This window comes from Dromiciops gliroides, chromosome 3 (assembly GCF_019393635.1).
Source record: "Dromiciops gliroides isolate mDroGli1 chromosome 3, mDroGli1.pri, whole genome shotgun sequence".
Classification (NCBI taxonomy): Eukaryota; Metazoa; Chordata; class Mammalia; order Microbiotheria; family Microbiotheriidae; genus Dromiciops; species Dromiciops gliroides.
The window spans coordinates 63,000,641-63,120,572 of record NC_057863.1 but is presented as its reverse complement, the minus strand read 5'-3'; the positions used below and the strand labels follow the sequence as shown (position 1 = coordinate 63,120,572).

The window sequence follows — 119,932 nt, the reverse complement described above, 5'->3', positions numbered from 1 at the left end:
CCTGTAATAGAGACTCAAGGAGAAAGGAGGCCAAAGCATTGATTTTATTTCTTTCAAAAGAAAGGTGCACCACACTCACTGGGACAACCAAGAGGTGTGACACACCGGGATTAGGAAATCAAGCAGTTTTTATACTTTTTACAGACATCTAATTTGAGCAAAATGCAGTAATTGGGTTCAGCAATAAATCATTCTCCTGGAATGTTCAGCGATAAATTATTTTGCAACATTTTCTGTTTCTGCAACAAATTTATCATGTCCACGTAATGTCTTGGTGCAGACTTTTTGAAACAATTTTTAAGTTGATATGCCTATATTTAGAAAGGGGGATAGTAGCTTCCCATTATTGCCTCTCTCTAGAGAAAAAATAGAGGGAGAGAAATAGGGGGCTCTAAAGGGCTTTAAGACTTTGAGATCAGATCACTAGGCCGAAGGGGGGACACTTTCCATCTCAGTGGAGGGTCATATCCATATGTCCCTCTCAAGAGGAAGAAATCCAAACTATCAATAACCATGAAAAATGCTTTAAAGTGTTAATAATTAGAGACATGCAAATTCAAACAACTCTGAGGTAGCACTTTATTTTTTTAAATAATGAAAGTATTTTATTATTTTCCAGTTACATGCAGAGATAGTTTTCAACATTTGTTTTTGTAAGATTTCTAGTTTCAAATTTTTTTCCCTCTCCCCCTCCCCACCTCCCCAAGACAGCAAGTAATCTGATATAGGTTATATATGTACAATAACATTAAACATAATTCTGCCTTAGTCATGTTATAAGAGAAGAATAAGAGCAAAAAGGAAAAACCTCAAAAAAGAAAAACAACAGAAGCAAAAACAAAAGAAATAGTGTGGTTCAATCTGTATCCATATTCCACAGTTCCTTTTTTTCTTCTCTTTTTTTTTTTTTCTGGATTTGGAGAGCCTTTTTCATCATGAGTCCTTTGGAACTATCTTGTACCGTTGTATTGATGAGAAGAATCAAGTCTATCACAGTTGATCAACACATAATGTTGATAATACTGTGTACAATGTTCTCCTGATTCTGCTCATCTCACTCATCATCAGTTCATGAAAGTCCTTCCAGTTTTCTCTGAAATCTGCCTGCTCATCGTTTCTTACAGCACAATAGAATTCCATTACATTCATATACCACAACTTGTTCAGCCATTCCCCAATTGATGGGCAGCCCCTCAATTTCCAATTCCTTGCCACCACAAAAAGAGCAGCTATAAATATTTTTGTACATATGAATCCTTTTCCCTTTTTTATGATCTCTTTGGGAAAAAGACCCAAAAGTGGTATATTGCTGGGTCAAAGGGTATGCACAGCTTTATAGCCCTTTGGGCATAATTCCAAATTGTTCTCCAGAATGGTTGGATCAGTTCACAGCTCCACCAACAATGCATTAATGTTCCAATTTTTCCACAGCTTCTCCAGCATTTATTATTTTCCTTTTTTGTCATATTAGCCAATCTGAGAGGTGTCAGGTGGTGAGGTACCACTTTATACACAGCAGATTGATGAAGAAGACACAAAAGAAAATGGCATATGCTGGAGGGGATATGGGAAAACACGTACACTAATGCATTGTTGGTAGAGTTGTGAACTAATTCAGCTATTCTGGAAAGCAACTGGGATCTATGCCCCAAAAGCTACTAAATTGTGTATACCCTTGACTCAATAATACTGCTACTATACCCAAAGAGATCAAAGGAAGAAGAAAAGGATCTATCTATATTTACAAAAAAAAATTTATAACAACTTATTTTGTGGTGGCAAAAATTAGAAACCAATGGGATACTGATCAATTGGGAAATGCTGGAGCAAGTTATGGTATAGGTTTTGTATTGGATTCCTATTATGCTATAAGAAATAATAAAGGTGATGATTTCAGAAAAACCTGGAAAGCCTTATATGAACTTATGCAACCTGCAGTGAACAGAGCCAGATTTATACAATAACAGCAATATAATAAAGAAAATAAATTTTTCAAGACTTAGGAACTGATCAACACAATGACCAACCATAATTCCAAAGGATTCATGATGAAACATGCTTTTCACTTCTAGATAAAAAACTGATGGACTCAGAATACAGATTGAAGCACCTTTTCTGTTCTTTCTTTTTCTTTATATTTTTGGACAAAGCTAATGTAGAAATTTGTTTTGCATAGTTGTACATATTCCTGAGGGGTTTTATTTTTCTTGCCTTCTCAATGGGTAGAGGAAGGGGAATGAGCAGAAAATCAGGAATTGGAAATAATTAGAATTGAATTATTGTAAAAAAAGAGAAACAAACAAAAATAAAGGTTTGTGTTTATTGATTATTATGAAGTTTATAACTGAACAAAATTAAAACATTCATGGTTTTTTTGTATTTGGCATTTCATATTTGTAACTAGGAAGGCTTTGCATTAGGGTTAATGACAATTAACACCCAGATATCCCTTTACATTGTTTTATGCAAGGAAATCTTGGTGTTTGTTTCTTTTCCTGTTTGGTTACTTAACCTATCGTGAAGTGATCTTCTTTTGGAAAGAGACCTTGAGTTCATTCTCCATTTGTAACATCTGGCTAACCACTAAATTCACTGTAAATATACTTGAGTTCTCAGGACAACTGAGTATTTATCTTCAGGGTAGGAAAATGGATTTTGGAGGTAGGAGATGGATGAGACTTTGGATTTTTTTTTTAACCAAGTGTCTGTGTCGAATTTTTGTTTCTTCTGTAATTGGCTTTGTTTCCCTATTTGGCTCCTCCTTAAAATCTAAATTATGGGGTCTACAGAGAAGAGAAAAATGATTTGGGGTCAATTCATTCTTTGGTGGCATTTCAGAACTATAGATAGCAAGAATTGCAAAAAATTCTTTTAGAGCTCAATCTTAATCATCAATAGTATATCATTTGCCTATTCTGGCTAGGCACTAAGGATGCAAAGACAAAAATGGAAATAACCCTTGCCCTCAAAGACCTTAGATGGGAGGAGCTCATATTTTATCAGAGATCAAGTCTAACTCTCTCACTTTTTACAATTACAAAACTGAAACAGAAACTCAAACTTTTAGATGTCAAACTGGAAAGGATTTAAATTTATTGATTTATTGATTTTTTTGGTGAGGCTATTGGGGTTAAGTGACTTGCCCAGGGTCACACAGCTACTAAGTGTGAAGTGTCTGAGGCTGCATTTGAACTCAGGTCTTCTGGATCCAGGGCCAGTGCTTTATCTACTGCACCATCTAGCTGTCCCAAACTGAAAAGAATTTAAAAGTTATCTAATATAATCCCCTCATTTTACAGAGAAAAAGAGTGACCCAAAAGGTTGTCACTTTTTCACTGAGATAAAGTAATGAAAGCTAATTTGAACCCAAGTCCTCTTAACTAAGAGCCCAGGTCATCTGACTCCAAATTCAGCCCCTTGTATTACACCAAGCAGTTTCAAATATGAAATTACAGAACTTGTTAGGCGTCCTTCCCACGAATAGGAGGTATTATAAATACTTTCCATCTAGATAAAATAAATGATCAATATGAAAGCTATACAAGACATTCTTGTATGTGTCTGTGTGGTTTGATTGGGAGTTTGGGGTTTTTTTTACTAAGAGTTTGGTGTTTTATTTTTACTTATGGATCACAACTTATACTGATGAATAAGAACCTGAAATTTCCTTTCTAATCTAGTGGTTATTTCCCTCCTTCAGATCTCTCATACTATTAAAAATAAAGTTCCTGATATTTGCATCATACGGTTGTATTATGTAATCAGATTGATTGTAAAATGCTTTGAAAAAAATTAAACACCACATATGATTATTTTATGTAGAAATTAATTTCTTTTACTAAGAGAATAATTTTGAAAACTATACACAAGCAGTACTTCTGATAGGGTGTGATGTCTAGTCTTTTAACTGGGAATTTTTGAAGGATATAATGTGGATCTCCCCAAATGCTAGAAAATAATTCTGCAAGAGTTCGTAAGTTTCTTCCAGTAGGGACTATCAACAACCCTTCAACATTGTTTATTTGCATAACCAGAAGCATGTTAAAATCGGTGGACCAGGCAGAAAACTGAATTTAAAGTGATTTCCTTTTTTGGAAAAGCTCTCTCTCATCAGAACTTGCCAGATTCTGGAGAGACATTAAATCACAACATGGAAGAAGGAAGACATCAGTCTCTTCTAAACAATAGTTCAGCCTAGAGCTTTTTTGTTTCTTTAAAGTTTCCTGTATGTACTCAGGTCAAATACTGGACTCCTGAATAGTAATTTCTCCTTGTATGATTCCTCAAAATGGAGTTAATCGATTTTTGTTCAATACATTTTCCCTCCAAATAATTATTTCAGAAGCAATCTTCTTAGAACTTTAGAAAACACCAGGTGTGTAGGGTTTCAAAATCCTATTATCTGAAATCTCTACCTGCTCTATTTTCAGGTTTTGTTTCTGTTTGTTTGTTTGTTGTTTACAGTGTTCCCTAATGTGCTTAGGGTCAACTCCTTCCTTTTCTTTTCTTTTTTTTTTTTGGGGGGGGGGTGAGGCAGTTGGGGTTAAATGACTTGCCCAGAGTCACACAGCTAGTAAGTGTTAAGTGTCTGAAGTCAGATTTGGACTCAGGACCTCCTGACTCCAGGGCCAGTGCTCTATCCACTGTGCCACCTAGCTGCCCCAACTCCTGCCTTTTCTATTGACCTCTCCCACCCAACCTGATAAAATCCTTTTTTTCCTCCAAGACCCAGCTTGGGTGCACCCTGTGCCTCAGTGGCCCCTTCTTGTGATACTTCCATTTAAGGAGGAAGCCCAACCCAACCAGCTCCTTATTTTCCACCAGGCTGCACTAGGACATCATCTCTTGTGGACACTGAGTACCTCTTCCAATCTGCGGGGGGGGGGGGGGGGGGGGGGGTCATAGCCTGGGGGCAGGAGGGCAGGGGCAGGAATCATCTTTTATTTTCACCAAAAAATGCCCTCCTAGACCTTCCCCTTTTTAATTACCCTATCCTCCCAAATCCTTTTAATCCCATTTTCCAGCTACCCCATCTATAAAGAGAGTAGAGGGCTAATGAACCAAGAGAGCAGGGAGTGCAGGGAACATCTTTTGTTTTGTTTTGTTTTGTTTTGTTTTTTGAGGGGCAATTGGGGTTAAGTGACTTCCCCAGGGTCACACAGCTAGTAAGTGTTAAGTGTCTGAGGCTGGATTTGAACTCAGGTACTCCTGAATCCAGAACCAGTGCTCTATCCACTGCGCCATCTAGCTGCCCCAGGGAACATCTTTTTAATCTACCACTTCAGTAGTGAAAGTAGTGAAGCAGCACAGGGTCCACCCCTAATCTAATCTTTTTTGTTTGTTTGTTTGTTTTTTGTTTTTAGTGAGGCAATTGGGGTTAAGTGACTTGCCCAGGGTCACACAGCTAGTAAGTGTGTTAAGTGTCTGAGGCCAGATTTGAACTCAGGTACTCCTGACTCCAGGGCCGGTGCTTTATCCACTGCGCCACCTAGCCGCCCCTACCCCTAATCTAATCTTGTCCCCTCTGTAACCAAAGTGAGAATGAGGACAAGGTCAGCTGTTCCTTCTCTGATTTCCTCTCCTGGCATTGTACCACTTGAATACAGTGAGAGAAACTGGTGGAAAGGAACTCTGGGATATTCTGAAATCCACCACCCCAAAACCCAGAGCATTAAATAATGTTTAGAAACTCAGTACAGGGTCATCTTGCTCTGACCTAGTGTTACAGTGTTCAAGCTCGTTTCAAATGATTTTTCTCTCAAAGTGATCTAGGAAGTGAAAAAAGGGTTAATAGAAAAACCTAAGATCCAAGCTCTAATTCAGATATTAACTCCAAAAGGGAGTCAGACCCAGTTAATGGATAATTTACAAGTCAGGATGCTAGGTTATCGTATTCACAGTGATCAGTACCCATAAAGGGACCATAAAGCATCAGGTCATATAACAATAAGACCTTAAATAAAATGACAGGCTATAGAAATTCTAATGAAAAATGTGAAACTAGCCATGGGAACCAGAAAGAGACATGCGCAGAAAAGGCCAAATTTGTCCCCAGATTCACCTTATGACATGTAAATCCCCAAAACACACCTCCACAGAAAAAGGTATCCACCTCAGGGGTTGGTTTAGGACCCCAGGAACTCCAAATTAGAATAAGCCCTCCCCTGTACCTCCCAAAGGTGGAGAATATTATAATGAGGACAGGCCCTCCCCTGTACCTCCCTAAGGTGGAGATTATTATAATAAGACTGATAAATCAATTTATCTATACTATAAATATAACCGTCTTTTCTTTCACTATTTGAGAGATACCTTTCCATTATTCTGGTTCTCTCCCTGTGGTTACAGTATTGCAATAAAATTTGGGAAACTGAATCACTGAGTGTTGTAATTCTTTCAGGACGACTCACAATTTGACCCCTAATTTCAGTCCACATCAAAAGCAGCTCCCAATTTTCCTGTTCCTGTTGATGGTACCATCATCCATCTTCCTAGTCACCCAGAGTCAGAGTTTTGGAATCAGCCTTGTCTCTTCCCTCTTATTCACCCCGCATGTCAAAGTTTGAATTTCTACCTCCACAACACCACTTGGATTTCTCCTCTTGTCCTTTCATACTACCATCATTTTAATTCTGGGCCTTATCACTTTTCGTAGTGATTACTGGAAGATTCTCCTAATTAATATCCTTCTCTTTTTTTCTTTTTCTTTTTCTTTCTTTCTTTTTTTTTTGGGGGGGGGGAGGCAACTGGAGTTAAGTGACTTGCCCAGGGTCACACAGCTAGTGTCAAGTATCTGATGCCACATTTGAACTCAGGTCCTCCTGACTCCAGGGCCAGTGCTCTATCTACTCCACCACCTAGCTGCCCCAATTAATCTCCTTCTGGACTTTGGACTCTCAGGATGAGCTGGTCAATACTTAACAACCTAACAACCATCTTACCAGGGGAAAAAATGTATAAAGGACACTCTTTTAAGTTTAAGCTGGCTCCAGAATACACGTGGCTCTCCTTTCCAATTGTTAAGCAGGTGACCAAATCAAGATTCTATTGTTTGGCTGAATAGCTCCCTATTATCTACAAGATAAAATATAATCTCCTTACTCTTGTGTTCAAGGAGGATGAAGGTCTGACAACAGGTCATCCACCTTTGCTGTCTACCTGGCACCTGACTCTCACCTCATCTGAAACAGGCTAAACCAGGTTAAGGGTAACCGACAGGCCTCAAACCTGTTGGTGAGTTAAAGGGATGTCTACCCTAACCACGTGAAGACTTTCTCCCAGGGATATGGGCTGAGGAGAACAATTTATTCCAATACATGAAGGCAGGCACTGTGGAGTGCTTAGAGCTTGGTCAAGCTTTCACTGCATCCTGTGCCATCATTTGTCATCTTGACTGTTGTCCTGCCATTGGAATTTGATGACTCAGGAAGAGAGAGTAAGGCTAATGACTTTGTACAACTCTGCCTCACTTGAATCCAATTCACACTTGAGTCAAGATATCACCTATGATGTTATGGGTCCTCTTCAACAATGAAGGATTAACAACCTAATTCTAATCAACTGGTATTTACAGTCATGGTTAGCACATTTCCACTCCTTCTTCTCTAAACTTTATAGTTCAGACTTGCCTTCTGCAAGTCAAAAAACCCCTTTCCCAGTTACCTTGTAGGATGTCTAATAAGGAAACCACATTCTCCAGAAGGTATTTTATGACTGGTCCCCTTTTCCAGGACTGGCCACTACTACCCTTGTGTCCTGTAACATATTGGGCCTGTATACTCCTTGCTCCCCACTACCAATTTCAGGCCTGTTGGTCACTGACACCCAGAACGCTCTTTGAGTTCCATTCCCTTCGTTTCTATTGCCCTGTCTAGGTTTTTGATTCATCTCCCAGTTTTCAGGTCATGGTCCACTGTTTTCCTCATCACCCCCAATCCCTTCCTTCATCCTCGATGATACTAACACTCACACCGATGTTCCTTTGGACACTGTGGCCTCTCAATTGACCAATGTCTGTTATTCCCATGACCTCCATCATCTCCAGCCTACTTCAGCTGTACATAAGAATGATGTTTCTTTAGAGCTCACCATCCAAGAAAATGACCGTAACACCATCTCAACCCCAGCAGATAATATCGCCTCCTCCTTTACTGAGAAAACTGAGGCCAGTTTTCTGAACTGAACTCCTACACAAGCATGGTGCAGTGGAAAGAGTATGTCACAGGTTGTGACAAAAGACTAATATTGCCACACACCAGCAGACAGGTGGTAGATGACATATCTAGAATGAAGTATATACATTTTCTGACCTAACCAGTGTGAAAAGGAAGTAGGAAATGACTGTGATGGAATAAAAAACCATCACAGTCAACAAGACATTTTTAAAAAGAAATAAACCAGAGGGCAGAAGGATCTAGAAGAGGGAAAATGAAACTAGGTCCCTTTCCAATGCAGAGATGATATGTCAGAGTTTGCCAGAAATTGTTACAAATACCAAACAAAACAGAAATACATGATTTTATTAGAATGACAACGATTTCAGAAATAAATAAATGAAAACCACCAAGGATCACTGGCAGTGGCTCAACAGTAATAGCTACCCACTCTTGCACCCCCAGGGATGTGTTTAATATGGGGTTGATGATTGGAATTAATCAAGGGTAATTGCATATTCTCTTCCGTTTCCTGAGTTGTCTTGATTATCAACTCCCTATCATGCATTTTTGTTCAAACCTTCCTAGGCCAAACATCATTCTCCTTGGCAGAGAAAACAGTCAAAGTAAGAGTTGAACAGATCTGGTTTCCTTCCATTGCTGGAAACCATTTTTCAATTTACTCCCTTCCTCCCCCAAAGTGGTCCTAGCTCTTTGATCTTCTAATTTCCCCCAATATAACATAACAAACCCATTTTTTTTGTTGCCTCTCACTTGAGTTCTGACACAAGTTTCTTCCTTTCATTGTCCTGACCCTAAATTTATCCTGTCTAATCATGCACACTGCCTTCTACCTTTGAGTTCCTAGAACAATTGTCAACATTCGACCCTGAGTCATCTTTCCCATTGGACTTCTTTGCTCCTCCTTGTGAGCTGTGGGGCACTCGTAGAGGAAGTCACCAGACCATGCTGATAGGGTCCACTACAAATTCAGGTTATTCAATAAACTGAACCTTTATTGATTGGTTAAAATGAAACCATATGGTTATTCAGGAATCATTTTTCTTCTTCCCTGATTGATTTTATCATACTCCCCATGACTGCTGTTTTGAATGTTTTTCTCTCTACTCACACCAATATCAGCCTAAATCCAGCAGAGGACATCTCCTCATTTACTGAGAAAATTAAGGCCATCAGAACTGGATTACTTCATGTGCATGACACAGTGGAAAGAGCACAAAACTTGGAGTCATGGGATGTGAGTTCAAATTTTGACTCTGTTTCTTTTTACCGGTGTAACTTTGGGCAAATCACAAACTCTTTGCCCCTCATTTCTCTCATTTGTAAATGTGACTTAAGGTCCCCTTCTAGATCTATTATCTTTTTTATTCTGTCTCAAAACCCATCTTCATCATCACTCACCCTCTCTTCCTTTGCTCTAGTTCCTAAGAGATGACCTTCCTCCTTAGCCAAGGTTAACTCCTCTACATTTGCCCTCAATTTCCTCCTGTGGGAGCCTGCTCAATTTATCCCTCTTTCTATAATCTTCAGTCTCTACTGAGTCTTTCTTAATGCCTATAATAGGCTCAGATCACACCAATCTGCAGGATCAAAGGATCTTAGCTCTAGAGCTAGAAGGGGCCCAAGTGCTAAGTTCCACTTGCTTCTGAAACCCTTCTAATGTGGCTTCTGATTCCACAATTTCACTGGAACTCCTCCCTTGGAGGTGGCCACCAGTTTCTTAACTATTAAGTCTTAAGACTGTTTTATTCCTGTTTTTACTTTACCTCTCTGAAGCTATTCCTGTATTTCCTCCTCCCTGTCTGACTAGTCAGTCTACTTTGCTGAATCATCATCCATATCCCACCCCCTAAATACAGGCATCCCCCAAGACTCTGCCCTAGATCTCCTATCCTTCTTTTTCTCCCTGAAAACATCCACTCCCCAGGATTCAGTTATTATCTGAAGATGGTTGCCAAATCATGTATTCCAGCTCTCATCTCTCTCCTGAATATTAGTCCTTCACCTCTAATTGTTTCAGAGAAATCTTCACCCACATATCCCATTAACTTGTCAAAGTCAGAATGTCCAAAATTAAAATCCTTTTTCCCCCTAAATTTTCCTCTCTCGAAGAAACTTCCCTATTTCCATGGAAAGCACTGTCATCTGCCTAGTGACTTAGATTCATACACTTTCAGTCACCCTTGACTCTTTCCTCTCACTCCCTCACCAATTCCTCTCCAATCATTTGCCACGTCTTGTTAATTCTACCTACTTCTACAACTACCTTCTCAATCCCTCATCATCTCTCTCTCTTTTTTTTTTTTGCAGGGCAAATGAGGGTTAAATGACTTGCCCAGGGTCACACAGCTAGTAAGTGTCAAGTTTTTGAGGCTGCATTTGAACTCAGATTCTCCTGAATCCAGGGCTGGTGCTTTATCCACTGCGCCACCAAGCTGCCCTACCCCCATCATCTTTTACCTGGATTTGTAAAAACCACTTTATTAGCCTCCCTAATTCTAATCTCTCCCTTCTCCAATCTATTTTCTGCACAGCAACCCAAGTGCTTTCCCTAGTGCTCCTTACTTTGGATTAGTTAGTGGAACAGTGAAATGGATTCTGTGTCTGAAGTCTGAGAGCAGTTTGAATCCTAGCTTATCTACTTCTTCGTGCTTATCCTGGCCAAGCCATTTAAGCTGAATTCATGTGTCTATAAAATGAAAGGATTGGATCTGATCACTTCCGACCCTTGATTCTTCACATTCTCTATTTTCCAGCCAAACTAGAGCTAACTTTTTTTTTTTTTAGTGAGGCAATTGGGGTTAAGTGACTTGCCCAGGGTCACACAGCTAGTAAGTGTTAAGTTTCTGAGGCCACATTTGAACTCAGGTATTCCTGACTCCAGGGCTGGTGCTCTATCCACTGTGCCACCTAGCTGCCCCTAACTTTTTTTAAAAATAAAAGTATTTTATTATTTTCCTATTACATGTAGAAATAGTTTTCAACATTTATTTATATAAGATTTCCAATTTCAAATTTTTCTCCCTCCCTCCCTCTCCTCCCTTCCCCCCCTCCCCTAGACAGCAGGCAATCTGACATAGGTTATATATACATAACATTAAACACATTTCTGCATTAGTCATGTTATACGAGAAGAATCAGAGCACAAAGGAAAAACCTCAAATCAGAAAACCAACAGCACCAAAACCAAAAGAAATAGTATGGTCTGATCAGCATCCATATTCCACAGTTCCTTTTTTTTTCTGGATTTGGAGAGCCTTTTCCATCATGAGTCCTTTGGAACTTTCTTGTTCCGTTGTATTGGTGAGAAGAATCTAGTCTATCACAGTTGATCAACACATAATGTTGATAATACTATGTATAATGTTCTCCTGGTTCTGCTCATCTCACTCATCATCAGTTCATGAAAGTCCTTCCAGGTTTCTCTGAACTCCGCCTGCTCATCATTTCTTACAGCACAATAGAATTCCATTATATTCATATACCACAACTTGTTCAGCCATCCCCCAATTGATAGGCAGCCCCTCAATTTCCAATTCCTTGCCACCACAAAAAGAGCAGCTATAAATATTTTTGTACATGTAGGGCCTTTTTCCTTTTGTATGATCTCTTTGGGGAAAAGACCCAAAAGTGCTATATTGTGTAACGACTGGAATGACGCCACCTGCTGGATACTTACTGTGGAGGAGTTAAGGGCTAAAATTCTAGCTAATCTGTCTAAAATATCTAATGAGTGGTCGCCAATAAATTATAAGCTTTAGCAAGAGTTAGACTTTTAAGCATTTATTAAGGAGAATAAGAATTTGGTAAAGAGAGAGAAAGGCCTAGATTCCTATCTATTAAAGGGAGAGCACATTTCTAGCTCCATTCTCCACCAGAGTCCAGAGGAAAGAGCCCCAGAGTCAGCGCCAGTCTCTTCCTTCCTCCTCCCACTAGTCTGTGTCACTTCCTCCCCGCCAAAGAAAGACTCCTGGTCTTGCCCTCAAAGACCTTCGCTTCATGGGCAGAACTCCTCCACAGTAAGTATCCAGCAGGTGGCGTCATTCCAATCGTTACAATTGCTGGGTCAAAGGGTATGCACAGCTTTATAGCCCTTTGGGCATAATTCTAAATTGCTCTCCAGAATGGTTGGATCAGTTCACAGCTCCACTAACAATGCGTTAGTGTTCCACTTTTTCCACAGCTTCTCCAACATTTATTATTTTCCTTTTTTTGTCATATTAGCCAATCTGATAGGTGTCAGGTGGTACCTCAGAGTTGTTTTAATTTGCATCTCTCTAATCAATAGTGATTTAGAGCATTTTTTCATATGGGAATAGATAGCTTTGATTTCTTCATCAGAAAACTGCCTGTTCATATCCTTTGACCATAGAGCTAACTTTTCAGGGGCCAAACAGGAGGTAGCTGTTCCCTGGACACAACAATTCATCTCTTGCCTCACTAGCTTCTCACCAGCCCGTCCTTCATGCTTGGAACACTCTCCCTGTCACAACCCTTATCTCCTTCAGCCAAGCTTTGGACTGTAGTAGGCACCTGAATGGATGTTAAACCAAGTTAAAGGGTCAAGTCAGGTGCTGCCTCATCTGTGAGGTTTTCCTTTTCCCTCAGGAACTAGTGCTCTGGCTCTTACAAATTGCCTTGTATCCTTGGAAATTGTGAACGTGACCTTTTTTAGGTTTACATGTCCCTTGCTTAATGGAATCATTAGGCATAGCAGACCCTTCATAAATGTTTGAATTGAATGACAACCTCAAAAAAGAAAATTTGCTTATAGATGCATTTTGTGTTCCTAGGTGGCATAGTGAATAGAAAAGTAGCCCTGGAGTCAAGAAGGCTCCAGTTCTAATCCTGCCCCAGATACTTAGGGGGTGTATAACTCTGGGCAAGTCATTTTAATCTCTCTCAGCCTCAATGTCCTCTTCTGTAAATTGGGGATAATAACAGCACCCAAATCACAGGGTTGTTATGAGGATCAGTTGAAGTGGAATATTAAACCCTTTGCAAAGCTTTAAGAGCTACTAATGCTAGCTATTATGATTATGTCAGTTTCTTTAGGACAGGATTGGTTTTGTTTTTTGTCTTTGTATCTCCAGAACCTTGCACAAAAAAGATGCTTTATAAATGTTCAGACAAATGAAGTTTCTACTCAGATCTCTGTGGATTTTCAAAAGGGCACAGGCAATAAAAATTACTAATATTTAATATGCTTTCAAGGCAAAACATTATTTGTTGGCTCAAATACTCTACTTATCCTGTGTGTATTTCCTTAGAAAGATTTTTAAAGGTTGTTTTTGATAGAATGAAATCCTCCTCTTAGTAAATTTCAGGAGTCACTGTGATGTTGGTTGGCCTTAAGGATAGGACCAATGTTGTCAAGGGAGGTTCCCAGGAGTCTTCTTTCCAACACAAAGCACTGGCTGTAGAAGTGGTTGATCTTATAAGTTACTATGCTGTCACCAAGGGTGACTTCAGCTATTCAAAAGGAGAAACAGAACTTGCTGGCAGTTTGTCTGCTGAAGTGATGGCTGAAGAAAAAGATGTTTGCATGTCCTGAAGTCAGGACAGGATTCAAACACTGGCAATCAAACATTTTCTTCTTCATTTACCTCCAAGTATGCCCCCAATAATGAAATTAATAACAATGACAATTAAAGAAGAGTAACTAATTCAAACAAGTGGAAGAGGGGCAGCTAGGTGGTACAGTGGATAAAGCACCAGCCCTGGATTCAGGAGTACCTGAGTTCAAATCCGGCCTCGGACACTTGACACTTACTAGCTGTGTGACCCTGGGCAAGTCACTTAACCCCCATTGCCCCTGCAAAAACAAAACAAACAAGTGGAAGACTTGAAAGGCAGCATGGTACAGTGGACTGGGTAATGGAATTGGAAGCAGGAAGACCTGTGTTCAAATCCTGCTTCAGAGTCTCCAATTAAACATATGGAAATATTTTTTCTAAAATCTACCCTGCCTCCTGGCACACATATTAGGTACTAAATAAATGCTTGTTGTTTGTTTCCTAACTTCCCTATTTTTGTTGAAGGCTCTGTCTAGGATCATAGACTTAGTAGCAGAAAAGATATTAAAGGCCAGATAGCTGCCCCCCCCCTTTTTTTTTTACAGATGTGTAAACTAAGGCACAGAGCAGTTAAATAATGACTGTCTTAGTTTCCTCATCTGTTAAAAAAAAAAAAGGTGATAACAATAGCCTCTACTTCACCTACTACCCAGGGTTGTTCTGAGGATAAATGAGCTATCTGTAAAGTGCTTTGCACACCTTATAGCACTCTATCAAAGCTAGTTATTATTTCTGATCTGTATTTTAGGGTCAGGTTTAAAACATTTGTAACCAGCTGAACAAAGGCTGCTTGGCAATGGATATGTTTAAGTGGTCCTGAGAGGGCTGACAACTGCTCTCTCCAGAAACTATGTAAGAACTTTAACTGGGGACACAGTGATTTACCAGAGGGCAGTGGGCAGCTCCTGACCCCGCACCGGTCATTGGCGCTTCTCTATCCCTGGGACAGGAGCTCTGGGAATCACGCAAAACAACCAGCAGAGGGAGGAAAAAAGGGAGAGCCCGTGAAAGGCTGGCCCCGCCTCCTTCGCACCCCCAAGGAGCGAGGTTTGCAGATTTAGCCCCGCCCCTGGATCTTTCCCCGCCCTCCCTTCCCGAGCTTGGCCCCACCTCCAAGGTCCTGCTCCCCACCCCCAGGGGCTTCTGCCCCGCCTCGCATCCTTACCATCGCAGCTCCGCCCCCAGGATCTTGGCCCCACCTCCCGTAGCTCCCTTTGCAGAGGCTCCTCCCCCAGCTGAGGAAGCCGGGAGTGGTGTCAACGTAACACCCGCCCGACCCGCTTCCTTCCTTCCCTCCTTCCTATCTTCCGCCCGCGCTGGTACACCATGGCGTCCGGACTGGTGCGGCTGCTTGTCCGGGGGCCTCGCGGCCTCCTGCGGGTCTCAGCCACCCCGGAGCCCGTCCAGCCGAGCCGGGGCATCAAGGGCGGGATCCGCGCCGCGCTCCGCTTCCAGAAGGAGTTGGAGCGGCGGCGGCTGCTCAAGTGCCCCCCGCCTCCCGTGCGCCGGTAGGTTTGAGGTGCGGGCGGTGTGTCCGAGCGTGTATCTGTGCGCATGTGCGGGGTGTGAAGAGGGAAGCGGGAAGACCGACTGCCGGCTCTCCCCACCTCCACCCCACATCAGCTCCGCCGAGTCAGTCCCGGACCTGTCACTTCCCCATGCCCAGTGGGAGAAGGGGTGTTTGGAGGTCATCCGGGCCGGGCCTTAACTTTGACAGATGAGGAAACCGAGGCTTAGAGAGAAGGGACTTGATTAAAGTGGGGAGAGGAGGAAGGACAGGTAGAAGGGAACACGCATTTATTAAGAGCCTCCCACGATCCGGACGTTGTGCTGAGCGCTTCACGATATTCATTCATTCGATCCTCAAAACAAGCCAGGGAGGTGGGTGCTATGGCGATCCCCATTTATAGTTGAGGAAACTGAGGCAGGCAGAGGTTGAGTGACTTTCCCAGGGTCCTATAACCAGTAAGGCTCTGATACTGGATTTGAACTCAGGTCTTCCTCACTCCAGTCCCAGGGAGTCAGGTCATGCAATTAGGGTCACGCAGGTAACTTAATGTCTAGCGTCCATTAGATCGGAAGCTCTTTGAGGTCAGGGGACTGACCTTCTTTTGTATCCCGTCGATTAGTACAATACCTGGCGCATAATTGGTGTTTAGTAAAATGTTTATTGTTTGGTTGAGCTGGTATTGGAGTCCAGGTCCTCTGACTCTAAATTTTGTGCTTATTCCAGTATATCTTATTATAATTTGGTAAAACTAGAATAAGTAAAATGTCTACTTAAAAGCGTATTCTTCCTCACATAAAGCTAAAAAGCAGTTTCTTTTTTTTTTTTTGCCAAATAGTAATAAAAATTCTCTGTAATCACTGAAGTCAGTCAATAAGCATTTATTAAGCACTTTTTATTAAGTCGGATTTATTTATGTTTTGAGTCTGATTTGTGTTTTGAAAATCACTACCTAGAAATTGGGATGGCCATTTTTCCATTTGCTTCTTGTAGTTGGAGAAGGAATGATATTTCATAAAAAGAAAATTATACTTTAGAGGTAAAATTTCTATTTTTGCATTTTCGTTATTTAATCTCTGTTCTTTTTTTTTTTTTCATTTTCAGTTCAGAGAAGCCCAACTGGGATTATCATGCAGAAATCCAGGCTTTTTGTCACCGACTAAATGAAGACTTTTCATTAGAGCTTCTCAAAACTGCTTTTATTAACAGATGTTACATTGAGAGTGAGGAAGCCAGACGACAGAAACTGGGAGTAGACAAAGAAGCTGTGGCTCTCAACCTTAGAGATAATCGAGAACTCTCAGAACAAGGGAGAGCCTTTTCACAAAAGTGTCTCACACAGCTCCTTGGAGATGCATACCCAAGTCTGCCCTCAGAAGGCGTCCAAGCAATTGTGGATTTTCTTAGCAGTGAGGACATTGTGTGTCATGTAGCCAGACATTTGGCTGTGGAGCAGTTAACACTAAGTGCAGAATTTCCAGTTCCCCAGACAGTACTCCAGCAGACTTTCTTTGCAGTAATAGGAGCATTGCTGCAAAGCAGTGGGCCACTGAAGACGTCAGTCCTTCATCAGGTATGTAATTAACTAATAGTCATGCTTTTGAGGTTGAGTTTATTTAAACAGGTACACTTTGAAATTCAACACCTACTTTATTCCTCATAACTTGTTGTTTGTGAAGATAGTTGATAATTTAAAAAGACTGTTCCCAAGACCAGGTACAAGCAGCAAGGAAAATCAAGAGTAATGAATTAGTTTGTAGTTTTCTGTTTCTGTTTTGTTTGTTTTTGGGGCAGTGAGGGTTTAAGTGACTTGCTCAGGGTCACACAGCTATAATGGTCAAGTGTCTGAGGCCAGATTTGAACTCAGGTCCTCCTGAATCCAGGGGCCGGAGCTCCATCATTGTGCCACCTAGCTGCCTCCTGTTTATTTAAAATTTAAATAAGATACTAAAAGAATGGACATTGGCATTTTTTCTTGGATTATTCATCCTTGTTCTCAATCTTTGTGAAGCTTAAAAATATAATTTACTTATCATAGGCCTGTGGTAAGGTAATTTTTAGTTAAGTTAGCTGCTTTGACCCCTAAAAGATAAATAACAGCTTGTGAAATTCCCTTTTGTAAATAGGTATTTCGTATATAAAGAAACTAGATACCTAAGAATCTGGGATTGTCTAAAACGTATTTGCTACATATCAGTATAGGTATTAATTTGTAACTCAGGAAACTTTAGCATCTTTCTGTAGCATAGGTCAGATCTGAACAGCAAACAGCGCAGGTCAGACTTGATGTCTGTAAATCTGGGTTTGAAGCTGGCCTCTGGTCCTTCTTGTGTGACACAGGGGAGTCACTCACCCTATTTGGACCTCAGCTTTATCATTTGTAAAGTAGGGACACCTACCTCACAGGGTGGTTGTAATAAACAGATATAATGAATCTAAAGAATTTTAGTTTTCAAAGTGCTATGTAAATGCTATTATTAAATTGGAGCTCAGAATATTCACATTTTTCAAGGTACTGAAGTTTTATAAGGAGTATGGCTTGAAACAGGCAATCACTTGGGAATTGGAATTCTTTTTATTCTATGGAATTTTTCTTTTTAAAGACATGATCAAAGAACTGCATGCTAATACCATTAGAATTGTAGATGGATTTTATTCTCCTCTACCTAATATTTGTATGTTATTTTTATCTGCAGGACTTCCTAATTACACAGATGACTGGAAAAGAACTTTTTGAGATGTGGAAGGTTGTAAATCCCATGGGACTACTAGTGGATGAGTTGACAAAAAGGAATATTTCTGCTCCTGAACCCAGAATTACTAGACAGTCTGGAAGCAGCACAGTGTTGCCACTGTATTTTGTTGGTTTATACTGGTTAGTAAAGTTTGCATCTTTTATAGTATTGTTGGCAAATTGTAACAAAATTACATTTAAAGATAGTTATTACGAGTATTCCAGAGAAAGATGGCTTCTCAGATCCTACTTTCCTGTAGATATCACTTTGTAATCTGCATGATGCCTGTCTTCAGAAATATGACCTGTGTTATTTTACTCATAGCTTTTGTTAGTTTTACTACTGAATGCTGAGTTTTGTAAGGTATATGATGACCCAAGAGGTTCTCCATAAAATTGCAGGGTCTGAGATAAATTTGCTGTATTAATTGACCTCACCCTGCTCTTGGCACTTAGCTGTTGTAACCAACATCTACTTCCAACATCCTCTGTTCAGCTAGAGAAGGGAAGACTGCTGTCAGCATTCAAATTGAGGACGTTTTGGGTTTTTTGGGGTATTTTTGTTTTTAAATTAACTTGTACACTGATAAATCTGTTATCAAACTTTATGAGAATGTTCACATTGTTTTTATTCTAAAGGCATAATATGTCTTTTTTTAAATCAAAAAAGTATTTTATTATTTTCCAGTTAACATGTAAAGATAATTTCAGCATTTGTTTTTTATAACATTTTGAGTTCCAATTTTTCTCCCTTCTCCGCCCTTCTCCAAGGCAGAAAGCATTCTGATATAGGTTACATATGTACAATCACATTAAACATTATTTCTTCATTAGTCATGTTGTGAAAGAAGAAACAGAACAAAAGGGGAAAACCTCAAATAAGAAAAAAGAAAAAAAGTAGAAACAGTACAGTTCAATTTGAATTTAGATTCCACAGTTGGTTTTTTTCTGGATGTGGAGAGCATTTTCCAAATATATCTTTTTTCAAAACCTTAAGTACATTGTTAATCTACCAAGGTCTCACTCTGATTCTCAGTTATGAAATGAATACTTCCTTGCAGGTTCTTAAAGACTATGTTGGCAAACAGCAAGCTCTTTTGGGTCCTCCCAAGTCATAAAGCCTTCAGTTACGGCCTGGCAGTGAACTGCTTGCTCAAGAATTAGCTTAGCTAAAATTGTTAGAAGCTCACCATGCTTTTCAGCTACAGCAATTCTAGAAAACCCTTTACTAAATCATAGAGGAGATAGTATCTGCCTCCATAAATGAAATTACAGATTCTTGAAATTTATAAGTTTAACACATTCTTACCATGTTCTAGTTCCCCTGCTCCTTCATATGCCTTTGTTTTAGTTTGGTTTAAATGTGAATGTCCCTTAATCTTAGTTAAGGGAGTGTTGTTAAATCAGCACAATCATTTAAGACCTAAAAGGCAAGTTTTGTAGCAAACGAGAACCAACCTGAAAGCCTAGTCCAGTTAATGATTTGTTAATGATGTTGAAATCTTTAAAAAGGTCTTTTTATAACAAAGATGATGCAGAATCCATTAAAATCCAAATGTATTATTGTTGTCAAATTGTTTCAGTCATGACTATTGTGACCCCATTTGGCGTTTTCTTGGCAAAGATACAGGACTGCTTTGTCATTTCCTATTCCAGTTCATTTCATGGATGAGGAAACTGAGGCATACAAGGTTAGGTGACTTGCCAGAGTCACTCATCTATAAGTGTCTAAGGCCAGATTTGAACTCAGAAAGATGAGTCTTCCTGACTCCAGGCCTGGCACTCTATCCATTGCAACACCTAGCTGCCTAAAATCTAAAAGTATCTATATGAAAAAATTAATGTCACCTTAAGTGCAGGTTTTCTTTACCTTTTTTCTGGTCATGGACCCCATTGACAGTTTGGTAAAGCCTATGGGCTCCTTCTCAGAATAAGGTTTTTGAATACATAAAATACAGAGATTACAGAGAAAACCAGTCAATTGTATTGAAAAAATTACCAAATATGTTATTGTACATATATAACCTATATCAGATTATTTGCTGTCTTGGGGAGGGGAGGGGAGGGAAAAAATTTGAAACTGGTAATCTTATAAAGACAAATGTTGAAAACTATCTCTACATGTAACTAGAAAATAATAAAATGCTTTCATAATTAAAAAAGAAAAATGTTACCAAAATAGTAAAACAAGCTCATGGACCCTAGTTAAGATCCCTTGTTCGAGTGAATGTTCCAGATGGCATTCGGGAGGCCTGTCCAATGCCTGCATACAGTTAAGGCTGTAGACTGACATTAAATGGTTGTTTTTACTTTCTTTCTAGTGAAAAGAAACTCATTTCAGAAGGACCTGGTGAAACAGTACTGGTTGCAGAAGAAGAAGCTGCTCGGGTGGCCCTAAGGAAACTTTATGGACTGACTGAGAATAGGCGACCTTGGGACTATTCCAAACCCAGTGAAAAATTATCGGAAAAAGTTATTGCCTCGAGTTAATTGGCCAAAAGCACATTGGCACTTGAATTCACCAAAGGAACAGAAAAATGAGACACAAACTTTAAAGTGACTTAGAAAATACGATGGCACTTCCCAAATTGCTCAGAGACATCTTCCTCCCTTAGGGGCTTGTCAGATTACAAGAGAGTCATTTACTGTTCAAAAATGGTTACTGTGAAATCCTTTCAAGTTCGTTAAATCTTATTTGTCGACCTCTTTAGAGAAATTGCTCTTAAAGTTTTGGATTTATCACTGTGTGATTTATAGAGTGGTATGTTTTTTTTTCATTTAATTATTTCCTTCTGGCTTTGAAGTATTGTGGCCTAAAGAAATGTTTTTTTAGTTCAAGTCCCAACAATACTAATTAAAAAAAAATTTGAATACAACAAATCTTTATTTACCAAAGCATTACTTGACAGTTTAATTTGAAGTGTATTGTTAACAGGTTGGGTAACTTGGCCTTCTTAATACAACTAAACAGTATGGTAAAACTTTTGACATCACTGGAAAGGCAAAATCCAAATGGTGACAATTATACTATAAGGGTGAATGTCTTAAAATTTTGTGAGCTAATAAGTCAATAAACTATGTAGAATTCTAAAATACTAGTAAATAAAGGACAGTGTTCAAGGTTATTTTTTAATTACTCTAAAAACATAAATTTTAATACCAATTTGAAGATTGTAAATAAATGTTAATTAAATTAATTTAGACGAGAGGATAATTTATTACTACAAATACAAACATTTTTGTTTCTGTAATTTTTGCAGGAAAAAGCTTTCCTTTCAGTATTATCCTTTTAGGGCACTTTTATCAGAAACATCTCTCTTGCTTTTTGGGAAAAGGCCAGTTCCATACATGTCCTTCCTTTGAAATAAAGTGGTTTATAAACTTTTTAATTCAAGTTCTCAAAAGTCCTTTGGAAAGGGATTTGAAATCCCCACCCCCCTCCATTATATGTAAAGACAATTTTTAGCATTCATTTTTACAAGATTTTGAGTTACAAATTTTTTCCTCCCCCTTTCCTCTTCCTAAAATGGTAAACAATTTGATGGAGGTTATTTATGTGCATTCTTGTACAAGATTTCCATATTAGTCACAGTTGTGAAAGAAGAAACAGACCAAAAGGAAAAAACCACGAAAAAAAGTGAAAAAAGTGCTTTGATCTGCCTTCAGAGTCCATCAGTTCTTTTTTGTTGTTTGTCCTTTGTTCTTGATATGTGGATGTGGATAGCATGAAATGGTTTTTTAAAGAAGCATTTTAATAAAATGCAAGACCTGAAAAGGAAGTAGTCTAATAACTTCTTTGTATATTTTTTTAAATAGTGTAAAAAATCTTGAGATTTACAACCACTTCCTTGACCATCCTGCTGTTAAATTTTCCCAGATTAAATCCTACTATTATTTTTGAAGTGCAAACAGAGAAAAACCAATTGATGTATTCAGTAGAAATAATAGATACCAATGAGAGAGATCATACAGGTCCCCTGCTGAGGAGAAAAAAAAAATGTTTACTGGGTTAATCTCAGAACTGTCAAGAAGAAAATTAGGTGCCATCAAGGACTTGTTACATAATTTGTAAAAAAATATAAAGCCAGCACTTGAGTTCTAGTCAGAATTAGAACAAAAGGATATAAGACACTTTTCTTTGAGACTATAACTGATTACTATTAACTTCACCATTTTACTAAATACATAATATTTGGCTAAACAAAACAGAACTTTAGCCCCAAGTTAAACTTCTTATCTAAAAATTAAAATGTAAAAAGTTCATGTAAAGCTGCTACTTTACTGTTCCTAATACTATTTCATATGTGAATATCTGAGCATAGCAAGCTATCCTGAGAATTAAGCTTAAATTTATTCCACAAAGAGTGAACTAAGAAGTATGCCTATTTTCCAAATGAGAGTGGATCACCTGAACTGGCAATCATTCTGATCTTGACCACCAGATGGTGCTATTTGAATCTTGTGGAAAAAAAGGCTAATCTTCCAAAGCAACAATTAATTGAGTTATAGTAAAGATAAACTCACAGTAGTTGAGAAGATGTAGTCAGGCTTTATAACCAGATTTCAACTTCATTTTTAAGCTCCCATTTATTTTACCTCCAATTCCAGCCAAACAGCTAACCCTATTTTTTAGTCTCTCCTTCTGGATGCTTAGTGACAGCTGTGAGCCTGTCATTGCTAGAACAGAGTCTTCACTTATTCTAGTTTAGATATAATCCTGAATTTTGCCTACATTGCTTCCAACAGCTTAGACTCTGAAGTTACTACACTTTCCTTGTTAGCATGTTCAATAAGGAAGTTATTGTAAAAGTATATGCAGGCAGGTTAACGGATTCTGGAGGAGATTTGAATAACATTTCAAATTCTATTTTACCCTATGCCATATTTTTGTCCAAGTAAATTCTGAACATGGTAAAAACAACAAAACAAAACAAAAAAAACCCTGATGAATCATTTGTCAGAATAATGGAAGGTAGAATTTTGTGCCTCTTAAAAAAAATAACTTAGTTTGGATGGTTTGGCAAATGGAATCAACTGCCAGTTTATGTGGGTAGTGATGCTAGAAATAGATCTCTGATATTTCTTACAACTCTAAATTCTATATGATCCTTAGATGAGTGAAATCCATGGTTATGGCCGACCTAATGTTGGCACTAATTACCAGAAGAAAGTTGCAAAATGAGCTAATTGTTGTTTCTAGCACATCTAGAATTTTTTAAACATTTGATTAAAATGATCAAATATTTGACAAAAATGGTGGTAAACATCGTGTGTGTGTGTGTGTGTGTGTGTGTGTGTGTGTGTGTGTGTGTGTGTGTGTGTGAAGGAAACCAGACCCAGAGCTGTTACCCATGTATGTACAGTATGTACATACCAGATATGGCATAACCACTTCCTTGTGACACTTTCTGCTTTGCTAAATGAACAGTGACAGGACTGGCATGGACCTTTTCTGAAACTACCACCCCAGCCCTGAGTCCTCTCCAGCTTCCATTCAAAACAATTCCACCATATCTTAATTGTATCTCTGGTCAAATGACTGGCAATAGCCATGGCGTTGGGCATCCTGCAGCCAGGGCCATTTGAGGGGTGCTCCTATACCTTGTGAGGAGATAAGTGTATTGACATAGACATTGAGATTTAAATGATGTTAGTATCCAATCATCAGCATGACTTGTTTTTGAAGAAGGTAAAACCTTCATCTTTAAAAAGGAAATAGTGTAACCTAAATGATTAATTAACCATTCAGCTGGCGGAGAAAGTCTAGCAGATATCTTAGATAATCCAAAAACCTTGTTAGTCCTTAATGAGAAGAATTCAATGTAGATTCCCTTGCTCATATACACATACACACATATATACATCCACATCCACATATACATATATATTTACATACATATACACACACATATATATGTATAGAGTCTTCTAATGACCTAAAAATAGAAAATATTTGGTTCACTTGTTCATTTCTCTGTGTGTATATATATACATATTTTCTCTATATATATATCATATATATACCTATCTCCCATATATATATATATCCTATATCTATCTGATAAATATCTATCTATAGATATGTCATATACAGATAGATATTAACTATATATACCTAGATAGATCTATGTAAATAGATATAGATATAGGTCTATATAGATTGATCTATATCTATCTATCTATCTATCTATCTATCTATCTATCTATCTATCTATCTATCTATCTATCTATCTATCTATCTATCTATCTATCTATCTATCTATCTATCTATCCGGGGTAGCTAGGTGGCACAATAGATAGAGTGCTGGGCCTGGAGTCAGAAAGACTCCTTTCTGAGTTAAAATCTGACTTCAGACACTTACTAGCTATGTGACCCTGGGCAAGTCATTTAACCCTGTTTGCCTCAGTTTCCTCTTCTGTCAAGTGAGCTGGAGAAGGAAATGGTAAAGCACTCCAGTATTTTTGCCAAGAAAACCCCAAGTGGGTCACAAAGAGTTGAACAGAACTAAAACAACTGAACAACTCTTTATATCTATGTGTGTGTGTATGTGTGTGTGTGTATATATATATATATATATATACACACACACACACATATATGCATATACATATGCATATATACATACAACTATATATAAAGATGCATATATATACATCTTTATATATCTCATGTATATGTACTTATCTACCTATCCATCCATCCATCCATCCATCCATCCATCCATCCATCCATCCATCCATCCATCCATCCATCCATCCATCCATTTATCATCCATCTAGATGAAAAAGTCTACTGTAGTAAAGCATTTACCAGGGCTTGTAGAAAGATGACTTCATGTTAGAACGAAGAGGACCCAAGATCCCTGCAAACACTCCATCTGGCCATAGATATGCACTATTCTATTAGGCCATAGAAATAATACTTTCTAGACTCTTCCACCCAACCTAAGAATCCACAGAAGGAACCCCAGAGTCCTGAGGAGACCCTGAGACAGACAAGTCATGAAGCATGCCTAGAGACAAAAGCAGAGGTCCAATCAAAAGCTCCTGGAGTTTTGGGGGGCAGTCCCAGCATTCCCTTTCTGTGCTTCACATAGCCAAGGTTGGTTTGCAATGCCCTGGGAGTGTAGTTGCAGGAGAGCAACTTTGGGACTTTGGGAAGGTAATGGTCAGATTCATCACGGCACTCCTTGCCCAAGCCTCCTATAGAAATGAGTAATCTTGGGGTATTCTGAGTATGGTAGCTTCAAGGCCTTCCTGGTAGGTCCAGCCTAGCACTCCAGCAAATAGTTTGAGAGCCAGTCCAGGTGTAACAGGGCTAGGCTAGCCCTGGCCTAGCAGAGAGAGCAGCCTCGATGTTCCAAGCAAGGTTCAATTGAGCCCCAGTGGCCCCAAGTCAAGCTGCACAAGAAAAGCTCTAGGCAGAATTCAGCCTAAGCAGTCCCTGATACCTGTGGTGGGAGCCAGTAAAAGAATAACTTGTCAGCCCAACAGCAGGGAAAGGGTCCCAGGTGGAGATTATGACATAAGAGGACTTGAAGCCTTGTGCTAACGGAGCCCCAGAATCCCTTTAAAGAAGAAACCTGGGGAGCTAGGTGGCGCAGTGGATAGAGGCCCTGGGTTCAGGAGGACCTGAGTTCAAATCTGGCGTCAGACACTTGACAACTTACTAGCTGTGTGACCCTGGGCAAGTAACTTAACCCCAATTGCCTCACACACACACATACACAAAAAGTAGGAATGGGCCAGGTTATAAAAGCCAAACAGGTTATTTCATATTTGATACTGTAATAGGGGGTCATTGGAGTTTATTTAATAGTGTTTTGGTGTTGTGTTTTTTTTGTTTTGTTTTTGGTGAGGCAATTGGGGTTAAGCGATTTGTCCAGGGTCACACAGCTAATAAGTTGTCAAGTGTCTGACGTCGGATTTGAACTCAGATCCTCTTGACTCCAGGGCCAGTGCTCTATCCACTGCGCCACCTAGCTGCCCCTGAGGGCCAATATAATTTTTAAATGACAATGCTATGTAAATTAATTTACTAGTTCAATACTATTCCAATCAAAAGCCCAAGAGGACATTTTATAGTTAGAAAAATAATAACAAAATTCATACACACATCGTATTTTGTAAATTGGAGACAATAATTAACGCATGGTTGCTGAAAGTTGAATTAAAAATTTAAAAATTAAGGTGGGATATAGGATTCATTTAAAAAAAGATTTGCTTTACAGAATGCTTAGCTACTCTATTAAGCAAGATATACTTCTACTTAAAAGAAATTAAGATTTGATTATATCAATTACATAGATATAAGATTCAGTTTATTGAATACAAGCTGATAGCATGTGGGGCTGACAGCAGTAACAATAAGGAGAATAGTATAGTAGAAATATGATTAATTGCCATGAAGGTATAGTTTCTGGCAATTATGTCCATGAAGTTCCTCCCTAATTTTTATTATCTGAGATCTTAAGTAATAGCTTCAAGTTTATTCTCTGAGTGGGTTTAGGAAGAATCAATCAATCAACAAAACTTATTAAGCACCCACTATTTGTCGGGCACTATGGTAAGTGATGGAAATACAAAAAGAAAACTTAAAAAGTCCCTGCTCTCAAGGGTACAGCTGTAATGGAAAAGACAATTTGTATACATTATACAGAATATATAAAACTTTAAGAAACACTATTATTGTCGTTCATCCTTTGTTTTTGTTTTTGTTTTTGTTTTTGCAGGGCAATGAGGGTTAAGTGACTTGCCCAGGGTCACACAGCTAGTGTCAAGTGTCTGAGGCCAGATTTGAACTCAGGTACTCCTGAATCCAAGGCTGGTGCTTTATCCACTGCGCCACCTAGCTGCCCCCTCAACATTCATTTTTGTAAGATTTTGTCACTCTCTTTTCTTGAGTCATCAAAATCCAGTAGTGAAACAAAAGTCAGAAGGACTGGCTATGGCCCGGAATGCAGTGAATGACCTTGGTGTCTTTGATGTCTGACCAAGCTCTCTATGCTCCACAGAACCTGCTTCAGCTGCCTTCGTGGCCATTGGAACAAGTCGTTCTCATCTTCTCATTTTAAGTAAGTCTTCATATACTTGGGGTAGACATCCCCCTAATTCACTGAACCTGTCAGTTACCCTCAACCTGGTTTAGCCCATCTGTCAAGGTGGTTTACCAGGGTGTGACCACTGAGCATGCTACAATTTCTTTAAGGCACGGGTGAGAGTTGGCTGAATCAGGTGAACACCAAAGGTAGATGTGCTATCCTGAAAAGGACTTGGGAAGTCCTCACACCAGAGATGCTAGTCCTTCCTGAACACCCCACACATCCTAAGAACAACTATTAGGACCAAGAGAATAGAATATTATATCTAGTCCCTTCTCCACTAACGAGCTGCTATGTTCTGGACATGTAGTCTAGACCAGATTCAGTCCTGGAAGTAGTTGGGCTACAATGAGAGTAGTTAGACTGCTTTTTCTCATACTTTATGGTTCTTAAGACCCCCTACCTTGGTTATCTGGGGTGGGGGGAATTACTTATAACTTTAAAGTTGGTTCAGGTCTAAGATCTTTCAAAAATAGAATAGAAAGGCAGTCACTGTACAATGTATTTCAAGTATGGGAAGCATTTGTTTCCTATAAAAAAGAAATGATAAAGCAAATCTCCTGTGTACCTCTTTCAATTTCTCATTTCCTTTCTGAAACAAAATAAAATGTCCAACATAGAACATTTATAAACACATATTTGACAAAAACAGACTTGAACAGATGGCAGTAAAACAATTATGTTCTACTAGGAAGTTGAAACAAATATTAAGGTTAAAACTTAAACTAAATATGAAGCAGTTTGAATTGTTGTTGCTTAGGCACTGCGTATTCTACCTTGATTGTGCACTGTTTAAACAAACTGGTTCATGCCACCTAATAAAACAGTCCAGGCTTGAGCCAAATCTCTTAGTTGTACTTGTTTCCAAAAGTGCTAGAATAATTGTTGGGGACTCCTCCCTTTGCTTTCAGTCAGCTCTAACCCAAAGGACCCAGGACCTCTGGACCACTAGAACTCACAAGCTCACCTCTATACCTGGACATGTCTATCTATCTTGAGACAGATGCTTATTCATCCAAGATTGGGAAAGAACAAACACAAAAAAGGCAGCTCCAAACCCAAGCTTATGTTTAGCTAAGCTAAACATGAACTTTAGATATCATATGCTCATGGATGTCTGGTAACCAGGGTGGAAGAGAGGGCTCAATATTGAATCAGAGGTTATTATTCATCAGCCATGTTATAGAGGGGCTTTCTCTGGTAAATGGGTTGGACCATTTGACCACTGAGGACACTTTTCCCTCTCAAATTCTATGATTCCATGATTCTATAAGTTATCAGTTCTTTCTGTTCAGCTGCCATTAAGGGGATTGTTTTATCATCTCAGACATCTAGCCCTTTTGCCCTGTTACACACAGCTGGAAGCAGCCAGGAAAACACCTCTGTATATGCCAAGATGTGGCCTCAGTAATTATATGGAAAACAAATATGAAATTGCATATGAAAAATAAATATAATTTGTTTTGTTTGTTTGTTTGTTGCAGGGCAATGAGGGTTAAGTGACATGCCCAAGGTCACACAGCTATAAGTGTCAAGTGTCTGAGGTCGGATTTGAACTCAGGTCCATCTGAATCCAGGGCTGGTGCTTTATCCACTGCACCACCTAGCTGCCCCAAAAATAAATATAATTTGGGGGAGAGAAGACACTAGTATCTGGGGGAATTTATAGAGGTTTCCTATAGAAGGTGGTGTGTGAGCTGAATTTTGAAGGAAACCAAGGATTCTAAGAGGTGGGGTTGAAAAGGAAAAGCATCAGGGGGCAGCTAGGTGGCGCAGTAGATAAAACACGGGCCCTGGATTCAGGAGGACCCGAGTTCAAATCCAGTCTCAGACACTTGACACTACCTGTGTGACCTCAGGCAAGTCACGTAACCTTCATTCCCTGAAAAAAGGGGGGGGGGAAAGAAAAGGAACAGTATTCTAGGTATGAAGGATGGTCAAAGCAAACCCACAGAGACAAGAGATGGAGCATTACTTGTATGGAACAGCAGGTAAGCCATTATGACTGGATCCTAGAGTACAGAGTGGGGAGTAAGGTGTAAGAAGACTAGAAAGGTAGCAAGGGGCCCATTTGTGAAGAACTTTCTATTTCAAACAAGATTATATTTTATCCTGAAGGTAATAGGGAGCCCCCAGAATTTGTTGAGTAGGGATTTGAAGTTATCAGACTTGTACTTTAGGAAAATCATTATGTATGCCATCTTTTTCCTTTTACTCTTCTCTGGGTTCTGGAGTTGGTCAGATATCCCATAAGAAGGGAAGTATAAAGATAGGAAATGGTTGGGTTTCCATTGTGCCATGGCACGATTAGACTTGAACCATTTAATCTGTGAGCATTAGCACTGTGCTTGGTATTACCCAGAGAGGTGAGTATGCTCCAGTTACTTCCCATTCCAGTCACAACCTGTATCTATTCTCTGTCCAGCTCTGTTCTCCAAGATTGCTCAGGGGTCTAGAGGAAGATTAGAGATTCTCTCCTGTTTCCAAAGTGTTATGGGAGCAGAAAAGGGCCCTTTGAAAGCTAGGGCTGCATTGATGGGTTATGGCCCCAGAAAGTATAGTCTGAAGAGGCAAAGGAAACAGTATGAGAACACCAACATAGCCACAGTCCTGGATACTCGAGGAGCATAGATCTGGAACTAGAAGAAACTTCTAGTGGCCATCTAGTCTAGTCATATTTCTGGGAAATGTCCAGGATGGGGTTAAAATACCTGAGAGGAGGGGGCGGCTAGGTGGCACAGCGGATAAAGCATCCACTCTGGATTCAGGAGGACCTGAGTTCAAATCCGGCCTCAGACACTTGACACTTACTAGCTGTGTGACCCTGGGCAAGTCACTTAACCCCCATTGCCTGCCAAAAAAACCCAAAACAAACCAAAACAAAAAAAACCCTGAGAGGATTATAGTAAACTGGATAAGAGGTCACTCACATGTACTACAAATGAGGAACCAAAAAAAAAAAAGGATCTCATTTAATAGGTGAGGAAAGTGACAGCTCAAGAGGTTAGATGACTTGTCAGTGGGCACATAGCTAGTGTCAGATGTGAGATCTGACCTGTGTCCTTTGACTCCCAAGTAAAGGGTCTTTCCACCATACCAGAAAGACCACTCACCCAGGATATGTCCGCAGAAGCCATACAAGCTTAAACAGACCTCATCTATTTTTCTAGAAGTTCTTTCCAGTTGGTCTCAGGAGGTGGGCAGAACTATGTAAGAATAGAGTGGAAATCAAAGATGAAAACAAATCTCCTGTGTACCTTTTTCAATTTCCCTGTTTCCTTTCTGCAGCACTCATAAGTACTAAGCTAATACTATACAGGTTTTTCATTTTCAGAAGAACAGAAAATTACAGGGAGTACAAAGGGCCACTCCCTTGTGTCCTTTTGAAAAGCTCTCTCATGAATGATTTTTCAGGTGGCTTGTTTCCAATTGCCTTCCAAGGACAAAGACTTTTGTAGGCCATCAACAGCATACAGCTTTACATTTATTTGGGTCAACACCTCCTCTCTAACATTTTTCAATCTATTGTGTTCCAGGCCCAATCGAAAGCACCACACTTGCTCAATGTGGAGATGAGTGGGTCTACCTGTCATTGTCCTTCCCATCTACCACGGTTACTCTTGAAAATTGCCTGTCTTCCCTTCAAACTCAGCATGACATCTAATCTGTGTGAGAAACTGTTTGCTTTGTATGTTTAATTGCTCGCACAAGCCCATATGCACACAAGTGCAGGCAAACACACACAGTGTCAATATCACCATCCCCCAGTGGACTGTAGTTTGTTTGGTTTTTTTTGTCTTCAAATCTTTTGAGTTTATTCAGTTTTCTGGAATGCAGTCCTCTACCTCAAACAGCACCTGCTTTAAACTCTCTGAGATAGGAATTGTTTTATTCTATCTCCAGTGTTTAGTACAGTGCCAGGTGCATACTAGGTACTTAATTTATATTTATTCACTGATTGATGCTCTAGGCTTCCCACTGCATTTTGGGGGGGGGGGCAGGGCAATGAGGGTTAAGTGACTTGCCCAGGGTCACACAGCTAGTAAGTGTCAAGTGTCTGAGGCCGAATTTGAACTCAGGTCCTCCTGAATCCAGGGCCAGTGCTTTACCCACTGTGCCACCTAGCTACCCCCTCCCACTGCATTTTGAAAATTTCTTAGACACAGGAAGCATGGGGTTGAAATGCCTGAGGGTATTACTGTAAACTGAGCAAAAAGACACACATATGTACTTCAATTGAGAGACTTAAAAAAGAGAAGCCAGTTTTGCAGCTAGTTCTGGGGTGTTTTGCTTGCTTTCTGATCCTTTCAGGATTCTAACTGACAAGGTTGGTGTGACCTGCTGGCGTGGCTCTGGTGGTATGGCTGGCCGTAGTACTTAAGATGGTGAGAAGGAAGAGTGTGCTGGGACTAGCACCCATAGGTATTAAATTGAGGATTATTCCAAGGCAAACTAGAACAAAGGAACCAATGTCTATTTCTTTCTTCCCTAAGATAATTTGAAACCAGGACACAGAGTGATTTCCTACCAGGGTCTTAGCTATGGAGCCCAGAGCAATAAGGTCTGGTAAATATTCAGGTATTAATGGGAGTGACAGTATCTTTAAGTTTACACAGTTACTTTGGTTTTCACTCTAGTAGAAATTCCACTTGATACCTGAGAGAGTACAACTTTGGGGTCACACTGAGAAAGGAAAGCAAAACATTAGGATCCAGGGAAGTGGGGACAAAAGTAGCCTAGACATTTATGAATTGTTAAAAGCCTGGGAGTGGGAAACAGGAGAAGCTTTGTTGATACCTTCACATATAAAGTGAGCTTTAACTACCATTTAGTGGCTTAATTAGATGGAGCAAACCTAGTGTTGGTATGGAAACCACAAAAACCTAGTTGAATGAGTACGGCTCAAGCCTAGTGCACCCCCAGGTTGTTTACCTCCATGCAGCATATCACTGGGGCAGCTGTGTGGTTCAGTGGATAGAGCACTGGCCCTGAAACTGGGAGGACCTGAGTTCAAATTTCACCTCAGACACTTACTAGCTGTGTGACCCTGTGCAGGTCTCCAGTCTTCATGATCTGTATCTTGCCACTGGACCTAGATGTCTCTGGAGGAGAGAGTGAGATTGATGACTTTAAACAGCCTTCCCTCACTTAAATCCAATTTGGTGCACGTCACGACGTACCTCCCAATGTCATAGTCCTCTTTGAGAAAGAAGGACAAACATGCACACCACCATAGCCTTCTTAAGTCATGCCCTATCCCTAATTAAGCTGTCCTCCCAGGAAGTAAAGTCTATCCAATGAGCAAAGTGTTTTATGCATAATTTATACAAGTAAGATCAGATTACTTGGAGCTAATCTTTTTTTACTTGAGCTATTTGATTTAGAATTTTAGCTCTTAAATCTTACAAATGGTTTTCCTATTAATCTTCTCTAGTCCTTACCTACTACCTTTTAAAAATGTTTTCTTTACTATATTTTAAATTAGCAATAAAGCAAGCAAAACCATTGCACCTTGAAGTATTAAGGAAACTTCCATACACATGACCTCTCCCTCCCCAACATTTTTAAAGAGATATCCAGCTTAATCCAGACCAGTTCGGCCACTGAATATTAGAAGCAATGCCAAACAAAAGGTCGGAGTCAAACTTTGGGAGGGATGGAAGGTGCGTAGTTGGGGTGGTGAACCCAAGGAGAAAGGCAGTAAGAAAGTAGGTTAGTGTTGGAAAACTGAGTCTGGGCACCTTGAAATTATCTGTATTTTCATATAATCAGATTAGTTCCAGTGCTGTGAAATCTACAAATTAAAATATAACTAAATGCTAAAATAGATGTTGGGAGACTATATAAGAATATCTCATATTTACTTAGCAGATTGGAAATTTTTCTTACAACTACATCAAGGTAAGTAGCTTAGCATTCTTGTTATTCCTTTTTTTTTTTTTTTTTTTTTTTTGGTAAGGCAGTTGGGGTTAAGTGACTTGCCCAGGCTCACACAGCTAGTAAGTCTCAAGTGTCTGAGGGTCAGATTTGAACTGAGGTCCTCCTGAATCCAAGGCCGGTGCTTTATCCACCGCGCCACCTAGCTGCCCCTTTGTTATTCCTTTTTTAAAGATAAAGAAATTGAGAGTCACCTGTGGCCCACAGTTGGCATGTGACAGAGTTGGGATGACAACCCAGGTGATTTGATTTCAAATCAAGCATTCTTTTCAATATTTCGATCATGTTGCTCAATTTCCACAAGCCTCAGAAATAAGTCCAACTGCATCAATGAGAACAAGTCACAGTGGAACTGTCCTTCATTAAGTAACTTCATTAATTTAGACCAGTTGGAAAGGAAACCAGTTCAAATTGTAGTGGAACAATCATTAGAAGTAAGGATACTTGGGTTCTTTACTAGCTAGATAACCCTAAGTCTCGACTCCTTCATCTCTGAGATGAGGAGGTTGGATTGTGGTCTCTAAAGTTTCTTTGCTGAATCCCATGATGATTCCATAATGATCTAAATGGGCCTCAGTTTCCTCATTTGTAAAAAGAGGGAAAGGGAGACCATATACTTTCTATGGTTTTCTTTCCAGCTCTAAATTCATTTCTAGATGGAAGCAGAGGATAAGGGAAACCAGGTAAGCGTCTTATAGATTCAAGTAATTTAATAAACCACTGAGAAATGCATGTAATCACCACACTTTTGCATGTAAACAGCTGGTGAGAGAAGCCCTGCAGTCAACTCCAAGGCCTTCCTCCTTGAATTAAGCATTCCTCTTGCTTCTATTCTTTGCGTAGCCAGCGATATTTTTAAAATAACTGATGTAAAGCAGTAAACTTCCACTCAGTCAGCACATAGGCATTATCGCTAGTTGTAAATTAGCTTAGTCCCAAGTCTGAAGTTTTCATGTACACAAAGAAAGGTGACAAATAGAGCCTGGGGACTGAAGAGGTGTGTGTGTGGGGAACGCCCAGGAGAAAAGTCATACTCTTAAATTGTGGTGAGAAACCTTTAAAAGTATTATGACTGTATTGGGCATACTTAGGGTTTCAAGAAATCTCTTAATCAAAATGGAAAGGAATTTGTGGCATCATTAACCTTACAAAATTGTTTAGAAGTTTAACTTAGAAAACTAGGACCCCAAACAGCATGGAAAGAGTCTTGGCATAAAAAGGAAAAAAAGGAAAAAAACAAACAAACCCCACTCCCCCAAGTTGTCAAAGTCATAACTTTTTCTTTTGGTCCAGAGGAGTCTCTTCCCTTTGCTGGGAGCCTAAATAGAATTTCTCTTGGGGTTGGGGGAGGGTGGGGTGAGGGTGGCAGAAGAGATTAGCATGGGCCACCTTTCAGACTGGTCTTCTGCAATCCTGGATGAACAAAGAGGCACTGAAGGACCAAATGAAGTTTTAGCTGTCGGGCCTCGAAGAAAAAGGAGATGAGCGATCTGGAGGTGTTGGATTTTTTTGTTGTGTTGGTAAGGGCAGAGGTTCAGAGGGAAAAGTTTGCTGTCAGATCAAAGTATTTATTACTGCTCTGTGGTCCTACTCACACAAGTCTTTTGTCTTATTTTCAAAGGCTAGAAAAAAGAGCAAAGGATTTTTGGGGGGTGAGGGTTGAAGGAGCATTTTCCCCCACTGTTTACAAACACTTTATTGTTTCCTTTGTACAAAATACAAAAATGCAAGTCCAGGAAAGAACACACACCAGCAAGGGCAGGCCTACCACAGAGCAGCAAACCTTGTCTAGCAAAGACACCATTGGTTCATTAAACTTTATTTTTAGTGAATACATGCATTATAGAAAACAAAAACAAAACACACAAAAGGCTGAGAGCTGAGTTATTTCAGTCCCCCAAATATTTATCATCAAGTCTTTGAGGGGCAAAGAAGAGAATTAAAAAGGCATCCAACAATTTTTTTTTTCCACAGAAAAAAGTCAACACTACCACAAAATTTTTAGTCACACTGGTTAAACGCTTTTGTCCCAAGTCACGGCTTAAAAAATTGTTTTTGTTTGTCTTAAATCCTGAAACTGACAGTAAATACTCAAGAGGTTTGTTAGCCTAGGTAACCATTCAGTAGTCTGAAGAATCTTTTAGACATTTTGAGGTCTTAAGCCTTTCTATTCACTCCTTGCAGTGTTCCAACCCTCCCCACCCTTTTCTCCCTAGGACACTTAGCCCAGAACAGCAATGCTTCTAACGATGGAGGCACTATTAAAAAACCCAGCCAAATTTCCTAAGACCTAATTTTGGAACAGAATCAGAGTAATGTACAAAAATATTCAACAGAACTATTAAAGATGTAGTCAAGAAGTCTTTCCTCCATGGCAAAGGAGTCTTTGCTTCTCAAAGAAAAACTGCATTTTTTTTGCATATTCTTTAGGGTTTGTTTATTTGTCCCATGAATAAAACTGCACCTAGAAGAGTAAAAAGGGAAAGAAAAAAAAAAGCCTGTTACACAGTTTATGAAAAAACTCTCACTCCTTATTCATTCATTTGTTAATTTTTTTTTTTTTTTGAGACTAGGTATCCCTGTCTAGTCTAGATGTGAAGTACACTGGACTCTACATCAAAGGCATGGAGATGACCTTGGGTTCTCAAAGGCTATGCTACTAGAACAGAAGCTATTATAGGTCCTCAGAAGCTGCAAACACCCAGTCCAGGGCTGGCATCCAGCTGGAGGCTGAGGACCTGCTTTTTATCAGTGGGGTAGTTGGCCGCCAGGTTAGAAAAGTCTTTGGCTGTAGCAACCTATGAAACTACATATCAAGGCATACAGGAGTTGTAATAAAAGGAATCCAAACATTGGATTCCTCCAAACTTGCCTATCATAAAACCTGAATGTGCGCTCTGATCACTAGATCATAAAGTTGGGCTTGTTTCATTCTTTGTACCTGCACATACAAAACCAAGCACACAATAGGCCCATTAAAAATGGTTGCTGGGGCAGCTAGGTGGCAGAAGTATGTATGTGTGTATTAGAAATATCTCTATACCCATATCTCTATCTCTATCTCCCTACTCTCCTTCCAGAGAAATTTCATTTTAGGAGCTTGGCCTGTATTTGGATCAATAACAGCAATCTGGTAAAGACACAGTAGGGTAAAGCCTTCAGAGACCCATAGTCAATGAGCATGTTAAGCATGGGTTGGAGTATTGTAACATGCTCACAGATGTTACACAAAAATGTGAAATTTCTTACCAAATTTGAATGTTGTCTCTAAGCCTTTGGAAAATCCTGGTGCTTTCAGCAAGTCCATCAATCATGCCTTTAAAATGCTATGATGGGGGGGGGCGGCTAGGTGGCGCAGTGGATAAAGCACTGGCCCTGGATTCAGGAGTACCTGAGTTCAAATCCAGCTTCAGACACTTGACACTTACTAGCTGTGTGACCCTGGGCAAGTCACTTAACCCCCATTGCCCCACAAAAAAAAAAAATTTAAAAAAAATGCTATGATGGGGGGGGCGGGGCAGCTAGGTGACGCAGTGGATAAAGCACCAGCCCCGGATTCAGGAGGACCTGAGTTCAAATCTGACCTTGGACACTTGACACTTACTAGCTGTGTGACCCTGGGCAAGTCACTTAACCCTCATTGCCCCCCCAAAAAATGCTATGATGGGGGACAGCTAGGTGGCACAGCGAATAAAGTACCAGCCCTGGATTCAGGATGACCTGAGTTCAAATCCGGCCTCAGATACTTGACACTTACTAGCTGTGTGACCCTGGGCAAGTCACTTAAACCCGCACTGCCCCACAGAAAAATAAATAAATAAAAATAAATTCTACGATGCCTGCTCTAAACTATCACAAAATTAACCCACCTACAATTCTGCCAAAATTTGAAAGGTCCCATCATTCTCTGGCACCTTGCTGCCACAAATGAGCTCTTGCCACAAAGTTTCCCTAGATCTAAAAAAAATGGCACCCTAAAGGTCTTCAAGGTATACAAAAGCTAGGTAATCACTGTCATAGTAATTACAGTACCAAGCTGAACACCCCTTGAGCTATAAGGCTTGATTCAGCTACACTCCTCACACACTTCTTGGAATACCAACATTCAGTCCATGATCAAATCAATAGTAATCACTTACCTGTGGGATTGTGTCGAATGAAAAACAGAAATGGTCTATCTACTATAAACCAAGGAGGTGATGACCTGGCTATTAGAATGGCAGCTAAAAAAGAAAGAAAGGAGAGAAGGCATTAGGAACCAAGAGAAAAATGTCAGTAATCTAACAAGACATAGTGGGGAAGGGACTGGGACGGGATTAATATTTCTTTTACTAGACAATTGAGTTACACCAGCTATTTCCCCCCTACCCCATGTGGAATGGTTCAATATGGCAACACCTTTGCTTATTCCATTTCCTTTGTTTATAATGCTCCCTACCCATTTAGTCTTTGAACCTGTGAACCATCCTTCAAGGCCTTCCTCAAGCCTGCCACCTCTATGAAATCTTCTCTGACCTGTCTAGTTCACTATGACTCCTCCTTTTATATCACATAAATGCCACTTATTTTGCATTGATTATATAAAATCTTGCGAATAAATTTATTTTTTTGTGACTACATCTAGTTTTCCTCTAGTCTAGTCTATAAGGTCATTGAAAATAAGGAGGGTGCTTTCTTTTTTCTTCAACTACAGTTTTGCCGTGATACATTTATATTTTCTCAAATGTTAGTCAAACAGCAACTTTTTTCCCCTTCCTACTCAGTTCAGAGACCATTACTAAGAATCAAATGTTTACATAAAATTCAAAATATAATAATTTACAAAAGAAGAAAGCATGCCTTTAGACTTTCCTAACTTCAAGACATTCTGGATTTTTACCATTATTCTTTAAAATACAACTGAAAACAAACTTTACTCAAGGAAGCTCATCAAATCTGGATTAGGGCTACGAGTGAAAGCTTACAGAGACCAAAATGTATTAAGGAAAGATGCAACTCTTATGAAGGTCTGTACTTTGTGCTACTGCATGGTTTGGGGGAAGTGCTATAGTTAAAAAAAAAAAAAAAGCTACATGTACTTGTCTCCCCATCAAATGGGGAGTAGAGATTGTTTCAATTCTTTGTGCTCAGTTTCCAGTGGAGTATCTGGCACATAGTAGGTGCTTAATCAATCCAATTGCCAGGCAGTCTGAGGTATTTGGGATATATGTACAAGAATGGAAGAGTTTCTATTTCCCAGGAGCTCACATTCTAATCACTAATGCTCACTGATTGATGATAGACAGATGAAGAAATTAAATGAATGATCCCAGTGATTTTTGCTCTTCTCCTACATTACTCAAACCATGAAGGGAAAAAGTAGATTTGGTGTCATGATGATCAAGACTGGAAAAATGACTCAAATATACTTAGTCATGGAGAGTTATGTAATATAGTCTCTGTTTCTCTAATAATAACGATAACAAGCATTTATATCACATTTTAAGGTTTGCAAAGTGCTTTACATATTATTTTATCTGATCCTCACAGTAACCCTGGGAGGTAAGTGCTATTTTCCATTGCCATTTTACAGATGAAGAAACTGAGGCAAACAGAGGTTAAGTGATTGCCCAAGGTAATACAGCTATTAGGTGTATCTGAGGCTGGATCTGAATTCAGGTCTTTCTGGTTCCAGGTCCATGGCACTATCTAGATGATTCTTTCTGTCTGTCTGGCCTGTCTTTACCTCCAGCTTTCTGGGCTGTTAACTCTGTGAGGACGGGGACTGGGGCTTCTCTAAACTTTCCCTCTTCCCTAGTATGGTGCCCTGCACATAGGCGACTGTCAATGAAAGGCTATTGAATGTATGAACTACACAGCTGGGATTCATCAGACGGATATCTGATGTCTGATGAATCGATAGAAAAGGAGGATAGAAAAGGAGGTTACTTTGCACTAGGAGCAAGTTTCTGAGAAAGAATACATTCTTCTATCTATGGATCATGGTCTGAAAAGCTCGGCCTTCCCTAGGATCCAAAGTGAAGGAAGACTGAGAGAGCAGGAATGAGCCTGCTAACAGGAGGGCCCTCTTGCTCATCAGTTGGATGAAGGCTGTGCTCTCAGGGCAGCTGGTGCATGGCATCCACAGTCAGGACTTACTTGTTGCTGCAGAAGCTTTGGTACCATCTTCACTCACTTCAATTTTTGCTTTTTGCAAGATGTGAGAAACGTGAAGTTTTCCTGTTCCTGTTCAGGCAAAACAAAGGAAGATCGAATTTTAAGTCAAACCACTGCTGGTCTCTTTGTGTACAAAAGTCATGGACGTTGTTATTCTTACAGACCACTAGGTGGTGCAGGGGATAGAATGCTGAACCTGGAGTCAGCCAGAACTGAGTTCAAATCCAACCTCTGATATTTAATAGGTGTGAGACTGGCCAAATTGCTTAACCTTACGTCTATGTTTCCTCATCTGTAAAGTGGAGATAATAGGGGCACTTACCTCCCCTCATGAGGATCAAATGAGATAATATTTGTAAAGCCTCTGGCACATAGTAGACACTATATAATTATTATTATTCTTGAAAGGGGCAGGGAAGATGATCTGGTTAGCCAATGACTGAAGCCTGTTATCTCAGTGTCACCTCAGGTGGCTTCAGTCTCTGCTGAATTATACAACAGTAATCTGAATTGGAAGGGACTTTAATGATCATCTTGTACAACCTCTTAGTTTTATAGATGGGGAAACTGAGAGCCAGAGAAGTGGCTTAGTGAGATGGGAAGTCATGTAGGAGAAGGAGTCACTGACCTTACACCTTTCATATAGAGGTGACTGATGCCCCATAGATCATGGAAGCATAAATTTTGAACTAAAGATATTACAGATGATCTAATCTAACTGCATTTTACAGAAGAGGAAAGTGAGGTTAGCTGTCTTGTCCAAGATCACACAGATTGTAAGAAGTAGGAATGGGGAATTAAACCCACGTTGTCTGACTCCAAATAAAGCATTGTTCTTCCTGCTGTACCCCAGTGCTTCTCTAAGAGTTTAAAGGCACTTTACCAGGGAGCTCTGTGCATAGAATTCCCACCACCATCAGCATCCATTTCACACACCAAAGGATGACAAAGTCATAGGCAGAGCACCCTCATTAAAGTGCACTGCCATACCTACATAGGCAGCTGCTGTTTCACAGTGTCAGGCACATTTGTCACCTGGGAGGAATATACAGCTGGGGTGGGGTGTGGATACCCATAGCTGTATCCTGGTGGATGAACCAATGATAACTGGGTGAGTTCTTAACCTTTGAGGGGAACACACACACATATTTAACCACAAATGCAGATATATGCAAAGTGTTTTAAAATAGTTTTACTTCCAAAAATGGAAGACAGCAAATTCAATTTTTAAAAGTTATACGTGTGTGTGTGTGTGTATGTGTGTGTGTGTGTATTGAGATCACACCTTTGAAATATTACTTTGAGGGAAAAAAGTTACATAAAGTGAGATGTGATAAGTATAATTTCATGTCTGTAAATCTTTTTTTTCAAGTCTGTAAATCTTAAAAGTGGTTGCAAAGGGAACATCCTTCTCTCAGTTCAAAGCAAACTCTAATCAAACTCATCTATGAGATCTCATTTAATATTTGTAGATATAAACATACCTGAAATAGAAACTTCTAGATTCAGGTTCTAACCCCATAGTTATCAACCTAACATTTTAGCATCTGGAAAGGCCAACAATAAACCCAGAGCTTCCAGATACTGGAAGGAATTTAAAAGAAAGAGTCAAATGGCTTGGAATGTGAACTTTACGAAATGAAAGTCTTCCCAGAACTTAAAGATAAGTTCTGATAACTTTAACCAGGCGTCTATATGAGATTTATCATCAACATCCTATTGGACCATTTTGTGATGTCTATAGCAAGAAAACTAAAATTTGAAGTGGTCCCTTTTAAAGCTGAAACACAAGCTAAATTATGGTTGCTTCCCAAATGACTGTGAAGGATCTACAATTCGCAGGTAAGAATTCCTTCCCTGTTCCTAGTCAGAATCTGCAAAGAACTTAGTAGGTACTTCGTAGAGACCTGCTGAGACAAACACAAAGGTTCAGTAACTTGCCCAAAGCATGTTGCCAGCAATTCTCAGATGTGGGATTTGAACCCATGTCTTCTTGATTTAAAGCCTAGCCTGCTATCCTATCCACTAGTGAGTGCCATGATGTCTCTACTCCTAACTGAAAACACAGGCTTATAACTAAAACTTGTCAAACATACTTGTAATTTTTGCAAAATTTGCCTTCGATGGTTCAAACATGTCAGTAATGCCCAAAGCCTCCAGGGATTCCTTCAGATCAAGTTTTGCTACTGCAGTGAATCTGGTATAAGAGAAGGAAATAAAAAAGGAACAAACATGTACTATTAGAAATCAACAAAGAAACAACTTAGGAAGTGGTTAGTACCCAGTGGCAAACTTTAAAAACAAGAATTTAAATGGGTATCTTTCAGCCCCCAATTTAAATATCAAGCAAACGGAAGCAATCTCTAACAATGACATTACAGAGAACCTGTACATATGAAAAGGAAGCAAGGGAGGAAAAGCTGGAAGTCGCCCATCTGCTTAAGCTCCTTCCTCCTGTGGGGGAGAGGAAGGGAAAGAGACTCCAGAAGTTCCCCCTTTATTCTCTAATTCAGAGCAGATGGGAAGTGCATGACCTAATGATTATAATGAACTAGGCTCAGGAATACCTAGCCTAACTTCTTGGCAAACGGTTGATACTGCAGGGAAGAAATGTGTTCTCAACACCCAAAATTGGAGTTTGGAATTCACGATCCAAAGCTATAGAACTGGAGATGAGTTCAGGGTTCAAGAGTCTAACCCCTGTCTTTTTGTGAATGGGGAAATGGAGGTCCAAAGGGATGTAAATGACTTGCCCAAAGTCACATAACCAATAAATGGCAGCTCTATGACTAGAATGCAGGTGACATGGCTTTCAGTGCGCTAGATGCCCTTTCTACCAGACCATGCCTACTCTAGTGGTAAGCCTATTTCGGAGTTCCACCTGGCATCCAAATGTAATCCAACAAATGTCTATTGAGTACTTTGATCCAATAAGGGTCTATCTTCAGTACAAAGTGCTACTTACTTGGGCAGAATCAGCTGCACCCTCTTGGGTACCATGTTAGTCATCCAGCTCTGTATTGTCTTGGTGCTGATGTGAGGGATGATGGCAGAGAGTGGGGTGGTGCTCTCTGTAGGAAGGGCAATCAACATGCTGATGCTTTCTCCATGGTAAGGCAGTTCAATGAAATTGTACCATAAATCATTTGGCGTGCTCGCTGACCCTAAACAGGGAAAAAGAAATCAGAGTCAGCTGCGGTACAGCCTCCATGATTTCCTAGAAAATCCACAGACTGTCCTACTCCCGTGTGCAATGGTGCCAACAGAAAGCAACAAAGTGTTCACTAGGACATCCTCCAGGGGGAAGAGAGCAATTCAGGTTGACATTTCCTCTTCAGAGACAATAGCTCCCTAGGAGGAACAGGGCCAAGTACAATTACATCTTCATTCCCCATGCAGCTTTACATTTCTTCAAATTAAAAGGAGGTCTGAATAGTATAACTCTTGGGTTTCACAACCACTACATTTGCCTTGGTGTGGAATTCAGCTGAAATGCAAGGGCAGAGACCTTATCTTTGGAAACACTTTCAATTCTGGGCTTTGCATTAAGTGGGAATCAATGATGAAAAGAGGGAATTCAGTCCTGCCTTGATGTCATGCCATTGGCCATGGGGTGGGAAGAGGAGGATAATAAGGGATGTTTTCCATTTATTTCTGTGGCCATCCTAGTAAATGAGTGCATACACAACACTGTGCCTGATAGATCTGTATGTAACCACTAGAGCTGGCCAATCAGCACCTACAGTGCATGTGCATGTCACTACCTAGTGAGCTGGCCCATCAGTACATGCAGTTTGGATAATGTGCCGTGCTTTGAATTGGGAAGGAGGAGAATACACTGGATCGTCTTTGGGGAACTGTGCAGTGTTTTTAATGACCCTCCCCCTGCCCCGGAGATTCTCCTTGAATTAAAAGTGCATCAATTTAACATCAATATTCTTCTGGTGATGCTGTAGGGTGGTGAGTCATGAAAAGCCACAATCTCCAGCTGCCTTGCAGCTGAAACCTTGCCCATGTGTAGTCTCCCCATTTAGAATGTGAGCGCCTTAAGAACAGGGACTATCTGACTTTTTCTCCTTGTATACCCCGCACTTAGGAAAGTGCTTTGCACATAGTGTTTACTAAATGCTTTTTATGCATTCATTCCCCAAAAGATTAAAGCTGTGGTTCACTCAAAGATTAATGGAGAGATGCATCAGGGTCTATACAGACCTGGACAATTATTTGCTAGGCTGTTCGATCGATGCACCATATGAAATACTGAATAAATCTTCAGTCATTGTTAAATGTGTTCAGTACACCTCTAGGCTTCTTTTTTTTTTTGGGGGGGGAGGTGTTGTTTGTTTGTTTTGCAAGTCAATGAGGATCAAGTGACTCACCCAGGGTCACACAGCTAGTAAGTGTCAAGGGTCTGAGGCTGGATTTGAACTCAGGCCCTCCCTGAATCCAGGGCCGTTGGTTTATCCACTGTGCCACCTAGCTGCCCCTTACCTCCAGCCTTCTTAAGAGCAGAGGTGTCAAACATATAGCCTGGGGCAACACTTCTGAGGGAAATCCAAACCAGATTAAAAATTTAGTTGGTAAATACTTCAAAAAATATATAAAAATCCAATCCAACATTGATAACATGCACATGTGTTTTCCGAATCACTATGTGCCTGTGGGGAGCGTTACATATGGTTCAGTGGCCCCTATTTCTGAGTCTGACAACACTGCTTTAGAGTCTGGAGGCTGCTTAAATCAGAAGACTGGGCCATAAGCTACTCTAGTATCTTGTATAAACTCTTAACCCTCTAGGCAGGGGATAGTTTCTTGGAAGTCAAACCAAAGCCATGAAAAATGGTCTCCAGATCTCTATGAGAACAGGCTCAAAGTCTGTTGGAAGGGTTGGATTCCTTTTCCACTGTCCCTTCCCAATCAGTTATAAAGGTCAAAACTTCCAAAATGTGGACTTTAAAGTGGAGGTTAATAGAAATCACCTTGCTTCCTCAATGATAACTTGCCCCTTCCCTCTAACTCTTGCAAATCAAGGGAGCATCGCTCACATAAAGGGCAGATGGGACATTTCCAGCACAAAAGGGGAAAGCTGTAGAACCTCTTAGAAGGAGGTACCACACCCTAACCATCCTCACCTGGATGCAGACTCTGAGGGCCACAGAAGCCTTCCAGTCTTCAGCCCTCTTGAAGCTACAGAAAATCCTTTATAAATCTTAATCTAATCTCTTCTACCTCCAGGAACTATGCTGCAGCTATAATGACCCACCTGCTGGTCTTCACACTCAGTACTCTAACTTCCCTCTTTGTACTGGCTGTAAGTCCATGCCTGAGATGCTCTTATTCTTCCCCTTCCTCTTGGGATCCCTGGTTGCCTTCAAAACTCATAGCAACCACCAATTTCTCCATGGAGTCTTTTTTTTTTTTTTTTTTTTGCAGGGCAATGGGGGTTAAGTGACTTGCCCAGGGTCACACAGCTGGTAAGTGTCAAGTATCTGAGTCCAGATTTGAACTCAGGTACTCCTGAATCCAGGGCTGGTGCTTTATCCACTGCACCACCTAGCTGCCTCCCCTCCCCAATGGAGTCTTTCTTGACCTCATCCTTCCTGCCCGTACCCCCTCCCAGCTTCAAGTACTTCCTCCCAAGAGTCCTTATGTGTGTATATGCATATATACATATATATATATATATATATATTCTGTACATACTTATATAGGTACATACTGTCTCCTGTCATAATATAAACTCCTTGAGGGCATGTATATTATCTGCAATTATATATATGTTATATATGTGTGTGTCTATATGCAGCTAGGTGGCGCAGTGGATAAAGCACCAGCCCTGGATTCAGGAGGACCTGAGTTCAAATCCAGCCTCAGACACTGGACACTTACTAGCTGTGTGACCCTGGGCAAGTCACTTAACCCTCATGGACCCATAAATAAATAAGGATAGAGACTGCCATCTGCCTTCTTTGCACAGTGCCTGGCACCTAGTATTAGGTGTTTAATAAATGCTTATTGACTGATTTGTGTCCCCCAGTGCTTAGCATAGAGCCGGGCACTTAGTTGTTGTTCTCTGTCTTTTGTTTTTGAAGAGGACCAATGACATTGCTGGTCATGTCTTGACTTGTGCATGAATTGGATTTAAGTGAAGCAGACACGTATAGAGTTGGTCAGCCTCACTCTTCCTGAGTCCAGTGGCAGGACAAAAGTCAAGACGCCTGGAGAGGGCCCTGGATGCAACGGATGACATTGGTTTCTTTGATGCCTGCTCAAGCTCTAAGCGCTCCACAATAGGTGCTGAATAAATCCATATCGCTTGGTGGATAACAGGGTATATTGATTGATGTCAAAGTGAGGTGTGGGTTTTTTTCTTCCTTTCCCTAGAGGTGATGCTGAATAATCCCATAATTACTCTTTTGGAGAGGTCTTCCCAGACAAGCTCAGCCTAACTGTGTGACCATGGCAAATCAAGGCAAACTTAGCCAGCTTCTCAGGGCCCCAGGCAACTCTTAAGCATGGTAAGTTGGGGCGCAAGTCCCGATATGCATCCCTGAAACTGCCTTACATGGATGAAATCCCAGATCCGACTTTAAAAAGCAAACCGTTCACACTGCCTCATAAACTTATAGAGAAGACTGAAGAAGAATACAGCAGTCCAAGAGAAGGGTTCTAGAGAAAATAGTGGCATGAGCAGCCTGAAGGGTTTTGCTCTCTTTAAGGAACACAAACATCCAGAAAAAAAAGGATTGTGGAATCAGGATGCAGACTGAACCATACTGTTTCTACTTTGTTTTTGTTTTTTTGAGGTTTTACCCTTTTGTTCTGATTCTTCTTTCATAGCATGACTAATGTGGAAACATATTTATTGTGATTGTACATATATAAGCTATATCAGATTGCTTTCTGTCTTGGGGAGGAAGGGAGAGGAAGAAAAATTTGGAATTAGAAATCTTATAAAAACAAATGTTGAAAACTACCATTACATGTAACTGGAAAATAATAAAATACTTTTATGATTAAAAAAAATAAAATAAAACAAACCAATGAATTAGAAAGAAATCAGTTTTTTCCTGGAAACCAGAACTCTTGTCTCTCAATCAAGGATTTAGCAAGAGTTTACTATGTTGGGCAGCTAGGTGGCACTATAGTGCAAAGAGCGCCAGGCCTCGAGTCAGGAAGATTCCTTTTCCTTAGTTCAAATCTGTCCTTAGACATTTACTAGCTGTGTGACCCTGGGCAAGTCACTTAACCCTGTTTGCCTCAGTTTCCTCATCTGTAAAGTGAGCTGGAGAGGGAAATGGCAAACCACTCCAGTGTCTTTGCCAAGAAAACCCCAAATGGGGTCTTCAAGAGTCAGACACAGCTGAAAAGACTGAAATGACTGAACAACAAAAAATGTTGCCTGCTACTGCCCTAAGTACAAGAGATATTTAAAAAAAAAAAACGCTAAAAAAAAAGTCCTTGCCCTCAAATATTTAACATTTTAATGGTTGAGAAAATACATATTCACATGGGTGTAAACACAATAAACACAAAGTAGATGGAAGGTAGTAATCTTAGCGGAGAAGGTGCTAGCATCTGGGGAGACTGGAAAAAGTCTCTTGCTGAAGATGGCATCTGAGCCAATTCCTCTCTATCAGGGGCAACGGTGTGTCGGGGTTTTCTGCCCTCTTCCACAGGGGTAGCCTTTAGTTGGCCATAAAGTCTACATTTCAAAACCATAAATGAGTCTGCCCCTATGTGCCCCTAGGATGCTCTGTTACCCAAGGAACATCTTGGACCACAAAATGCAATAGAACTAGTAGCGCTAGTGGAATGCAGGACACCAGTTTCTCTTTAAAGAGGAAATATTTAGACAAGCTTATTAGTGTAACCTTTTGGAACACCGTGTTCCCTCTATCCGCAGCATTTAGACAACAAGGCCACTCAGCTGCCCCAGCACACTCGGCCACTACTCAGGGATACATAATAACTCTCAGGATATGAGTGACTGTCCTTTGGCTGCTAGAACACAAAAGACAGAGGGATTCTCTATTTTTTTCCCCTAGCTTAAGGCATTATATATTCTCAAGAAAATGAGTTGAATTGTCAAAGGCAAAGTAAGGATTATTAGTATTTTTTGGATTCCTTGGAGAGGAATGATGATTCTCTAAGTGTTAATTCTGCCAGAAATTTACATTTTGAGAGTCCCTGTGATTTCACTGGAAATGTGGAAATACTTTAAAATTATTTAGAAGACTGGAGCAATTTTTTTTTTGTTTTGACAAGCCATATTTTGTTTTTTTTGTTTTTTGTTTTTGTTTTTTGCAGGGCAATGAGGGTTAAGTGACTTGCCCAGGGTCACACAGCTAGTAAGTGTCAAGTGTCTGAGGATGGATTTGAACTCAGGTACTCCTGAATCCAGGGCTGGTGTTCTGCCACTGCGCCATCTAGCTGCCCCCAAGCCATATTTTTTAAAAATCAGTAGGATTAAGTCATTAATGGTGGAGAGAGATAGAGATCAGGGATAAAAAGTATGAGGCCTTGCACAAGTCGATCTACTTCTTCTTGGAATTTAGTCATCCATTATTTGTGGTGGTTGGAAAAGATGGTTAATAAAGTCCTTTCCAATGTTTTGCATGACTACACATCTATAAGTTATGTGGAATTGCTTGCCTTTTCAAGAGGTGAAGGCTGGGAGGGAGCAAGGGAGGGAATTTTTAACACAAAGTTTTCAAATGGATGTTAAAATTGTTTTTACCTGTAATTGGGGGAAGATAAGATGGCAAATAAAATGCTAAATAAAAAAAAATAAAGTCCTTGCCAGGTCTAAATGTATGACCCTAAGAATAATACAGTGTCAACAATCAGGGATGTACCATGTATATGTACAAACATAAAAACATCTATGTATGTGATCATATATAAATATTATACATGTGATGTGATTATATAGATGAAGATTATATATTTGTATACATATGATTTATCGATTTCCATTTATAATACCAATCACTGCCCAGACTCTACATATAGCCAATGACAACTGCCTTGCCTATCTCCTATATAATCTTCTATCTCCATGTTCTAAATCACAAATCTGTCAGTGTTCGTTCATATCCACATTAGAAAATAGGTGGATAAGGTGGATAATGGGGTGCATTTGAGGAGAAGACAAACTAAAAGCCTATCTCTAGGGTGGGGGAGAAAACATTACTTTTTTCAGAGACTAAATTATATTCTTTCACTACTTTTAAAAAGACACGAATAATTCATTCCATGATTTTATGGAAATTTTCTAGAAACCTAATCTTGAATGCCACTTCACTTCTAAACAGTGACCAAAAGAAATCACACCTGCAGCAGCTGAAAGTTATTGTTTCCATAACACAATGAATCAGGAACAGAAGGGCGTATAGGCAGCTTCTTGGCAGAACACAGAAGTTCTTTCCCCACCACTAAGATATGTTCCAGCTCTAGAATTCTATGTACTTTGCTCCAGATTGTTGTGTATTAAAGAATACTCAATATCTTTCCTAATTAGAAGATTTTGGAGATGCTGTCAAAAAGGAGGCAATCTCACATGATAGCCTGCAAAGAAAAACGATGGGAAGACAGACATTTCTCCTTGAAGGAATTGTAATTTAGATGAGTTGAATGAAAAATAAGATTTTGGCATTTTTTTCAACCTCTAATGGTTAACTTAGAGTTCTGTTTTAGCAACGTTAACCACAATTTAATTGTAATTGAGCAGGACATAATTTGTCAAATTTCTAGTACACAGCCATAAATATAACACCCACACTTCCTCCCCCAGACAACATGGCAAAGATTACCTAAAAGAACTTTGAAAATAGCAACTTGACTCTATGCCTGGTACCAGAAAGCACCTATGGCAGACCTGTGTTAAAGGCTGGTGAGGACATAAGTTGTATTATCCTGGTAAGATCACTATAGGCAATGCAAAAAACTAAGGGTGATAACAAGTAGTTACACTGGGCTAATGCTGTTCAGTTTTGGAGAAAAATACAAAGATAACCATCCCTCTATTCACTTTCTTTCTTTTTTTTTTTTTCCCTTTTTTTTGCCAGGCAATTGGGGTTAAGTGACTTGCCCAGAGTCACACAGCTAGTAAGTGTTAAGTGTCTGAAGCTGGATTTGAATTCAGGTCCTCTTGAATCCAGGGTCAGTGCTCTATCCACTGTGCCACCTAGCTGCCCCCTCCATTCACTTTCAAACAGCCTATTAGAAAACTTTATATAAAGCCAATTTTGTTGTTATATAAAGCCATACTTTTGTTGTTGTTCAGTCATTTCAGTCATGTCCAACTCTTTGTAACCCCATTTGGGGTTTTCTTGGCAAAGATACTGGAGTGGTTTGTCATTTCCTTCTCCAGCTCATTTTATAGATGATGAAACTGAGGCAAACAGGGTGAAGTGACTTGCCCAGGATCACACAGCTAATAAGTGTCTGAGGCCAGATTTGAACTGAGGTGTTCCCGACTCCAGGCCTGGCGATCTATCCATTGTTCCACCTAGCCGTTTTAAGGATACAATGAATTATATCACACTTCTTTAAAATACCCATGGATCTATAATTTTATGATCATGGGAAATCCTCCAAAGGATAGAGATTGTAACTTCTCTGGAATTGCCTTTATAAACCCATGTAGCTAAGGAACTTCACCATCTACATGCCAGACTTCTGGCAATGAGAATCCCTAAATTAAGCCAGGGCCAGTCCTCAGATTACTGAAACATAGCCTGCCACATGGTCTACACTCTTGGGTTATGGAAGTGATCGTCCGGGCTTTCAAGGAATACAGGTTCTCCCAGGTCTTACCAATTTCTAAAAGTTTTAAATGAATGCCTGGCAATAGACTATGACATTTTTTGTTTGTTTGTTTTGGGGGGGGTTAAGTGACTTGCCCAGGATCACACAGGTAGTAAGTGTCAAGTATCTGAGGCTGGATTTGAACTCAAGTCCTTCTGAATCCAGGGCTGGTGCTCTATCCACTGCACCACCTAGCTGCCTCCCATGACATTATTTTTAAGGAAAGAAAGCCTTCTCACCACTAAGTTTTTTATTTTTACTTTAAAAATTAATTTTTAAAAAAGGAAAAATTATTTTTCATATGTACTAGACCTTGGATTACCCTATCCTTGCCCCAAACAATGGATTTTACAAAAGTCTGTCCTTGTTTTTGGATTCTGGGCACTTGAGTGTGAGCTTACCACATCGGAACACCGCCAGCTGAGCCAACATTGGTACTTGGTAAGACTTCCCATCACCTGCCACAAATGTGCGTTTCTTTGTGTTTTCAGGTTGAAATCGTGATTTCCACAAACCCTTGAAATATATTGCATTGACAAGCACCAGTTTGGTAAGCATGCCATCAATAAGATCTGGGGAGATGAGGTTGTCAATCATCCCTGTAAAATCAAAAGGAAAAAGCAGTAAGAGAACCAAGTCAAAGGGGTCTGCTGATGAGAAGGCAGAAGGGATTTAGCGATTATAGAGATCACAGGGGCAGGACTGGAAGTTCAAAAGATCATTGATTTAAGGTTGAAAGGACCTCAGAGGCCACTGAGTCCATGTCCCCCCACCACCCTCCCCCCCACTTTCTGAAGTTGTAGAACTGGAGGTAAAGAGTGGTTTGCCAAGCAAGGTTCATGCAAACCAAATATCTGAGGCAGGATTTGAACCCTGGACCTCTTGACTCTAAGCTCAGGGTTCTAGGCATCACAGAATTCTGTCACTCATTCATCTATTCCAATCTTTTTGTTTGTTTGTTTGTTTTTGGGGGGGCAGGGCAATGAGGGTTAAGTGACTTGCCCAAGGTCACACAGCTAGTAAGTGTCAAGTGTCTGAGATTGGATTTGAACTCAGGTCCTCCTGAATCCAGGGTGGATGCTTGATCCCTTGTGCCACCTAGCTGACCCCATAGACCAATGTTTTTAAAATATTTTTTTTGTGATGTGGATCCTCCCTTTAAAAAAAAAAAGTATTTTATTTGCAGTTCTGAATTCCTTCTCTTATACTGCCCCCTTCCCAACCCAGTGAACAAACAAGAAAAACCAAACCCGTTACAAATATGTATAGTCAAGCAAAACAAATTCCCACACCAGCCATGCCCCAAAATAAAATTTAAATAATTAGCTATTGATATTGACATCTATATCTACATATACACACATATCTATCTAGATATCGATCTAAATGCTTCATTTTGCATGCTGAGTCCACCTCTTTATTTGGAGGTAGAGAGCATTCTTCATCAGGAGTCTTCTGAAACCGTGTGCTTGGTTCTATTGTGGAAATCAGAGTCATTTGTCCTTACACTATTGTTGTTGTTATATAAATTGTTCTCCTAGTTCTGCTTACTTCAAGCCTGCCCAAATTCTTTAGAAACCATCGCCTTGCTCATTTCTTAGAGCATAATAACAATCTGTAACACACATATACCATGGACATCTTTAGCAGTCCAGTCAAACCTATGGACCCCTTCTCAGAATGTCTTCACTGGAGGAAGTGTGAAATTTCAGTTAGAGGTTAGTGAAAATGAAGATATAACTTTTTTTCTCATCTGAGTTCACAGACCCCCCCCCCCCCACTTCCTGAAATCTATACCTATAACTCTTAGAGTCTATGGCCTCCAAGTTAAGAATTTTGATCTATTATGACTCTTTCATTTGACAGGCAAGAAAACAAAGAAAAAAGCAGCCTGCTCAAGAGCTGGGGGGTGGGGGGAGGGGGAACACAGCTAGGTGGCGCAGAGGATAAAGCACTGGATTCAAGAAGACCTGAGTTCAAATCCAGCCTCAGACACTTGACATTTACTAGCTGTGTGACCCTGGGGAAGTCACTTAACCCTCATTGCCCCTCAAAAACAAACAAACAAACAAGAATTTTGATCTATTCTGACTCATTTGACAGGCAAGGAAACAGGCAAAGAAAAAAGCAACCTGCTCAAGATGAAAGAGCTGGGGGGGGGGGCGCAGCTAAGGTGGCACAGTGGTTAAAGCACCGGCCCTGGATTCAGGAGGACCTGAGTTCAAATCCGACCTCAGACACTTGACACTTACTAGCTGTGTGACCTTGGGCAAGTCACTTAACCCTCACTGCCCTGCAAAAAAAAAAAAAAAAGATGAAAGAGCTGGGTTTAGAACCCAGGGTTCCTGGGTCCCAGTCTTCCTAGCTCAAGTTGTTGAAAATGGACTACACCACTTTTCGAGTCACAAAAGGCATCAACCTAGTCTCTGTGCACAGGAGACCTGCTTCTATGAAAATACGTGAACTCCGGTCAAAAAGCAATTTTTGCAAATTCCTTTCACTTTTTCTCTAAAGAAACTCTGTTTTTTGCCTAAAAACTAAGAAGCAAAGATGCTATTGTAGTAGCATTCTGACATTTACTCAACAGAAGTGATACCGACTGCCCTGGAGAGACATACAGCTGAGAGATCAGGGTCCTTGAAATATTAAGTTTAATTTTAAAATACTTGAAGCTTTTCCTATCCCTGCAGGGTTTATCAACTATTTTTAGTGATATCTCCATAAGTTACTAAAACTTCTCCGACTGTGCACAAGGTCTCCTACCCTGTGAGATGATTTCCTTTCTGTCTTGTCTTTACAAAAGATGGCACTTTCAACCCAACTTTAAACAGTGCTTTGAAGGAGAAAACCCAAGCCGTTCATACATAGCTTCCTAAGGTATTCTAGAGTTGGAGATAGAGGACCTGGGTTCGAATTTCAGCTCTTCCATCTCTTAACTTCTTAGGCTTTAGTTTCTTTATCTGTCAAATGAGAGGGTCAGGAGAGGAGACGTCTTGAGTTCCTTCTTAGAAACCAAGGTTTCTGTGACCCTAGCTGCCTAATGTACAACTGTGTACTCCACAGTTAGCGCCTGAAACCGAAGGGCTACCCCCAGGCACGAGAAATAAAAAAAGGAAGAGAGCAGAGGTCAAAAGGAAGCTGTTCCCAAGATGCTCTCCATTGGTGCTCACGTTCTGGCTGCCTATCCTTGCTCTAATTTCTAATAGTGCTGGAGTTTTTCTTCAAGTAGTGCAAACACAAGAATGCAGGCAGTTCTGCCACATACATGCTTACAAGTAAATATGCTTTCATTCTTTGTGTGTGTGTGTATATATATATATATATATATATATATATATTTATCTCCAGTGCCTAGCATACAGCAGACACTTAATAAATGCTTGCAAATACATACATCCTTTGGATGTACAAAGGCCCCAAGTTCTGGTCATTACAGGGACTTTTCTGATTTTTTCCTTGCCAGTAAGTCAATAAGCATTTATTAAGTGCCTGCTACATGCTATGTGTCAGGCAAATTTGCTAAGCATTGAGGATATAAATATGAAAGAAGTAGTCCCTGCCCTCAAGGGGTTTATAATCTAATGGAAAAGATAGCAAGCAAACAAATATGCACCTACAAAAAATCAGAGATAATAGAAGGGTCTAGAATGACTATTTACCTTTCTTCTGCCTGCCCATCCCCCCTTTTCCCATGCTAGGAGTATACCACACTGTACAACAGTACAAGGCCTCAGGACGCACACAGGTACCACCTTCTATGTTGGTTCCTGTCTGTTTATTATGATAACAGGTCAAAGGGGTTCACTCCTTTCACCTTAATCTCAGGCTCACTACTTCCGTCATGGTCTTTTTATTCCTCTGGGGGAGAGAAGCAGCACCTTGATAATTGTAAGAATGGAAGCCACTCCGTTCTGGGGTCAGGATGCCCCCACACCCATCACCTCCTGTAGCATGTTTTGGTGATTAGGTAATGGGCAGAGCCAGCAAGCTTCTGGCTCAGTTGCTTGGGCCAAGGCTCTGGGCCAGGCCCTTCAGGAAGAAGGTACTCTGTATTGCAGGGGGAAAAAAAAACCATTTAAAATATATTTTATATATAATGGAAAAAAGTGACTCTGTTTTCTACCATTTCTTATTCAGTTTTTGCAAGCTGGTGAGAGACTCTAACCACTATTTTTATGAATAATTCTAGGGGAAAATGAAGTTCAGTTCAAAATTTCTGTGTTCCTCAACTGAGGATTGACTGTACAGTCCAAATTTTAAAAAAATTATCATTTCAGAGTCTCAAGGGGGAAAGAAAGCCTAGCTGGAATGGCCCTGGATTCTATTAGAAGCAGAATGCTACGGACCTAAGAAAGAAGCACTGGTGGCAGAATTCTAGTGTTCAATGTCATAAGGTTGAGAGAAAATAACAACAACCCAAAGGAAGGGCTTGAGACTTTAGCAATATAAAAATTATTTATCCACTGCCTATGCTGTGGAGAGGCAGATGGGGCCAACGGATACTGTGTAAGACTTAAGATTTCAAATCTTACCCTGGATCCTTCCCAACTGTGTGATGATGACAAGTTGTTTAACCTGGCTGAGCCTCAGTTTCCTCATCTGTAAAACGGTGATAATAATAACACCTGTAATACTTACCTCAAAGGGTGTGTGTGTAAAGAGGTTGGCAGACTTTAAAGTGCTCCATAAATGGAAGCTATCATGACTGATACTATTTTACAAAAGAGGAACCTCATGTTTACATATATAACAAGTGACTTGCCTTGGGTCAGAAAGCAAGTCTTTTTTTTTTTGGGGGGGTAAGGCAATTGGGGTTAAGTGACTTGCCCAGGGTCACACAGTTCATAAGTGTCAAGTGTCTGAGCCCAAATTTGAACTCAGGTCCTCCTGAATTCAGAGCCAGTGCTCTATCCACTGCGCCACCTAGCTGCCCCTGAGGCCATATTTGAACTCAGGTCCATTCTGACTCCAGGGACAGTAAGCTATCCGCTGTACCACCAACTGCCTCTCCTGTCTTCAATGTCACTCAAGGTCAAAGAGTTAATAGAATAGCTGCCTGGGACTAGAAGCCTTTATAACATATTGTTACCCAACTTTTACTTGGCTTCTTTTTTCTCTACAGAAGAAGAATGACCCTTGGAAGGGGATACAGAGAAGACATGTTTAACAGGCAAGCAGAATCTCAGGTAAGCAAGTAGATAATAAATGTTGATATTTATATAGTGATTTCAAGTTTACAAAGTGCTTTATAGGGGCAGCTAGGTGGCGCAGTAGATAAAGCACCAGGCCTGGATTCAGGAGAACCTGAGTTCAAATCCAGCCTCAGACACTTGACACTTACTAGCTGTGTGACCCTGGGCAAGTCATTTAACCCCCACTGCCCTGCTTAAAAAAACAAAGTGCAGGGGGCGGCTAGGTGGCGCAGTGGATAAAGCACCGGCCCTGGATTCAGGAGTACCCGAGTTCAAATCTGGCCTCAGACACTTGACACTTACTGGCTGTGTGACCCTGGGCAAGTCGCTTAACCCCCATTGCCCTGCAAAAAAAAAACAACAACAACAACAACAACAAAAAAAACCCAAAGTGCTTTATATACATGACCTCATATAAGCCCTTCTTTCTATTCATTCATTCATTTGTTTATTTATTCATTCATTTATCTATCTATCTACTTATTTATTTTTTGCCCTTCTTTTGTAGATATAGAAACTGAGTAAAGTTGAGTGATGTATCCACGATCATATGGTTGGTAAGGGATAGGTAGGATTTGAATCTAGGACTTTTTGATCCTACTCCTGGCCTCCCCTAGGCTCTAAGAGGTAAGCCTTTTGCCTTATCTTGCTGGGAAACAGGCTTCAATGCCCCATCCTACAATCTCCCTCCTTTGTATGGCCACAGGAGGATAGTTCTTTCTCCTCCTTGCCTTGATTTTCCTGTGTTGTGTTCCCCTATCAGAGTGTATGCTCTCTCTCAATCTATATGTGTACAGAACCAAGATTCTATCCATGGTCTTGCATGTTCCTTCTCATACGTTGGTGAGGAGTTGATTGTTGTTTGTCTTTTGTTTTCAAAGGGGACCAGTGACACCATGGACACCAAGACACCATGTCATGACTTGTTCAGGAATTCGATCTAAATGAGGCAGAGCTGCACAAAGTAATTAGCCTCACTCTCTCTTCCTGAGTCATCAAAGCCCAGCTGCAGGACAAAAGTCAAGAGGACTGCAATGGATGACTTTGGTGTCTCCAATATCTGACCAAGCTCGAAGTGCACCACAGTGCCTGTTTCATCTGCCTTCAGGGCCATTGAAATGATTTCTTTTTAACCTCCCATTCCATGGGAGGAAGTCTTCACATGCTTGGTGGAGACACTCGCCACCCCCACCCCAACTTAATGATGGGTTGTTGGCCCATCAGTTACCAGATAAGTAAGAGAATATTTAACTGATAGACTTAAACTTGTTGAGTTCAAGTAATCTAATGTAAATAAAACTGCATCCTAGGGCACTGAAAGAACTTGTACATCTGACTGCTGAGCCTTCAACCTAAATCTATGATCTTTTGATTCCACTGATTTTGGGGGGGAAAGTGGGGGAGAAATCATAAAGGAAAGGAAAAGTATCATAGAACTGGAGACTGGAAAAATGACACACTAATTTTCAAAAAGGGGAGAGCTTCTTCAAACTTTAGGCAAGTGAGTTTGCCATTCACAGCAAAGCGGTTAACAGTGAGAAAGGGAAGCTGTAATAAGTATGAACTGGGTTCACCAAAAACAAGTCATGACATTCTCATTATATTTACTTTGTTTTCTTTTCAAGAAAGTTTACTAAAAGGCTGGCCTTCCCCATGCCTACTACAGACACAGTATACCTGTACTTCAGTGAGGCATTTCAAAATCTCTCATAATACCACTGTGGACAAGAAGGGGTCAGATGATAGTACAGGTTAGGTAAACCTGGGCCTCGTTGCATATCCGGAGGTGATTCAGAGATTACTGTCAACCTATGATGAGGTCCATAGTAGAATGCTATTGGGTTCTGTCCTTTGCTATTTATTCATTTCTGAATCCAGTTCACCAACAAAAAATGCTTATCAATTTTGCAGACAGATTCCTTGAAGTCCCAACTAAAATCCCAACCTCTACAAGAAGCCTTTCCAAACTCTCTCTCTCTCTCACTCTTTTTTTTTTTTTTTTGGTGAGGCAATTGGGGTTAAGTGACTTGCCCAAGATCAACACAGCTAGTAAGTGTCAAGTGTCTGAGGCTGGATTTGAACTCAGGTCCTCCTGCCTCCAGGGCCGGTGCTCTATCCACTGCACCAACTAGCTGCCCCTCCAAACTCTCTTAATTCCAGTGCTATCTCTCTCTTCATTATTTCCCACTTATCTTATAAATAGCCTGACCTGTCTATATTTGTTTGCATGTGGTATCCTCTATTAGATTGTAAACTCTTTGAGGGTAAGGACTATTTTTTGACTCTTTTCGTATCTCCACTGCTTAGCATGGTTGCTGGCACACAGTTGGTGCTTAATAAATGTTGACTGAATTGAATTGAATTGAATAACTGAATGAACTGAATTGAATAACTGCATTTGGCAGGGATGGCTAATCAGTTACATAGCAAAATGGAGATCCAAAATCATAAGAAAGGTATGAATGATGACGTGACTCTAATAAGCCAAAACTTAATACTTCAGTTAAAAAAAAAATCAGTTGTAGGAGTGGCTAGGTGGCGCTGCAGTGGATAAAGCACCAGCCCTGGATTTGGGAGGACCTGAGTTCAAATCCAGATTCAGACACTTGACACTTACTAGCTATGTGACTCTGGGTAAGTCACTTAACCCTCATTGCCCTGACCCCCAAAAAATCAATTGCACAAGTATAGTGCAAAGGAGAAATGATGAGACAACTGTTTCTTTGAATAAACCCAGGCACCTTAGTAGAGTGAAAGCTCACAAGTCAAAAGGATGTTAACTAAAGCCAATTTAGTTTTAGGTTGCATGAATAGAAACAGTGTTTCGAATGAGGGAAGTTATAGACACCCTGTAGACCACATGAGGAATAATACTATGTTCATCAGTTCTGGGTATTTAGGAAGAGCACTGAAAATTAGGACATGCTCAGTAGAGGCTGAAGGAATTGGAAACCAAGTCACATGAGGATCTGCTGAAGGAATTGAGGGTGTTTAGTAAGAAGAAGAAAAAATTTGGGGCAGCTGTCTGTAAATATAAATGGCTGTTCAAATGACTACAGATGTCAAATGAGCAGGATCTGGATTAATGAGGTTGGTCTCTCCTTACTGAGGGTTAAGTAGGATGGTCCGTTTAGATGTTCAGAATCTATCTTTCAATTTTTTTTTACTTTTTCTTTTTATGACTTACTTGCTCAGTCTTTATTTTTTTGGTGGGGCAATGGGGATTAAGTGACTTGCCCAGGGTCACACAGCTAGTAAGTGTCAAGTGTCTGAGGTCGGATTTGAACTCAGGTCCTCCTGAATCCAGGGCCAGTGCTTTATCCATTGCACCACCTAGCTGCCCCCCAGAATCTATCTTAATGTCTCACCATTCATCCATTCCACATCACCCTAAGTATTTTTCAGGGTGCTGCAAAGACTCACCTCTAGTTTCATTTTTAACCCAGAGATTGATGGAATCAGAGGCAGACGCTTTATCTTCAAAGTTCACATTCCGGACCTCACATTGAAATACATCTTTGTTCCTTGTAACAAAAGGTACTTCCATTTTAAAGCCGTTCTTTGCAAACATAGCATTGGCCACTGTGACAATGTCTTTATTCTTCTTGGAGACGATGGCCTTGTTGATCTTCTTTAAAACTTTACCAAATCCTGTGGGAGAGATGGGAGAATGTAGCAAGTTAATTACAAAGAGAATAAAAAGGAGACTTCTATCGTGTAACTTATGGGGAATGGGGACATTCTAAATCTGGTTTGGACAGCAGGAGGCCCGATTCTGCTTTCTTCTTAGTGGTCTACAAGAGTGAACCCTCTCTTAAAAATGGAAGCCAGATAATATCCCAGGAAGTGTTGGGACTTTAAAATTAGTTGCGAGCAAAGGCAGAGTCACGAAGGCATATACATTTATCAATATAAGAAGCAACTGGCTCTGACATCTATACACTGACATCACCTTCTTAATCAAGAGTTTTCTTCCCATGGAGAGGAAGTTTAACTACAGGCTCAAGGCCAAATGTGCTAATATCCCTGCTCACATTCAACTCATGTTGTATGTGGGAATGCATCACTTTATCCTCAACTCTTTACCTATACAATAAGCAGACGAGAGGAGGATGGGCTCCAAGGTCTCCTATGATTCTCAGATTCTCTGTTTCTATACATTGCGGAAATCAACTTGATTTTTTTTTTTTGTTCCTCTTGTTTTTACACTCTTTGACACTACTTTTTAGTCACGGATTTCCAGTGTGGCTTATGCCCTTGATTAAACTTGAAGTTACTAGTTACAACAGTCCATGCCTGCTTCTATCAGTCTGTGATTCTAAAGATGTACTTGAAGACACAGGACCATAGATTTAGAGCCAGAAGGTACTTCAGAGTATATCCCATTTGTTTTACAAATGGAAAAACCGAGGCTCAGAGTCATGTGGGTGATAAGTAACAGTGGCAGGATTTGAATCCAGGTCCTCTGACCCCAGAGGCCAGTGTTCCTTCCACTGTACAATACTGGCTCAATGGAATTTTATTGCATATTAATATTTGTTCTAGCTGGTTCTCTCTCTCTCTCTCCAGGGCAATGAGGGTTAAGTGACTTGCCCAGGGTCACACAGCTAGTAAGTGTCAAGTGTCTGAGGCTGGATTTGAACTCAGGTCCTCCTGAATCCAGGGCCAGTGCTTTATCCACTGTGCCACCTAGCCGTCCCTAGGTCGTTCACTTTCTACACAACATTCATTCAATTCATGCTTATCACTAACTCATTTGATGTGTGCAGAACACTCGCTGAGGTGATGGAGGAGACGCTTGGTTTAGGTAAGACCCACAGACCTCATGGTCATTCTGGAGATCCCTCTTGTCACTCAAATTGTTAATGTTGGGTCTTCCTGACTTTGAGGTCAGCTCTCTCTACCTGCTATATAGCAGCTGCCTCTCATATGACACTTTAGGGCTTATTCAGCCAAATTTAGAGGGGAAAAGGAGCAATTCCCCTAGTCAAGACTAAGAGGTTAGTGCTGATCTGTATTGGTGAAGAGTTTCCTCTCTAGGACTGTCTTCCATAGATGAAATCACAGACCTAAGAAAAAAGCCATAGAAATATATAAGGATGATGGATGGTGAGCTGAAAAGGCAGTTAAATTTCCTCATTTTGCCTGGGGGCAGCTGGGTAGAGTGGTAAATACAGTGCCAGGCCTGGAATATGGAAGACTCATCTTCCTGAGTTCAAACCTGGCCTCAGACACTTTTCTAGCTGTGTGACCCTGGGCAAGTCACGTAAACGTATATGCCTCAGTTTCCTCAACTGTCAAATGAGCCGGGGAAGGAAACAGCAAACTACTCCAGTATCTTTGCCAAGAAAACTCCCAAACGGGCTCATAAAAAGTCAGACAAGACTGAAATGACTGAACAACCACCACCACCTGAGGCTTAGGGAAGCTAAGGGACTTGCCCAGGTTACTCAGGTAGTAAGTAGCAGAGGCAGGTTTTGACCCCAGATCCTCTAACTCCAGGGCCAGCACTTTTTTTTTTTTTTTTTTTTTTTTTAGTGAGGCAATTGGGGTTAAGTGACTTGCCCAGGGTCACACAGCTAGTAAGTGTTAAATGTCTGAGGCCGGATTCGAACTCAGGTACTCCTGACTCCAGGGCCGGTGCTCTATCCACTGCGCCACCTAGCTGCCCCCAGCACTTTTTCCTAGTACTGCCCTGCTTCCTTATTTTGACTGCTCAACAAAGCAGCTTTATGGCAACCCTTCCCCCACAAAGACAACACAACCATTTTGCCCTAAGGGGCCAGAATGCCGAGGATGCACCTGATCATTGGCTGTCCTTCATTCCAGATTGAATCTTGCACAGTTTAGTCCCAGATTTCAATACTGTTTCTACTTTTAAAAAAACTAGAAATGGGGGCAGCTAGATGGCGCAGTGGATAGAGCACCGGCCCTGGAGTCAGGAGTACCTGAGTTCAAATCCGGCCTCAGACACTTAACACTTACTAGCTGTGTGACCCTGGGCAAGTCACTTAACCCCAACTGCCTCACTAAAAAAAAAAAAACAAAAAAAACCCCCTAGAAATGAAGAAGGGGTCAGAGAGGGTGGATTAGGGGCGGGCATAACTCATCAAAAGGCCAAGATCATCAGCATTTTTGAAAGTGTCACTGGGTAGATTTATATGTGGGTGTTGTTTGTTTGTTTTTAACAAGTGCTATTTTTATAGGGTCTACAAGTGTGGGCTTGCCCTATTAAAGGTACCAGTCTATCATCTTTTGGAGGCAATTCACTTAACTGTGAAATAATAAACCTCACAGCCAGTGTTTTTAGAGAGAATATAATTGTTCTGAAGAAAAAGTCCACAAGAATAAGCCTGGCATGATGCAATGGGGTCCAGAAATACTTCCTTAATCCCACACAGAGAGCTGATGACACAGGCAAGCAAGACCTAGCAGGCCTGGTGAGTTGTGGTGACCCTAAGGTTTTTTTTCTCTTGCCCGGTTCTGGGGTTTAGCTTATGGATTCCCTTTCTAAGTTCTAGATGCCACCCTCTCTGCTTAAAATTGGGCACAACACCCCAGCCCTGCCTCTGGTGAAGTAGACAGCCCTCTGACTAATTAATGATCATAAATGGTATTTGCATAGTGCTTAAAGATTTACAAAGTTCTTTACATTCATCATCTTGTTAAATTCTCCTTTTTTCCTTCTTTATCCTGCTCTATGAAAATAGCCTTTAGCCCTTCTCTTAGGTGGCTTCTGTTTTGGGGGGGCATTCACTCTCAAGCACCATAGGGAGACATATAGGGGCTAAAATAACAAAAGGAAAAGTTACAAATGTATACAAGTCTATCCATGAATTTTGGCTCAGATACTCGAGTCCCCTAGAACTAGACCTTAATTTTTCCTACACTTTCTCCTTCCCTGAACCCCTTCTTCCTGAATTGATCTCATAGCCAGCCCCACCTCACACTTAGAATACCCATTTCTCAGATCAGCTAGCATTGTAGGAGGTGCAGTGAGCTTGAGCCAGAACACCTAGTCCCATCTTTGACCCTTTTGTTGAGAAAATCATATAAATTTCTGAGCCTCATTTCCTCATCTCTAAAATGGGCATACCACTTATGCTGACTGCTTTGTAAAGTCATTGTGAGGGAAAAGAGCCTTTTAAACCATAAAGTCCTCTCAACTAACATTTATATTCCAATGCAATAAGCATTTATTAAGTGCCATCATCAATCATCCTGATATATATCTTGCCATGGGTCTCAGATGACTGGAGGAGAGAGGGAGGCTGATGACTTTGCACAGACCTGCCTCGCTTCAATCCAACTCACTTGCAAGTCAAGACATCACCCCCCTGATGTCATTGGTCCTCTTTGAGAAAGAAGGACAAACAAGTGCCCTCTATGTTGCAGGCACTTGGGGTTACAATGAATAAAAAAGACAGTCCCTGTCTTTAAGGGGTTTGTTGTCTAAAAATCTAACACTCCTCTCTTAGGCTGGGCTCTCCTAAAAGGATTCTGCGTCTTTTTTCTGATATAGACCTTTTTGACTATCTCATGAATCCCCTTCTCAAAATATGCATAAAATAAATGCATAAAATAAAAACATGGGATTAAAAAAGAGATCAACTATACTGAAATTCAATGATCAAAATATATTTTTCAAAAAGTTAATGGACCTTAAGAGCCTCTGTAAGAATAATCTCCTCTCGAGGGAGGCAGATTACAAACTACTCTCCTTGTTACAAAGGATCACAAATTTAGAGCCCGAAGGGACCCTAAAGATCATTTATTCCAGCCTTTCATTTAACTATTGAAGATACTGAGGTCTGGAGACGTTAAGTGATTTCCCCAAAGTCATACCAGTAGCAATAGACAAAGCTGGATACGTGTGACTCCAAAACCAGGGCTCTGTACGTTGTACCAAATCTCCTTTCATGTCCCAAAAAGACATTCCAGACTTCAGGGTAAGCCAAATGGCATGACATTAACCCATTTAAGCAACATCAGTTTACACAGCAGAGAGAATTCTGGACTGTCAGTCTTCCTTTTAATCACCTCTTCCTGCTCAGAGCCATAACTAGCAATCTGGGGCCCCAAATTAAACTGGCACAAGAAGCATGAAAAGATCCCTCCAGAGGCAGCTAGGTGGCACAGTGGATAGAGCACCAGCCCTGGAGTCAGGAGTACCTGAGTTCAAATCCGGCCTCAAACACTTAACACACTTACTAGCTGTGTGACCCTGGGCAAGTCACTTAACCCCAATTGCCTCACTAAAAAAAAAAAAAGATCCCTCCAGTCAACTTTCTGGGATAAGATCCCAACAAATTGCCTTAGGGGGAAAGAAAGAGACACAGTGACATTAGATTGTGTGGGCAGACATCAATAAGTCTCTGGGATGGTCACTGGCATGGGACCAGGGAGGAGCTCACCTGGGAGAGGAAGAAGCTGTCATCTGGTGGCTTCCTATTTTAACTAATTATTCTTGTTAGTAAGGTGCTAAGCTCAACTGTTTCTACCTACTGAAGAATTCTAAGTGCAGTCAGCTTTCCCTGAAGATCAGCATCCTGGAACAAAGTCTTGATTGCCTGGTTGCCCCGCCCTTGTTTCAGACAAGATGCTCATCTTGATTCATTTCTTTCTTTCTTTTTTTTTTTTTTTTGGTGAGGCAATTGGGGTTAAGTGACTTGCCCAGGGTCACACAGCTAATCAGTGTAAAGTGTCTGAGGCCAGATTTGAATTCAGGTCCTCCTGAATATCCAGGGCCAATGCTCTATCCACTGTGCCACCTAGCTGCCCCTTTGATTCATTTCTACACCAGTGAAGAAGGAGGCAAAAAACCAAGTAGTGTCAAATTAAACACACACACACACACACAGAGGTAATGAGAGCAGAGGGAGACACAGAGAGATACCAAGATCAAAACCAACTTGCCCAAAGTCAGACTGCTAGTTACTAGTCAGCCTGGGACCACCAAGGTCTCCTAACTTCCATTTCTCAACTCTTTCTATCCAGAAGCATCACGGCGTATAATGGGAAGAGAGTTGGAGTTTGAGTCATACGATCTAGCTTTGAATCCTGACTTTGCCACTGATTATTTGTCTGATCTTAAAGAATTCACTTTCCTCAAGTATCCTCATCGGCAAAATGAGACTCAATTTCCTCATTGGTCAAATAAGAGTTAGACTAGATCACTTCAGGGCTCCTTTCCAGCCCAATATACATATATAAACATATATATATATATATATATATATATATATATATATATATATATATATATACACATATATATATATATATGTGTGTGTCTGTGTGTGTGTGTGTATATGTGTGTACGTGTGTATGTATGTATGTATAAAATACTATGACCAGGCTATGCTCTCACTATAACACTGTTTTCTTTTTAAAGCACATTTAGTGAATAGCCTACTCACTCCATGGCTGTTCTATACAATGGAAATAATGCTGCTTTGGGAACTGAGAAGCCTGGGGGTCTAGTATCAGCTCTGCCTCTAATTATGTTATCTGGGGCAGCCACTTTGATTCCTCTGGGTAGAGCGTTTTGTGTAAAATGAGGCATAGAGCCAGATCACATGATCATAGATTGAGAGCTAGACCAGAGGCCATCTTCCTAAATGGCCATCCAGGAAGTCATTTAGAGCTGGACCAGAGGCTTCCTCATTTTACAGATGAGATAACTGAGGCCTGGGCTGGTCAAGTTACTTCTCCCCAAAGTTATACAGGCAGCACTCATAGGTAGAATTTATTTATTTATTTATTTATTCATTCATCCACGCATTTATTTATTTATTTATTCATTCACTTATCTATTTATTTATTTATTTTTCATAGGTAGAATTTAAACACACATCCTTCAGCTCCAGAGCCAATGGCATTTCTTTCTTTTTTTTTTTTTTTGGCAGGACAATGAGGGTTAAGTGACTTGCCCAGGGTCACACAGCTAGTAAATGTCATGTGTCTGAGGTCTCATTTGAACTCAGGTCCTCCTGAATCCAGGGTCAGTTTTCTATCCACTGTGCCACTTAGCTGCCCCCCTGGAACCAATGGTATTTCAACTCATTCTACCATTCTGTGGTTCTAGGAACCGATGATTTCCCCCAATAACCCTTGGGTATTCTGAGAAATAAAGAAACCCCATTCTTTGAGGCCATCCTGTAAAAGATATCACATGACTGAGAGAAAACTCACCATTGACACTGTATCTCATCACTGTCGTCAGCTGCTTCTTTGTCTTGCCATCAGCTCCAAGCTGAAGCATCCCTAGGACTGAAGCAATCCCATGGGGAGAAATAATGATATTATCACGAGGTCGAGATTTGACTATTTGATTAAAGACTTGGATTCCAGTGTCCGAGCCAAGCTCTTCAAGAGAGAAAGGATCGAGGTGGGAGTAGGCTGATGTCAAAGTCACTGCAGTGAAAAGGAGGAGTGGAAATGGCCAAGACATGGTTCCTTCTTGAAAGACAACCTGCAAATTAAGAAAAATTAAGATACATTTATTATGCAGTCATGAGTGTAAACAAGCTAGGTGTCAATCTTTATACTAGATGTTATCTATTAAAAATGGAAGAATAATGAAGGAGAACTCAAATTAAATACATTAGCAATTACTGGATGCCTCTTAAGAACTGGAGATAATGACTAACTAGGTTGAAGTCCTGCCTCTAAAACATAGCTGTATAATCTTGGGCAAGTCACTTAACTGCTCAGCGACTGACAGTTCTAAGATTATAAATTACAGTCCAGTTATCATTGGGGAAGGGATTTTCCATGCAGGGAGTTTCTGATACTGATGAAATCATGGTTCTGACTCCACCCCCCTGCAAATCTAGGCTCCCCTTCCTATAGCTTCAGAGAAACATGCATCTCTCAAATCTTCAAAGCAACAAAATTCCTAAATATCCTTTTTTTTTTTTTAACCCTTCTAAGCTTTAGAATTGAGGAAAAGGAAGGAGTGAAGAGAAGGGAGAAGGAAGAAGGAAGTGAGGAGAGAGGAAAAAATTTAAGGCTGCACAACACAGAAGGATTTTTTTTTTTTTTTGGTGAGGCAATTGGGGTTAAGTGACTTGCCCACGGTCACACAGAAGGATTTAATAGAACTTCAACAGGTGTAAATTCATGTACAATTTAGGGTTTAAGTTGGTTTACCAGCAATATAGCAAATCTAAGCCTATACAAATATAAGTTATACAGATATTTACCAACCATGTAAAGATAGCTCATCATAGTTTATAAGCACTGGACTTGAAGTTAGAGAGACTTGTGTTCAAATCTCAACTCAGACACCTACTAGCTTATCTGTATGACACTGGGCAAATCAATTAATCTTTCTCTGCCTCAGTTTCCTTATCTATAAAATGAGGATAATAGCATCTACCTCAGAGGGATAATATGAGAATCAAATGAAATAATGTGTAAAGTGCTTTGCAAATCTTACAATTTTATGTAAATAATAACAAATATTATTTTAAAATAAAGAAGCATTAATATCATTTGTTTTTTTTTTTTCCCCAGGGGCAATGAGGGTTGAGTGATTTATTTGCCTAGGGTCACATGGCTAGTAAGTGGCAAGTATCTGAGGCTGGATTTGAACTCAGGTCCTCCTGAATTCAGGGCCAGTGCTTTATTCACTGTGCCACCTAGCTGCCTTCGATATCATTTGCTTTTATATACTTCTTAAAATACCTCTTGCCTCTCCCTCCCAGAGAGCCATGCCTTGTAACAGCTAGGTGGCATGGGTAGATAAAGTGCTGGACCTGGAGTTAAGAAGACTTGAGGTCAAATTTGACCTCAGACATTTACTAGCTATGTGACCCTGGGTAAATTCCTCATCTGTAAAACGGAGATAATAACAACACTCATCTCCTATTGTTGTGAGGATCAAAAAAGAGAATATTCATAAAGCACTCTGCAAACCTAAAAGTACCATATTAATGCTAGCTACAATTTTTTTTTTTAAAGTGAGGCAATTGGGGTTAAGTGACTTGCCCAGGGTCACACAGCTAGTAAGTGTCTGAGGCCAGATTTGAACTCAGGTACTCCTGACTCCAGGGCCGGTGCTCTATCTACTGCGCCACCTAGCTGCCCCACTAGCTACAATTTTTAACAAAGAATGATGAGAAAAACAATTCAATAAAACTAACCAACATTCTGAAAACATCTGACATTACATGCCATTTTCTTTTCTTTTTTTTTTCAGGTTAAACATTTTTATTTATATTTTTCTGTTCCAATCTCTATCCCTCCTTCCCTCCCTCCCCTCCCCCCTTCCCGAGACGGCAAACAATCTAATATGGGTTATACATATATGAACATGCAAAACATCACCATGTTTGTCATTTAATGAAAGAATGTGAAAAATAGCATGCTTCAGTCTGTTCCATCAATATAAATTCTTTCTTTGGAGGTGGATAGTATGTTTCATCAATATTCTTTTGGGATTATCTTGGATTATTGTATTGTTGAAAAAAGTCAAGTCATTCACAGTTCTTCATTGAACAATACTGCTGTCTCTGTGTACAGTGTTCTCTTGGTTCTGCTCACTTCCCAATACATGACTTCATATATGTCTTTCCAAGCTTTTTTGAAGTCATCCTGTTTGTCATTTCTTACTGCCCAGTACTATTCCATTATCATCATATACTACAGTTTGTTTAGCCATTTCCCAATTGATGGGCATTCCTTTGATTTCCAATTTTTAGCCACCACAAAAAGAGCTGCTATAAATATTTTTGTACAAATAGGCGTTTTTCTCTTTTGGGGGATGTCTTTGGGATATAAACCAAATAGTGGTATTGCTGGATCAAAGGGTATGCACAATTCTATAGCCCTTTGGGCATAGTTCCATATACAAGTCATTCCCTAATTGATAAATGGTCAAAGGATTTGAACAGGCAGTTTTCAGACAAAGAAATCAAAGTTATCAATACTCACATGAAAAAATGCTCTAGATCATTATTGACCAGAGGAATGCAAATTAGAACTCTGAGAACCTTACGCCTATTAGAATGGCAAATAGAACAAGAATGGAAAATATTGGTTGTTGGAGGGATTGTGGGGAAACTGGGACGCTAATCCATTGTTGATGGAGTTGTGAAAAAATTCAACCATTCTGGAGAGCAATTTGGAACTATATGCCATTTTCTAAACTCATAATATTTTACTTCTGCAAAAAATAGAGGAGAGGGGAAGGTAGGAGTGCATGGAAGGAAGATTCACCATGCATTTAAATCCACTCACACACCTGCCATAAAGGGAGTATACAGATGTTTTATACTCCCTTAAGTATACCTTAAGGCCACATTTAATATCTACTGTATATCAGGGAAGAACATTAAGCAAACTGATCAAGGATGCATCTGTCCAGCTACTCTAACTCTATTTTAAGTAAGCTTTTTTCTCCCCATTAAGTAGAACTTGCCAGCCCCTCCACTTTTCTTTTTTGCTGTGGAGCATGCTGTACTTGTAGAAATGTATCTAAAGAGATCTTCCATTTTTAATAAGGGCCTTAAACAGAAATGCTACTTTATTTTTTTGTTTGTTTGGTTTTTGCGGAGCAATGAGGGTTAAATGACTTGCCCAGGGTCACACAGCTAGTGTCAAGTGTCTGAGGTCACATCTGAACTCAGGTCCTCCTGAATCCAGGGCCAGTGCGTTATCCCTGTGCCACCTAGCTGCCCTTGAGAAATGCTAATTTAAACAAAAGCACAGTGCCTGGCATTTAGAAGGTGCTTAATACATGTTTATTGAATAAACTTAATGAATGACAAACACGATTCTTTTTTCCTCTTTAGAGTATACAACTCTATGTATGGTACATCATAAAAGGCCCAAGCACTTAAAATTATAGGGGTTCAATACATCACATACCCCCATCCCTAGAGAGCCTATTTAGTGGTGAAGCAAAGTAAGGTAGGAATCAAGGAGAAGATAGAAGGAGTGACACGATAAAAGTTAAATCCTGTATGTTTTGAGGGATAAAGACCTTTTCCATACAATCTGTCCTTTGGGAAGAAAGGGCAGAAGGCAGGGCCAGCCCCAGGTGAAGTTCTTTGATTGGAAAAGTTCACCTTTTTGGTTCCATCCCATCTTCAGCTCATTTTATAAATGAGGAAACCAAGGCAAACAAGGTTACGTGACTTTCCTGGGGTCACACAGCTTCCCTCTCACTTATAAGCTTCCCATTGGAAGCCTGATGTTATCCCTAATTTTTGCCCCTCAGGAATGAGAAACAGATCACATTGTCTTGGGTGCATTTGATTTTTCAATACTATTTATTAAATTAACAACGAAAGTCCTTCCAAAGTCAAACATATTCCAATACCCCCAAAGTCTATCTTGTTCTTGCTCCAGGGTAATAGTAGAAACCTACAGCTGTCAGCCAGTTACTCCCAGAAATACCTAATAGCCTCTAAAATAGTTGATGTTAGTTATATAATCATAGTAATTATATGAACTGTATCAGTCAGGTTAAATTGGTTGTAAGTTTGCTTTGATTACCATACTACCTCTATCCCTTAGAAAAATTGTTTTAAGCTTTAGCCGAGTTAAATGACATGTTTTGGCTAACATATAGTTTACAAATTTGCCAACAGGAACTTGTGTTAAATCTTATGTTCTGAAGCTGACAATTTGTTTACTAGTCACTTCTATCTTCACTAGGGGATATTGTTACATCAAAATGGTGTCCTTGAGCCAGGCTAAGAAATGAATTGTACATTTGTTTATTCCTTTGTTAAAGCTAATTGTTTACTTTTGGTGCATTATAAGCCCAGAGTAAAGACAGTAAAATAAACTATTAGGCTGAGAACAGAAGTATAAACAGAAATAGAGTCTGCAAATTTTCTAAGTTACATGGTTATTAGCCATAACTAGGGGGCTTGTCATCTTAAGTCATTCATCCTTATTTTTTTACATGTACCATGTAGAATTTGGGTTTCTGTTTAATCCGGAGTCAATATTTCATGCATCTTCCCATGGATTTAACTTTAAAGTAACTGTGTGAGCCAAGACTTTCTAAATTCAAAACTTCAAGGTGACCTACATACTTTGTTTCTCTGGGTCTTTTTCCATGGCCAGCATGACCTAATTTTGTTTTGGCTCATAGGATTACTTTTAATATTATTATGCTAAAGTAAACCAGGAAAAAAAAATCATATCTGGAATCTGAGAGTTTCCAAATGTTTGCTGCAGAAACTGTGTTAACTTTTCAAAACTAGAGATTACATCTCCTCTTCAGCACACAAGAGTCCAAAAGGCTGCCCTGAAGAACATATAGTTACATTTTATCCTACTGAAAGGCATTCAGTTATACTAAAAAAAAAATCCTTACAATGTTCTGATCCAGTTCATGGCCATCATCGTCACTGGTCTGAATGCCTGCATTTCTATTCCATGTTGGCTTTATCCTATTCTACTGTTTCCCTTCAATGAACCATAGTCTTTATTTCCTGAACAATATCCTTCATAACAGTATATGAGAATTAGAAAGCATCTGTGTTCTCACATACTCGATGGTTATTCCCTGTCTTTTGATCAGTCTCCAAAGCAGACTACATGGATGCAGACACAGCGGAAACCCAACTGTACAATCTGAAGACAGCTACAATGTCCTGAATATTGGGGAACCCAGTGAAGAGTTATATATTCCAGCCTCTTCTGAAGCTTGGATTTTTACTACCCAGGTGGTAGTCAGCAGGATAGTGACTTACATAAATAATCACCTTATTTCACTAAATCACTGTTTGATTTAGGAGTTCTCCTGGGGTGGGGTGGGGGAACCTCACCGGTTTTTATTGCCACAAGGAAAGACTGCCACCTTAGTGGTCTCTCAGCTATGGACGTGGATAGTTCTGGGGAGAAATCTATCCAAGGTACTGCTGACAATATGGCAAATTTAGGAGCTCTCGGTTCCCTCTTAGGAGGGAATGACTATTCCTTCTGTTTGGCTATGGTTCTCTAAATCAAATTATCCCAAGTCCTAAACTCACTTATTTCCAAGTAGGTGAGCAACATTTACACTTCTCTTCAGAGTTACTATTTTATTATATCCTTTTAACTATGTATAAAAGCTTAAGGATTTCTCTTAGGCCCATGCAATCCTAGGTATTGAATTATATACCAAATATAAAGCTTTAGTGATGCTTTTTATATCACATTCATTTCAGAATACACCCCCTTCCCCAATCCATGAGCTATTCTTTGTTGCAGACATAAAAAAGCAGTTGAGTAAAAAGAACCAAGACGTGAACTGTATCTGATATCCAGATGCACAGTCTTCTATTTCTGCAAGGAAGGGAGAGAGGTGCATTTTGTCAAGCCTTCTTTGAGGCCAGACCAGGTCATTCTGATTACATAGCATTCTGTTTTATGTTAGCTGTTCTTTCTTCTTTACATGAAATTCAATTTTGGGGGGCAGCTAGGTGGCACAGTAGATAAAGCACTGGCCCTGGATTCAGGAGGACCTGAGTTCAAGTTCAAATCCAGCCTCAGACACTTGAGGCTGTATGACCCTGGGCAAGTCACTTAACCTTCATTGCCCTGCTCCACCCCCCCCCCAAAATAAAAAAAATAAATTAAATTTTGGAAGCAAATCAACCCCTGGAATCTTTCAGGATGGAGGATTTGCTTCAACATAGTCAGTTTGTTTTCAAAGGCAAAATAACACTTCAAAATGTTAAGTGTGGGAGAAAGAATAAGGGTGTTGCCCAAACACGTTGGGAAATTTCAATAAGAGTGGTCTCAGTTTTACTGTTTTCATTTCTTGAATCATGTTTTTCATAACAGTAAAAATGTATTCAAATTTAGGCTTTTCTCCCAGGGAAGTCATAAACATGTCTACAAATCCATTTTCAAGAGAGTTATTCAGATTTTTCAGAATGCTTGGTTTCATTTTCCCTAAGCACTACATATTTTCCAGGGTGGGGAAATATTCTTGTGTAGAAATGAAAGTTTGTTTTATGTATGAATGAAAGTTGTGCTTAAGTGGGATTTAGATTAAGAGAAGGGGGCCTTGGAAGGCATGTGAAAGAAAAGCATGAATCTGATGTTACTTATAGAGGAGTCTCACACCCACAGCAGATCTACCCGTGGTGTCTTGGGAAGGTCAGAAAAAGGAGACACAACTCTTTCCCTCTCTCATTAATTCAACTAATCACTTCTCCACAGATGACTGTGGCTTTGCTTAAACTCTAATCCCATCTCTCCTACTGATCACCAGACACTTTCATTTCAATCACAAGCATCTAGAAAGAACCTATGTGTAAAAAGCATGGTGTCTGGAGACACCTAAATTGAAATGAAATGTTGGCTGGATAGATCTCATTATCACCTCAAATTCAACAGGCTTAAGAGCAAATTCGTTATCTTCCCTGTGCAAACAGCTCCCCTTCCTGACTTTCTTAGCGCCGTTTTGTTGTACCACCATTCTCTGATTCCCAGACTTGAAGAGCGCCTTTGTAGCTTGCTTATAGCCTCAGAATTCTGGTCCATGTGACTAGATTGCATAGTGAGCTTTCCCAGCAAGAATGTCCCCCTTCCTTAAATTGGGCTGACTAGCAGAGGAGCATTTTGGATGTCCAGTTAAAAAACAAACAAACAAACAAACAACTAGGTTATCTAACTGGCCTTGCAGCAGCATGAAAGTAAAAAACATTTCTCCAACATTTTCCCTTTTAACACTCTTTGGCTCTGACTCAGAGGAGGCAGCCTTTTTTCAGGAGAGATGCTAGGGACACTGCAGGAATCGTGGCATGTTCTGGAGACGGTCTTGGGGCTCTTTCTTGGGTGCCAACTGGGAACACGACTGATGGAAGTTTCTCCAGGGTCTTCCTGCTACATTTCTCCTCTAAAGTAAAGAAAAGGCCAGACTTTTACCAATCCAGTAACTGCCTGGAAGTGATCCTTTACCTGCTTTGTATGTGATGCAACAACACTGTTTTGAATTCCAGGTATGGGACTAAATTAGCTTGTCTTTGAACCAGTCATTTTCCTTCCATGGGTTCCAGTTTCATCAGCTATTGAAACAGGAGTTCTCAAGCTGGGGCCTGTGAGTTTAGTTTTTGGATGACTGTGTTTCAATACAATGAGTTTCCTTTATAATCTTATGCATTTAAAAAAACCATTATTCTGAGGATTCTAATGGCTTCACTAGACTGCCAAAAAAAGGGTTAAGAAGCCCGGGGTTGAAGGAAGGGGTTGAACTCCAAGTTCATTTCAGCACTTAAATTCTGTCAATCTAAGGACTTATGCCCTGCCCAGCTATTAACAGAACACAGAAAATTAGCTAATATTTGCAAACCTAGTATTACTAACTTCAAAAATTAGCTAGTATTTACTAATCTTATTAATGACCAGGAATCTCACGTTTTGTGATTGTACAATAATGAAGTCCATCTAGCTCTCTAATTTCTAGCTATGTGATAACAATAGCAATAATAATGGTGAGTGATATGATCCAGAGTTCTCTCTTTCTTCTAAAATCCTGATTTTAAAAAGTTTAGTGTGGGGGCAGCTAGGTGACACAGTGGATAAAGCACTGGCCCTGGATTCAGGAAGACCTGAGTTCTAATCTGATCTCAGACACTTGCCACTTACTAGCTGTGTGACTTTGGGCAAGTCACTTAACCCTCATGGCCCTTCAAAAACAAATGAACCAAGGAATGAATGAATGAATAAATAAATAAATAGGTAATAAAAGATAAATAAATAAAAAATTAATTGTCTTGAAGGACATTGCTGATGAGATTGGACTACCTTTCTTGTTCAATACCCCACCCTGGTTTGGGTGAGGCATACCTTCTTTGAACAGATGCTCAAGGCTGGGGGTGGTCTGAGTATAAAGATAAGACTCTATGTCCAAGGGTAACATGCTGTCACTCTCAGCCCCTTATTTCAATATAGCCCACCTCCCACTGTGTTGACCAATCTGAGTTGATTTATGCTCCACTTCCAAAAGAACATATAAGCCCTGAGCCCACCATCATGATTGTCTTTGGTCTAAGAGAGATGCCAAATGATAATTCTTTAATTAATAATGTGCTGGCCTTATTAATAAAATGATTAAATTACCCAGAAACTATATCTCTTGACCTTTTTAATCATCACAATAGTAAAACCTAACATTTATCTGTATAGCACTTTAAGGCTTGCAAAACACGTTACATGTGATCTTCCATTTAATCCTCACAACAACCCAGTGAGGTAAGTGCTATTATAATCCCCACTCTAAGTATAGACAAGGAAATGGAAACTGAGAGATTCTAAGTGACTTCCCAGGATCACATAGCTAATACATGTTTGAAGAGGGACCTGAACCCAAGTCTTCCTCTTGCCACTAGATTGCATTGGATTCATGAATCTTGACTATGATAAAAGATATATGCTATTTGAAAAAAAATATATATCTTTCTCCACTGATCCAAGATGGTGGGCATCCATAAAACAAGCTTAAGGTATACCCTGACACTGTTTGGGTGGGAACCAAATTGCATCAAAATCAGCCTGTGTCTTTAAAAGCTATAGCAAAAATTGATGGAGAAATGTAAGAGGCTAATCAGTCAAACTGAAACAGAATCCTCATTTGTCTCTTTTTGTTTGACTGTGCTGTCATTTTTATTGTTTGGATTCTTGGTAATGTATAAGAAAACAATATTATTTTGATGGCTGAATTCTGTATAAGATAAATAAAATAATGAGCTGTAACTGCCCTGGAATCTTGCAGAAAAATAGGCCAATATGAACACAACCCTGAATTCTAACCCTTGGTTCCTGCTTTGGTGCTCTCTCTCTCTCTCTCTCTCTCTCTCTCTCTCTCTCTCTCTCTCTCTCTCTCTCTCTCTCTCTCTCTCTCTTCCCCTCTCTCTCTTTGTGGGGCAATGACGGTTAAGTGACTTGCCCAGGGTCACACAGCTAGTAAGTGTCAAGTATCTGAGGCTGGATTTGAAATTCTAGCTCTCTTACTGATTAAACCTTGGCCCAATCGCCTAACAGATCTCAGTTTCCTTTTCTGTAAAATAGGAAAAATGACATTTATATTACCCATCTCACAAGGCTGTTGTGAGGTTCAATGGGGAATGCATGGAAACCACTCTATAAATCTCAAATACTCTATTGATTACTGTTGTCATCACATCCAAGAGAGGGTGCTGGATTGGACAGACTCTCTGATCACTTCTTGCTTGGATGTTCTGTAATTCAATGAAGCAATCATGATTCAGAAGGCTGTTGCTGGTGGTTGATATTTAAAAACTCAACAAATGTTTATGAAAGTGCTTACTATGTGACAGGCACTCTGCTACAGTCTAGGCATACAAAGGCAGACCCTAAAAACATCCAAAGAGCTGCCTTCAAGCACCTTATATTTTGCTTGAGGAACAGGGTAGATATTTCATATAAGCTCACAGGTTCTAGACTATCTGATAGGATAGGGTTGAAAGGGATAAGAGGAGCTATGGAGATCAGCATAGTGTTTAAATCATAGGTTCTCAAAACAATGACAACAAATAAAGTCCAAGGTTTTTAATCAGGAAAGAATAAAAGATTCCACTGTGTTTTTCAAAGTTTGACAGTGGTAATGAGAGACATGTCTAACATCCTGGCCCAGAGAAAGTGATTCACAACTGGTTGTTGACTGACAGTCACTCTATACCCCACCTCATATCAAGTATCAGGATGTAAGCTCCTTGTGAAAAAGGATCATTTCATTCTTTATACTTGTGTCCCCAAAGCCTGGCACGGTACCTGACATATAGCAGGTATTTAACAAATGCTTGTGGATACATTGATTAAATATGTCAGTAAAACAATGGATATGTGGTTGTTTGGTTGGTTTTTGGGGGGGGGTGATTCAATCTATGACCTCAGGGTGAGAAAATTCTCCTCTGATGTAGCTACCTATTTAATAACACCACACACATCATCAGTTTAAGGTCGGTAAAGCATTTTGCTCACAACAAGCCTATGAGGCAGGGAGTATAAGAAATATTTCCATTTTGTTAGAAGAAAAAAATCAAGGCCCAGAGAATTTCAATGAATTTCAGAGTTTCGTTGTATAGCTGGTGATCATCCAAGGTATGGACCTGAACCTGGGTTTCCTGAGTCCAGCTCTCTTACCCCTGAGAGTTATATCAAAACAATCTGACCCATAGCATAGCTAATTCTGTGTAAAAGCAAGTGGTTCTGGTGATATTACTCTGAATCCATTATTACTATTTGTGGGTGTGTGTGTGTGTGTGTGTGAGGCCATTGGGATTAAGTGACTTGCCCAGGGTCACACAGCTAGTAAGTGTCAAGTGTCTGAGGCTGTATTTGAACTCAGGTCCTTTTGAATCCATGACTGGTGCTTTATCCACTGCACCAGCTAGTTGCCCCCATTATTACTATTGATGGGAGCAACATCGCCCTTACTCAGTTTCCTCATCTGTAAAATGGGGATAAGATGACCACCTATCTCCCAGGGTTGTTATAAGAATTAAATATGATATTTGTAGAATGCTTAGCACAGTGCCCAGCATAGGATAGGCACTATATAAATGCTATTATTAGTAGTATTATTAGTATTCACCACCAATTTGTAGACTGAATACTGTCTTTCCTTCAAAGATCTCAAAACACATAGGAGAGGAAAAGCTATTAGATTAGCTACAGATATGAGAACAGATCCCACATGGAGGAAAGGGGTCTGTTAAAACACAGGCGTACACACACATGCACAAAATCTAATGTTGGTCACTACAAGGGAAGCTAAAAAACCCATTTCCCCTCAGACTGTCAAGTTCAACCATCAAATATTTTAGTACATGACCATGAGTATGTAACAACATCATTCTGGGAGTCATTTATATTTTGGATGTCCACACTCTAGCATGATAATAACATTGCTGTGGTATAGCAGACAGGGGCTGCAACGGCCAAATCCAATTCCAGAGGCCTCATGATTACCCATGCTATCACTAATCTCCACATAGAGAGGTTATGGACTCAATGAAAATTGAGACCTTTTTTTGGACATGCCCCATACAGGAATTTGTTTTGCTTCACTATACATGTCTGTCTGTCTTTCTTTTGGGAGTGGGGGGTGCAGGAAAATGAGGTCTAAGTGACTTGCCCAGGGTCACACAGCTAATAACTGTCAAGTGTCTGAGGCTGGATTTGAACTCAGGTCCTCCTGAATCCAGGGCCAGTGCTTTATCCACTGTGCCACCTAGCTGCCCCTAACATGTCTGTCTTATAATGGGCTTTTTGGGTTTTTTGGGGGGTACTTTCTCATTGAGGAAGAAGGAGGATGTGAAGTGGGAGTAAGAGAACGTAGACTTGAAAATAAAATAAAATTGAATTTTAAGAAAAAGAAAGGGTGCTGGCTTGGTATTGGAGGCCCTGGGTTCAAATGCCTGCTCTTCCACTTATTAAACCTGTGATATTGGGTTCATCACATTACCTTTTTTTTTTTTTTTTTTTTGCAGGGCAATGAGAGTGAAGTGACCTGCCCAGGGTCACACGGCTAATAAGTGGCAAGTATCTGAGGCTGGATTTGAACTCAGATCCTCCTGAATTCAGGGCCAGTACTTTATCCACTGTACCACCTAGCTGCCCCTAATCATGTAACCTTTCAATCCCACCAATAAAATGAATCTAATGATCGCCTAATAGCTAACCAGATTGTTGTGAAGGTTAAATGCTAATGTATGTAAAGTATTTTGTAAACCTTAAAGTAAGACACAGATGTGAACTGTAATTACTTATATGACCTTGAGCAAGTCACAAGATTGTAGACTGAAATCTAGAAGTAACTTTAGAGATGCCCTTATCTTATAGATAAGGAAACTGAGAGCCTGGGAATCCAAGGTTACGATGGCAGTAAGTAATGGACTTGGTATTTGAACCCAGGTTCTATGAACAGAAATGCAGTCCATTTCTAGGAGAAGTGGAAAGGGGTGTAGATCGGAAGTCACATGTCCTTGAATCAAATCCCAGCCCTGTTGTTTAGACTGCTTCGGTGATACTGGCTTAGTCACTTAATTTCCCTGGGCCTCCATTTTCTCATTTGTAAAGTGAAGGGGTTTGTCTAGATGACCTTTAAGTTCTCATCTAGCTTGAAATCAATTATTCTACAGGCTTCTAGTGCTTTTATCCACTGTGCCACCTAGCTGCGCCCCTGTCTTACACTCTTTTTTTTTCTTTTTTTTTTTTTAGTGAGGCATTTGGGGTTAAGTGACTTGCCCAGGGTCACACAGCTAGTAAGTGTTAAGTGTCTGAGGCCGGATTTGAACTCAGGTACTCCTGACTCCAGGACCAGCGCTCTATCCACTGCGCCACCTAGCTGCCCCTGTCTTACACTCTTTTTTTCTTCTTTTTTTTTTTTTAGTGAGGCAATTGGGGTTAAATGACTTGCCCAGGGTCACACAGCTAGTAAGTGTTAAGTGTCTGAGGCCGGATTTGAACTCAGGTACTCCTGACTCCAGGGCTGGTGCTCTATCCACTGCGCCACCTAGCCGCCCCACCCCATACACTCTTAATAAACATTCTAAATGGTTGATGGGGAAATATGGCTTCCGTATTCTTTAGTAAAGAAGGGAATTTCAGGGCACTACTTTTCTGACCCCTGAAAGTTTGTCTTAATGGCACTTGAAAGGGTAGACTGTCTTAGCAAAGCAATCATCTTTTTAGCGTTCAATAAAAACCCAGCAGACAGAAGTTCTGCCTGTCTTGCTAAGTTATATTTATTAAACCAAGCTTCCTGTGGCACATCCTGGGCAGTGATAGGACATTGTGCCGAGTCATAGGAGGGGATGGAACAGTGGCTCTCTCTCTCTCCCTTCAGCAGGCAGATGGGATTTCTGAATGTTCAATGAAACTAATCTAGAAAAAAAAAAAACCCAGTTCAGATTCTTTGTAGGAAAAGAAATGGGGGAGGGGGAACACAGTGCCGAGCTAACAAGTAATTGCCTCCTGTTGTCATGTGCTCTCCTCCCTCCCAGCCTTCCTCAGCTGATATTTTTTAAAAACGGAATGAAAGCTGATCATGCCTGCATGAAGGAAGAGGATTTGTCATGTCGGTGGTAGGGAAAGAGCATATGAAGTGTTCCCATTTCAGCTTTTTCCACCCCCAAATCATTCTTACCACTGCTGTCCTTGCCGGGGATTCTCTAAGCCAATTCAATCCAAGCTACATGTTTGCTCAAGCAAAACTGAAAGCTGAAACCCATACTTTTTCCTCTTTCTGGAGAGTCAGCTCAAAAATGAAACACACAGCCCAGCAGGTGGGCTCTCAGAATCAGAACTTGACTATCACCTTGGGCTACATTTGTTCCATTATCCCACGAGGGGGTTCTGGTGAGTACCACTAGGATGCCTGTTTTTGCCTCGGAAAAAGAGCTGACGGATGGCTAGTGTGAGGCCACCATGTTCTGAAACTGATGACAGGGTTACTTTTTCTCAGTCGGGAGGATAACACCTCTGCCTCCAAGACAGTATTAAGGTCAGGATCAGAGCTGAAATCAGGCAAGAGAACCCTTAGCACCATAGATTTCAGTCTTGGTTCATAAAAAAGGCTTGGAAGCCAAACTGGGATAAGCAAGAGGACTGGGCACACCCAGTATCTCTTCTCCATTGAATCTCCAATTAAAGTCCACTTGAGCCTTAACTAAATGAAACAGAAACCTGATACAGTACAACAAGAAAAAAAAAATAGGGTTGGGTCTCCAGCAGCATTTTACTATTTTTTTTTTTAATAATGGAAAGAACAATGGACTTGGGATCAGACTATCTGGGTCTGAGTCTAAGCTTACCAGCCATGAGGGAAATCTTTCTGGGCTTCATTTTCCTTTTCTGTCAAATGAAGGGGCTGGAGCAGCTTATTGCTAGTGTCCTTCTAATTTTGACTTCCTACGAGTTGCTGATTCTTGCCACCACCTTTTATGGCAAAAGATGATACTTGCTTGGGGCCTAATCATGTCTAGCAATCTGCTCAATTATGGCAAATGTCTGTCCAAGAAGAAAAAAATGAGATGCAGACTCTAATTAAGACTAATCTAATTACAAGGTGATTCTGGCAGTTGTCCCTCAATTGTGATTACAGCAGTGGAGAGACTAAGAAGCATCAGAGGGGCAACTCAGTAAAGATATCTGGATGGGTGGTCTGAATAGAACTGAATTTATCCTAACATAATGGGAGTTCTTATTCAACGGTCTGTCTTAAAATGCTTCAAGAACAGAAAAATTGGTATTCCGAGACTCCATTAAAAAAAAAATAACTCACTGTCATATCCTAATTGCTCTCTGTCTCCACAAAAACCCAGGAGTGCCCTTGGGTTGAGCTGTTGAGGACTTGGGGTTGCATCTGCTCCTTAATAGCTGAGCGACACAAACTTTTCTGGGCCTCATTGGCCTCATGTAGAGGTCTGCTTTTGGTCCCTGCCCATGATTTTACTGCTGTGGGGGAACTCCCGGTATGAAAACTCCCTTCACAGACACAGACCAGCCACTCAGTTGTAGTCTAGAGAGCTGGGTCTCTAAAGGCAAAAGTAGAGTCAGAGGTTGGATTCCAACCCAGGTCTTCCTCAGGCCACAGCTAACTTCTATATCCACACAGCCACGGTGACTATATAAATAAGGAACCCAGAATCCTGGGACTCTGAATTTCTTTTGGTCCCACCCCCTGTGATTTTATCACTTTAGAGAACTCCCAGTATAAAAATTCTCAGCCAAAAGAGATCAGCCACTTACCTATAACAGAGTCTTAGAGGGTGGCCTGGGGTGCATACAGTCAGCTCCCCATTAGTGTAAATAAAGAATCCATTGAAATGGCCACATGTTTTCAAATTTATGCTATTCGGAGTCAGGATTATATAAAATGTAGCAATTAGTTCTAGGCCAAAGGAAATAATGCAGTGTGAATTTGATATTGCTACCTCCCATAAGATTCATTATTTGCAGTAATTGGGCCCTACAAGAATAGCTTGTCACTTCAAATCGAGGACTCTTTATACTCTTCCATTCTTCTGACTGAAAAGACAAGCAAATGAAAAGTTAAGTGACTTGACCAAAGTCACACAACTATAATGTGTCAGAGAAAGCACTTGAACCCGGGTCTTCTTGAATCTGAGGGTGTCCTATCTTCTATGAAATTTTGCTTCTCAACTATAACATAATTTTGAACATGAGTCCTATGTAATGGGGAAAGAGAAGCTTTGGAGGACCTGGGAGTTTGGCTGTTAAAACCTGCCTTTGAGAACATCCCAGAAAAATTCTCCATAATTGTAGACTATTTAAATGATTCAATTCTTTAAACCACTGTTTCTCTTTCTGCTCCACGCCTGCCCCAAGCCCCTAAACCTAACTCCCTTTCTATTAACTGGTGTTGCTTCTTGAGTTGTGTGCCAAAAGTTGACTAAATAACCTCTATTTTTATTTCTTTGCTGTTGGAAAGACTTGGAAATACAGTATAGGACTTTATTAGCTTTTCCACATCTGGGTTAAACACCCTTGGGGACAGACTGGCTCAGTGGCCTCCTTGTCTCTGGAGGCTATCTGCTGGAATAATCCAGCATGGCCACTGCTGGCAAACCTGAACAAAAGGCCCTTGGGTGACAGAGTAAGGAAAGCCTTGAAGTTTTCTCTGCTGGACTCTGAAAGTTTGATTTACTGCACAGGCAGTGGTCAGTCAACATAGCAGCTTCCAGGTATTTCCTTCTCTGTTATTTTCCAAGACTGCCAGGTTCAGGCAACACAAGGAAGGGTGTCCTTCTACACTATCCTGAAGCTGAAAGAGGGTCAAACAAGGCCCTAAAGAGCAGGCATTTAAAGCCAAGTTAGTATTGTTTTCAATAATCACTAAGAACCCAGGGCAGCTAGAGGGTACAGTGAATAAAGCACTGGCCCTGGATTCAGGAGGACCTGAGTTCAAATCCTGCCTCAGATACTTGACACTTATTAGCTGTGTGACCCTGGGCAAGTCACTTAACCCCCATTGCCCTGCTACTGCCCCCCCCAAATAATAATCACTAAGAACCAATGGAGAGAAGTAAAACATTATGAGGTAACTCTGAGGAAAAAACAGGAAGGTGAGCGTTTTAAAAAAATATAAAGTAACATTAACTATCATAGATGGGGCAGCACCTAGAAGAGAGTTTAGAGATATTTTCATTTACACATGTGGGAACTAAGGCCAAGAGGGTTAAGATTTTCCCATTGGACCATATCTAGTGAGTATAGGTCCTCTCACTTCATTTTGGGGGCTCTTTGAGAGATACCTTTTATTTAAAATGGAGAGGGGAGGATTAGACATCCCAAAGGAGGAAGCAGATGCTTCTAATGCCAACTTCTTTCAATTTACACTGTTAATTTTGGAAATCATGCATCAGTGTCACATATAGGCTGTTCCCAATCAACAAGCTGGTTGTCTTCCAAAAGTCTGTATGTCAGGGTTGTTTGGAACTCAAAGTGCATTTTCCAGTAGAAATGATGACCGGGTCCCCAGGCCAGTCCACAAATCAGTCCATGAGCCAACAAGTATTTATAAAGCACTGGAGGGATGGGAAAGGCCTTCTTCAGAAGGTGGGATTTGAGCCGAGTCTTGAAGGAAGATGGAAACCAAGAAACAGAGGAAGTTAGGAGGGAGAACACTCAAAGCAGGAGGGAAAATCACTGGAATTTATTGAAAAGGGAGGTAACATGGTAAACAACCCGGGTGTGGAGTTGGAATCATACTCAGTGAGGGAAGGGGTGGGGGAGCTGGGGGAGAAATCTATTTAGAAATTAAAAGATACCAATATAAACTTATAAAGAAGTCTGGCAATAAAGGAGCAGGGAGGGAAGAGGAGAAGGATGAGGTGACAACTTAAGGAAGGTTAAGAGAAGGGTTTTTTGCTTTTAGGATAAAGAAAAACTTAACAGATGTGTTGGCAGAAAGAAAGCTCTGAATTTACATATGAGAAAACATCTCTGTGTGTGTGTGTGGGGGGGAGAATTGGTTCATAACATATTTTGTGTCTGTGGACCCTTTCTCAGAATAAAACCATGATAGAGCACTAGGGTCAGGAAGACCTGAGTTCAAATCCAATCTCAGATTCTTGGCCCACTCTTTTTTTTGGGGGGGGGGGGAAGGGTTAAGTGACTTGCCCAGGGTCACACAGCTAGTAAATGTCAAGTATCAGAGATCAGATTTGAACTCAGGTCCTCCTGACTCCAGGGCCAGTGCTCTATCCACTGCGCCACCTAGCTGCCCCTCAACCTCAGATTCTTAATGTATGTTGACCTTGGGCAAGTTACTTAGCCTCTGTTTGCTTCCATTTTCTCTACTGGAAAGTGGAGATATTAATAGCTTTTACCTTGCAGGCTTATTGTGAGGATATATACACATATACATATGTTTGTAAAAAATATATATATTTGTTGTCAGGATATAGACATATATACATATATTTATAAAGAATATATATGTGTATTAAACAATATATGTAAAGAATAGCTATATCATCATAAATATATATATATAATAAAGAATATATAAATTTGTAAACTATATATATATTTGTAAAGGGACTTTAGCACAGTGCCTAGCACATAGTAGACGCTAGATAAATGCTTATTCCCTTCCTCTCTTAATGAGAGGAACAAAGGGGCCTCCACAGGAAGATAAAGGGTCCCCTATCAGTGGAGTTTGTTCTTAAGTCAAAGACAGCATGTGGTAAGAAAGAAAAGTCAGGCTATTTTTTAATTCCTATCATACTTCAGAAATCTGCTCACACATCCATGCATAAGGAAAGTCTTGTGCTGACTCCCTCAGTACTCTTTTCTTTCACATGAAATCCACCAAGAATTAAATGCAAAATAACTACCTTAATGCTATTTTAATCTTGGGGCTATCACACAGAGAATGACTATGTACCTCTTAGCTTTATCGGCTGTGCTGCAACAATATTTTCTGTGATTAAAGTCCCCAAAGGCCCATGAGTCATTATGTAAATTTCCCATATGAAATAGTCAATTGTGTTCTCAGAGCTAGGCCCAATTGTAAAAAACCATTCAGGTTGGACATTCCACTGCATTTCTTCAGCTAATTGAAAATATCACAGGTGTAACACATGAGTTAAAGCTCCCATGGGGAAATTCAATTTGCATTCCCTAGCCAAAAAAGCATGCAAGTCAATCCTCCTGTTACGCTGCTCTGCACTTCTAATTCAATATTGTTTGCCTGAAGACTGAACGAATCAGAAATGTTCACATTGCCAATTGATGACCTGAGACTTTTAATGTTGAGTGACTCTTAAAACATTGCATTTTGTGGTACCCATTTTACTGTAGAAACATTAGCAAATGTAGCTTGCAGAGATAGATACCAGTGAAGCAAAGGAGAACTCTGTAAGTCTTAGGAACAGATGTCTACCTGGGGAAGATACTATGTGCTTGATGCTGCTCCTGGAGAGGTCAAGATTCCAATAATAGCAACATACACACCACCCAGTGGGAAATCTCCACTCAGAAGTCCCACTGGCACCTCAAACTCAACACATGCAAACTGGAATTCATTATCAGTTACCCACTAAAACCACTACTCCTTAGAACAATTTAGGGGAACAATTTATATAAAACCAACAATACTGTATAGATAAACAACTGAAAGACCTAGGAACTCTGATCAACAATGACCAGCCACAATGACAGAGAACTCATGATTAAATATGCCACCCAGCTACCCACCTCCTGATAGAGAGGTGATGGATTGAGAGAGTACAGATGGAGACATATTGTTTTGAAAATAACTGATGTGGGAATTTTTCTTCATTATACATGTTTGTAATGGGTTTTGTTCCTGTTTTTTCCATTGGGACAGGGGAGAGGAAGGAGGGAGAGAATGCAGATATGGAAATAAAATAAAATTTAATTTAAAAAACCCACTAAGTCTTTAAAACATCTGTATTTCTCTTGAAGGTTATTACAAACAATTCAGTTACCCAGGTTCCCAAATTCAAAATAATTGCCAACTCTTCCTTCTCCCTCCCTCCCTCCCTCCCTCTGTCCCACCAGTTGCCAAGCCTTTAGTGATTCTACCTGTACAAAATCATTCATATGCTTCTGTCCCCTTCACTTTACTCACCTGCTACCACCCTAAATTTGGCCTTTATCACCGCTTTGGGCTATTACAACACTTTCTTAATTGGTCTCCCTGCTTCCAGCCTCTCTCCAATCCTATCTACCACAGAAAAATGCCACAAGAATATTAATAATTTTGTTATTCTGTCCTTTAATAATAAAAAATTTAATATTCCCATATGCAAACAAGATGATTGCACATAATACTCCAAGTCTCTACTATATATGGATCACTTTTTTTTTTTAGTGAGGCAATTGGGGTTAAGTGACTTGCCCAGGGTGCACTACCCACTGCACCACCTAGCTGCCCCATATGGATCACTTTTTTTAAAAAAGTGAATAACAAATTTAAAAGGCTGCTTTCAAAGCTGTCCTGCTAGGATGTTTCATTCTGAACTTCCTTTCCTGTCTTTTGCACATTTTCTTTAAGCTGCTCCAATGGTCTCTTCTTTCATTTTTTGGCAACACTTCCACTGGCCCTCCTAATCCTCTCCTCACCCCAACCCATTGGAAAAAAAACAAAGCCCCCCAACCCTCTGTTATCAACCTAGTCAAGCTAAACAAACCCACCCACTGGCCATGCCTGAAGATGTGAGGCTCCTTCTATACCCTGAGTCCATCACCCCTCTGGCAGGACATCTAAAATCCTCTGGAGTTCTCATCAATCATTCCCCTGATCAGAGTTCTTAAATCTTTCAAAACTGTCTTTACAATGTTGTTGCTGTTGTACAAAGTATTCTTCCTATTCTATTCACTTCACTCTGCTTTTGTTTGTTCAAGGAGTCCCAGGTTTCTCTGAAACTGGTCCTTTCATCATTTCCTGAAGTACAATAAAATTCCATTCCATTCATATACAAGCCATTACCCAGCTAATGTATCTGAGGTACATGGCACTGTGCCTGGCACATAGTAGGTGCTTAGTAAGTTTTTTTTTTTTTTTTGGCGAGGCAGTTGGGGTTAAGTGACTTGCCCAGGGTTACACAGCTAGTAAGTGTCAAGTGTCTAAGGCTGGATTTGAACTCAGGTCCTCCTGACTCCAGGGCCGGTGCTCTATCCACTGAGCCACCTAGCTGCCCTGCTTAGTAAGTTTTTATTGCCTAAGGAGTACTACCTTTGTTTCCACTTCCATGTTATAGGAAGCTGCTATAAATTTTTGTATATCTAGGTCCTTTTCCTCTTTCTTTGATCTCTTTGGGTATTATTGGATCAGAGGGTATACACAGTTTGATGACATTTGGGGTAGAGTTCCAAATTATCTTCCAGAATGGCTAAACTATTGACAGCTCCCTCAATAGTATACTATCATGGGGTAGGCTAGGGTGGCACAGTAGATAAAGCACCGGCCCTGGATCCAGGAGGACCTGAGTTCAAATTTAGACTTAGACACTTGACACTTACTGTGTGACCCTGGGCAAGTCACTTAACCCTCACTGCCCCACTCCCCCCCCAAGTATATTATCATGCCTGTCTTCCTATATCTCCTCCAATAATGGTCATTTTCTTTTTTTTTTTTAAATCTCATCTGAAGGGTGAAAGGTAGAAGCTCAAAATTGTTTTAATTTGCATTTCTCAAATTACTAGTGATTTGGAGCATTTTTTCATATTACTGTTAACAGCTTGGATTTCTTCCTTCGAGAACTGCTTGTTCACATTTTCTGACTATATTGTTTCTTATATACCTTGGACAGCAGACTTTTCTCAAGGAAATTTTATGCTGAGGTTTTTCCCCCTCCCCAACCAAGTTTAGTTATTTCCTTTCTAATTTTAACTGCACTGATTTTGTTTGTGGAAAAACTTTTCAGTTTTCAGTAATCAAAATTGTCCATTTTATCTGAGGTCACTTTGCATATGTAAAACGTTGTGCAAAACTCAAAGGACTCCATAATTTTAGCTTAGTTTTGGTTGTCCTTCCTATTTGAAGAGGACCAGTGACATCACAGGGTGATGTCTTGATTCATGCCTGAATTGGATTTAAGTGAGGCAGAGCTGCACAAAGTTGTCAGCCTCACTCTCTCTTCCAGAGTCATCAATCCATTGGCAAGACAATTGGCAATGGCTTGGGATGCAGTGGATGGTCTTGATGTCTGACTAAGCTCTAATCATTACACAAAGCCTGCTTCAGCTGCCTTCCTGGCCCCTGGAACAAATTCTTCTCATCCTCTCATTCCTCTTGGGGAAGTTTTCACAAGCTTGGGATCGAATTATCTTTAACTCCCTGATGGGTCTGAGGCCCCTTGGTTACCATCTCTGCTGAGATGGTTTTACAGGGGTATGGCTGCTCAGCATGCTACAGCTTCTTGGAGCTACGGGTGAGAGTTGGGTGAAGGTGGACAGCAAAGATGGATGAGCAGCCCTGAGAAGGGCTCAGCAGACCCTCCCACCAGAGGCGCTAATCCTCCCTGAACACCCCATAAACTGAGACAAAAGAGGCTTGGCAGTCTATTTAATTACCTTAGGTAAGGCTCTTCCCTTCAGAGTCACAGTGTCCTTTTCTGTAAAATGGGGCAATTGAGCAGATTGGTCTCTAAGGTCACTTTCTGCTTTGAAATTCTTTGATTTTCATTCAATCTCGACCTAAAATGTTGTTCTGGTCAGATGAGTTTGGGAACATGAACACAGTGGGGTCTGATTCCATTTTTCTCTCTCTTTGGCTCCCATCAACACTGCCTCAAAATTTCTCCTGAGTAATGAGTAATGATAGGCAGTCCTCACAGCAACAGCTTACCCTTCAGGAGGGGTTCAGCTCCTACCAGCTGTGTGATCCTGGGCAAGTCATTTAACCTCTTTGCCTCAGTTTCCTCAACTGTAAAATGAGGATAATAATAGCACCCGTCTCCTAGGGTTGCTGTGAGGATCAAAGGAGATAATACTTGTAAGTGCCTGACACATAGTAAGTGCTTTATAAATTTTTTTTTTAAAGAAAGCTCTTAGGGGGCAGCTAGGTGGTGCAGTGGATAGAGCACCAGCCCTGGAGTCAGGAGGACCTGAATTCAAATCTGGCCTCAGATACTTAACACTTACTAGCTGTGTGACCCTAGGCAAGTCACTTAACCCCAATTGCCTCACCAAAAAGAAAGAAAGGAAGGAAGAAAGAAAGCTCTTTGGGGACTTTTTAATATTACATTTCCTTTCAAATAAAGGGTTTTCAACTTAACAAAAAAAAGATCACAAAACTCTTTGTGCAGGTCTTTTAGATGTTGAAGCCTTTCCCTGAATAGTGATTAGTTATACAGATGTGGCATCAAATGCAGTGGCTGTGGAATTCAGATTTTTATTGGCTACCTGTGTGACCTTGGGTAAATCACTTATCATGTGGGCCCCAGGTTTCCTCATCTGTAAAATGAGGGATTTATTTCAGAGATTTATTTTTTAAATGTATTCATTTTATGTGATCATTAAGGCTTCTTCCAGTTCTAAATCAATGATCCCAGGTTCCAGGATCCTGACAGAGCAACACCTGACAGTTTAGCAAAGATTATTTCCTATTCTATGTCCTTGATTTCCAGGAATACGGTGAAATCCTCAGAAGTCCAAAGGCATTTTACTTTTTTTCAAAGTGACTTTGTTGACCAGGTATGATCCTAATCCCCTGAATCCCAAACCCTGTTTTCCCCATTTAAAAAAAGACTACTGAAAATGCATAAAGCAATCTTCAACGCTGGGATCACAAGCAGATGTTCCATTTAGAAAAGCACTCTCAGTTGGAGATTAGAACAGTGTAGGCGGGGCTGGGGGTTGGTAACAGAACTTTCTTCCGGGAAGGGCAATCTGTATTTCATAGGTATTTTATAAATGAAACTGTAGCTCAGGTGTTTGCTGAAATATTGCACCAACCCTATTCACCATCCTACCCGCCTCCCACTCTACTTTACATTTATGCTGGTACCACTAGGGGGCATGGATGAGTTGAGATGCACCAATGGACTCATAGTGAACATTCGTTAAACTGTCCCCATGTGCTAGGTACTGTGCTAAGTGCTAGGGAAACAAATACAAGCAAAGAAGACAATCCCTACCATCAAGGAGTTTATATTTAAATGGGGGAAGACAGTACATAAAGGAGAGATGATGGAAAGTGGTTGAGGGAGGGGAGAGGGGAGACTCTTCAGGAGGAGGTGGAGAACAGATATTTTCCAGAAGAGTGTGTTGTGAAGTGAGCATGGCTGACTGAAGAATCATAGCATTGATGGACTCTTGAAGGCAGGGCTGGGGGAGTGGGGGAAAGAGAAACTAATGTAAAGGCATCTTCCAAAGATAACATTCCGAAAGATCAGAATTTCAATGTCTGCAGAAACTTGGAGGTCACCTTGTAAAATCCTTACCTGGTTAGAGACCCCTTGCTCAAACCTCTACTTGACAGCCACTAGTTATGGGGAAATTCACTTCCTCTGGAGAGCTCATATGTTTAGGGATTTTTTTTTTTTGCATATATTGAGCCAAAATGCTGTCTCCCATTGCTCCTAGTTCTCTCTGGGGCCAAGCAAAGTGAATCTCATCTCTCTTTCTTCCCCATAACGGTCTAATATTTTTAGAAGCACAGAGCTGGAAGGGATTGGACATCACCTAGTCTAATCCTCCCATTTTTACAAGTGAGGAAATTGAGGTTCAAAGAAAGTCAATTACTCAACCCAGGTTGCAGGATAAGTTAGCACAGCAGGGACAGAACTCGGAACTCCAAGCCTTATCAATGCTTTTTGTCAAATCATTTCCTCACTCTATGATTAGTATCTCTTCCTCTCCCTTTTATCCAAATCCAGCTTATTCAGGATTGGATGTTTCATCTCCAAAGTCACAACTAATGTTGAAAGGTAGATCATGACTCATTTGCCAGCGAAATAGCGAATATGTGCTATCTGTATAACTTCTATACCTCAAATCACTGAGAGTGATAAACTTGGGACTTAGGCACTAGTAAAGGGATGCAGTGAGGGGAAGGGAGGTGTGGAAATCAGGAAGGGTCTCATGTAGGAGGTAGCATCTGAACTAAGCCTTGAAGGAAACTAGAGTTTCTGAGAGGTAGAAGTGATGAGAAAATGCATTACAGGCATAGGGTTCACTTTAATTAATCTTTACCAGTGATCACTGAATGGCAGATAGATGAATTGCTTAAGTAATTCTTATGCATAAGATCCATTCTTGAGGGAAACTACCCCCCCTTGAACTAAAAGAGCTACTGAACAAACAAATAAGAAATAAAATAAATTATTTTATAAACAAATCTAAATTAAAAGAGGCTCTAAAATGAAAGGATAATATCATTGGACACTTGGCTCGAAATGAATTCTGTAAAGAGAAAACATACTTGGTTAGAGTTCATTGAAGTGTAAACAAATATGGAGGGAGGGGGAAGGAAGGAAGGGAGAATATAATTCATGAAGACTTTCAAAATGCCTGACAAAATTTGCCAAAGACTATTAATAAATTTGAGAAACCAAAGAACTGGGAAAGGCAGAGGAGGGAGGAAATAGTTTGTCATGGGGCAGGCAGTTTTAGATTAGAAATATAAACAGTTAAGACTCAAGGGTTTTGTGTTAGAACTTGCTTTCTCTACCATTTTTAGAAGCTGTTTGTTGTAGGGTAAGCATGGCAAAATCTACAAACTTGAAGATGATGCTCAGCTTTTCAAGAGAGTAAAGTGACAAGCTGTCAATGACACAAAGAGAAACTTCAAGATCTCCAGAAGTTCAAGTTGACAGAAAAATGATAGCTGAGTTTGAATGTGGCAACTGTAAGGTCAATGAAGAAAAATACACAAAGGCAGCTCATTGTATTTCCCCAATACTATGTATGTTCCAGGATATATATCACCAGTTACTTAAACTAATTCTTGTATGGGTGTGATTTCTGGTCGCCACTCCATCCTCCATTAGACACATGTCAACTTCTGAAAGCCTTCCCCTGCACACAAAACTCTCAGTGTGGTCTGACTGGGGCATGAGGGCACAACAGAACTCTTCCCTGGAGTGAAAAGAATATTATTCTGAACTTGACCATCCTCAAATGAGTGTTCCATAGACATAAAGAAAATAAGAGGACTGGACACAGAACCACAAATTTCTTTTTTCTTGCAGGGCAATGAGGGTCAAGTGACTTGCCCAGGGTCACACAGCTAGTAAGTGTCAAGTGTCTCAGGACAAATTTGAACTCAGGTCCTCCTGAATCCAGGGCCTGTGCTCTATCCAGTGGGCCACCTAGCTCCCCCGCCCCAAATTTCTAATCTCACAGGTTGCCTTGTTTCTATCACTTTTCCTACTGATCACAAAAAGGGAACTGTGATTTTCTTCAATATCTAGTCTTCTATAATCCCCTCTTTTAACTCTTTCTCTACAAGTTATGATAAGAAACCAGCTGTCGCTGTTTGCTTTTCATTTTTGAAGATGACCGATGACATCGCAAATGAATCAGTGAAGTTGTGATTTGCCCCAAGTAGCACCAGCTGAATATTTGATGTTTTCTGTTACTCCAGGGAGCCTTGAAATAAAGGGGAGGAAGTCTGACTGTTACTCCAGCAGTGAAGGGAGGAAGGAGAAAGGGTAGAGAGAAGGTTTGAAAGTAAGGGGCATTTTGGGCAGACCTATGCTTGCCAAGACAGGGCCGGGCAGGGTTCAGGTCTACAGAGAAGCCCATGACAATGAGATCTAAGCTTTTCCAATGCCACTTGATACCAGGAATAAATTGCCAGTTATTTATAGGGATCTTATTCTTCTCTAAGAATCCCTGGGGCACATTTTATATTTTGTGGCATATCTGGTGCTATTTTAGTTATGATTAAATGAGGGTTTTATATTATTCCTCCCACCCCATTTCTGATACCTTTGAACATGGGGATGCTGCCTATATCATTTCTGCTTTTGGCAACAAAGCTTTTGACAACCAAGTTTGGGCAAATTACTTCCCTTCTGAGTCTCACTTTCTTCAACTATAAAATGAGAGCCATGACTAGATGAACTCTAAAGTCCCCTTTCCGATCTGGCAATCTAGGATTCTTTGGTGGGCATCATTTCACCAGAAGTACTGCTATGTTGGGCAGGTGTAGTCACCAGCACAGTGGGGAAAACACTGGGCAGAACACACCTGTTTCAGGGCACCCACTTATTCATGATGTGGCATCCCCTACAGCCAGTGGCAGAAAGGTCCCATTAAGAATTTGCATGAATTGAAATATTATTCACATCTTTTGATTACCAGAAGACTTGGGGCCAGTAAGACTGCTGTCTTTTATAAGGACATCATCTTTACTCACTTGTTCACTGGGAAAGATGGCAGCCTTTGGCCAATCCTGGACACAAAAGAGGAGAAAAGGCTGGAGATTTATCCAGAAACTTTAGTGCAGCCTCAGTCTGGATCATTCAGTATCAAAAGCGAAATTTACATGCAAACAACCATGTACTTAGAAGCTATAGCTAGTGTAAACGGTAGATCATTTTTGAGGAAAGGCAACAGCAGTGAGAGGGAGCAGGAAAAAACTCTCACAGAAGGTGTAAGACCTGTGATTTTGGAAACTCCTTCCACCCACACAGGGCAGCACCTTCTCACCAATTTATAGGCTTAGAGTTGCCTGGGGGCCCTGAGAAGTTAAAATGACTTGTCCAGGGTTATAGGGTCAGCATGAGTCAAAGGTGATACTAGAAGACACTTAGAGGCAAACTCTCTGTCCATTATAATACACTACCTCAATCAAATCTCACAAATTAACTCAGAAAAGGTGGTGATCCAGCTGGGCAGCCTGGACACTCAATGTTCTCTAACAAGTAGTCAATGCTTCATTTTACGTGGTGCTGTGTTTAGACGCTGGCCCTCATTATCCAACTGGCTACTTTTTAAAAGGTTGGGTGACCTTGGCCAAGTCATTTACCCTGTAGGGGTTCCGAGGAACTCTCTAAGTCAGGGGTTAACCTTTATATCATGGATCCCTTTGGCAATCTGATGAAAGCTACTGACCCCCTCCTCAGAATCATGCTTTTAAATGCATAAAATATAAGATTATAAAAGTAAATCAATTGTATCAAAATAAAGATTAAAAAAAAAAGACAAAAATAATGCCACAGATACCAGGTTAAGAGCCCCTATTCCAGGACTAATTTTCAAAGATTGAGACCTGTATTAGTAGGGAGAATTCCCACTGCTAATGAAATCACGGATCTAGTCCCTAGCCCTAGACAGCACAAACCCATGCTCTTGAAAGTGGAGCTTTGCACAGGTTGCCCAAGTGGCTGGAATATATACCCTCCTCCTTTTCAAAGTCTAGCTTCCTATAAGGTTCACTGCTGATCCCAGTGACTACAGGAGCCCTCTGTAATGTACCAGCTGCTCTTTCCCTCCTCAAACTACACTGGATTTAATCATCATTTTACAATGTCAGATGCTCCACCCTAGCCCCAGCCCCAGCTAGTTTCTTAAGCCCACACAACTCAGATACACAATGCTCATTCCATCCCGGGTCCCCGGTTGCCATTTGCACAGACTGGCTGTAACCAAAGGCAACGGCCCAGGACAGCTAGCTAACTACTTGGCCAGCCTTGACATGACCCAAAGGACAATGAACAGAGTACGGGTACTCACTGATACATTTTTTGGTCGCTACATGGGAGGGGTTTTTCATTTTGTTTTATTTTGTGTCTTGGATCCCTTTGGAGGGCTGGGGAAGCCTATGAGTTCCTTCTCAGAAAAAAAAATACTTTTTACAAAAAGAACAAAATATACAGGATTCAAAAAGAAACCAATTATATTAAAAGAGTTATCAAAATAGTATTTTAAAAAATTCACAGACCTTAAGTTAAGAACCCTTGCACTAGATCAATAAAGGGCCTGCCTACCTACCTTCTCTCACTCTTCTGACAGATTCAAACTTAGTCATTCTCTACTTATTGCAGTAGGTAAGAAATAATCTTGATATAAAAATATTACACATCCGCAGGTCATACCAATTGAGTGCTAGTCCAAACCTCAAAATTCCCTAAATATCCACACTGCTCCGAAAGAACAAGTACATGCTTTGGGAAATTGGAAAGAACCTTTGTCTGGAGTGAAGGAAACTTTGGTCCTATTCATTGCCTAACTTCTGACCTGGAATGTGACCTTGAGCAAGCCTCTCACAGACTTTCTTGTGCCCAAGTCTGGACGAAGAGGAAAAGAGCATTTTCATAAATTGGGGAGGTCTGATATCACAGAGATTCATAAAATAAGCATATAAAGAATTTTGTGCTCAAATAGTCACTACAACTCCTGGGTCCTTACAAAAGAAAATAAATTTGTTGGAAAATGGTTATGTGAGAATTGGGAAATGCCTGCTTCTTCCAAAAGCTGAAGGCAACATGCAACACTGCTGATTGGTCTCCCCAAATCTGGTCCATCTGCTAGTACTCCCCTCTTGCCCCTCACCCCATTTATTGCCTCTTCCAATTTTTTCCTGCAGTGCAGCCAGAGGGTCTCAGACTTCTATGAAGTCTTTTGAAATGAAGCCAGTTCAATGAATTCCTGAAGCACTGATTACACTAATCACCTTGGCACTTCATCCAGGCCAACCTGAATTATTTAAATGTTGCACATGGGTGCATCTTGTCTCTGCAAATATGGAGACATGTATGTAGGCTCCTTGGGGTGGGGGGGGTGTAGAACATTCTCATCTAAACTGCCAGGTCAAGGGGATGCTCAAACTTTTCTTATACTGCTTTTTTTTGGGGGGGGGGCAATCGGGGTTAAGTGACTTGTTTAGGGTCATACAGCTAGTAAGTGTCTGAGGTCAGATTTGAACTCAGGTCTTCCTGACTCTAAGGCCAGTGCTCTATCTACTGAACCACCTACTCTACTGCCCCACACTACTCTATCTACTGCCCCACACTACTCCTTTCTACAACACCAGCCTTCTTGCTGCTCCTTGCAAACCTAGCTCTCTGCCTTTTCTTTTTCTTTTCTTTTCTGTGGCGCAATGAGGGTTAAGTGGCTTGCCCAGGGTCACACAGCTAGTAAGTGTCAAGTGTCTGAGGCTGGATTTGAACTCGGGTCCTCCTGAATCCAGGGCCGGTGTTCTATCTACTGAACCACCTAGCTGCCCCAGCTCTCTGCCTTTTCTCTGGTCATCCTTCATACCAGGAATGTTCCTTCTTACCTGTATGTCCTGGCTTCCTTTAAGAATTGGCTTAAATTCCACCTTCTGCCAGAGGCTTTTCCTGGTCTCCTTCACTGCTGCTGCCTTCCACAAAGATCTCTCATTTACACTGCGTGTAGCCTTCTATGTACATGGTGGTTGCCATGCTGTCTGCCCCATTATAATGTAAGCTCCTTGAGGGCAGGGACCATGTTTTTACCTTTCTTTGTATTTATTCCCAGTGTACTTAGTAGAGTGTCTGGCACATAGCAAGTGTTTAATAAGTGTTTGTTGACTGTTCAAACTATTCAGAAGTTAGTTACTCTGAAGAAGCCTAAGTGACTTCAGTGGATAGAATGCATGGACTTCCATGAGACATCAAGGTCAGGTCTCCCTTTGTTATACCAGGCTGAATTAATACATAGCATTTCTGTAGAGTTCATCTATAATGTATAACATTATTATATACCTATTTTAATTATAACACATCATATAATTAACATATAATCATACAAATAATACAATGTACATAATGATCATACATAATTATATAAAAATAACCATTATAATAATATATACAGTAACTATTGTAGAGCACATATATGTATTAATATAATTTTATTATTTGTAGAATTAGGTAAAATTCTATAATACATACAAATGTATCAGCGCATGTAATATTATATGTGTGTGTATGTATATATGTATTAATGCAGCTTGGTATAATGGAAAGAGACCTGGCCTTGGAGTCTCCTAAGACTTGTGCTAGTGGCATGACCTTGGGGCAAATCTGTTACCTGCTCAGACCCAGGAAACCCTTAGATAATAAGTTACAGAGGAGTTGCTACTCTGAACTGTAGAATGGGATTTCTACACCCTACTTCAGGTGTGGACCTGTCCCCAGCCTCTTAAAGCAACACTTTTATGTATATACAAAGTTTAAGATAGTAAAATACAAATGTAGTAAGTTTTTTTCATAATATGTTATCCATCTCAAGGCAAGTTTAGACTAGGATGGGTAACTGTTGACATATTAACATGAAGTCGGAGATCCTGAGAGTTGGAAGGAGCTTAAATGGCATCTAGTTCAGGAGTCTGTGAACTTTTGGCTTTTTAAAAAAATTGATCACTATTTCAGTATAATTGGTTTCCCCTGTAATCCCTGCATGTTTTTTTTTTATGCCTTTCATTTCAAAGTATTATACTGAGAAGAAGCTATAGGTTTCGCCACATTGCCAAAGGGGTCCAAGATACAGAAAAGGCTAAGAAGCCCTGATCTAATCCAACTTCTTCATTTTATAGATGAGAAAATGGAGGCCCATTAAGGGAGAAGACTGACTCCTACACGTGCAAAAAACCCCCCAAAAAACAAAAAAACAAAAACCCCAAAACTACCCAAGGACCAAACAAAGAAGGCAGTGTGGCACGGTATTAAGAACATTTGCCTAAGATTCAGAAAACCTGGGATTTTTTTTTTATTCATTTCAATCCTGCTATTTACTACCAGCCATTTTGGCTTTGGACAAATCCCAACCTCTCTAAGTCTGTTTCCTTTTCAGTAGAATGGGGGTGAGGAATAGAGTTGCACTAAGTGATCTTTATGGTCCCTTATTGCTACCATTCTGTGAATCATAGCCAACTTTTTTCTTACTATAGAAACAGTTATTTACTAATCTGGAGCATTTAATTGTTAAGACCAATGACAGCAGATACAGAATCTCATTTCTTTTTCTATCTTCCTTGGCCCTTAGCACAATGCTGTTCCCAGTATAGGACTGCAATGAGTTTTTGTTGAATCAAATCCTTCAGTGTTGGTGTGTCAGAGTACCTAAGCGTGACTGGTTAGTAAACATGTCTATTCTTCAGTTCTTTATAACTGTTTGGCTTCAAAAAGAGACAGATACAAAAAGACAGAGGGAGTGAAGGGGAGAGAGACAGACAGAAACAGACAGAGAGAGACAGACACAGAGAAAGACAGAGAGAGAAAGAAAAAGACAAAGAGACAGACAGAAACAGAGACAGAGAGAGACAGAGACCAAGAGACACGGAGAGACATGGAGAGATAGACACAGAGACGCAGGCACACATATTACAGCCTTGATGATGATGCGTCTTTTGGGCCTGAGCCAGATGCTCTCCAGTAAGATGCCATTTTGAAGAAGGAAGAAAATAAATTGTTTAAAAAAAAAAAAGAAAGAAAGAAAAGCTAATCACTGACCAAGAAACTACTGTGGAGGAAGCAGTATGGAGAACAGGGTTCGAAAATAAAAGGTGCCAAAATCCAGCGGTTTAAGAGAGGCTCTTTCAGCAAGTCAGATCACAGATTTTGCAAGTGGAAGGGATCTTAAAGATGAATCTATCCAATCTGCTCTTTTCATGGGTTATAAGACTGGAGGAAGTGACCTGTTCAAGCTTCCACAGGTAAGAAGAGGCAGAACTTTTATTCAAACCCAGACACCGTGATTCCAAACCTATTCTTCATTCCACTGTCCCATGCTTAGAGGGATACAGCTAAACCATGATCAAAGGCCACGATTTCTCATCCACAGTCAATAAACCTTCTTTTGGTCATTTTTTCAGTCCTGTCCTACTCTTCATGACCCCATTTAGGGTTTTCTAGACAGAGATACTGCAATGTTTTGCCATTTCCTCCTCCAGCTCAGTTGAAGAAACCAAGGCAGATAAGGTCAAGTGAAAAATATCCACTTTTGAAACAATTAAACAGCACCTCTGGGGAAAAAAACAAATACCCAGATGCTTTTTCCCCTCCTGTGAACATTGTCATTTTTCATTTGGGAACCTCAAATTAAAAAAAAAAACCCAACAACTGAAAAAAAAACAACAAACCCATGTTGCCTTGGAATTTGGTTTGTCCAAAATAAAACTCTCTTGGCTGAAGGGTACCTAGCTATAAAGCAGATGAATGTAATACTTCTTTTTGCTAACTCATTATGCTCCCAACACTTGTTCTGAATTTAGCTGCCAAGATCTTTTAAAGTTCAAGTCCTAGAAGAGATCAAGCATTCTCATACCAAGTTCAAGTATCCTCTATCCATAGAAGATGATGGCCAGACTTAGCAGAGAATCTCGTTACTTGATTCTTTTTTTTTTTTTTTTAGTGAGGCAATGGGGGTTAAGTGACTTGCCCAGGGTCACACAGCTAGTAAGTGTTAAGTGTCTAAGGCCAGATTTGAACTCAGGTACTCCTGAATCCAGGGCCAATGCTTTAACCACTGCGCCATCTAGCTGCCCCTCGTTACTTGATTCTTTTTTTGTTTGTTTGTTTTTAGTGAGGCAATTGGGGTTAAGTGACTTGCCCAGGGTCACACAGCTAGTAAGTGTTAAGTGTCTGAGGCCGGATTTGAACTCAGGTACTCCTGACTCCAGGGCCAGTGCTCTATCCACTGCGCCATCTAGCTGCCCCGTTACTTGATTCTTAATGTGGGAAGCTGTCTTATCATGGAGAACAGTGAATTTGGGGTCAGAAGACTCGTGCGTGAATACCACCTATTTTATTCTTGTGGTGTGACCCTGCCAAATCACCTAATTTCTCTGAACCTCAGTTTCTTTGCCTATAAGATGGGGCTAATGGTGCCTAGCAGCACATGTAACACATACATTGGAAAGCATCAAATAAATTCAACTCAAAGTCAAAGGGTTCCTCTTTTGGAAGAAACACCAAGATAGGAAATTTGTTTTTCTTGATAAAGAAAACTATATCATCTTGTCACTCTTTAAAATAGATAACATTTTTATAGGCTACCTTAAGTAATTTCCAGTCTGCTAATGTTTTGGTTAAAGTAAGTTTTATGTGTTTTCCCACTATCTATCTATCTATCTATACACACACACACACACACACACACACACACACACACACACACACACACACACACATATTCTGGATTCAGAAGCATTGAACATTCAAATCACTGACAAAATCTAAAACATGAGATTTTCCATATGTTTATTTACAGATTATTATTGTACCAATTGCACTGAATCTCACAAACCAGAATAACCCCTCAAGGAAATCCATTGGCTTTTTAAAGAGATTGGTCTAACTATTCACACCAGAAAGACCAAGTGGATGAAAAACAAATGTTTCCTAAATATTGACATGCAGTTGGAGGACTTTCATTGAGTTCACTCATCAGCATGTATGTGTGTATGCGTGCACATATATACATATATACACATGCATGTATCTATATCTTGCATATAGATATGGACATATATACACATATGAATGAATGCAATGAAATGTCCTCCAACTGCATGTCATTATTTAGGAAATATTTGTTTTTCATCCACTTAGTCTTTCTGTTGTAAATGGTTAGACAATCTCTTTTGAAAGACTATGGAAACACTTACTAGCCAAGTGACCCTGGGCAAGTCACTTAACCTTCATTGTCTCATTAAAAAAAAAGACTATGAGGAGATTGGGTACAATCACATTTAGGAAACTAGACAAACTTCTCAATGATCCTGAGCTGATCATTGCTTTGTGGTTATTAATCATAGAACACTATGATCACAGAGGAATAAAAATTGCCAAAAGGCAATGTAAAGGTGCATAGTAAGTTTGAAAAAGGCTGTAGCATATTACTAATGATGACTTGGGAGAAGCATTATAAAAAATATCATTAAGGATATGCATGAGCAGAACAAGAAGTAAGCCAGGCATTACTGAGAGTGAAAAGTAATGGGTAGAGTCCAAATGGATACAGTAGTGTCCTCTAAATATTAACTGAGCCATAAGCCCTGTACAAAGTAATTTAAATGAAAGATACTGATACAAGGAAACAAATTTGACTACATAAGTATCACTGAGACTTATGTGGGATAAGACCTATAACTAGGATAGGATTCTAAAAGGGTATCTCTTACTCTGAAGGAATAGACTATGTGAAAGTTGGGGAGTGGGCATGAATGTATAGAATATAACTGTATATTTTAAGCATTGAAGAAATCTAGTAGAAGGGAGAAACATGGAAGAAAACATTTAGAGGAGGATCAAATGAGGCAGAAACAAGCAATAGAACATACTCAGACCACCTAGAAATGAAAAGGAAATGAGAAATTTGGGGAAGGGATTACAAGCTTAGAATGTAAGCACAAAAGATATATTTACAGATGCTGGGGCTCACTCTCTGACCAAAGCAAGACAGCTAACAATTCCATGGCTTGCCTTTATGATAATTTAATCTCAATTTCTCTCTCAATCCCTCTCTCCTTCTCTTTCCCTCCCTCCCCCCTCCCTCCCCCCCCCCCCTGCCCCCTGCCAACACAAATAGACCAAAACCAGAAACTATATGAGCCAGTAAGGGGAACTTCCATTCTGAATCTGATTGTTACCAACACTGGAAGAAATGGTTACTGGGGTGGAAATAATGGAAATCTTAGGGGAGGAGGGAATGTCAGATTCATTTATCTCAGAACATGACAGAGGAGAACTGGATGTGGTAAGCAGACTTTAGAGGACTCTTTCAGAGAAAGGATATGTAGTATCACATGGACCGAAAGGCTACTGATGAAAACTCAGAAAACTCTCAATGAGATTGAGAACACAAAGTAAAACAATTGCAATAAGGAGGAAAAGGGGGGAACTATATAAAGAGACTAAGGGAGATGCAGAGGGAAATAAACCAACTTACATTTTGTAAAAAGATTGTGAACAAGATGGAAGATGAAGACAAACATTAGGCATGATCCTATAAGAATGTGTTTGGAGTACTGAAGTTAAGAATGACCTGTAGCTGTAATAAATGTTAGGCAATAAAATGGGATTTTAAAAAATTTTTTAAATTTTAAAAAATCTTTATGGTGGGGGGAAGAATAATTATAGAACTGATAGGGAGGCTGCTGATCAAGGTAATCAAGGTGGATTACCCAGGATAATGAGTAAGGGATAGAGGACAGAGTTGCTAAACTTGTATTTTAATTCCATTTTCTCTGCCAAGAAAAATGTCTGATGACTGGAAAGGAGAAATAATAATAAAAAATTACTATTAGAGATGTGATACCCAAGAGAGGTAGGGAAACTTTTAGAGAGGACTTGACTGCCATTGATGACTCAAGTCTCCAAACCCAGCATCCTTAGGCTTTAAGCTGGCAGGTTTAATGATCAGTGATCTTTGCAAAACTGTGAAAAATAGAAGACAGATATCAGTGAATTGGAGAATTTACTGATAAAAAGATCTATATATCATAAAGCCAGTGATTTTGAGTTCAATTCTTGACAAAATTCTAAAACATGTTATTAAGGAAATGGCTAAAAAAGTGGTGTTCCTAAGGAGCTCCATCAAGAATAGGCCATATCGGGGCAGCTTGGTGGCGCATTCGATAGAGCACCGGCCCTGGAGTCAGGAAGACCTGAGTTCAAATCCGGCCTCAGACACTTGACACTTACTAGCTGTGTGGCCCTGGGCAAGTCACTTAACCCCAATTGCCTCACTAAAAAAAAAAGAAGAAGAAAAAGAAGACGACCCTTCTTCATGGCCATCCCCTCCCCCATCCCTTTAAAAAAAAAAAAAAGAAGCCATATCAGACTAACATCATTTCCTGTTGTAACACACTATTATAATAATTAGCTCATTTTTGAGCCTAGGGGGCAATATAGGTCCACTGGTTTCCTTCTCTTTAGTTTTAGGAAATTTATTTTAAATGAAAAGTTCTAAATTTCTCCTAGTTAGGAAAAATTTCTAATACCTAGACAGAAGTTATCTGTCTAACTATCTATATTTTTATATAACTGTAACATTATCCCCTGGCCCTCTTTGTAGCAGAAAAAAATTCAGTTTACTGCAAACAATTGGGTAATGAAATTGCAGATTATATTGTGTCTGGTATTAGACAGAGGAAGGAGAAAATGAGGAAAGTGACAACCTTTTCTTGGGACTCCTATCATCCTCGATCTTCCTTTCCATGCAAACTATAGAGCCAGGGACTTTCCTCCATATTTCCTTTCTCCACCACAGTTCAGTCCTACATTTGTTCCATGTCTTCTTCAACTTCTAGGAATCCAGCTGTTCAGAATCTCTTTCTCTCCAATTCTGAGGCATTTTCCCCTTTTATAAAAGTATTTAGGTCATGACTCACACAATGAGTCTCTCATGCAATGGCTTTGATTGATTCAAGGAGGTATACAGGCCCTATTCACAATGAGTTCTAATTGATTTGATTTTTTAAAAAAGAGTTCATACCTATTCAAGGTACCAGAGTTACAAGGGATGGTTTTTACCTTACATTTGTACTTTTTGTTTTTTGACAGTTTACTAGGCTAGTATAGTTAATTAGAGGAATACCACAGATATAGTTTGCCTAGATTTTTATTGAAGGGTTTAATGAAGTTTTTCATGCTATTATTGTTGAAGCCACAGTGAAAAATGTAGGCTGAACAATCTCATAACCTACATCATATTATGTAGATTATGAAATTGGAAGAAACTTCCCCTTCCCCCAAGATCCAGAAAGTAATCATGTTCAACATCATCTTTGAGGATGCTCTTTGGAGTGTTTTATTCTATTTTACTTAATGAATTAAAGGCACAAATGCCATGTTTGTCAAATTGGTAGGTAGCAAAGCTGGGAAGGATAACTAACAAATTGGAAAAGTCAGGATCCAAAAATATCTTGGCATGGACTAGAGGTGTAGAACATTTTTCAAACAAGTCAATGTGTGGTTTTGTTTTGTGCTGATACACTTGCTTATATAAAAGAGGGTTTTTTTTGGGGGGGAGGGGACAGTAGGAGAGAGTCATGAGAGATTAATATTGATATCAAAACAAAAAGGATAAAAATAAAGAAAAGAGCATCTATAAACAGAATAGAGAAGGAAGTTCAGAAGGGGACCCAGCATTAGAACTGCTATGTTAAATCTGAAGTATATATTTAAAAAACCCAACCACGAACTTAATGTAGTAAAGATTCATGGTTTCATATACAATTCTCTCTTTCTATTGTTCTTTGAATAGATGTTTGTCAAATTCATAATAAAAAGGAACATTAAAAAAACTCTGACAGGCCAAAACACTGGGTTGAGTCAAGTAAGATGAAATTTAACTGGGATAAATGTAAAGTCATATACTTTACCACCATAAGATGGATTAAGTATGATTAGAAGAAGTTCATCTGAAAAGGACCTGAGGATTTTAGTGGACCGAAAACTCAATGTGAGTCAGTATGAATTAGCAGCAAAACGAAACAGTAATACAATCATAGGCCACATTAAAAACAAAACAAAACAAAACAAAACCAGAGGGTCCAGGACCAGAGAAGTCAGAGCTTCACTGCATTCTAACTTGGTTGAATCACTTCTGGAATACCAGGTGTTACACTTTAGAAAGAACAATTAACTATTGAGAGAACACCCAGAGCTTAGTCACCAGGATGATGGAGAGCCTTGAGATCATGCTATAGAAAGATCAGATGAAGCAACCAGAAATGGATAACCTGAAGAAGAAAAGACTGGGGGTGGAAGTAGGGAAGGAACATAATAGCTGTCTACAAGTATCTGAAAGGCTGTGAGTGAATGGGGGATTAGACTTATTCTACTTGACTCCATAGGACACCATGAGACACTACGGGTAGCAGTCACAAAGAAACCAAATGGGATTTGATGTAAGGCAAAGCTTGCTAACAATTAGAGCTATTCAAAAGTTGAATGGGCTGCCGGGGGATGTAATAAGAGGTCTTCAAGCAAAGAGAGAAGGACCACTTTGCAGGAAGAGTGTAGACAGAATTCTCATTGAGGTAGAAGTTGGATAAGGTAGAATCTGAAGAACTTTTAGGGTCTGAGTCTCTGTGATTCCAACACATGAAGGAAATCTTTTGCAGAGAACTCATTGAAACACATGGCCAAGGACTGCAATGAACGAGAAGGCTTGGTAGGACTTTCATCTGCACCAGTGTAGGGAATACTGGCTACAAAGAGATCATGAATCTACAGAGATAGTGAGAAAGCATGCCACTTCACAGACTCATAAAACATTCTTTCACCTCTTCAAATGCCTTGTTCATTTCTGAAGCATGATGTGTTATTCTGTGTTATCAACGCCCGCCCCCAGTCACGGCCCATGAAAATTGTGGATGAAAAGAGAAGCAATAGCTCTTTTCTATAGACAAGTAGAAAAGGGATCCCCTGATTTTAAGTTTTGAAAATAAAAAGTTTCTACGCTTGGCATATTTTCCAAACAAAAATTCCACAAGTTGGCAAAGTATAAGCAAGATCAATTTATGCTGAAAACAAAGCTTTTCTGAAAAATAAAGACATTAACATTTAAAAATTGCTACCTTTTCAAATGACTGAAATACCCTTTTTTTAAAAGCAAGCATAGAGAGGCAAATAAACAATGTAAACACTTTTAAATGAGAAATTAATAAGAAATTAGTGGCCAGTCTAAGTTTGTAATTGTGGAGGCAACCAGGTGGCAGAGTGGACAAGAGCACTGCACTTAAGGAGTTGGACATTTACTATTTGTTTGACTCTGGGTAAGTCACTTGTGGTCTTTGTGTGTGTGTGTGTGGCAATTGGGGTTAAGTGACTAGCCCAGGGTCACACAGCTAGTAAGCGTCAAGGGTCTGAGGCCCAATTTGAACACAGGTCCTCCTGAATCCAGGGCCTGTGTTCCATCCACTGCGCCACCTAGCTGCCCTCACTTGTGGTCTTTTAACCCAAGTTTCCGCATCTGTAAAACGAAGATAATAATAGCAGATATCTAGCGGGGTTGTTATGAAAATCATTTGAGATAACATATGCAAAGCGCTTTACAAACCTTAAAGGACTATATGCTTGCTAGCACTAAATGCTAATTATTATTATGGGTAGGATTGGTATTAGTAGTTTGGAAAAGAAAAAAAGGGGTAAGGACATAAAATATTCCCGATCAAATTGTAAAAACAAGAAATAGAATTTATTCACGAGGGTTGCTTGAAGTCCAGGATAAAACTATGGAACATTCAGACATGTTGTATAACTTGTCATTTGAAATAACTACTGGGGCAGCTAGGTGGTGCAGTGGATGAAGCACTGGCCCTGGATGCAGGAGGCCCTGAGTTCAAATCAGGTCTCAGACACTTGACACTTACTAGCTGTGTGACCCTGGGCAAGTCACTTAACCCTCATTGCCCTGAAAAAGAAAAGAAAAAAAAAAGAAAAGAAATAATTACTAAAGGATTGGTGGATCATATTGGTGAAACCTGTGTATTCAAAGAAGGCCCCCAAAGACATCTGAGCACTACGGACTGATGACTTTTACTTCCCTAATCTGTTAGGTTGATAGGCTCAATAGCAAAAATCACTGAACATCTGAGCAAGCACAATCTGGTAGGGGAAAAACATGATTTTCATAAGAAATCCGATTTTCTTAATGTTTCAGAGTTCTTTGACAAGGTAAATAAGCATGTGGATTAAGAAGAATGTGAATATAACTTACTGACTTTCAGAAAATTCTTTATAACGTTCCTCATTAAAGGTTATTCTGCAAAACTGAGTTACCATGGGATTAGAGGTAATATTTAGTCATGGATAAGGAATTGAATGGGAGACAAAGGGAAAAAGTCTGTGAATGAGGAAGTGTTCAAAGGAAAGGAATTCACCAGAGATTGATCTCGGGATGATTGTTATAAATAAGGATTGGCTGAAAGAACTGGGGGGTATGTAGCCCAGAGGAGAGAAAGCTTGGAGGGAGAGGGAGAACACCTAATAACTTTAACAAAATTTTCTTTAAAGGATTTTCAAGTAAGAGATAGAGCAGACTATATAGTATAGCTCTGGTAGATAGCACCAGGCCTAATAATAATAGTAGCTGGCACTTAAATAGCTTTTTCAAATTTTATAAAACACTTTGCAAATATTATCTCCCTTTATTTTTGCAACAATCCTGTGAGGAGATGGGTGCTATTGATTATATATGTGTGTGTGTGTGTGTGTGTGTGTGTGTGTACACACAAATATATATATATATACATGTATATGTATGCATGTATAGAAAATTTTATTTATTCATCATTATTGTTATATATTCACAAAGTCACACAGCTAGGAGGTATCTAAGATTGGATCTGAACTCAGCTCTTCCTGACTTCAAGTCTAGTACTCCATCTACTGTACCACCTAGCTGTCTCAATTGAAAAAAATTATAGGGAGACAGATTTTGGCTAAATATAAAAAGAATTAATTTATTAACAATTGGAGCTATTCAAAAGATAAGGTGGGCTGCTTCATAGTTACTGAGTTTCCTAATCACTGTTTTATTCAAGAAAGTTTCTGAGATAGTTAATCAATCAAAATTAAGTACCAACTTTTTGCCAGGTATTAGAAAAGGCGTTGTGGATATAAAAGGCAAAAGTAATATAGACCTTGCCCTCAGGGAGCTTATAGTTTATCAGGAGAAAACAATATATACATATAGAGGTAAACACAAGATTTTCATAGAGAGGACACCAGCAGGTAGTGGAGAATGGAGAAGAAATAAAAAAAAGACTTCATGGAAAAAGTGGTATATTCAGAGTCCTGAAGGAAAGTAGATATTCTAAGAATTGGAGGTGATGAGCAAATGCATTCCAGGGATGGGAATAACTAGGACAAAGGCACGGAGATAGAAAAATTGAATTATGGGGGAATTATAGAAAGAATGTAATGCATCAAATGGGGGATACACCAAATTACCCTTGAATTTCCTACCAACTCTAATGTTTTATGATTTGAAATTACTTGGAAGATAGAGAGTATAGAGTGATCTTTGAACTAAGAGCTAGTTAGAAGGGACCTTAGAGCAGGGTTCTTAATTTTTGTGTGTCACAGGCCCTTGTGGGAGGCTGGTGAATCTGCTGACCCTTTTAAAGGATAATATCTTTTAAAAAAATACATAAAACAACATTGCAGGGCAGTGAGGGTTAAGTGACTTGCCCAGGGTCACACAGCTAGTGTCAAGTGTCTGAGGCTGGATTTGAACTCAGGTACTCCTGAGTCCAAGGCCAGTGCTTTATCCACTGCACCACCTAGCTGCCCCCAACAATTATATTTTGATAACTGTATTTCTTTTTTGTTTGTTTGTTTTGTTTTTGTTTTTGTTTTGCGGGGCAATGAGGGTTAAGTGACTTGCCTAGGGTCACACAGCTAGTAAGTGTCAAGTGTCTGAGCCCAGAACTGAACTCGGGTCTTCCTGAATCCAGGGCTGGTGCTTTATCCACTGCGCCACCTAGCTGCCCCTGACAACTAACTGTATTTCAACATTAAAAAAAAGTTCACAGACCCAAGGTTGAGAACCCCTGACTTAGAAGTTGTTTAGTCCAATTCATTCACTTTACAAATGAGGAAACTGAGGCCCAGAGAGGTTAAGAAATATATTTCAGGAAAATTACGCAACCCATTTCATACAAATTCTACCCTGATACCTCAATGGTGCATGGAAGTGACCCCGGGTTCTCAAATGCTATGTTAACAGAGTGCAAGCTCCCAGAAGTTCCTACTAAGTTGGAACCGTTTTGAGTATGTTCCTTGCAATAGAATGTGTCTGCTGCACAAGGACCAGGCTCAGTGAGAGAGAAGTCTGTCACTAGCAGGTTGGCTATGGGGATCCCATTAGAATCACAGAGTTGGAAAAGCTCTTGGACACCAACTGGAAGTAGTGTGTTACAGTATTAAGAGCCCTGAATTTGGAGACAAATGATTTGTATTCAAATCCTGCCTAGTTATGTATTAACTTCTCTGGGGACTCAGTTTCCTCATTTGTAAAATGAGAGGGCTGGATTCGATCACTAAAGGCTTTTCTATTAAATCTATGATTCTGTAACTCTACCAGTGTATAAATAAGAAGTCAGACTATATACTTACAAAATAAAGGACTTAAAGGAAGCTATAGAACCTGAAGTCACAAAATTTTATAGCTGGAAAAAATCTCAGGGATCATGTAGACCAGAAGTTCTTAATCTTTTTTGTGTGACTGACCTCTTTTGGTAGTCTGGTGAAACCTATGGACCCCCTTCTCAGAATAAGGCTTTTAAAAAATTATAATCGAAGGAAATGCTAAATTTCAGTTAGAGGTTAGTGAAAATAAAGATAGAATTTTTCCCTCATCTAAGTTCATAGATTCCCTGGTGGTTCATAGACCCCACGTTAAGAACCCCCAATTTAGATGAAGAACTGGTAGAGTTTCCTAAATTGTGGTACCTAGAATTGAACACATCACTCTTAGACTTGGGTCTTGCCCAAAGTCAAACAGCCTATTTCATGGTAAAGTTAGAATTAGAACTGGGGCAGCTAGGTGGCACAGTGGATAGAGCACCGGCCTTGGAGTCAGGAGTACCTGAGTTCAAATCCGGCCTCAGACACTTAACACTTACTAGCTGTGTGACCCTGGGCAAGTCACCTAACCCCAATTGCCTCACTAAAAAAAAAAAAATTAAAAAAAAAAAAGAATTAGAACTGCTCATCTTGGACTCTGGGGGCATTGTTTTTGAATGTTTCAGGGGATGAGGCCAACAGGATGCTAGTCAACTTCAAGACTGAAACAGAAAGTTCTCTCTTACTCCTGTACACATTTCAACATTTTAAGGATCCGTGATTTCATCAGTGTGGGTTAGATGGGTTCAAGAGTTGACCTAGAGCCAACATGATAAGGAGTCTCTGCCTTAGCTATCCCTCAGTCTCCTGGACAACAGGCTTATTGTCCATTCCTAGACAAGGATTCAATCTTTCCAGCTTGGTAGATTCTTTCAGGGATTGGGCTTGGCAGAGTGAATGTCTTCAAGAATCCAGGGTCATCTCCATGCCACAGTGATGCAAGGAAAGAAGACTTCAATGGATGTACAAGTGTGGATATCTGTCCAAAAGGGCATGTGAAATACAGAATCTTATTCTGAACCACAAAACTCAGAATGACAGATTGCATGAAGCTGGAGAAGGTTCATTAAAATGATCAAAGGAATGAAAGAGCTTTTAAATGCTAAAGTTAGGCATCATAAGTGGCAAAGGCTGAAGGGGGGGGGATATGATCAAAGGTTATAAAATTGTGGTGTGTATTAAGAGGATGTGGGACTATGTTCAGAACAAAGAGCACCCCTTGAAGCTTGAAAGAGGGCAATAGAAGGAAGTGCTATTTTATCAGAGAGTCAGTAAATTGATGAAATGATTACCATCCTCCAAAGGTAATGAAAGGGAAAAATAGGCTAGTCATGGAAGCCATCAGACATCAGGCTTAAGAAGGACCTTTGACCGTCTCATGACCTAATTTTTCATTTTAAAGATGTGGAAACAGGCCCAGAGAAGTGAGAGAACTCCTCCAAGTTACTGCAGCATGTGGCGAAGTTAGTATGTTAGCAACAGAACCAGGATTAGAACATGGGTCACCTGATTCCAACTCCAAAAGAAGTTCTTGGATGATAGATGAGTATCAAAAGGGGGATCTGGGAAGACGTCCTTGATCTCGGATATCATGCCTACTCCTAAACCAACTCGTCTTAGGGACAGAATCTCTAAGCCAGTATGACATGTAATACATTCTTATGACCTAAAAATAACTCATATTTAGAGAATGTTTCGAGATTGACAATTTAAACTTTATTGATTCTTTCCCCCCTTGTAATATCACTATCACTACTCATTTCCCATCATAGAACTCTCCCTTGTAACAAATACTTATAGTCACATGAAATGAATCAATGCACTGACCATGTCTGCAAACATAAGCCTTATTTCACAACTTCAGGCCACCACTTGATAGGAGGTGTGAGGCGAGCTTCCCCATCAGGCACCAAATGCCTTCTCTACAACAACCCCATTGAACGTGATAGAGTGGAAAGAACACTGGACATTGGGTCAGAGGATCTGGATTTCAATCCTGACTCTGCTACTTACTTACACCGGACAAGTCATTTTCAACCCACTAGGTCTCAATTTCCTCATCTGTAAAATGAAATGGTTGAAGTAGATAATTGTTTTAAAAAGTTCCTTTTAGCTCTGAAACCTATGATCCTCAAGATAATGTTTATAAGAATTATCTCCATTTAACAGAGGAGGAAATTGAGATCTAGAGAAATTAAGCAATTTGTCTAAGGTCACAGAGTTAATAAGCATCCAAGAGCTGTTCTTGCAGTACTGGCTCTAAGGTAATTTTCTCAGTCCCTCATTAAATCATGGAATTTCCCAAGCTTGAAGGAGGCACAGGAGCAATGTAATCTGCTTCCATGCTGGAAGCAGGTATGTTCTAGACCAGAGGTGTCAAACTCAGGGCTGAAAAACTCTCCCAGATTAAAATGTAATATGGAAATGCTTAACAAAATAAAATACAACATAACATAGATAATGTTAATTTGTGGTTTTCTAAGCAGAATGTAGCCAGCAGGGATTCAATTTCTATTTGAGTCTGACACCACTGGACACTGCTGTGGCCTAGGTAACATTCAAAGCTTCTGACTGAACACCTGCAATTCTCACTAACTATAGAGCTGGAAAATGGTAGGAGAGGGGCAAATGGGCAGGAAAGTGGTGCATTGTCAGATCTTAAAGTCTGAAATTCCATTGAACAGACATTCTGCTTCCTACCCACCCATCCCCTTAAGAGTCATCAATCTGCAGAATAACTTTGAACTAAGAAATTTCAAAAACCACTTGGTTTTTACCCATCCATGTAAAATCTTGCACTTGGGGTGAAAACAATCAATTCAACAAGTACCCAATGAGGATGACATGGTTAGATAGCAGTTGATCTGAAAAATACCTGGGAGTTTTGGTAGATTGCAAGCTCAATATGAGTCACTAGTGTGATATGGCAATCAAAAAAGCCAACGTAATCTTGGACTACATAGAGAACCAGAGATGCCAGGAATATGACAGTATACTATACCAGAAGTATTGTCTTCAGTTCTGCAGCCAAAGTTTTTGAAATATAATGAATTAATCAACTATAGCCGAGAGAGAGAGAGAGAGAGAGAGAGAGAGAGAGAGAGAGAGAGAGAAACACGAGTGAGAGAGTGCACCAACAAGAATAATGAAAGATCTTGTGCCCATGATATAGGAGGATCAGTTGAATGAATTGAGGATTTATGGTCTGGACAAGGGAAGATTGGGAGAGTAGGGGAGACAATAGCTTCAAGTACTAAAAAGGCTAACTTGTAGCACAAGGATTGTTCTTGTTCTTCAGTCATGTGGTACTTTTCTTGGAAGAGATACTAGAATGGTCTGCCATTTCCTCCTGTAGCTCATTTTACTAATGAAGAAACTGAGGCAAACAGGGTTAAGTGACTTGCCCAGGGTCAAACAGTAAGTATCTGAAGCTAGATTTGAACTCAGGAAGATGTGTCTTCCTGACTCTTGGCCTAGGGCTCTTTCCACTATGAGAACTATCTGCCCAGAAAGATTAGAAGGCAAAATTGTGGACAACAGGTAAAAGTTTCAAAGAAGAAAAAGCTCTCTAACAACGAAAGCTAATCAAAAGGAAAAATGCATAGGGGGTAATGGGTTCCCCCTGAGTGACACTCTCCAAGCAAAGGCTGGAGTATGTTGTAGATGGGGCCCTTTTTCCATGTCTGGGTTGAGCTAGATGGCTACTGAAGTTTCTCTTAACTGTGAACTTCTGGGATAACAAGATCAAGGACATCATTAGACCCTTCAGTTATCACCCTGTCCCATAGTTACAGAAACTACACTTTAACAATCACAAGGTTTTTTGTTGCTACAAATGTTGCCAGCAACACCTTTGACTAACATGTTTTGCGCAGCACCTTAAAGGAAGTTAACTGTAGAAATATCAATTATTATTAATTTTTAAAAAAACTTAAAATAAAAAAAATGCAAGGTCAAGCAATGAGGCTCCATTTTACATATCAGGAAACTGAAGCCCAGAGAAAGCCCAGAGTTGTTAGGTGATCTGCTCCAAGTCACAGATTGCAGCAGAGGCAACAACTCAACTCCTCCAAGCTCAGCTCTCTTTCCAATACCGTGCCTCCTTCGTTTTCCAGTGGTTTGTGTTCAACTTAGGACAGAAAAAACTTTTAAGTGTGTAATTTTTGTTTTCATTCTATCAAAGCAATTCAGACAAATAAATACTATTTGGGGGACTGAAAGAGGAAGTCACATCTTTAAGCACCTTTTAAAATGCTTGATGCCAAAGGTAACATTCTTCTTTTGAGCTCCAATTACACCACAGACTACCCACAGCAAGGGACAACAGCATCTAACACTAATCCTGTTTCTCTAAAGAACGCCTGGTGATTATCTTTCTTTGACGAAGGCACAGCATGCTTAAAGAAAGCAACAAGATAGAGTAGTACTTGGGAGTTAGTCGATGGGACTGAATCTCTGCTTATCCACCTTTCTCAGGAGGCCTTTCCTGCCACCTTCCCCCTCCCCCCAACTGCTCTTGACTTCTCATTTGAGCTTGTCTTGTGCCTGCTTCCTATATGTCTTGAATGTCTTAACTCCACCCACCCCCCACTCCAGAAGGGGAAAAAAGTGTTTCTTTCAATACAGATAAATTATATACGAGAACATTTCCATGATAAACGTATTTAGCAATCCACCCCACAAGTCCTATTTTTTAAAATGATGATGAAAACAGCTCACCCAACCTTAACAAAGATAGGTACATGTATCAATAGCAGACGATAGGGTGACAATAAGGACTTTTTATTTTCCTTCATCAACCTTCTATACGGTCTCTCTGAATGGCTAATCAAAACCTTCAAGAGAAAAATACCGAACGAGCTGACCAATTTTAGTTTCCCCACACCCTGCCCAAGTAAGGGATAGGAAGGACAGCAAGCAATCAACTCATCTGCCCGGTCACAGAGCCAGAGCCCTGTCTCGCCTTTTACAAGTGACTCTCATGCAAGGTTTTGGCACAAAAATTCGTCATTAGGCCGGCTGGCGTTTCCTGTGGGTGCCCCTCTTGCCTCTACCATTGGCTAGCAAAGATTTCAAGTTTCAGAAGTTCAGAGGGGAGAGAAATGCCCCCTAACTCCTTCAGGGATGTGTATGTCTTCCCCAGATACATGCCCTTTACCCTTCTATCCGCGTCCCTCGTTTCTGGTCGGGTTATATATAGGATGGCGATCAGGAGCCCAACGAAGGAGAAGCTAGCGGCTTGAACTGCCTTCTTCCCTCATCCTACCTCTTCGCAGCTGCGAGTCACACCTGGATGCCACAACTGGCATTGCCTCTCGCTCCCTTCCCTTCCCACCCCACCCCCCCTTCTCCCTGGGTAATGTTTGCGGTTGCTACAGGGAGGGAGGGGTGAGAAGAACCCAGGATACCCACAAGCCGAGGCACAGGCATCCAAAAAGCAGCACAAAGTTCCACCGACGTCTCGGCGTTGTAGGCGCTGGCAAAAAAAGGATTTCCCCCACCCACCGAAGCACTCACAGAAGGGGCTAGAAGAGTTACTCTGCCCTCTGGGTAAAGTGAAGGACGGTGGGTACAAAGGCAGAAGCCCTCTGGGCGCACAGAGCCAGGGCTACCCTCTCCAAGGCTCCTGGGGCTTCCTCGCCTGCCCCGCGCCCCGCGGGAGGCAAAGCAGGCTGCAGCAGGGCGCCGTTCCCCGGGGGAGCGCGGCGAGTCCCAGTCCCGTCCCGGGGCACCCAGCCCTCTCCCGTTCCTTCCTTCCCCTGCTCGGAGCCCCGACTCACCGCCTCTAGCTCCCGATCGCCAGGTACGCCACCAGCGGAGCAGCAGCAGCAGCGGCAGCGGCGGTAGCAGCAGCAGGCGCTGGGTCCTGCGAGGGCGGGGAGAAGACGGAAGGAGAGAAAAAAAGCAAGGAGGAGGAGAGAAGTGCGAGGAGGAGGAAAGAAAGGGGAAGGAGGAGAAGGGGAAAGGAGGCGGCAGCGGGGAAGGCGCTCGCGCCACAAAGCCCCTTTATGGTCCCGGACCGCTGCTCCGAGAGCTGCTCCTCGCAGCCCGGGCTTTATCAAGCAGATGGAGCAGGCTGCGCAGAGCGGACCGTGAGCCCCGTGCGCCCCCACCCCGCCCCCTTCCTTCCTGCCTCTTCCCCCCGCCCCCCCCCCAAGTCTGCGGGAGCCCTCTCGGACTGCGGCCCCTCCTCCCAGCCGGCCCCCGCCTCCTCCTCCTCTTTCTCCTCCTCCTCCTTCCCTACTCACCCACAAAGCTGACCCACCCCCCTTACTTGCCCCCCCCCCAAGATTTCGTTAGGGTTGGTACCCATCTCTGAGGTGCAGCCCCAGGGCTGGGGTAGATCCCAGAGCACGTGGAGTGGGCTGAATAGGGTTCAATCCCAACAGAAAGTGGGAGGGTGGGGAGAAAGGGGACAAGACGGGTCAGTCCAAGGTTTGTACCTTTGGGACAACTTTGTACCAACTGGAGGAGGGGGAAGAAGTTCTTCCCTTTCCTTGCCAAACTTGAAGGCTGCCATCCATAGCCTGTGCCCAAGAGGGTATAATGAACCTACAAGCTGTGGACCTACCAGCCTACTTGGCCCCGATGATGACTCGTACAATGAAAAGCAAGGCCAGGAGGCATTGGACGAAATTCAGGGCCCGACTCTGACCCCATAACTGTTCACAGGGATCATCCAGGGTTTCCTCTGCCCCAAAAAGACCAGAGCCGCTTGTCTACCCAAGAAAATCCAGAGTATTCTAGATGTGGAGGGGGGTATGGAGGGCATACACAAGCAGATCCCCTGGAATCTCTCGGGGGAAGAAGGAACGCTTACGTCCTGTGGATCAGTAACAAAGTTATGACCCAATCCCCATCAAGAATTATCAGAACTTTACATGATTCCCATGATTCTTAATGAAGAATGGAGTCTCTTTGGACATTCCTTACCAGTGATCTGTACAGAAATCTCTTCATACCCATACCTCTGCCATTTTCAGAATCCAGCTAAAAGCTTTCCCTCTAAAGAATGGGAATTAAATGGGAATCCACTGGCTAATAATTAGAAAATCTTGGGTGAGAATATTTCTGGAGTGCATATAGTTTTCAGGGCTCTGGGCCAGGTACTGGGTTGGCAGTGGTGTACAAAGAAGCCTAAGGCATGCATCCAGCCCCTCAGAGAGCCACCAGCTAGTTACATAAATAATCTTATAATATCAGTAAGTATAAAATGATGAGTGATTCTTCAAATTACATGTAAAATGTCAGTCTCAAGGCTTTATAGTCATATACATACATACCTATATACATATACACATTCATATTTGTGCAGGCTTGTGACTTCATGTGGACAGTATACTCTGGGTGAGGAAGTTACCTTTACTAATGAAGTTGTCTGACTTACAGAGAAACTAGGGCCTCTGAGATGTGAAGTGACTAAGGTCACAAAATCAATATGTAAGAAACTGGCCTTGAACCCCAGTTGTCTAGATTCTAAGGGTTGCCCTTTCGGTCCCATCTTGAATAAATCTAAACATGGGTAGAAATATTAGGTAATGCATCCTAAGTGATAAATACATACCATACAGCTACTAATTCTGTGCTAGACCTCCAAAGATGGACCCTTAACTCAGCCTGGTATGTCATACCTAAAGTATTTGGAGGTATTCAAGAAATTTTTATATTTTCCTTAAAAAGTCCCTTTAAACCAAAATTAGATTTGAAAGGATTTTATCAAATATGACCCCTAAAGTAGCATTTTCATCTTTTATTTCAGTTTAGGTGGTTGTTTTTTTTTCTAGATCATTCTTGTTTAGCTATTTGAATTGTAATAGGTTGTTATAGAAAACTTGGGGGTGGTTACTGTAAAAAAAAAAAAAAAGATTCAGAGTAAACAGAAACCTGGGGCCCTTACCTATTTTTGTCCAGGCTTTTCACTGCTACTAAATACCATCTCTTTCTCCTGAACTCCATACAAAGGAACATTTTGAGCAATAGTCAATTCTGAAATCAGACAGGAGGACATGGTAAAAAAAAAAATGCCAGGCCAAATCCCATGACATATTGCTATCTTTTATTCTCTGTGGATATTATGTGAAATGTCCAAAGCATCTCCTCAGAAGGAAATAGTATTAAGACAAAGGGCTGTTTTGCAAGTTGGATAGTGCCGGGAATACCAACTCTGTTTCTAACCGAGTGAGTCTTCCTAATGTTAGTCTGTGCTCCCAGTACTGGGGAGAAAAGACAGAAATAACCACAAAATGAGATCCACTGGCATTTTTTTCTAGTATATAAAACAAATTATTATATATAGTAATAGAGTTATAAACTTGTGGCCCAGGCCTTACCTAACTTTGTGGAAGAAGGTACGTTTCTTTGGGGAGGTGGAGGTATAGTTAGTAGCAATAAATCAAAGCTATTTTTCTTTAGTATCTGGTTCTTCTTTAGAATTTTTAAAAAATGAATTTGTACTTCTAATTGACAGTTCCCCACTGTCTCTATCTCAGTCTCTCTGGAAAAATCCAAAGGCTTCTTCACTCTTTAAATAGAATATTTTTTTCCTCCCTGATCTCTCTTTGTAATTTAGTCTTCACTGCCCTGAATTTCATTATCCTATTCATTTGTCCAATCCATCACATTTTTCAGATAGGGCTTCAGATTGTTTGTTTGTTCCTCAACAAAATGTAAGGTTACCTGGAGTTTATCCAGCTCAGTGCAAGGAAGGCCCTGTAAAACTCTAAGCCTGGCTTTGTGTCTATAAGCCACAGTTGGGAGAAACATAAGAAAAGCCAAAAGAAGAGGAAACAAATGATCCATTTAGTCCTATTTCCTCTCTTGGAAGGGGTCCAGTGCCGAATGCTTCAGAAGATGTAAGTCCCCCCTCCCAGCCCCCACCTCTACGCTGGACCTAAATAGTGTGATCTTGTACCTTAGAAAAAAAATTCCCATTTGATCTCCACTTGTGATCATATGGTCCTAAAGAATAAGGGGACTGGGGGCAGCTAGATGGCGCAGTGGATAAAGCACTGGCCTTGGATTCAGGAGGACCTGAGTTCAAATCCAGCCTCAGACACTTGACACTTAACTAGCTGTGTGACTCTGGGCAAGTCACTTAACCTTCATTGCCCTGCTAAAAAAAAAAAAAAAAGAATAAGGGGACTGCAGAGGGCAGCCTGGCCTGGTGAGAAGGGCATTGAATTAGGAGTCAAACAGCCTGGGTTCGAATCTTGACTGCTATTTAATTCGCTCTACGACTTTGGACAAGTCACTGAATCTCTGAGCCTCACCTACCTCACCTGGTAAATGGGGGAGTTGGACTGGAGGACCTCAGAGGTTCTGTCAACTTGTAAATTGATAATCCTATGAGGTGTTGTATTAAGATGACTAGTTTCTGCTGTCATCTGTAACCTCTGTTTACCACTCATACCACAAAGACCAGGTTTTGTATCATGGTATATATTCTAGCTGTGTGACCCTGGGAAAGTCACTTGAGCTCTGTTTGCTTCAGTTTTCTCATCTTTAAAATGGGAATAATAATAGCACCTACTTCACCACTTTGTTGTAAGGATCAAATAAGATAATATTTGTAAAAAGGCTTAGCTTTGACAAATGCTCTATATTCCACTAGCACTCTGTAATCCAAATCAGTAAAAGAAGACTGGCTTTTAACCAAACCTAACCACAAAATTTCACTTTTGTATTTCGTGCATTGTATTTATTTTCATTTACCTCCTTTGAAAATTTGTTCTTGGTGGGGGGCAGCCAGGTGGTGCAGTGGCTAAAGCACTGGTCCTGGATTCAGGAGGACCTGAGTTTAAATCCAGCCTCAAGACACTTGGCACTTACTAGCTGTGTGACCCTGGGCAAGTCACTTAACCCTCATTGCCCTGAAAGAAAAAAAAAAACTTTGTTCTTCAATGAAATCAAACCACTTCCTTCCTTAACCTTCTGAGACAGACTGGAACAGGCTTCCCAATTACGCTCATCACTTTTCATAGAATCACAGAATTTGAGAGTTTGAAGGGATCTGAAGTTGGAAGTGAGGCATCTGGGTAGTACAGGAAATATATAACACTGGGGGCTGGGAGTCAGGAAGACCTGAGTTCAAATGCTGCCTCAGACACTTACTGACTGTGTCACCTTGGGCAAGTCACTTAACCTCTGTTTGCCTCAGTTTTCTGAACTGTAAAATGAGGATAATAATAGCACCTACCTCAGGGTTGCTGAGAAGATCAAATGAGCTAATATTTGTAAAGTGCTCTGCAAACCTTAAGGCATGATAGAAATGACCTCAGAGGCCATCTAATTTAACCTAAGTCTGAAAGGTATCCCCACTGTACAGAGCGTATCTTTCCATTGAGCTTCTGAGTGAAGAGACATGGTATGCTTTTGCTATGCTACATTCAAACCAGTGAAATTACCACCCAAAAAGGATGGGAAACATCAAATTCCAACAGAAAAAAGCAACCTTCCCTACCCCCCACTTCCACCTTCAAGCTACTGTCTTTTTTCCCCTCTCTGTCCTTCCTTTGACCAACTTTAAAAAAAAAGTTTACTCATTAGCTCCACTTCCAAACCATTCTTTTTGTTTGTTTGTTTGTTTTGGTTTTGGTGGGCCAATGAGGGTTAAGTGACTTGCCCAGGGTCACACAGCTACTAAGTGTCAAGTGTTTGAGGCTCGATTTGAACTCAGTTTCTCCTGAATCCAGGGCCGGTGCTTTATCCACTGTGCCACTTAGCTGCCCCCCTAAACCATTCTTTAGCCCTTTTCCATCTGTCTTCCGCCCCCCCCCCCATGCTTAAGGTCATAGTATCATGTAAAAAAACTTATAGGTCATCTAGTCCAACCTCCTCAATTTACAGATGAGGAAATCGAGGCCCAAGGAGTTGAGGGTCACACAAAGCAGTACTGGCAGAACTGGATTTGAGCACCACTTTGTTAGTCCTCCAACTTCCAATCCACAGCTTTTGACAATTCTGCTGAAATGCTCCCACAGTTTCCATTGACTTTTTAATGGACAGAAACATGTACTTTTCTTATTCTTCATCTTCCTTGAGCTCTCAGCAGTGTATTCAATCCAAAAAGGATTCCTTTATCACCTTTGCCCAAAGCTGGAGTTAGGAGACACAAATCAGCTGTCTCTGTCCTGAAGAAGCGTTCATATTCTTGGGCAGAAACCATAGGAACACAGATATGTCTAAGGTGGGGAAAGGAATAGGGGTGGGATGGGGAATGGGGAGAAAAGATGAGATTAAGAGCTCAGGAAATATTTGAGGAAGGGAAGTCCACTAAGAGCTGGGAAGTCAGAGAAGGCTTCATAGGAGAGGTAAATGCTAAGTTAGACAATGTAGTCTTAAGTGTTAGTTAAATTGTTGAGTTGTGAAGTTAGACTTTACACTCAACTATTAAATTGAATCTTTTTTTTTTTTGTGAGGCAATTGGGGTTAAGTGACTTGCCCAGGGTTACACAGCTAGTAAGTGTCAAGTGTCTCAGGTCGGATTTGAACTCAGGTCCTCCTGACTCCAAGGCCAGTGCTTTATCCACTGCGCCACCTAGCTGCCCCTGTTAAATTGAATCTTAATAGAAGATAATCCTGAAAGGTAACAATGAAAAGGGAGTGTATTTCAGTCTTGTGCAAAAGGAGATTAGCCGTTTTGAGTCCAGGGCATAGTAGGCAGTAGAATTTGATTGGAATAAAGAGGGCACAAGGGGGAAGAGGGTGTCAAGGT

At 40.4% G+C, this 119,932-nt stretch overlaps 2 protein-coding genes across 4 annotated transcripts; one reads left to right on the top strand and one right to left on the bottom strand.

Annotated features, from left to right (window-relative positions):
- Positions 1 to 15,035: 15,035 nt before the first annotated feature.
- MRPL44 (mitochondrial ribosomal protein L44) lies at positions 15,036 to 21,377 on the top strand. Its single transcript, XM_043998607.1, has 4 exons — positions 15,036 to 15,258; positions 16,362 to 16,830; positions 17,954 to 18,132; positions 20,313 to 21,377. Exons 1-4 carry the CDS (start codon positions 15,077 to 15,079, stop codon positions 20,479 to 20,481), a joined length of 999 nt encoding a protein of 332 aa, XP_043854542.1. The 5' UTR covers positions 15,036 to 15,076; the 3' UTR covers positions 20,482 to 21,377.
- A 13,332-nt stretch (positions 21,378 to 34,709) lies between these two features.
- SERPINE2 (serpin family E member 2) lies at positions 34,710 to 114,325 on the bottom strand. Of its 3 annotated transcripts, none has more exons than XM_043998741.1 (9): positions 114,000 to 114,325; positions 65,384 to 65,663; positions 58,613 to 58,840; positions 50,399 to 50,596; positions 42,151 to 42,349; positions 41,282 to 41,382; positions 39,168 to 39,254; positions 37,169 to 37,252; positions 34,710 to 35,493 (listed from the first exon to the last, which is right to left on the bottom strand). In XM_043998741.1, the coding sequence occupies exons 2-9, from the start codon at positions 65,640 to 65,642 to the stop codon at positions 35,456 to 35,458; spliced, it is 1,194 nt and encodes a 397-aa protein (XP_043854676.1). In that variant the 5' UTR covers positions 65,643 to 65,663; positions 114,000 to 114,325; the 3' UTR covers positions 34,710 to 35,455. The 3 variants fall into 3 exon arrangements, with proteins under 3 accessions (XP_043854676.1, XP_043854674.1, XP_043854675.1); XM_043998739.1 differs by lacking the exon at positions 114,000 to 114,325 and adding an exon at positions 113,632 to 113,649; XM_043998740.1 differs by lacking the exon at positions 114,000 to 114,325 and adding an exon at positions 113,378 to 113,492.
- Positions 114,326 to 119,932: the final 5,607 nt, after the last annotated feature.

What these genes read in the sequence shown, in the direction of transcription:
- MRPL44 (XM_043998607.1), top strand. Translation starts at nt 15,077, where the DNA reads ATGGCGTCCGGACTGGTGCGGCTGCTTGTCCGGGGGCCTCGCGGCCTC. An exon ending in AGACGTCAGTCCTTCATCAG is followed by an intron (nt 16,831 to 17,953) that starts GTATGTAATTAA and finishes TTTTATCTGCAG; the next exon opens with GACTTCCTAATTACACAGAT. An exon ending in TATTTTGTTGGTTTATACTG is followed by an intron (nt 18,133 to 20,312) that starts GTTAGTAAAGTT and finishes CTTTCTTTCTAG; the next exon opens with TGAAAAGAAACTCATTTCAG.
- SERPINE2 (XM_043998739.1), bottom strand. An exon ending in GGTTAAAAATGAAACTAGAG is followed by an intron (nt 50,597 to 58,612) that starts GTGAGTCTTTGC and finishes TTGATTTTACAG; the next exon opens with GGATGATTGACAACCTCATC. An exon ending in AAATTTTGCAAAAATTACAA is followed by an intron (nt 39,255 to 41,281) that starts GTATGTTTGACA and finishes TTGCCTGAACAG; the next exon opens with GAACAGGAAAACTTCACGTT.